General features: G+C 32.1%; 3 protein-coding genes, 4 long non-coding RNA genes and 1 pseudogene across 10 annotated transcripts; 6 read left to right on the forward strand and 2 right to left on the reverse strand.

Annotated features, from left to right (window-relative positions):
- The first annotated feature begins 3375 nt into the window (after nucleotides 1-3375).
- On the forward strand, nucleotides 3376-13129 carry LOC105348346 (E3 ubiquitin-protein ligase TRIM71-like). Its single transcript, XM_034452231.2, has 2 exons — nucleotides 3376-3542; nucleotides 10672-13129. The coding sequence occupies exon 2, from the start codon at nucleotides 10694-10696 to the stop codon at nucleotides 12386-12388; it is 1695 nt and encodes a 564-aa protein (XP_034308122.2). The 5' UTR covers nucleotides 3376-3542; nucleotides 10672-10693; the 3' UTR covers nucleotides 12389-13129.
- Nucleotides 13130-15616: 2487 nt separating this feature from the next.
- LOC105348347 (tripartite motif-containing protein 2) lies at nucleotides 15617-17805 on the forward strand. Its single transcript, XM_020062375.3, has 2 exons — nucleotides 15617-15709; nucleotides 15890-17805. Exon 2 carries the CDS (start codon nucleotides 15922-15924, stop codon nucleotides 17695-17697), a length of 1776 nt encoding a protein of 591 aa, XP_019917934.3. The 5' UTR covers nucleotides 15617-15709; nucleotides 15890-15921; the 3' UTR covers nucleotides 17698-17805.
- A 3636-nt stretch (nucleotides 17806-21441) lies between these two features.
- Nucleotides 21442-29756, forward strand: LOC117683179 (uncharacterized; annotated as a pseudogene).
- A 1834-nt stretch (nucleotides 29757-31590) lies between these two features.
- Nucleotides 31591-43853, forward strand: LOC105348348 (transmembrane protein 43). Of its 3 annotated transcripts, XM_066083044.1 has the most exons (14): nucleotides 31610-31628; nucleotides 31714-31729; nucleotides 32214-32369; nucleotides 32780-32914; nucleotides 33434-33531; nucleotides 34028-34077; nucleotides 35756-35825; nucleotides 36212-36282; nucleotides 36631-36752; nucleotides 37403-37474; nucleotides 38634-38654; nucleotides 40027-40128; nucleotides 41983-42100; nucleotides 42901-43853. In XM_066083044.1, exons 2-14 carry the CDS (start codon nucleotides 31715-31717, stop codon nucleotides 43113-43115), a joined length of 1245 nt encoding a protein of 414 aa, XP_065939116.1. In that variant the 5' UTR covers nucleotides 31610-31628; nucleotide 31714; the 3' UTR covers nucleotides 43116-43853. The 3 variants fall into 3 exon arrangements, with proteins under 3 accessions (XP_034308125.2, XP_065939116.1, XP_034308124.2); XM_034452234.2 differs by lacking the exon at nucleotides 31714-31729 and having other exon boundaries at nucleotides 31591-31628; XM_034452233.2 differs by lacking the exons at nucleotides 31610-31628; nucleotides 38634-38654 and having other exon boundaries at nucleotides 31629-31729.
- Nucleotides 43854-46054: 2201 nt separating this feature from the next.
- On the forward strand, nucleotides 46055-58859 carry LOC109617120 (uncharacterized). Its single transcript, XR_010713410.1, has 6 exons — nucleotides 46055-46248; nucleotides 46764-46830; nucleotides 47204-47285; nucleotides 49659-49891; nucleotides 57086-57322; nucleotides 58564-58859. It is a non-coding gene; the product is annotated as an uncharacterized lncRNA (long non-coding RNA).
- Nucleotides 52491-55128, reverse strand: LOC117689235 (uncharacterized). 2 transcript variants are annotated; one of them, XR_010713409.1, is made up of 4 exons: nucleotides 55028-55128; nucleotides 54829-54901; nucleotides 53883-53983; nucleotides 52491-53051 (listed from the first exon to the last, which is right to left on the reverse strand). It is a non-coding gene; the product is annotated as an uncharacterized lncRNA (long non-coding RNA). The 2 variants fall into 2 exon arrangements; XR_004601570.2 differs by lacking the exon at nucleotides 54829-54901 and having other exon boundaries at nucleotides 52494-53051; nucleotides 55028-55125.
- A 40879-nt stretch (nucleotides 58860-99738) lies between the features above and the next one.
- LOC136274955 (uncharacterized) lies at nucleotides 99739-102678 on the forward strand. Its single transcript, XR_010713411.1, has 3 exons — nucleotides 99739-99917; nucleotides 100303-100393; nucleotides 100808-102678. It is a non-coding gene; the product is annotated as an uncharacterized lncRNA (long non-coding RNA).
- A 34802-nt stretch (nucleotides 102679-137480) lies between these two features.
- Nucleotides 137481-140780, reverse strand: LOC109617608 (uncharacterized). Its single transcript, XR_010713413.1, has 2 exons — nucleotides 139450-140780; nucleotides 137481-139218 (listed from the first exon to the last, which is right to left on the reverse strand). It is a non-coding gene; the product is annotated as an uncharacterized lncRNA (long non-coding RNA).
- Nucleotides 140781-144179: the final 3399 nt, after the last annotated feature.

Raw genomic sequence — 144179 nt, forward strand, 5'->3', positions numbered from 1 at the left:
GAAATAAAAGTGACACTCCTTTTCTGTTTATACTAAATGGATGAGTTGCCAAAAAATCGAGAGCTCCAAAAAATGTGCAGATCTTTAATTAGCATGAACAAGAATTAATTTTTGAGGTTATCAATGATCCTATCATCGAACTTGAACAACGAAGATATGTTTTTAAATGTTTAATTACTTTTGCAGAGTCCACGGAGAAAGTAGGTATAGAACGACCACCAGTCTTTTATTATAGACCATGACGTTTTAGATATTCCACAGTCTTTGGTAATTGTTAGTTCAACAGATGATTTCACAATGGTCAAATGCTTTCTAAATAGAAATAGAATAGAGGAATGTGAATCACCTAATTGATATTAGTTTATATTCTGATCCTTCGATAATTTGCAAATGTATTCGAAATATAATAAGTAACATTATTCATAAACTGGGCGTTAATATATGAATTTTGCAAAAATGCAAGCAATGTTAACGAAAAGGAAAGCCAGAACACCAAGAAAACCAAACCTTCAACGTGTGTTCTGTTTTCAAGTAGGGTCCATGATTATTATCTTCTACTTGACAATGTTAAGTAAAAGAAATCCTAATTTGACTATATGTATGTTAGTAAACTATCTTTTCCCCGCATTATCATACTCATTTTCATTATGCGATACAACAAGCCAACATATTAAGAGACTCAATTTACAATCAGTTGTTTTTCTTGGAATAAACTGTCTTAACCCCCCCCCCCCCAAAAAAAAATAAAAATAAGAAAATAACATGGCACTCTTTCTGAAATAAACTTTTCCTGATGTGCTAAATTCCTATTTCATTTTTTGATTAAAGTACAATCTGAGTACTTGTGTACTGAAATGTCTTTTAGATCAGGTAAAATGCACAAAAAAATCTGTCTTGACAACTTGCTAGTGCATGCATACTTGTGTGAATTTTAAAGAAAGGATACTATAGGCGGTTGCATAAAAGTCACATTTGCAACAGATAATTTATCTCGAAAAAGTGGCATCGTAACAAAAAATATTTTACAAATGAAAATTTGTGGTATTCATGGGCATACTAATTACACTTGAAATATAACTGTTCTGTTTCTATTTTCCTGTCCTGTATTAAAATTTATGAAAATATAAAAATACAACAGACAGCTGTAAACTCCTAATGATTTTATAATGGATATAATTGATGCGCAGAAAATATGTTACTTAATACTTTTGTGCATTTTTAAGGTTCAGGTTCTTAAAGAGATTGTATTTGACATTATTGGAATTTTGTAAATTCAAGTTCAGTAACAAAGTTACAAAGTTTACGTAAAATGAGTTTGTCAAAATGACAGAAACATTGGTGATTTAAAACAAACAAAAACAAGTTTACCAACAAGTTTACAATGAATGTAATAGGTATTAAAAAATACAGATCAGTACTGTTAACCAAGACCTACATTGTTCGATTTCCATTCATCAAATTGAAAAAAAAATGTAATCGATTTTGCTTTTGCCTATTTTACAACGTACCCATCCCCTTTTTTATTTCACATAAGTAGACATAATTAAGATAACTCTACAAAAATTCGACAACTCTACTCCATAACAGGAACGTTAACAAGTTAGCAGGATGTATTCATTAAACTTACGGGAGTGTTACAATGCTTAAAACTGTGGTCAAAATAGCATTCATTTTCAAACTGACACCAATTAACAACTTTGCTTTCCATTTTAACCTTATTGTAAACAAATATTGAAGAAATCTGAAATAATTATATGACAATTTATTTAAACGAGTTTCTTTTTTATCCTGATTATCTGTTGTTTGGTGTTAAAAAAAGTTTACACCTACAATATTGCATTTAAGTAAAATCTTAAGTATTCTAAATGTAATACCAGATCAAGATAATCGTGATTTCATCCTATTAACCTTTGATGTAAAGGAGAAAATCCGAAAATTGTCCATTCAGTGAGAGAAAGAACTGTTCGAGGCCCGAAGTTCTTTCTCTAACAGAATGGACAGTTTGATGATTTTATCCTACTTAAAACATTTTCTCTATTGTTAGCTTAATAGACTATCTCAGATATTGGCTTGAATAAAGCCAAAATTACGTAACTCTATTGATGTACATTAAGTTACCTGTAGCTGTACATTAAGTTGGAGAAGCTGTCGATAAGTAACGAATCGACAGTTTTTATCCACCTAATGTACAATTACAGGTTACTTAATGTAAAGGTTTTAAAAATCCAAATATATCACGTTATATATTGTACCAAGAACATAAAGAATTACATAACATAATTAAATAGCCTGTGAGGAACTTTAATGATATATCTGCCGCTTGGAATACGCCGAAGGAGTTCACTTGATGCACTACCCATAGCTTTGCTTTGCGATGCTTATTCTGATGATTTATCAAGTACGTGTATTAATTTAAAAATCATCGTTACCAAATTTGAACAGCAGTGTTTGCTCGAAAGTGTATACGCCTAAATATGTTCGTTATAACTATTCCTGGAATTGGAACCGCCAGCCTCGCCATAAAATGAGATCGTTGATCTCAAGCAGACGAAATCGGGAGAAGACGTTCAATTTTCTATTTAGTGAATTAAATAATGTGTATTGATTATTTTTGAAAGTTTAACTTTTAATTTTTCATATTTATAAAATTGTCTTTTGTTTGCTGACAATTAAACAGACGCAACTTTACATTTTGTTAACAGTGTTTATCATGGAAATTCCCGTCCTATAAATAGTGTTAGATCAGAACAGTTGAGAAAAGTAGATTTTGTTGATGCAGGTATCAAAGAAATTTTTCGACCAATCAGAAGCGCCGATATCTTATCAAAGTAATAAATATTTAATGATTATCAAATCAAGGTAAATATTAAATTATGAAATATATTTTGATGCATACAAAGTATATAAATTCAATTTAAAGCAAATTTGTCAAAAAATAGAATTTACCGAAATTCATTTGAATTTTATCAAAAGTCTCGGCGGATTTGAAATCAGGATCACCGGTATAGTAGACTTATTCTTTAACTACTTAGCTATGCTGACATCTAATCAATTGGTTTGATAACCTTTTATCACAAAAAAGATAGATGCCAACATTGTTTTCGATCCCTCTTATGTCATGCGCCACATTTCAAGCAAAATCAATAGAAAGAAGCTTTTCAATACGGCTTTTATATGCCTTGTGAATTTAGAAACATCAATCAATAAGGTATTACGTGTCCTACTGATCATCAGATTGCTTACATTTATGATCAATAATCAATGAAAATTGAAAAAAATAAAGCATTATTTAAATAGTAACGCAAGAACGTTGTTAATATCCGATATAAATTATCCTTCTACTTTTGAAGTCTGGTTGTTTTTTGGACTTGGTTGTACGAGCAAATATCGACTGAGAGACGTCCTTCGTTGGTTGGTGGAGTACGTCTTTTATTTAAAAAATATTATCGACCATGGCCAACATTTTGTGTTTTAAAAAATAATCCCAAGTAAATTTCTTCAGATAACCAAGGGAGAATCGTCGACATTGAAGTTGTATAGAGGTTTGTAGTTTTTAACGTTATGCTTAACAACTCTCATGTCCTATCTGATTCTGATCATAATCTTATGTGGTGTAGTTTATGAGATACTCTTTTTTGTTTGTTCAATTTTTGCAGTATTATTTCTGTTGTGTTTTATTCACTCCAAAGGGAAAGTGGAGTAAATTTTAATGGTTAATCTTAGTTAACTCGCCACCAAAAAGTGAGTTTTTAACATCACAAGCTGGTCCATTGTCATTGTCGTTCATTCAGTGTACTAACATAGCACTTTTAATAAACACGACCCCCTTCTGGGCATTGTGAAAAACTTAAAAAGGTACACTTTTGAAAGATGTTTCTAATTTTTAGGACCAATAAGGAAAAAAAAATCTAAAAACAGAATTTGAAAGCGGACTGTTGTTGTTTTGATTGAAAATAATGTAGATTTAAAGCTAGGGAAGATATATATTGATTTTAGATATTTATTGATTTTTAAAAACCATTTGTCTGTCTATAAATATTTAGCAAGTTAAATATTTGTTCACATAGCTATAATCAAAGTACTGAAGCACTGACGGGAGTTGGTTTTATCGATTATTATTTATCTTAAAATCAACGATAGGTTATTTTGCATGGCAAGTAGCATGTAATCTCTATTTGAATTACCCACATTTTTATGATATGAATTCTCGGACTTTAACGACAAGTATTCAAAATATTTCAAATATTGTATGGATTCAACCAATAATGAACTCTAGTCTCGTTCAATCAGATGCTTGGCTGTATCCGTTAATCTCCGATAAGTAAGAGATACCAGGTCACGTGATAGCTTGATGATGCAACCTCTAAATAAAGACTGACTCTCTGCTTGTCAGAGATGTATGGGGACAGCCAATGGTTGAACGAGACTATATTGAACTCTGGCGTAGGAATACATACGACTGCAAAAAATTTCTAAATTGTTCGTACTATTAAAATCTGACTTTTTCCAAGGTATTTATAAATAAGTTTCCTTTGAAAAAAATGCTTCAGCGTACATTATATCGAATTTATCGATTATGTTCAAGAAATAAGTCTTGTCAGCGGTGATGATTTGTGCTTAGGTCCAAACACTGTTTCAGTTTCGGTTAGCCAGAGTAACTGCATAGGAGAGTTGATTAAAATCAACTCCCAAAAAGATCACATTTTAAAAAGTCAAGAAAAATGGATATGCCTAAATTCTTTTCAAATTTTCTAAACTCAGTTTCTTATGTAGTAAACAAGAGGCCCATGGGGCCACAACGCTCACCTGAGCAACAATGGGCGTTCAAAAGATATTGTGCACTATGGTCCCTCGGTAGAAAAACAAAAAATAAACATTGTAAAGTATTCGAATTTTACACTTATTTTTGTATATATGTAATCTTTGACATTGTACCTTCATGAAATACTATTTTTTACCAGAATAAGAAAATTCTACGCAAGATATAAAACTAAACATTTGGTAGAGGTATACTGTTAAGTTGTTAACTTCCAAATCCCTATATTTTCGTTCTGCCCCCCCCCCCCTCCCCCTTTGTAAAGCGATCAAAATATATGAGAGCATATAGGTACATTTTTTTCATCAACTACTCAGTACTTACTAGTTATTGTATTAAAAAAAATAATAGTTATTGTTTTTTATTTTAAAAACCCTACATGTATAGATGTGAAGAAGAAAATTGTACCTCAATGTGCTAAATTCCTCAAATTAAAAACATTCAAAAATTTTATTTGTCTTCTCCATTATAATTAAATGACTGTTATTTACTTCGCGTATAAACCAGGATAATTTTCCGCTGTGATTTTCTTAGGAATAGCGATAATTACTTTATCCCCGCAACAGAAATGTGTCAGAAATATGGAAACTGTTTTAAAGATATCGTTTTTATTTACTCGTGCCTGAAAAACTATTAAAATTGATGTAGATTTCACATTATTTATTGTATAAAGAGAGGGCCCCAGAGAGTAGATATATACAGAATACTGTGGAATCATTAAATTTCGTGGGGGCCAATTTTCGTGGATGACTTAAATTTTACAGGTTCGTGGGGACGTAATTTCGTGTATTCATATATATCTACAAAAGGGAATATGACTTTATTACCCTAATTCATCAATTCGTGAAGGATCTTATTTCGTGGATGAGAGGTACCAATCGAATTCCACGAAAAATGAGCCACCACGAAATCTAATGATTTCACAGTATCATTCTTTTATTTTGTTTGTACAAGTTTTAACATACTCTAATTCATAGAGATTTTCTAATGTTCAACCAAAATTTCAGCGTCAATTGTCGAATTATAAGCAAGATACAGAGCTCACAGTTCGCCAAGGTTTGATTCATATTTTGTTCACATGAGTTTATTACATTCAGCTTATGATTTTTAACTTGGTATTTCCTATTCAGCATTTAAAATGGAAGAAAAGAATGGCCTAAGATTTTATATTCTTTTATTCACTCAAGACCAGTTCACTGGTATTTGAGGTTCAAAATCAGTTTATACAAATATACACAAACACAGTGAAGGATCACATGTACAGTAGGAGTAATAATGACGAAAAAATGTTAAGTTTACAATACAATAAGAAGTTAAAGTTGGTTTCTGAACGAACAGACTTTGAAAATTTTCTTAATAAATATTGACAATTTTTTTACTTTGTTAATCTTTAGTTTTTAAGATCTGTGTACAAACATAGAATTGTTAGCAAATCTCTGTATCTTGCTTATAATTTGAAGCTTAACACTCAAATATGGTTCGTAAATAGAAATTGAAAACAATTAAACACAAGAAACATTCACTATAACAAATAAAGAACACAATTTATTTTTTCGAAATGAATCATATATATATACATGTATATACCTAAATATTTCCGTCAGCAATGTCAAACTTTATTTAAACTGAATAAACTCGAGAAAATGCCGAGCATCGCAACAAAACCTATTGCATTAATCTACCATTACGCAAAGATAATGCCGATCGAATTACCGATAGAATGAATTGTATTTCATTATTTTTTGATACATCAGATTTTGTTTAATTTGCACAGGTAAACAGTTAACTGTTTGATTTACCAAAGTCTCTGTTTGATTTGATACGTAAAAATCACGAAATAATACAGACGATAGTTCCCAGGTTACAAGCAGAAATAATGAAAACGAAACGAAAATCGGAACAAGCTAACACCAACATCATGTGTGAAAACTGTCAACGCATTGAAATATTTAGCCTCAATTTACTTCACAAAATCGGCAACAATATATTTTGCATGTTTCAAAACTTTCCTTTCATACGCGAACTGTTGTACAACAAGCAAATTCATCATAGTCAGATCGACCCTTTTTCGTATAATGTCATGGCTGCTTTAAACAAAGAACCTCGTTTTAGAAGTATGGAATACGAGTCTAGGTAAAATGGGTATGCAAACCCGGGCCGTGGCAAAATATAAGCCAAGGCAGATCGACAATCGTCAATTCCAAATACGCATTATTTTGCAGCAATATTTACAGCGAATACAAATATACTAGTCCATCAAATATCCTGAAATTTTAATGATATTGGCAGATTAATAACTGCCAATCTTTGTTTTGCCCAGACCTAGTCTTACCTACCCATTTTACCGGATGCCGGATTACCGGATGCCGAACCCAAAGCTATTAAACTGATTGAAACACGCATTTCCTTTATTATTATTTTCGTAATAACTCAGATTTGAAACAGAATTAGCACTTAATTTTTGCAATTTATATTTTCCTTCCGATAAGGATAATTTATGCTAAACTACGTTGAATTGGAATCAGTAGTTCTTGAGAAGAAGATTTTTAAAAATGCACCCCCTTTTTCTACAGTTTCAAGGTTTTCTCCGCTTTGATTACAGATCGGACTTTTATTTTTGCAAATTATATTTGCCCTCACATATGGATGCTTTGTGCCAAATTTGGTTGAAATTGGATAAGCGGTTTTAGAGAAGAAGTTCAAAATGTAAAAAGTTTACAGACGGACGGACAGACGGACAGACGGACGACGGACAAAATGTGATCAGAATAGCTCACTTGAGCTTTCAGCTCAGGTGAGCTAAAAACTCAGTTTGTTTCGATTTAGCATGTAGCTTGAAGTAATTCTTTCACCTTTAACAATCTGACATAATTAGATTTTATGGATCTTCATTAAAAAAAAATGCTAAGACTTATAAGGACATTTCTATTCTATTTCTATGATATATTGAACAGGACACTCTATACAGAGCATTCAATCTTTTAGGGAAAATGTTTTTAAACTTAAAAAAAGATAATTAAACGTGTTATTGTCTTTACAGTTTGTAAAAGACACACGTGCAACCTATGTCCACAATTTATTTTCTCAAAAGATATATTAAAAGGACATTAAAATAATTGGACGAGCACAAGCTGTAAAAGTTTTATCTAAAGTTTCCAATGGAAGGAACTTTAAATATTGACTTGCACATATATGAGTCGTTTAAGAATCACTTCGTACCTAAACAAAAAAAAAACAAAAAAATAAAAACTACCTCAAATTAATTATTTTTGAGAAATAAAAACTGCATAAGGTATTGAATAACAGTTAGCTATTGCACGTCAAAAAATGTTTATTTATTTCAATATGTCTTTGTGAAGTAAAACATTAATGAAATTATTTCAGAACAGTGTGTTTCAAACGCTATGTAAATGTATTGGATGTATCATTGTAAATAAAAAAAACAGCATGAATCCCTTACATCGGCACTATAAATGAGCCGCGTTAATGTTTTCTTATTAAACAATGTTTTCATATGCAAACATATTCCCTTAAAGGACATATCGCATGTTTTTCAATTTTCGGAATTCTTTAAATAAAATCATTCTATACTCATTAAAAATGAAGTTTATAAACGTTTTCATACAATATTCTGCCTAATTCGTGAGTTTGAAAGCGATGAAATTCAAATGTCGCGATATGCATATGTTCTCTCTCGATCTACCCGCCATGATGTGTGACGTCATATGCGACCTCGAGTGAGAAGGTGCTGTCAGCCATCTTTGTAATTGGATTAATTTAAACGACAATTAAACTAATTATCACCTATCAAATTGCCGATAACGAGACGTGATGGTGTTTTGTGCTTCCTGCGGGTGTTCTAGCCTTCAAAAATGGGGATTTGGACTGTTTTTTTAAAGTTTCCCTTACGAAAGTATGCGGAAATCTTGCGACAAATAGGGGTTTATCTGTCGACGAGAGGATATATAAATAAACATTCAATAGGTACAGTTTCATAAATAAATCGTATTTATTTTTCAAAGAGAAAAAAATAGAAGTTTATGCACAGGGACCTGTGTACAAAAAGTTTATCGGAGAAAAAATACAACAAGAGACGACGCCATTTTGGAAACTGCGTCGCTTCATTAGCTGTTTTCTTATTGTTATTGTTAAACTACACGTTCATGTATGCATTGGTTTTGAATAAATGAGTTCTTCATTCATAGCTCACCGCTGAAGAAATCATAATTGAGGTACAGGTGGTAAGATTTCTGTGAGTTTTATTTTTCTGTTGGAGAAGTCAAGGATCGTGTTGTCGATATTAAATGTTTACGTGAGAAATAGACAGTTTGTTGATATACATTTATACGTAAATGGATTAAAAATACGGATATTGGATCTTACAGAAAAAAACAATAATAAAGGAAAACGTTCTTGCCTGCTTTTATAATATATATATATATTTATACAGTGTATTATGAAGTAAACAACCTTAGAAAGTTGTGACCAGTTACGGCCGAAGAAAAAACTTCTTGTGCACCACAGTTTTACTATAATGAACATTCTGAGTCGTTAGAAACGCCAAAAAGCAAAGTTATTGTAGCTTTTAATATAATACACACCTTTAACCAATTTATTTGAGCTAAAATCCTTACTAAGTTGTCTTTACAATGTTTACACGTCGATCAATTTGATCGTTATTGCCGACTTCATCGTCGCTTCTTCGGCTATATCATCGTTTTTTATCAGTACTGGTGGCTCAAACATGTACGACTGAATAATAAGATTCTTTTAATTTAGTAAGCATGTAAAAAAACCCAACGTACATGGTGAAAAAATGTCAAAGATAATGCTTATCCTACAATTTGTTTACAATCAGCTGTTCGTAGAAGGTAGCATGTGACGTGACTGTACCACGTGACACGCTATCTAATTAACGAGTTTTTAAACGATCGGGACTATAATCTTAATTGATATTATGGCTAATTACCACTGTTATACCGTTAACAAACTGTTAGAAGTAATTATTAGATACACAAGGAAGCCACAAAATGTAAAATGTCCCATACTTTAGTAACATGCTCTTTGTCCTTTAAGGTCAATATCTAGTTAATGAAAGGTGCCTACAGCTTTATGAAATTAAAGATATATTTCTTTAAATGATGTTTCATAACAATATCTTTGTTACATAGGGTGTGTCGGGCCTTACATTTTTGGTAAACACATTGAAAAACATTAAAAAACCATGTTTTAATCAACCTTTTCTATGAAATATGAAGAATAAAAGTAGCAAATATCGAGGACTTCCATTTTTGACTAATGAAATATATCTAGAATTCCTATATTCTCTCCAAAAACGGCATTAAACAAGCTCTTGCCCTCCTCTTTAAAATATCAAATTGAATATAGGTACCGGAATTACGAGTACTTTTCCCGTGATTAAACATTAAGTGACAAAATATTGTTTTATTTTCTATCTAATCCCTAAAAGCCATATACAGGAAAAGATATATCAAATCAATGATGATGTCATAATGGTTCTAGCACCAAAACGACTGTCTAGAATCATTTACTAGATCTTGACCTTAAATGGAACAAACAAGCGATGTCACATTGATGGTCGCACGAGCATGTAATTTGGCTATCAAATGAATAAAACCAAGACGAGAAAAAACAATAGTTTTTCTATTTCAACAATTCGAATATTTTAAATTTTATAGTTATATGAAATAACAATCTTTGCTCGTATTTTACATACTAGTATCCTTTGAGAGACATTCAGAGTTAGCAAGATGGATTCAGTGACCAAGCGAGTTCATTGGTGAACTTCATACCATTTATTCATAAAAAAAATTCAAACTGTTTGTATTTTTCAGCATATGATTAAACTGCTTGAGCATGGACGCGAATGTAGACCAGGATGTGTTATTGTGTAGTCTTTGTGACACCCATGACCCTCCTATGTACTGTGACATTTGTCACACACATCTGTGTAAGGCCTGTGTGGGGGAACATCTCTCAGACGAATCTAAAGAACACAAAGTTGTGTCCTTTAAGAAAAGAGGATCTACTACAAGATGTCCAAAACATTCCTCAAAACAATGCGAACTTTACTGTCAAAATTGTAACGTTCCTTTTTGTGCAGTGTGTGCTTCCTCTAAAGAACACCAAGGTCACAAATTTATTGAAATATCGAAAAGCATTGCCTACAAAAAAGAAGGAATTAAAAAAGATTTACAAGAACTAGAAAAATTCATTTTTCCAAAGTATCAAGAAATTGCATCAAACATCTCTGCTCAAAAAGCCGATCTAAATGAAAACTCTCAGGAATTGACAACAACTATCGATGAACATGGAGAAGACTTGCACAGAGAAATAGACACCATTATTCAGAAACTGAAACTAGATCTAAAAGAAATGGATTCCAAAAGCCTGACTGTCCTAAATAAAAGGGAAGATGAAATCACTCACACCGTTTCTGAAATCACGCATTGTATTTCAGAATTGAACAAATTAATGAACTCCAATGACGCCAGTCTACTCTCTGCTTACAAGTCCAGGAATACTGAATTTAGAAGATTGCCTCCTAAACTCACAGTTTCCTTACCAAGTTTTACTCCTTCTGAGACAAACAAAGAACAACTTATTCAACAGTTTGGTTCTCTCTCAGCTTCATCTGTCAAATCGGACGAAGATGGCTATACATTGGATTTTCTAGGTGATGAATCTACTTCCTTTGACAAAATACTTATTGATGCACCAAAGGTTATCACAGATATAAACACCGAATATAGCGACCGTACTCTGCGCAGTGTGTCTTGTAGGAGTGATGAAGAAATATGGACATGTGGTGAGGACAAAATCATGAGACTGTATAGCCTCAAAGGGGACCTATTAAAGTCAGTCAAAACCAAGTCTGGGGACAATCCATACGACATAGCGGTGAATAGAAATGGGGATCTAGTTTATACAGATTACAAGGATAGCACTGTGAACATAATGAAGAATAAACAAATAGAGACAGTAATCAGACTGAAGGGCTGGAGTCCTTGTAATATCTGTATTACCTCCTCTGGCAACCTCCTGATTGTCTTGATCAGTGATGATGTAAAACAAACAAAAGTCGTGCGTTACTCTGGCTCAATTAGAAAGCAAATCATTCAATATAACAGCAAAGGCAACCCGCTCTATTCATCTGATCTGTACACGAAATACATCGTCGAGAACGGGAACCTAGATATCTGCGTGTCGGACCATGGAGCTCAGGCAGTAGTGGTGGTCAATCAAGGCGGTAACTTCAGGTTTACCTACACTGGTCCTCCCTCCACTACCGATGAACCATTTAATCCAGTTGGCATCGCCACCGACAGACAGAGTCGGATCCTGACAGCAGATCCTAACAACAATCGTATTCACATTCTGGATCAAGACGGAAAGCTCCTCCGCTACATTGACAACTGTCATTTACGAGGTCCATGGGGATTATGCGTGGATAGCCAAGACGATCTCATCGTTGCTGAATTACCGACAAGTAAAGTTAAGAAAATCCTATATTTAGAGAACCAACTGTGCATATCTAATGCCCGTCAATAAACACATACTTGTATATCTATTACATGTTGACGTATTGGATACGCATAAAATACATGTGTGTGCAGACAATGTACATTTCAATATAGATGTAGGTTAGAATTTTAAACGTTCAATGTATTTATTTGAATTCTAATACAGTTGTTTGAGCCAATGCTTGTTAGTTTTTAGCTTGTTAAAAAAAAATAGGACAAATAAAATTGTAAAACTTTTATTTTTTTGCAATTATATTACCACCAAATTATATGCTTACATGTCTATATCACATGTTCACAATTTCCTGTACTATACACCTATATAAAGTTAAAAAATATTGAATTTTTTACGAAGCAATTTCTCACAAATTAAACGATTCATTTGAGTGTTTTAAATGAGTATTTGTGGGAAATCAGAGTTATTTCTTTTTGATATATTAAAACGCCCGTGATTCCAACGTAAATTTTTTTTTCATAAAAATTACAATGACAATAGTTTAACAGATACATTTTGTCATTAGGATTTTATGGCGTCAACTGATTAATAGTCTTTTATATATTTTATACTTCTTTAAATTTTTGGTAGAAAATACATGAGTATATATTTTTATTAACATAAGTTTTTATATGGTCTTTTATTTGGTCTGATATAAAATCATGTATATGTATTCATTCATTTACTTTTGTTAAACGTATTATTATGTTATATGTTTTGGGGGGAAACTGAGCAATTTTGCAATGATGTTCGATTAACTTTTTCCTTTTACTTAGTCCATTTATTTCAATCATTTGTTTTTTGCTATTCATATGTAAAAAATATTTGGAGAAATAAATGAGCATTTTATCAAAATATATTTGAAAAAAACAAACTGTGAGTTATTGGTTTTATTTCAGCTACGCCGAAATTATTTCTAGTTTGTCCTCTTAAAAATCTGTTAATGTCTTCCAAAGATCTTTTGTCATCATTGCTAGAAAGTCACACACGTCTCACGATGCATTAGATAGATTGCTAGAAAGTCACACATGTCTCACGATGCATTAGATAGCGTACTGTGCATTCCAATTTTATTAATTGGATAACTTTACATTCGTCAAAAGCTGGATAATTGGGATAGTTGTAAGACAATGTTATTCTCCTTCATAACTAACAGGAGCGCTCTATAGAGATATATAGATACATTTTAAATGTTACTAATAATGATTTAAAAAATAATTAAAATGTTGCTATTAAAATTTTTATTGATATCGAACATTGGTGGGTGTTTGGAGAGGTAAAAATTGTCAAATCCTCAGGGGGATTCGAACTCATGACGTACAGGTTCGTAGTACCCTCTAACCCTCTGCGCTACGCTGTTAGGTGACAAAAATAGGGAAAGAAACTACTTATATAATAACACTTGGATTAATTGTTTATTTCGATAAACAATACGTCACAACATGGAAGTGTCTCACACCACCTTAAGTGCTATTTATTATTCCAGTTTTCAAAATGATCATCATTGCAAAATGTCACCCTAGGAAGAAGTGTAATTAAATATAATAGGTATTTGAATGTCAGACATTAGTTTGACATGTTGTGATCAGCATCAAGTCATCTTCCTAATTCGTGAACCTCACTGAGTCAGACAACATACTGATACATATATGAAAGGAATGGTCAATTGTGATTGGTTCATCTCGAGCACATCTAATCTACGTCCCAGCTATGCCCAGTAAATGACGTGATTGCATGTCTTGTCTTTATTGAAAACGAACATGACTTTTTATTTGATTATTTTCAGCTGACTCAATTTTGCAACAATAGCAATAACTCTGATCAAACACCTTCATGGTATTAGATGAATAACAGTTAAGCAGAGTGAATCTTGTTTTTAAAGATTTACAAAGTTATCTCCACTATACAATTTTTAATCATTTGAGCCACTTTTGTCGTTTCAGGGGTTGAAACAAGTTTTTAAAAGATATTGTCTTTAAACATGCAGACCCCCATTGTCTACGTCGATGGTCATGAACAAACCTGAATCTACACTACTTAAGGATGCTTCAACACAATTTCCACCCTCTCTGTTCCGTTTTAAGCGGGCATGTGTGACCCTTCGTAAGAACTACCCTTACACATTGCGCTGTGTCTAGTTTGGAGAAAAATATTGCTTGCATAAAAGTATCGTATTCATTAGTAATGCAGTATAGCTAATATTGTGCGTATCACGTTTTCGACCAGAAAAAATGACCTTGGAATAGTTAAACCCTTAGAAAGAATCATTATATGTCCATGTTTTCTCAAAAGAAAGGAAAGTCAATCCCTCATGCCTATATTTCAGCTACCCATCAGTTAACAATTCTATTATTGTATTTTGATTTCAAATGAAGGAAGGTCTCAGTAATTTTTTTTTCAAAAATATAAAGTTTATGAACATGTTTTAAAGATGTTTTGTAATGTTTTCATTTTTCATCTGCTCAATATTGGATTAGTAAACAGCATTATATGTGATTATAATGTCATAAAAAACCCGTAGGACAGTGCAAGCTAAAGTTGTAAAGCCAGGAAAAGCGCATGTTTCACATTTTGCGAAAACAGTAAAATTCCTTTTCTTAATTTTCTTTATTCTTTTTTCAGAACTTATTATCAAATACACTTTTTTAATTATGTTAGTCAGCCATCTTTTTGTGTTCTTTGTAGTTGTGCCTTTCCGTCTGTCTTCACAGCTTTCACAGTTTTTGTGCACTTTTTTGGAATCACCATTTCAACAACAAAAGCAACAAAGCTTCAGGGGGCAAGGAAAATGAAAAAAGAAATATTAAATGACTAAATTCTTTTTGTTGAAAACTGATGGAAAGGACAAAATTTAAATCTTTTTCAGAACAATGAGACCCCTCAATGGTTTTGAAATGATTAAGTTTTTTTCTGTTCTCGAATTGTTTAAAAAGTATTACTTTACTACAATGTATGATTTGTTGATGAGATACTCTTTCTTTATTTAAAAACAGATGTGTTAAAGTCAAGCAGAAGATCTAGAACAAAAAATATAATGTTTGACTGATCATGCATAAAACGTGAAATCAAATCAAATATATTATTTTCAATGCAGGTTAATTAGGATACTTTGTCCAATTATCAAGAAACGAGCAACATCAATAACAGACGTGAATACGTTTCATTTTGGTTTGTACAACGTCACGATTAACATTTTTACTAATAATGGAATTTGTCATGCGTTTGTTTGGCCCGTGAGGCTACCCGAACTTGTTTAAACATAACATCGATCATGACCTATTTTTTGTGTTTTATCGAAAAATGAATCACGTGATTTTATCAGATAACAGATGGGTGTACTGACGCCATCTTGAGGTTCGTAGTTTTTTAGTTGATTACATGTATAAACAGCTTTCGTTTCTTATTAATGTCTTTTGTCGACTCATAGCTTTTGCATCATTGTGATCATCATTGCCTCATCATTAATTGTGAAATGTTTTTAAAACTTTTCTCGTATGTAATAAGGCTTTTAGGTTTCATAATTTTATTAAACAGTGTTAAAACCCATCTCATGAAAGTGTCTGACCATGGATCCCTCACGTAATTGGGCTCAGGATGTGTTACGGTGTCATCTCTGTGATACCCCGGTCCCACCTATGTACTGTGACATTTGTCACATTCATCTGTGTAAGGCCTGTGTGGGAGAACATCTCTCCGACGAATTGAAAGAACACAAAGTCGTGTCTTTCAAGAAAAGAGGATCCACCACTAGATGTCCAAATCATTCCTCAAAACAATGCGAACTTTACTGTCAAAATTGTGACAGTCCTATTTGTGCAACGTGTGCCTCCTCTGAAGAACACCAAGGTCATAAATTTATTGAAATATTGAAAAGCCTAGAAAGCAAGAAAGAAGAAATGCAAAACGATTTGCAAGAACTGGAAAAATCAATTCATCCTAAATATCAAGAAATTGCATCTAACATCTCAGTTCAAAAAGACGAAATAAAAGAAAACTCCCAAGAATTGGCGTCAGCTATAGACAAGCATGGAGAGGATATGCATAGAGAAATAGACATCATTATCGCAAAACTGAAATCTAATCTTGGTGAAATAGAATCCAAACATCTGACTGTTCTAAATGAACATGAACAGGAAATCACACACACCATTTCTGAAATTACACAGAGCATTTTAGACTTGAACAAATTACTGAACTCCAATGACGTCAGCATTATCTCTGCTTACGAATCTAGGAATGCTGAGTTCAGAACATTGCCCCCTAAAATCACACTTTCCTTACCAATGTTCACACCCTTTGGTATTGACAAGGAACAGTTGCGTCTACAGTTTGGTTCTCTGTCAGCGTCATCCATCAAAACGGAAGAAGATGAATACACAATGGATTCTCCAGTTGCTGAACCGCCTTCCCCAGAAAAACCGCTCACTGATGTACCAAAGATAATCCAAAATATAAACACCGAGAATAAACATTCACTCTTGAATATTAATCAAGGCAACAAGCCCTCTCCTTCTGGCAGACCACTTATTGGTGCACCAAAGGTCATCACAGCTATTAACACTGGATATAGCGACAGTACCCTGCGTAGTGTGGTTTGCCATACTGACGACGATTTATGGACGTGCGGTGAGGACAAAATCATGAGACTTTATAGCCTCAAAGGGGAGCTATTAAAGTCAGTCAAAACCAGATCCGGGAACAATCCGTACGACATAGCTGTGCATAGGAATGGGGATCTAGTTTATACAGATTACAAGGAAAGCACCGTGAATGTAATGAAGAATACACAGATACAGACAGTGATCAGACTGAAGGGGTGGAGTCCTAGTAATGTCTGTAGTACGTCATCTGGCAACCTCCTGGTTGTCATGATCAGTGACGATGTAAAACAAACAAAAGTTGTGCGTTACTCTGGCTCAATTAGAAAGCAAGTCATTCAATATAACAGCAAAGGAAAACCGCTTTATTCATCGGATTTGTACACGAAATACATCGCCGAGAACGGGAACCTAGATATCTGCGTGTCGGACCATGGAGCTCAGGCAGTAGTGGTGGTCAATCAAGACGGTAACTTCCGGTTTACCTACACTGGTCCGCTCTCCACTACCGATGAACCATTTAATCCAGTTGGCATCGCCACCGACAGACAGAGTCGGGTCCTGACAGCAGACCCTAACAATCAGCGAATCCACATTCTAGATAAAGACGGACAAATAATTCGCTACATTGACAACTGTCATCTACGAGGTCCATGGGGTTTATGTATGGATACAAGGGGCAACCTCTTTGTGGCTGAATTACCGACATGTAAAGTGAAGAAAATCCTATATTTAGAAGGTTGACTGTGGTTATAGATTGTCCGTCAATATACACATGCATGTATATCTATTACATGTTGAAATATTGTATGTGTAAACAAATGTGTTTGTATACGAAATTACCATTTCAATATAGATGGGGATATGTGATGAAGAATGTTAAGTCTATTTATTTGAAATCTACAACAAATGTATAGCCAATGTTTGCAAGTTTTTAGCTTTAAATACCTCGATTTACCCACATTGGGAATTGAGATATCTTTAAAGTATTATGACAAATGAACAGTGTTTTCGTTAAGATAATAATGTTAAGCAATCGTATTGCCACCAATTGTATGCTTACATGTATACATCACATTTTCACAATTTGTTGTACTTTTGACATATTTACAGATGAAAAAAAAATTATTGATTTCTTTACGAAGCAATTTCTCATGATGAACGATTTACTTAAATGTTTGAAATGAATGTTTGTGAGGAATCAGAGTTATCTCTCTTTGATACATTAACGCATGATTCCAAATACAATGATCATAGTTTAACAGATATATTTTGTCATTAGGTTTTTCTTGTTTCAACTAGTTAATAGTTTTATATCGATGTTGTACTTGTTGGAAATATTCTGGAGAAAATTCATGAGTATTTGACAAAGTATCTATGCATCCACATATTTTTATGGACTTTTATTTGGTCCGATATATATACTTATGTTTATGTATTCATTCTTTTAATTTGTTAAACTTATCATTACGTTAAATGTTTTCGAGGGGGTGCAGGAATTTTGCAACTTATTTTGATTAACTTACTATGTTCGTCTTATTAAGTCTTAACTTAGCTTTATGTATGCTATTCATATTTAAAAATATTTGGAGAAAATACATGAGCGTTTTTCCAAAATATGTTTGAAAAAAAAAACCCACATGGTTATTATTTTTTTTCGGTGCTGATTTTTATACTATAGTTTTGCCTCTTAAAACCTGTTAAGAGCCCGCATATTCCCAAAAACGTGATTTTACAGCCTTAGGATGGTCTTGGGACAAGATAAATGATATGTGTGTGTGTGTGTGTGTGTGTGTGTGTGTGTGTGTGTGTGTGTGTGTGTGTGTGAAATATTTTTCAGTTGCAGAGTATACGTTTGATATATGAAATGTGCTATTTTATTTTGTTTCTAAAGCAAAATTATTCCGTAAATCCTTCGCTAGTAAAGCACATTCATTAATTTTTATCTCACTGCACAATACACAAATAGACAAATCAGTCAGATTAATTCTATTTTTAAGTAATAAATTGTATGCACATTTAAGGTTTTTGTTGTTGTTGTTAAAATAATAGATGATAAAAGGCATTAAGTTCAAATTGAAAAAAAAACCCACCAAACCATTTGTTTATTTTTGATTGCTTGTCACAAAACGTCTATCAATTGGATAGTTTCCCATGAGAGCATTTGCATCATTTAACAAAATTATCACAGTAAACTTCCAATATTTTTGGAATATAAATACATTGAAAAAAAATGGCCAGAATGGAGCACCATATCACGAATGTTGTGTTTTTAGATTTACTTTTTCCTAAAAATAGCAGAAAATAGCAGAGGTGTATATAAAGACAATATATTTTATAGGAGACAGATGAAAGATTATTGATTAAACTTGCAATACGAAAACAAATGCAGACAATATTTAAAAGGTGTGAGGATATAAGCGGCTGTTGTTTACAGGTATCCATATAAGTGTTAGACAGGTCTGACAACCGGTAGAGACAAAGAACCATTCCAATTTGCCTGGTAAGTTGTTTATCGGTTGTTTATCGTTCATTTGTTTCGATGTTTAATTGTTGCAGATGTTACAGTACATCTTGCAGGATAATCTCTATCATTGATTATCTTTAAAAGTGTAAACGATCACTGACGATTGAACAATTTGCATACGAGGTTATTTTGATCAGCAGGGGATATAATTCGACTAAATATACGACGGTTTGGTACAATCATATGATTAAAGAAAATAACTTTACAGATTTAGGACATATACGTGTAAGATACAAGCAACATAAACCATTTCCATATGTACTTTCGTTTTTTGTTGTACACAGGTATAGCCTTAAACAGGTTGGGCACAGTGAGGGGAATTGATTACGCTAAACAGGAAATATTCCTCTTTTCATTTAAATTAAAAAAAAATCCCGCAAATACTAGATTTTGACACGTCTTACCATTCACAAATTGTTTTCTTTAAACTGAAGAATAAGTGCAAAAATACTTTTATATTTTATTAACAACAAGCACCCACTTACCATGTGTATGCTTCAAACTTTGATACACACAGCTGCATTTCAGTGAAATCAAGTAACAGACAAAATATATTCAACACATTTTTTACGGTATCCTCTATGTTATAATAGTGTGCTTAGGTAGCTATAGATATATTCTTGTAAAATTGAGATTTGCTGTACTTATGAGTGTTGCTAAAATTAATAAAAAATGTTTTTTCAATGATTATCATTATTTAGAGGGGTGTCTCTTGTTTACAACTGGTATGCAATATGTAGCCCCCTACTGTTAAGTACATGAGAATCAGAAGTAATATGCAAAACTTGCGGCTATGACTGTTGTGTTGACTTTACACAGTGAAATTGTTACATGTTCATACAGGAGGTAAAATAACACGAAAAGTACGTGGATGGGACATAATAAACTATACCGGGTACATTGGTCATTTTCTGACATGTGATTGTGCATAATGCACATGGAACGGAATGTCAACCATTGCAGGGAATAAGCTGGGTGAGATATGTACCAAAAAATCAGGAAAAATGGGAGAAATATGAAAGTGTCAAAATCTCATATAAACCAGAATGTAAAAAGTTTACACATTCTGACGAGTAATTTTCCTCGGAAATTGGTGAATGGTCTTATAAGGAAGGAATTCAAGGTATTTGTGTTAAATGGGAACTGAGGAAAAAACAATTAAACAGTTCCAAAGACACACATCCCCCTTCTACAGTGAATTGTATAAAAAACTGTCCCATGCTACCTTAGGTAGCAATGGGCAGTTTCGGATTTTCGGATAAAGTACCCGTCAATATGTAAAAATTGAATATTGCTGTACTTGAAGGCTTATGAGTATTGCTAAAATTCATGAACTGATTTTTAATGATTGTAATTAGAGAGATGTCTCTTGTTGAATTGGCATGCAATATGTAGGCCCCATATGTTATGTACATGAGAATCAGAAGTAAAATGCGAAACGAAAAGTAGGTCGGGCATTGTAAACTTTACACCGGTAACTTTCTGACATGTGATGGTGCAACGACTTTTTTCGACTTATTTTCGTTTGCAGCAAAAGAGAACTAATTTTTTAGGCCATAAAGGTCAGTGTTGTAAAGTCTTATGCATTTCTTACTCGATTTTTTTTATTTAAGTGGGATTTAAAAAAAAAATTATTTGGCATAATTCTAGACAACTCCGCATTTGCGGGATTTTTTTGTTACTGATATGAGGAATATTTCCCGTTTAGCGTAATCATTCCTCTGTGCCCAACCTATTGAATATATGTTTTTCCCTGCAGTAACGACGCACAGAAATTAAGTGAAAAGACAGATGTTTTAATTGTTTTGACTTGTGCACTATATCATTACTTTACATGATATCACGTTTGTGTTGAGGTATTTTTAAAACAAGGTGTGCATTCTAAACTTTGTGGTATGTACATCAATCATTTACTGTAACTCGTATTTGTTAACTGTTGTAGATTGATTATTCCACTGTATTAATATGGCGGAGAAAACTACCTACAAAAGCAAAGGCCGCAAAGCGAAGAAAAGCAAATATATTGGTATACAAATGTGAATTAAATTAGATGTCAAAAGTCGTTTTCACTTATGCGTGACAGTTATTTTGTTTTTATCTTTTAAAATTAAACCTTGGAAATGAGATTGGACGTTTTGAACCACATGAATAATGACTTAAATTATGGCTTTCCGGTCAATTTTAGCTCTTATTCTGTCTGTCCATCATTGCCTTTGTCTGTCCGTCAGTCGATATTTTCCTAATTTTCACATTTTCAACGAGAAGTAAATATTACCCATAAAGCATCTTATTCATAAAACACGTGGAAATGAAAGAGTTCAAATTTACCACTTTCAAAATGTAAAAGACACCAAATATCGTAACACTTGCATACAATTTGTATCTTTTGGCCATGCGTCATATACATGTATCTAAACCTCTTCTTTTTTAAATCAAAGTAATTTTTATATTGCATAAGAGTTTTATGTTCAGCATATTGTTGATCTTCTATTTTGATTTCAAACAATAATTTGTTTTTGATTGAAATAATTTTTAGAGTACGTCGTTTATGAAATAAACCACTATTTTTTTTCAGAAAAGAGTTCCATTACCATTAATAATTACCACAATGAGCAACATGGCCAAACCAACACGTTTATTGCACCAATAGTCCAGACAGACAATACAACCCTGATGCCAAATCTAAGTTTAGGTTAGTGTTTAAATTACCCATCTTGTCAAATGTCAGCAATACAAAACTTTAGACTTAGAAGTTAGGGTAAACGTTTAGCAAATAAAAGGGTTTGCAAATATCACGAAGGAGTTTTGCACTCACTGCACTTTGAAATTTTTTCTTTAATCAGCAGAGTATTACTTGATTATGATAGATAGCATGATAGATAAAAAATATAAAAGTAAAATAGGCGAAAAAATAGTCAATTTTGGATAACATATTATGCTTAAAGAGACCTGGACACAATTTCAGATGAAAATTTTATTTTTGATTTCTATGTATAAAATAGTTTACTTTTGCATCTTGAATATTTCACCAAAGTTTGAATTTTAGAAGTCATGTTACAAGCGAGATACAGAGGAAAGAAGTCGTTGTTATGTAAACAAAGCTCGAGTCTTATATATGTTTTCAGATACTGTAAAGTAAAGAAATTGCCATTTCTTTATTAAAATAACTTGTGGAAACAAGGTAAATGATTCTATTGGTTCATAAATAATTTCATCACAACAAACAGCAACATTAAGATTGAAACTTAAACCAATACAGCAAATATGTAAATATTAAAAGGACTCGAGCTTTGTTTACAAAACAAAGAATTCTAACCTCTGTAATTTGCTTGTCACACGATATTTGACTTTCAAATTTTTCTAATCATTGAAAACATCTATATAAACAATTCTAGACATTAAAATTGAAAAAATTAAATTTTGAAAATTTTGAGCTCAAATTGTGCCCAAGTCCCTTTAAAAACTAATTCTGTAAAAAAAGTCCCAGACGGATTCGAACTTATGATCTGGAGTTCAAAAGCCCGGTACTTTTACCACTGAGCTATGACGATATACAAGCAAAACAATTGATACAAACAATTCAACATAATATTTAAGTCTTGTGACGTAATGTTTTAAAAAGTATAACAATGTCTAGTGAGGTACGTTAAGTCGAAGTCAAACTTTTTCTTGACATGCCACGGTAAAACATTACAATATACATATGTATGGATTGTTGATAAAACGTAATACTGCCAAAGATATGCATTTGTTTATATTATGGTTGTAGAGCAGTTTATATAAACTGTCTAAATGATATCATCTGATTAATTATACTAAATACCGATTTTCATTCTTTTAAATTTTAAGAAGAGCCAACTAAACGCAATGAGAAACTGGTGGAAGTGGTAAACAGCATCATTTGTCCACAGAACTTGACGAAACCTTCACCGATGGACGTTCATGAATTTAATTTAAAGTTTAAAGAAATTTATAAAGATGATTTCAAAAGTATATCTGGTGTTCACATAACTCAGTTTGTCGACAAAAACCATCACGTGTTTGAAACATCTACGGATGATAGACAAAGAATGATGATTCATATAAAAAATAGAAAGTTGCCAAGAAAGAAAAAAAATAATAAGGAAAAACAAAAAAGCATTGCTCAGTCTAGGAAAGCAGATGATGTATATGAAACTGACTATATAACTGCAGAATCTGATGAACTTGTTGAAGAAACATCAGATGAAGATTCACTAGATGAACGGTCAGAAGAGGCTTTTTTGGAATCCATTAAAGATAGGCAAAATCTAACATTTAGTGTTTCTGATAGCGATGATAATGATGCATCGCTTGGAGAATCACCTAGGACTAAATGGAAAGAAGTACGAAGACACAAAAACAGAACATCATTTTCCGGCACCGCAAAGCAAGACCAGGATCAGGAAAAAACGCAACAGGAAATTCATGTCCAATATCAACGGTCATTATCCGAGGACGAACGGCAATACCTACTCAACAATCTTTTAAAAAAGAAAGAATCTCACGATTTCATCTTCAAACACTCTGCAAGAGATTATATGAATCATCCGTACAAGTTGGCGATCGACCTTGTCAGTCTGTGGAACACAACGGCACGTACACTATCTTACATTGTTGTTCGTCTTGATCATAGTCTAAATTTAAATCTTTTAAAAGAATATCTGTCTTTGGAAAATTTCACAACGCTGCCTCACTATCAATATTTCGAAGTTGAGCATACAAACACCTATGGAATATTTGAACTACCGTCTAGTCGTGGATGTGGTCAACCAGCCATAACAAAATCTAGATTGAAACTAGTTGAAACTGCAATCGTGTGCTGGGAAAGTGATCAACTTTGGTATAGACAATCTGCTTCTCCATCTGCGCTATCTTTGTCTGATCCATTACTTGCAATGATATATCAGTGGTTTGCAGGGGATAATGGTTCCTCTTCAAACTCTTCAAAACCAACATCTGATAGAGAAATCAAAGAAGAAAATGGGAAGAGTACTAGTATTACTGACGAAGCTAGGAAAGGTTCGGAGACACCATTAGATATGACGAAAAGTGCCATAGAAATTTTTAGAGGTGTTATTAAAGAATTCCTAAAAGGAAAATATATTCTTTTAGCAGGAAACATGCCTAAAGGAATTAACAACTTGGAAGCAATATCTACAGTACCATGGATGTATGTATTTGACTTTGACCAGGCTAGCAGAGATTCAGGACTTCTGAGCGTGAATGAAAATTTTATCAGAAAACGAAGATCGCTCCATCTCACAAACTGGAGACAGCCCCCAGCTGGTATTACAGAGAATGAGACATCTTGGACATTTTTGTGTGGTAGACGAGATAATCCTGAGAGCATATTACAAAACTGTAATGATGTAAGAAGCTGGTTTCAGAGGGTCAAAGGAAACATTGATCTACACATTGAACAAATTCAAAAATATATTGAAGATTACACAGTGCTTACAGTGCTGATGATTTGGCCTCTAGATGAGCAATTGGCACAACATATGCACAAATTTTTAACTCGATTGGATGACGGCTTGGATCCAAAGCCTAAGATCGTGTTATCAATTCCAGGCAAACCAACAACAGATATTGGTAACTCAATTCTAATGGTATTAAAAAATGAACTTGGGGAAAATTTGACAATTATTGATTGTGACGTAAAGCGTATATGTGGTTGTATCAGTGATATTACCAAAAACCAGCAAATTGTGTCAAATATAAAATATTCCCTTCCGACTGCAGACGAATTCAGTGATCCCTGCATAGAAGACAGTGACGCAGCTTGGCTAAGAGAGGAGCTTGAAATCTTGTATCTCACGAATCCATACCCAAAATGCCAACTTGATGTCAATTCTCTTCAAGAAGAAGGGGATATATTTTTCCGTGGAGGTTCATTACGTTGGTTTGCATGGTATGAAGTTGGCGCTGGCCATTTTGATGCTCAACGCGATCTAATGTCGGCTATGATGAGGAATATAAGAGTGTACATTGACGAAAATCGATCAGCAGTTGTCACATTATATCATGCACCGGGATCTGGAGGATCAACATTGGCCCAGAGAATTTTATGGGAATTCCATACGGAGATCCCTTGTGCTCAAGCCAAACTACGATCAGCTTTGCCAGTAACATCATTAGTTGAACGTATTGAAATGATGTATGCAAAAACACACAAACCAGTTCTGTTATTGGTTGATGGAGATGACGAAGTAAAGGTCAAACAGTTGATAAGAACACTCAAGCTTAACTCTCGTTGTTATATTATCATTCTCTATGTTAAACGATATCCATATCGAGCCAAGAGCAAAACACTGTTTTTACAGGGCTCTGTGTCAATTCAAGAGGCTAAACGGTTGGCTCTCAAATTTAAGAACCAATGTAAAGAAGACGGAAAAAAGCAGGCACAATTAAATAAGTTGTGTGAGGATGTCGAACGAGGAAAAGAACGTCTCGTTTATGAATTTGGACTTGCAACATATCTACATGAATATAAAGGGATTGAAAAATATGTTAAAGGATATTTGTGGCCATCTGGGAAAAACAATACCGATTGTCTTATTGGTAGAAAAATTCTTTGCTTTCTGTCTCTTGCTTATTATTATGGACAAATTGCTCTGCCACTACAGTTTTCTGTGGTTTGATTTACAAAGCAACCAACTATCTCGTTGAAATGGAGGACTTGCCAGAGCCCGTTTCTCAATTTGTTGTGTTTGACAAGAACGAAAGTAAAACAAACAATATACGGGTTTGTCACTACCTCGTTGCAAAAGAAATTTTAGAACAGGTTTTAGGCAATGGATCTGAGCAAAGATCTACAGAATTGAGTGTGTCTGCTAGGCAGAAACTTAAAGACATTTGCGAACAATTTATTGAGTATGCAAGCAGAAAAGGTATAAAATCAGGGAATATTGTTTATATTCTGACAAGAATATTTATCTTCCGTGACAACAAAGATATGGGCGAAAATGCTGAACAAACAAGGAAAAAACCAGTACTTTCGAGACTGGTATTAGATATACATTCAAAAGGTCCACTATACACAGAACGCTTATTGGTTCTCAAGACATTGACAGAAGCTTTTCCAAATGATCCGAATTTTCACGCCCATCTGGGTCGTTTTTATGCATATTGTAGACCAAATGAAGATGACGAAGCTGAAAAATGTCTACAGAGAGCAACAGCAATATGTGAAAAACAGATCCGAAACAAACCGAAAGGAGAATTAGATGACAGACTGTTGCATTCTTTAATGCACGTGTATCACATTTATGGGACAATTTTGCAGAAAAGAATCGCTAAATACACTGGACAATCGCCGACAGATGAACCTGATATCAACACAAACGACGAGGATTTTGACGAGAGGTTGGATGAATTGATCCGAACAGCAGAGCTGTCTTGTGAGTATTTCAAGAAGTGTAGATTTTACACACCAGATGGTCATGAATCATGCCATGGCTTCGTTGGTGAAATAACTGTCCGACTTCAAATTTGTGACTTTATTGAAAGACATTTTATGGAAGAGGAAGAATCGTCGGGAATAAAGGCTTATTTGTCTTCTATGGAGGAGCAATATTGCACGGGAAGAAACTTCGTGAAAACGAGCGTTTATTCTATTGATAATTTACTTATGGATTGTTTGAACTCACTAGAAGATGAAGACATTGATCATTCCGTGCAAAAAGTCATTTTCTGGTATAATCATCTCTTCAGCAAATATGCTACGAATTTGGAAGAGCTTGCTAAAGGTGACGATGTACACGCATATAGGCTTCAAATTGCTGCTAAGAAACTGAAATACAGTTGCGGAGAAAGCAATCTGATAATGCTAGAAAAGATTTCCGAAAAGGAAGACATAACAATGATTGTTCAGTTATATGAGAACATTTTCAGAGAAAATGTGTCTGAAAGTAAATCGGCCTTAGATAGGGATTATAAAGAGTGGATTTTTGCTATCCGTCATCGGCTTTTTGATCCTGTCTATCAACTTGAAACTGTTTTACTTCAAGCTATACACGCTATAATTTGCGTCAATTTTATATGACAGTGAAAACGCATGTGTTTGTCTACTTATAAAAGTTATCCTTAATCTGTAAATTACAAGGGTGAATTCCATCTCGTTACAAAGATATAGATTTTTAATTGTTTATTTTCCTGCCAGGAAAATATACCTTTTCATGAATATTGATGAAGGAAGAGCAAACCGACCTCATTGCGCATGTCCGCGGAGAACTAGGTGGTCGTTATTGTTTGCCTAATTAAATATCCAACTTGATTTTTAATATGCTTAACAGTTGTTAATTTGAAACACATACATGTATAATGAGTAAAATACGCTTGCTATCCACGATACCCTTACTTCTGCATTAACACTTATAGGATCTATAAATAGCACATAGGGGAAAAACACAGGTCTACGTCATTTCTTTAAAGGAAGTATTCATATCTACTCACAGGCTTGTATTTTTTTCTTTTGTTTGTACTCGTATATCGGACAAATTTATGCTTTACTGAAAATATCCTTTCCTTTGTGAAACTATCACAATTATGAAGATGTTGACCCTTCACCAGTTTTGGTATGATAGGCTAAATTTAGCTGTCGATATCACGTGATAGATTGATATTCATGAGGAGGCATTACTTTCCTGGCAGGAAAATAAATATTTTTTATTGTTTAATATTTGATATATTTGTTACGTGATCGAATTGAGCATTATAATTAACAGAATAAAGGTAACTTTTATTAGTAATCAAACACATACATTTTCCCCTTTATTCAAAATTGACGCAAATTATAGCGTGTATAGCTTTCATGTTAGGAAATGGCATGATGCTCTTCATTCTCCCATGTCAAAATTTTATTTGTTCATCCTCACAAGTCTGCTTGGTTTTGGCAAAGAAAACACCAATGGAAGTAGTGCATTTTTATCCGAAGCTAACTTAATTAAAAAGGACTTGGAAAAGGTTAGCAAATATGTTTTGAAACCCAAATATCCGAGAGAATGGCTTCGAAAAGCAGGAGAAGGGATAACGATTTTGGAATCTGGAACTAGATTTTTAGGATATGTTGCTTTTGATGACAGAAATTTGAAAGAAGATATATCTCAAACCCTCAGGATCTGCAAAGGTACTATTTGTGGTCCCAACAACAAAAAACTTGCTGGCTTTATTTCTCTTGATCTCGGAAACAATGTTTTACCTGTGAGAGTTTTTTATATACCAAATAAGGCAGACTTAGCAAGCACTGCCCATGCTGAGAAGCGAGTTGAATTCATTCTCGGTTTTAGTGGTTGGGATGCATTCAATGTTCGACTTCTTAAAAAATACCCATGTCCGAGACCGGGTTGTAACGCTCATACAGAAGTGAGCAGTATGGATAATGAGGTGATATGTCCTGGATGTCAAAATATCATCCCGAGGACTGAATTCAATCAGCAAACTGCATAGAGGATGGAAGGTCAGTTCGAATGAAATATTTAAAGATTGATCATTATATAATGACTCGTCCCTTTTATGAATCCAGAGCTTTAGGGAATTTTGTACATCTCGACTTCAGGATACATTTGGGTTGCTATAGTGATAGATATGCTTTTTTATGTGAAATAAACTAAATCTGAACCTTAAGCTTACGGTGCAGTTAAGCTTGTAAATATCAAAGTTTTTTATTATCCTTGCAAATGTATAGCTTTATGGACTCTCGCCACACTGCCATGACTTCAAGGTACATTAGGGTAATTTTTGTGAAAAAAAATTAAAAATCCAAAAACTTGTATTTTCATAGTTTTTCATAATTTGAAATCAAACTGTAATCCTAATGACCTACTGATAGAAATTATGAATTGTACAATTTTGAATCTCATTTTTAGTAAAAATTGATGGTTTTCTAAATTTACTAATTAATATAATGCATGAATACATACATGTTCATCCGTGCGTGCTTAATTTTTTATGTCATGTGCTTGATATTTAATATTTGATAACGTCCTGTTATACAGAGACAGCGTATTGTGCTACATGTGTATATGTATAGGGCAATGAACAAACCGTTGTTTAAATAATAGCACAGATGTAGGTCTATATATTTAACATGCTTGGTATATCTGTACATTGTATTTACTACACATGCATAATAATACATAGTACGTGTTACAGTATTTGTTAAACTCGGACATACATTCTTTTTCTCCAGATGATTTTTATTCTACTAACTTACACGGGCTAAAATGTCATAAATATATATTTCATGCATATCAAATACCTGCACTTGTGATTGATACATGTACATGTACGTACAAGTATGTCTGAACGTTTGCAATAAAATGTATTGTATGCTCGTTTACAGATTTTTTTTTTTATAGTTCTATACGCTATATGGAATATGTAACCAATATTGATTTACTCAAGGTGTAGTGAGATTTGAACCATGATGGGTGATGAAAGGCCAATTTTTGAAAACAAAGTTATAGCAGTTTATAGCAGTTTGACAAAAAAAAAATGTAGCATCGTTATAGGCCTTTTTTGTCATTGCCCTATACAAAGCATACGCGGACCAAGAACATATATTTTCGGTAATTTCACTATATGTAAGATTTTCGAGGGGAAGGGGGTGGGGCTTGAACCCCCTCTTTATCCGCTCATGATTACAATAAAAGGTGAAACAAGCGCCTAGCTGTGGTTAACAGACTATTAGAGAGAAAAGAATACGATATCGTATCGCTATCATTATAATAGCGTTAACAGGCACGTAGCTTCGGGGGCGCAGCAAAGATTTTTCTTTAATTTACATACAAAAAATTGAAAAAACATGGAGTTGCCCCCCCCCCCCCCCCCCCCAGCACATTTTAATACGACCATGTAAGAAATTGAATTGAAAATAAGGAAATAATCAGTGAAATTGTAGATAAAGGTATACTACCCCCTTCCCCCTCCCCCCCCCCCCTTTGATACGGTTTTTCAGAATTTTGGAAAGTAAATCTTGCTTGTCAAAAATGAAGAAGTAGTTGTTGCATTTAATGGCAGGGACGTAGCATCGAAAAAAATAGTAAATAGATAACGAAATTAAGACGGAAAAAGTTATAGGCAGACTTCGCCCCCCCCCCCCCCCCATGGTAAGGATTTTCAAGATTTTGTGATTTTCTTTCCTTTTTTTTTTTGGCTTGTCAAGATTCTTTCGATAAGTCTGCCCCAACCCCACTTTCAAAGCGATGCTACATGCCTGTATGGAGAGGCACGTAGCGTTGTTTTTGAAAGTGTGAGAGGGAGCAAGCTCACGCAAAATATTTCGAAAAAGAACGAAGAAAGAAAAAGTCCAATTTCCCAAAATAATAAAAATTCTAATCCGGGGGGAGGGGAGGGGGTAGCAAACATACCTTTTATACATGTAACTTAAATTCAGTTACAAAGTTTATTCACTTATATTTTTCATGTGGTCACAAAGAAGTGCGAACCAGTTCCCCCTCCTCCCCCCCCCCCCCCCTCCCCCCGATACTATGTGCCTGCAATTAATCAAAGGGTAATTTCTATGGCTCTTTTGGATATCAAATTGTGCATATAAAAACAACTGCATGGATAACGACATTTGGCGGGTTTTTTTTCACTTGATAGATCATTATCACCTAAAAAATGTGGACAATCAAAAAAAAAAAAAAAAAAAAATTAAAAATTGGTAGATCCAATTTAATGTTTGTTCAAATCAACATGTAAGCTAACAATTAAATGAACACATTACTTGGAAGAAAGTCTGTAAAATTTGAGTTTATTTATAGATCTTCAATTCGATTGAAAAATGATCGGGGACGGTTTTTTTTTATGATACCAAATTTCAATTATTATATATAACAGTCTTGAAAACCAATTTATTTTATTTTTTTTTACTTACATTGTAAAAAAAACATTATAATTATAATTAATTAATCAGTAATAAATAAATCAAAAATGAATTCATAAATAAATTGTAACAAATACATGGTTGTTAAAACGATATCGAGAATTCCAGTTTTATTCATCCCCTTTTTGTTCTATTTTGAATTATTTCATTTACAGTGGTAATGTCTAGATGCTAAAATAAGTACGAGTTAACAAAAAATTTCGACCAACCAGATTGCGACTGATCTACTTCCGGTGACAGGTAAACAACTTTCTCTATCGCTATTTTTGTCTCTGTATCATTTTCTGTTGCAATACAAATAAAGTAAAGAGTTGTCATATTTTAGTATGTACAGAAGCAATGTAAGTATCATCCCCCTGGTTTCTCTGTTGTTTGGCTGGTCTGTCATTCTAAATTTTATGGGTTTTTTCTTGTATGAAGTGAGTGCATGTGTTGGTTGAATGCTTTATCTTATCTCAGTTTCTATTTGTGACATTTTCGTTGGTCACATGTGAATTATTAAACCTGTTCCTTTGATATGTGTCCCTTACTTAAAACCAGTAATCAGTCATGTTTTCTCTCTATTTTATTTTCATTTAAATCATTCTCTTACTGTCCATTACTAACATCCATTTTACAATACAAATCCAAATCGATGCATGTTATCAACTTTTCACCAACTTTTAAAGGAAATACTTCTTGTATTTTAAACATGTTCATTTCAAACTCATTGGTATCGAGAGTCACTAATCGCTGTAAATAACAAAACAAAGATAACATATTACATAAAACAACTGTACAGTTATAAACAAATAAGTTTGCGGTTTGTATTTAAAATTCTGATAGAATCCAGACGCGCCGGGCCACCACATGGATAGCCACACGAGAGTAACGTACCGGAGGAACGCTGGGTTCCTGGAGAGAATTGGACAGAGTCTGATCGGTATTCTAGTGGGAATCGGACTTCTGATTGGAGCATCTGTTCTGTTGTTCTGGAATGAGGTTAGTTGAATATTAACAAATTGATATTGAAGCGTTATAGTGCTTTTGTTTGAGATAGCCTTTGAATACTATGTGTACCTGTATTCATATGTCTGCATGGTCTGTGTTTTTATATACCCCACAGTCTAAAATAAACTAATATAGCAACAAGACATGCTCTTTAATACTAAGTTGGCCATTGCTTTACAGGTTAACTATTGTTTTGTTTGCATGTAAATATATCTATAATATCAAAGTGCCTTTTTTCTTTGTTTGCTTTGCATTTTTTTGGATTTTGTTTAATTATTTATTGTAAGTCAGTAGAGGAGATATGTGTTAGGTTCTGTTTTATATATATCAAACAAATATTCTTCAAGTGTACAATTACTGCCAGACACAACATGATGAAGTTATAAACTTGTCTGTTTCAGGGACGAGCTGTAAAAACTGCTAAGTCTCTTGATGAGGGATTGAGTAAAGTTCTTGTTATGGATAATATCTTTGGGATTGATACAAACAATGTTGGATCACTGGTTTACCTAACGGGAGAGCTATCGACTGGCAAGGTAAGATTTAGTCAGCTAACTTGTCCACTATGTAATAGGATGGGAGAAATAATAAGGAACCAGACGGGGGATTTGAACCTGGACCCCTGGGTTATTTAGTCAGATGCTCTACCTACTGTTGCCGGAAATTGACCAGGCCTGAACGACTGATAAGGAGAACATATCACAGTGGATCATTTGCAGGTTAACACACCTGTTGCATTGCAGCAAACTTCCTGATCACACCATATCATTGTCTACCTATCTGTATGGAATAGAATGTACTCTATACTTCTCTCAGTAATCAAGAAAATGATTATTAATAAGTAAATCAGGTGTTTTTTTTCTTGATTTGTGTTCGTCCTTTTTGTGATTTAAATATTTTTTAAGACATATATTATTTGACAAAATGTATCCAGCTGTCCATAGAAATAGTTCAAAGTAGATCATTGTCGGAAAAAGGAAACCCAAGGATACAGTATGGTGTCATTTTGAAAAAAAAAAAGGTACTAATCTGAATATTTAGACTGTAAATTTTAGAAACCATTGGTAGATGATCTACATCATGTGACTGTGAATGCCGTCAAACTCCAGAGGACCGTGGAAATGTACCAGTGGGTGGAAACAGAAACTAAAAGGTGAGAGGTCATCCGATCATGAAAGGGTGAAGGTCATTTATAATAAGAAATGAGAGGGTGAAGGCATAAAGAAGGTAAGGCTTAAGGTCATATAATTATTAAAGGGAATATTTTTAATCAACAATTTTTGAATGTAATTGAAAGAAATAATGAAATATATTCATCTGGTTAAAGGGAAAGCTCACCATTTATAGAGAGTAAAATATCAAAAGAAGTATGATGGCAGAGTGAAGGTTATCATTTGAAGCAAAAAGCAAACAGTCTGTTGGGTGAATGTTGTAGATATGATTAATTTCTTACCAATTTTGTTCAGAAAACTAGAATGTTATATATCTAAGATGCCTTTCAACCATTGCCAAAAAATATGTACTTTTAGATAAATAATATCTGAGTACATTGTATAAAATTAATGGAACTATTTTACAAGATTCAAATCAATCTAACAAGTCAAAGTTGCACTAAAAATTCATTAACCTCTATGTTTTATTTGATGTAGAGAATACAATGAGGGTGGACAAACCAGAACAGAGACCACATACTCCTATGGTAAGTCCTGTATCTTGAGTAACACTCCTATCTAAAACCACTCCTACGGTAATTTAGTCCTTTGTGTTTATTACACACTCATATACTTTACATCCTATTCCAACAGTAAGTTCTATATCCTTTGCAACTCATGAATAGATACCCATATTTTGTGTATCATCTATTTAACCAACTTACTGCCACAGATGGTCTTATATCCTGTGTAACACACTTAAATACAATCTTCTTACAAAAAGTCTTATATCCTGTGTAATACACTTACTTTTAACCTACTCCTCAGAAAGTCATATATTCTGTGTATCACACTTACAACCTACTCCATCAGCAAGTCCAATTATCCATGTAACACACATACATACAACCTACTCCTCAGAAAGTTGTATATCCTGTATAACATAAATACAACGTACTCCTACAGAAGTCTTATCCTGTGTTACACATATACAACCTACTCCTCAGTAGGGCTGGGACGATACTGTACTTAGCCGATTCGGTACATATCACGATACATGATATGCGATATGATACATATCACGATACATTGCAACTAAATGAAAACATGATTAAGGGTTAAAAATTTATTCAATCTGTCGATGTATTACCGCATGTCCAAAGTTATTTTGATATATTTAAAATGAGCGTTGCACAATTTACAAATTACTTTAGTCTCATATACTCTACTTTTTCATAAACAAGTAATCCAAAAGTTGTCCACACTCCAGATTTAGCTTCCTAACAGTTTTGACAACTCTACGAGGTTTTCCGCCATCTTTGTACTTTCATATTTAGGCGCGCGGACTAAAAATAGCCGATATTTGAAGCTCGGATATTTTTGGAAAATAAAAAGATGTTCGCTTAGGTATCGTTGTATTAATGGTAAATGTATCGATCCAAATATCGTCAAAATAAATATCGTGATGCACCGGTGCATCGGTGGATCGTCCCATCCCTACTCCTCAGAAAGTTGTATATTCTGTATAACATAAATACAACCTACTCCTACAGAGAGTCTTATATCCTGTGTAACACACACACACACTTAACCTACTCCTACACAAATTTTTATATCCTGTGTAATACACGTACATCCTACTCATACACAAATTTTTATAACCTGTGTAAGACACATACAACCTACTCCTACAAAAAGTCATGTAAATATATCCTGTGAAACACACATACATACAACCTACTCCTCAGAAAGTGTTAGATTTCCTTTACGCAAGTACTTAATTCTGCAACTCAATCATTTGGCAGCCAATCATGAGAATTTAAAATTGCAAAAAACTGATTTTTATCATAGATTCATTTATTTTACATCTTGTGTATAAAATATAAGTGAGATTATAAAATCAGTGAAATGTCCTTCTCACATTAAATTAATAAAAATCTACAGTATATTCTGTGTAACACACCAATAACAACCTACTCCTACAGTTAGTCCTATGTTTTCACTAACACACCAACATACAACATCATACTTCTAAAGTCAGTCCTAAGTTCTGTGTAACACGTTAAGGCACAACTTACTCCTACAAAAAATATTCTGTGTAACACACCAATATACAACCTTTTTCCACAATGTTTTTTTTTGTGTGTGTTATCCACCCATTACCTTCTCTTATGGTGTGGACTGTACTCTTTATGCTTCATGGTAGTGTTTTGGTTTTCTCTGCAGATTTGGAGTGGAGGTCAAATGTCATTAACAGTGACTCCTTCGACAACCCTGTTGGTCACAAAAATCCAAGGTAGGTCTTCACAGGTGAACATAGGAGTCTAGTTGTTGTTTTTGTCTAATGCTCATAAGTATTCAACAGGATTTTTAAATACTGTAGATTCTTAATTTAATGCAAGTAATTAATATCTGCGTTAAATCGCGAGAAGCATTTTGAAATTTCACTATTATTTACTAGAGTTAAGAACCATAAGAAATAAGAATAAAAATTCCGTGCTCGCGATTTTATATACTCGCTAATTGATCCAAAACATGCGGGACAGTGGAATTAAGTACTCTTATATAAGGATTTATGTACTCAAGGATGTTTAATGGCATGTAAGTTTATAGCTACTGTTATAACATTGCAATATTAAGTAACAACTTTATGTGATATTCAGGGAATGGACTGTATTTTAGGGTGTTTCCCGTGGAGTCAAAGTCCCAGGTAGCCAAACCTGTCCATGTGGGAATCTACCACCTGTCTGATGGTGAGTGACCCCCCCCCCCCTTTTTTTTTAACCTAAAGGTACCAGGAATTGGTAAAAAACCATACTTGCTGGGAGAAGCCATTTGTGTTATACCTTAATAAAGGATAAAATTGAATTCATTTTTTCACCAATTACCATGTTTAACTTAGCTTACAGTTATGAATAGACATGAAGTTATTAAATTCTAAAATGCTTCAAAATATACCAGTACTCATATCATTTTAAATAGTTAATTTTTGTTTACTGTCTTTTTTTAGGTTAATTGGTTTTTAAGAAAACAACATTTCCTTATAGCAGCTGTAGTATTTGTATAAGTCTTTAGTTACTTCTCCTTTGCCTTCTTTACAGGTCTCATCGACCAGATAAATGAGTTTCATCCGATTCCGTCAGACCTACTTCCTGTTCCACATGGCGGCTACTCATTACACAACGGAATGTACTATATGTCCCAGAATCCAAACTCTCCTCAGGTACATAGTTACCATGGTAATTGTTAGTCTGCGATTTCATCGCCAGGCTCAGACTCTGTAGCAGAAAACTGAGATGAAAACATAAATTTTAATATTAACAGTAATAATTTTACCAGTTTTTTGCAATTGAGATTATTCTTTGAGATTGGGCAATTAATTAAGTAAAATTAGCATAAGAAATTCTATAAAGTTGTCATGTATAGCACAATTGCTTGTTTATAGCAATTTCAAAAAGACATTTTAAAATAATTTCTGAATTCTCCATTAACTAAGAGTCGCCAGATTCTGAAAACCTTGATAAAAATAAAGGTCTCATTTCCTCCCACATACATAATGTTTATAATTAAGATACAGGTACAGACATTAAGTTTGCTTGAAGGATTAAGATGTCACCTAATATGTGTCCCAGCTCCACTGTCACCAAAATTTTCAAATCACTCAACTCATTCCTCAACTCAAATCCTTTAAAGAAAAGTGCATAAATTTGAGGTCAAATCTAAGATTTGAGGCTGGGAATCGATTGATTTGAGGAAAGTTGGTGACAGCGGGGCCTTTCTTCGGTGATAATAATACATTGATAATGATATTGTTGTTGATGATGATGATAAAGATGATAATCAATGATGATGATGATGATTATAATGTTACAGGCGGGAGACATCAGAGTCAGCTACGCATATGCTGGTCTGAGTGGGGAATCAGTGCTAGGGAAACCTGAGGTGGTAAGTAAAAGATCTGTAAAGTGAATACATAATCTGTTACATGACAATGTTGGCTCTCTCTCCATATTTGCAGTGTAGTCACGTGTAGTCACGAGCTTACTCTTGTAGCTTATTGCTGCTGAACTGTATATTTCCTCACCCATTTGTAAGGTTTTATTGATGGGGGGGGGGGGGGGGGGGGGGTTGAATAAAAGGTTGCCTTTGACTGAAGAAAGATGTTAATGATCCTATCTCAAGGTCATTTTAAGGCTATGACACAAATATTTTATCAAACTAGTTATAAAGATACAAAAAACAGATCATATTTTTGAGACAGAGGTTGCCCAAATATTGAGGGTGGATGTCATTTTACGAAAGTAAACTCAAACTTTTGATTCAGCGAACTCCTGTTCAGTCTTAATTTATAATTTATTAGCTTGGAGCTTCATGAATAAGGGTGCTGTTTTACTATTGAATCAAAATGAAATGTTGTGAAGCATTTAAAATACCCAATTGCAAATGGTATATTTTATAGTTTTTTGTGCTAAATGTTCAATTTAGACGAATCATTTTGAATTCATATTCCAAAAAATACACCAGTCAGTCTGAGAATAACATTCATGAGGATATGTCTCACTGTTTTACGTAGATTGTTTTACTTTTAAATAAAGATATGACGGCACACCGAGTGCAAAAACCTACAAGTATTCTACTTGTTCAGTTAGTCTAACATGAGTAGCATTATTTCAGTACAATGTATTGTGTTTATGTAAACATGTCTTTCAACTTGCTTAATTCATATCCTGTGTCATTTATGTATGTACTGGTACATATTGTACATGTATCTTAACTGTCTTAAAAGATATTATATGTCATAAATTTACCAGTTGAATGTACATGTATATGTGTAGCTGCATTTCAATATTGTAGCTATATTAACTTTACTTGTGCTTCTTAGTAATAATATTGTATGTACTACATGTTATTGAGTGTAGCTTTATTACATTATTGTTTGTACATGTACAGTATATAAGTGTATAGCTTTATTACAATATTGTACATCTGTGTACGTGTAAACATGTGTAGCTTTCTCTGTACCACTTGATTTGTGGGCAGGTGTGGTCCTACAGCTGTACACAGTATGTTGTTTATTGTGTTGAGGTTTGAGTGTGTGTTTTAGACAGAAGTTACGTCTGATGTGGTAAGATGTTTCAGATAACCAGCTTGTTTGTTGAGATATGTAAAACACATTTCATAGTATTCCCCCATGTAAAAAAAAAAGTACCCATTTGCCATACACTTATCCTTCTGGTACATTAATTGGCAGAAGTCTGGGGGTAGGTCCGTTAAGTAATTAGTTCACCTCTAAAATCTCTCTTTGGTGGCTGAAGTGTCTTCGGTAAGGACCTTAGCAATAGAGGTTCCAAATAAACTTAATATATAGAGACCCTCACTGCTAAGTGTCTTTGTCAGGCAAAACAAAGGTCTTAGTATACAGCTATCCAATCATTCTTGTAACTATTACATGTAATTACAAAATATTGTCCCAAAGGAAATGTAACAACAATAAAAAAAAACCAAATTAATAATAATAATGTATTTGGGGACTGAAGTGTCTTCGGTAAGGACCTTAGCAATAGAGGTTCCAAATAAACTTAATATATAGAGACCCTCACTACTAAGTGTCTTTGTCAGGCAAAACAAAGGTCTTAGTATACAGCTACCCAATCATTCTTGTAACTATTACATGTAATTACAAAATATTGTCCCAAAGGAAATGTAATAACAATAAAAAAAAAACCAAATTAATAATAATAATGTATTTGGGGACTGAAGTGTCTTCGGTAAGGACCTTAGCAATAGAGGTTCCAAATAAACTTAATATATAGAGACTACTCACTACTAAGTGTCTTTGTCAGGCAAATCAAAGGTCTTAGTATACAGCTATCCAATCATTCCTGTAACTATTACATGTAACACATTACAAAATATTTTCCCAAAGGAAATGTAACAACAATTAAAGAAAACAAAAGAGTAATAGAGAATCTCTGAAATGTGTCCTAATGAATGCCACCTCCCCTATTTACCCAAACTCTAGCTTATCCATACCTGTAATGTGCATGATGAGGGCATGTGATGGTTGAAGCTTTTAAATTTGTATTTCAGAAATCTTTTAGAAGATAATCTTTAGGTCTTTGTTATCACATATTTGTATCTTAAACATAATTTTATTTGTTTTTTTTTTTACTTCAGATTCTTATTAAAGCTAAGGACAAAAACACAATATACTTTAATTTTTAGAAATAAGTTAATGTCATTTACAAGACAGTTTTGCACTCTTCAGATTTTTCTTGATAGTTCTAAAAGATTTTCAAGGAGTAACACTATGTAAATATTAAGGGTTTTTTTTATTAGACATAACACTTCGATCATTAGCTTATTGATAACCATCACAGTTTGTCTTATTCTTAATAACACAGTGTTAACATGTCAGAAATTGATTGATAGAAATTAAAAGTGCATGTATTCTTTGAAGAAATATATAAGCATTGACATGATGTTTTTATCTACAGGTGAGCGTCATAGGTAAGCTGTCAGGTAACACCATCGTGAGTTACGAGTCGGATCATGGATACCACCTATTGTTTCTGTACATGGGGAGACACTCACCAGAGGTAAGTGGTCTAGAAGTGCAGAATACAACTGTGATCTATAGTAAACTGCAGTCAGTGTATAAAATACAACTGTGATCTATAGTAAACTGCAGTCAATGTATAGAATACAACAGTGATCTATAGTAAACAACAGTCAATGTATAGAATACAACGGTGATATAGAGTATACAACAGTCAATGTATAAAATACAACGGTGATATAGAGTATACAACAGTCAATGTATAAAATACAACAGTGATATAGAGTATACAACAGTTGGTGTATAAAATACAACAGAGATATATAGTATACAACAGTTGGTGTATAAAATACAACAGAGATATATAGTATACAACAGTTGGTGTATAAAATACAACAGTGATATATAGTATACAACAGTTGGTGTATAAAATACAACAGTGATATATAGTATACAACAGTTGGTGTATAAAATACAACAGAGATATATAGTATACAACAGTTGGTGTATAGAGTACAATAGTGATATAGAGTATACAACAGTCTATGTACAAAATACAATATTTAGTGTTTAAAATACAAGCATGTAGTGTAGTATATAGCAGTCAAGGTATAGAATACAACAGTCAATTTATAAAATACAACAGTTAATGTATAAAATACAACAGTCAATGTATAAAATGCAACAGCGAAATAGAGTTTGCAACAGTCATTGTATAAAAATACATTTGTCAATATATAAGATACAACAGTCTCTGCATGAAATACAACAGTCAATTATAAAATACAATAGTGAATGAGAATATGTAACAGTCATTGTACAAAATACATTTGTCAACATATAAGATATAACAATCAATGTTTAAAATACAACACTTAATGTATTAAATACAACAGTAAGTGTACAAAATGCAATAGTAATATATACATGTAATATACAGCAGTTGGTTTATAAAATACAATGGTGATATAAAGTATGCAACAATATATAGTCAGTTTATGAAATACAACAGTCAATATATGAAATACAACGAATAGTATAGAAAATACAACTGTTGATATATAAAATACAACAGTTAATGAATGAAAATTACAACAGCTATTTAAAAACAAAAACAATCCTTAAATCAAAGTACCACTACTGTAAAAAGAACACTACCATAACTATTTTATATTTTATTTATAATATTAAAAAAACCCACTTAATAATAGAAATTAACTGTATAATTATCTCTCTTCAATCAAAACTATGTCTGAAAAAATTAGAGTGTGGAGAAACCATAATAAAGAAAAAGACACTGGGTGATAATAACCCTATACATAGTACATGTATTACGATTATTATCATTCAAAATACCAGATTCATGAAAAAACATTGCGTTGGAATATATGGTATTAAATAATATTACAGTTATATATTAAAAAAATCGTTAGTTACTATGTAAACATGTTACATATCAATCATCACAGTCATATACCATATGAATATTAAACTTTGATATAACAGTTACATAGTTATAAAAAATACACACTAATTATATATAGACAATAAATTGTGTTACTTATAAAAAATGACACCTACTTATTATAATCATCAATTCAATTTTAAGAAAAAAAAACAATGGAAAATTCAAGAGCTATAAACTATAGATCACATAGACATTTTCACAAATGTTTTGGTAATTTTTGTATGTTTTTCGTTTCTAATTTGGTTTCCGGAACACATGTAAACTCCTGTTCAGGACTGAAGTCTTTAGAAATGCAATCATGTTTTCACTAATCAAACCAAGAAATAAAACAATTTTAATATTAAACTGTCATTACAAACAAATGAGAATATGAGGCTAACATTAGTTTTTAAGCTGTAAACTTTTGTGAATTCTTTCTTGCTGTAGGCGATGTTTGCTAAAGAGCAACAGAAGAACACGATGATCTCATGGGCCGTGAGACTTGGGGGATGGCTGCTGATGTTTATAGGATTTGGCTGTTCAACAAGCATCATCAGGACCCTGGGTAAGGAGAACTGTGTTCTGTACAATAAGAACAATATGTTGTTGGTTTAGGATAAAAAAACTGTTATAGGTCAAGCAATAACTTATTTCCAAGAGCAATTGATAGCTTGGCAGTTATAGTGTAGGGTTAAAGTATAACAAATTCCCATAGATACCGGGTAAGCAATAACTTAACAGTTTGAAATTTTGGACTCTTTATACCTTGATGATCATGACATCACAATATTTGATTTCTAAATTTCAAGCAATGATTAATTTAAGACTCTATAAAGGTCTATTCTAAATCAACTCATAACCAACAGTTTAAATAATGATCAATGTTGTGTCAGAGGTGTAAACATGTTGCATTTATGTGAAGAAATGTACATGTACGCAATGTTAACCTGTAAATATTATAAAACATCTGTGAGCTACAAAGAATAATTATTTATGTTTAAGAATATGTGGTGATTATGCCATGTATTCCTGTAAATGTATTATATTTGGCGTGTATGATATTTGGCGGAAATAAGTTTTTGAACAAGTTGGCGTGGATTTGAATTGGCGTATTCCTGAATGTGACCATTCTTATGCATTCATGCATGGCATTTAGCGATGACTTGATTTAGCAGAAGCCGCATTCCGCCAAAAACGCTAAATAGAATACACAGCCTAATGTAGCACGTTTACAGTAATAATGAGACCTCTGGCTATATATTTTTATGCTATCTTAAAAACCAATATGCAAATGACATCAAATTGACGGTGAGTTAACAATATCTATAGCAAATACGTTTACTGGACTCACTTTCTTCCTTACAGTTGATTGGCTACCTATTGTGCGTGAACTGGTAGCCATTGGTGTCAACATGATGAACCTTGCCCTCTCCATAAGCCTCTCTCTAACAGTGATTGCCATTGGATGGATCGCTTATCGGCCATTGATGGGAATCGCCATTTTAGCCATGGCGGCAACACCTTTCTTCATGGCAAAATACAGATCTAGAGGGGCACACGGACATAGGTCTTATGAGTAGTTAAAATTAGTTTCTCTAGATTATTTTTTTACCCACCTTAAATGTCTTTCATGTTGTTCTTGGGTAGTTATATAATTTGAGCTCTGTCTCCTGTATAATTTGGAGACAATTCTCTGTTTTACAATTTCCACGTGGTATGATAAATTAGCAGAATTGATTTAGTAAACGATTTACAATTTTGTAGCTTTTGTGTTATTGTTTCTGTCTTCCATTATAACTACACAACGACTCTTCTGTGTGTTTTTATGTTAATGCAATACCAATCAACCCTATGGAAAGAAAAAGTCATGTACATGCGTTACAAAACAGTCCTATCTAAATTAAAGTTCATTTTAATGCAACATCAATCGACCCTATCTAAAGGAAAGTTCGTTTTAGATAATAACACTTTCAAGAAAGAATTTATGAATCTGTACTATATGTTCTGCGATGACAATTCCATTACGTATAGTTGAATCCTTCTTACAAAATACTACATTTGTGTAGATTTGTTAAAGTAAAATAAATATAGAAAGCAACATATTGTGGAAAAAAAATTCGTGGGAAAACATTATGCCTGTTATATTTACAAACTGTTCAGAATTCTTACAGATATTTATTTGTGTTTCAAAATACCATGTATAACCATGTTGTTCATTAGAATATATTTTCTTTTGTTTGTATATTTACATAAGTAATTAGTTTCCTTCTTTAAGATATTGTTTATTTTATTTCAATTAAATTAATTGAAAAAAGCAATTATCTATATTGTGTTTTTACTTATTTCTATTTTTTCAAAGAAACCACATCGCAGAAGTGACTATATTTTTGCGTTTTTAGATTAAAGACATATTGGTTTAAATATTTATATTCTACTGTGTTTTTCAATTAAATTCCGTGATGTTTAAATGCCTCTAAATGCAACACCTTTTTCATTGCGTATGAATTTACGAGTGATTTGCATAAGTAGTTCTCAAACAGTGATTTCTATGTTATCGGTTAAAAGATGCATTTCATGAATGTTGTCAACACACCATGTTTTTTTAATTATTCAACAAAAAAGTTGACTTTATTGTTAAAAAACAACATTTCAAGAGTTATTTATCATGGATTATATTTTCATGCTCGTCGATCTCATCTCAACAGACTATGTGAAAACCAGTTTATACCGGTTTTACAAAACAGCTGTTCTTGCTGTTACTTATTCACTCCCTCCGTGATCTGCACTTTATATCGATTTATTTAAGTTAACAATTGATTTCTTCAGTAAGGGAATGTAAATATAAGCATTAAATGATTTATTTTTGACCTCGTCGTGTCAATAACTGCCGTCAGGTGAGCAGACAAATTATCATAACGCGCTAACGCGCGTTATTCAATTTGTCTGCTCACCTGACGGCAGTTATTGACACGACGACGTAAAAAATAAATCATTCAATGCTATAAAAAAGCCCTATTTTTGTACTAAAATGTATTTAAAATCCCCGTAAACTGTTTATTTGACTGTCTCGGTGTATGACAAAGGATAGGCAATTTATGACATTTGTATAAAGTAAGTTATTTTTTCAACACGTGATATTTTAATATGCATACGTACAGGGAATTTATCTATGACTGTGAAAAAAAAATGAGAATAGTGTACTTCGCAGCTTAACATTCAGTCTGGTTTTGAAAATGCAGATCCAAGGCTGTCAAAATTGGTTATCTAAAAGGTGTCTAAAGGAGGGATGCATATTTCTTCATTAAAAACTCGAGGAAATACCGGTTTATATGTAAATGAATAAATTCAACATCGTCCGGGCAACAGGCATAATGGTATCGTGACCCCTTGGTTAGTTTTGAGACATAAGATGTGCGTCTTACATCTTAATACAGTGCAGGTTCACGATCGTGCACACTTTTATTCGGGTCATTTCTTTCATATAAATATACGAAGACCGTTTTTTAAATGGTGAAATGTTAAACTAATATAACGATACATGTATGCATATCCAATCTAACCAACGATCACTTTCGAATCAACCGTCTTAAAAAAAAAATAGCAGAATCACTTTTTACTTGTTTACTTTTTTATTACTCTATAGAGACTAAAAAAAACCCCAAAGTGTTATTAATCGCGTTTACATAAAACAAAAAAGTTAGAATATTTGATAAAAAAATGTTATGCAAAGAGTATGGTGTTATGATGTCATAAAGAGCTTTAATCGAAAGTGCATGGCGCATTTAATTATACATTTCAGTATACCCTGTCAGAATATAATGTTAAATGTTGATTATATATTTTCGAATTTTTTTTTTCAATGTACATGTAGTTGCATCAAAGGCTTCTTAATTCAGGTTTTGTTTGTTAGCCCGTTATTTTTAACATGAATTGTACTCTTATAAACTGCTTTGAAGATTGCGTTACCATATATGACTTGAACAAAGACTTATCAATCCGCGTTACAAACATTGTAACTTCATATAGTACTTTACTACAATTATGAAGACAAAACTTTTTTATTTTTTCAACTGAATAGTTGCACACTGAGTCATATTAAATAAAATCGATAAAGATGAATTTTTAAACTTTAATGAACCAGTTTACATATTTATTCATTAGTCATTTTGCTTTATGTACATAGAATTTAACTCTTATGAATTAGGTAACTATCGAACTTATTTCTATGATTTACGCAACTAAACAATTTTTGGGGATATAGTACGAAAATTTAGTAAATACATGTATGCACAAGTTGTATACAATAATTTGGTATGATGTAGACTGTATAAACAAAATCCCATTGGGAACACTACATACAGTATTTAATTTTCTTCACTTTACCATTTCTTTCAGCGACAAAGAGATTGTCCCTGCTGTCTACACATATACCATGTGGAAAATGTATAATGCAGCTGCTTATGAAGCCAACGAACTGTCCGTTCTAAACTAAAATGTGGATGCCGTTTTTAACCATGCCCACAGCAAGGATCCGGCACTGGCTGTCTGTTGTGATGCCGAGTGGTCGAATTTCTCCCCTGCTGATAGATTGTTTACCATTATATGTAAAACGGAATTGTCCAGCATGATCGACCACTACTACTGCTCTTCCCCAGAAATCGGCTACACATATGTCCTTGTTTTTGTTTTCACTAATGGCCTTTAGACCACCACGTGAGTAGAGGGGTTGACGTTTCTCGTTGAATTGAATTACCTGCTTTTCTACAGAGCCTGAGTAACGCACAACTTTTGTTTGTACATTCCCTTTGCTCATGATAACTAAGAGGTCACCAACGGACGTACTACATATGTTGCTGATATACCATCGTTGAAGTCTAATCACCTCATGTATCTTTTTATTTTTCACTATGTTTACAGTTGTTGTATCAGTATAAACTAAATCCCCACAATTTGTCGATGCTAAACTGAGCAGTGTTTAGTTGGTCTGAATTGACTTGATTACTTCTCCTTGTAAGTTATATAACCTTATCATTTTGTCCTGTCCAGTTATCCAAATAAATTCATCACTTAAACATGACACACTTGCAACACGTGATACCTCTGAGTTTCCATATCCATGGTTTATTTCCATGATAATTTGTGGTTCATCAATTAGTTTTCGGTTTGGGGAAATATGCTCAACGTTAGATGAATTCTTTATATCCTTGTGGTCTTCTTCTTTAATATAGAATGCTGAAAGAGAACCAAACTGTTGATAAAGATGTTCCCTGTTGATGTCGTGAGGGATAAAACTTGGTAAGGAAACTGTGAGTTTAGGAGGCAATCTTCTGAATTCATCATTCCTGGACTTGTAGGATGAAACAGTGCATTCATCGTCTGTTTTTAGCAATTTCCCCAAAGCATCGATGTTCTTTGTAATTTCATACATTCTTTGGGTGATTTCATCTTCATGCTTTTCCAACAGTGCTAATTGTTTTGATTCCTGTTCTGCAATTTCGAGTTCCATTTTTTTAATTATATTGTTTATTTCTCTGTGCCAATATTCTTTTTGTACTTTTAAAGCTTCAGTCAATTTCGGGGAGTGTTTATTTATGTAAGCTTTTTGAACTGGGATGTTTGATGCAACCTCTTGAAATTTCGGATAAATAATATTCTCTAATTCTTGTAGATCGTTTTGGATTTCTTGTTTGATGGCTTCAAAGCATTGGAAATTTCCACCAGTACTGCGTGCAGGATGCACACCAGAGCAGGTATAAGACAGAGGAGTGGGCTTATCATATTGTTTATCCATTCTCCTTAATTTGTCCACTGTGATATTTGAAGTTTTTTCCTTCACAAGCTTAAGATATTAATGTTACGGGTATATCGGTACTGAATATATAAGATGTACTACATCCTCACTTTGAAGTTCATCATTGGGACAACCTTGGGCATGCTTTCCATTAACGTATACTGCTGAAATTAAATTAAACTTTCTTAGATTCTCATTTCATCAATTAACTAAAAAAAAACTTTAAAAAGGTGACGTGAGAAATACTTTATCGTCAGCTCAATTTAAACCTAGTTGCAGTAGAGAGTTCAAAATTGTGAATAGCCAAAAAACGAAAGTGAATTGTTATTTTCTTAAAGAAATGTTTTTAATGTCGTCATGCAATGGTAGGTATTCTATAACAAATGTTAACGCATATTATTAAATAAAAATAAATATATTATCTAAACGTTATTAAATATTATTTGTCTATGAATAAACACCGACCTCTGTATTCCAACATGGCGATTTCCCTTATCTAGTTACCCGTGTGGGTTGACGTAGTGAATTTAAATGCTTAGCTACAAATGCATGCATGCTATGTTTGCCCAAAATGCACGCACTCAAACGGTTTGGAAGAAGATTAGTGTGGTAATAAATCAGTGTAGCTTGTAAAACAAAATGTAAATCCATACATGTTTAAGTAAAGAATGCACACGTGTACAACCAATACTAAAGCCAACACCTATAAACATAATACTTATTATTTTGAGGTCACAATTAAAATATATCCAATTTTTTTCCTTCTCGGCGAAAAGTACATGTACATGCTTTTTGCATTATTTACATTTAGTAAGTTTTTTCCTCTAAAAATACTTAATAGTGACAATCATTGAAACTTTTGTTTTTCCTTACCTTGCATGTTGAATGATCAGATATATATATATATATATATATATATATATATATATATATATATATATATATATATATATATATATATATATATATATATATATAGATCAAAACACACACTTACAACCATAATATTAAATAATACTCTCTATGAAAAAGATTCAAAAAAGTGTGTAACTGTTTTAGTTCACATTATTTTTCTGTATTTTGTATCCGAAGTAGTATAACATGCAGCTGACTGAACTGAAAATTTAATCCACGTATTATTACCTTTATGTTGTACTTTTATTTCTAGACTCTTAATATATATAAAAATATTTACCGAACAGTTAATCTAAAAAGTACATTTCTAAATCAATATCCTTTAATTTGTTGATAGGACAATCAGATCTGCTTTTGTTAACAGCTTCGGCCGTTCACAGTTGTGTCCATTTGAGGCATCCGGCAAATTTTACTAAATATATCAGCTTTTTTTTATCATCTATTTAACTGTCATTTGTTCTTAAGTCGGTGTTCAGTCGGTCTGTCTATATTTTGACCTCTTCCCCATAGCAGTACGACCAAATACAAATGCCTCTACCATGTTTCTACCTTTTCCCTAGGACTATTTGACTGATTACTTACTACGCTAAATCTCTCACCAGTAAAAAGGGAATAACAATTGATTGGCTCTATATTAAATAAATGGCTACACATGTTTCGAAAATGTGATAAAAATGTGATTGTGTTTATCAATAGTCTTCTTATCAGTACTACTTTAACAAGTGTGAAACATGCTCTATACAAAAATTACCAGTAAAATTTTATATAAACCAGCCTAATCCCTGTGACTTATAGTAGCTGTAGCAACCAACTAAGCAAATATGATAAATATAAAAGAAGTATTTTGTAAACGTTAGTTGTAGTTATTATGTGTCATGAAGAAATATTTTTTATTAAATAATACAATGAAACATAGTACAGTTTTTCTAATCATTAATCATTAGTGCTAACGAGAAAAAAAATATAAAAATACGGTTTTCCCTCAAAAGATTTCTCATAGTATAGATATGAGAAAATCGATGTTTGCTATATCTGCATCAGAATATATTTCCCTTTGTTTATTATGTCTCTTATGATTGAAAAAGGAGACTGAATATCTGGTCCGATTATTCCTATTCATCAAATATATCAAAGATACGATTGCACTAGCCTCTAGTAAATAAATCTTAGCGAAAAAAACTTCATTAATAAATGTCTTGGATACGAATTAGTTTATATAGATTATATCATATCAAAAAGCTTCTATATAAAACTGTGTCGCTGATAGTCCAAATCACTGGAAGAAGCAAAACTATAAACAATACAACACTTAAAATATTTCAGCGTTTTTATTCAAAATGTTAAAAGTATTTTCTACCGTGTTCAAACTGATGTTGATTTCGATGTTTACGTTTTATTTTGGTCATGGATATTCAAGCATGTACCGCTATAGAAAAGTCCAGCAGAGTCGGCCATACACGGTAGTATCTTGTTCCCTGACTCGCCTGTCCAGTCTGTCACAGTGTGCAGCCCTTGCTGACAAATCCAAGTCGGTGACCTTCTTTTTCCATACAGATCTTGGACCAGATGGGTATCTTTGTCGTTGGGACTGTTTTTTCGTTAACAGTTATTCTTCGTCGGTGCTCTGCAACTTTCCATGTACTGTTTTTGGTAAGATAATTTACTTTAAATACAGTTTGAATAACATGGATATTTTACAGCTTATATTGTGCATATAGCATTAAAAGTTTGGAGCTTGCAATTCTTTTTTTAAATATGAAACTTGTTTATCTAAAAAGTTAAGTATCTTTGACTATGCATACAACGAATATTTCTAACTCGGCCTTACGATCACTGGTCCATGCACATACACTTTAATTTTAGCATTGCTCTCAGCGAGAGTGTAAAAAGAATACGTATTTCAATCGATTTGACTAGGAAAAGGGTCAAAAGAGACAGAATGGAAATGCGAGCCTTCGATGTTCTTTGAGAGAATACAATTATATCACAGGTGTTTTCAATATGAAAATATGTTAAAAGATCATTTTAACATCTAGAGCAGTTAATTTCTTTTATTACTCTTCTTCAAATGCCTCATATAGCAATACGTTTGGAAGTCATCACAAGTAGGGACTCTTCATGTATCAATGTGGTCAATTCTTATACTTCAATTCTATTGATGGCTGCTGTGATTTGAAACTAAAAAAAATAAAAAATGTATAAAAAAAATGAATACATTAAACAAATTTCGTAGATATGAAATTTCAAATCTGAGTCGGTTTTGATAAAATCTTTGTTTTCGGGCAGTATTTCATACTCAAATTCTAGCTTATTATTGCAATAAAATAATGAAAACACTCTGCATATGTATTATCTTTTCGATTTTTTGCAATAACTAGGGGAGAAATCTGCTCTATTGTCTCCTTAATAGAAATGATATAAAATAACTGATTTAAAATCAGTCATATTTGTCAATATGTTTTACGGTTTGACCGATGTGTCGAGCAAACAGAAGGTGTCTCGTATATTGTATGCTACACCTAAAACAACATCCTCCAAACAAGAATCCAAAGTAAGCAACCTATACCTTATATTATACCCCCATAAACAAAGTTTAGGGGCATAAATTATCACGTTGTCCGTCTGTCTGTCCGTCAACCCGTCCGTCTGTATGTCCGTCTTGTCTGTGCATTTGTGTGGTAGAAAAATGCAAAAATTCTTTTCCGGTCTAAATCTTTGTTATAAAGAACATTTGAAGTTCTTACTTATAATTTAAATTGCTTATGACCTGAGGGTGTGTCATAATTTTAACACAAGGTTAAAGCAAAATAAAGGTCACTGTAAGAAAACGTTCAAACTCGTGTCTGATCTATTATAAATATATCGTATGAATATCGTATGAATATATCGCGAATCATTCAAAGTTCTTAATTTACAGAAAGATAACTAATACACACCTCACAGCCTACTCAATATTCAGGGTCATGAACCCTGGGGAGCATTCATTATTGTCCCCAAGAGAGACAACTCTTGAAAACGTGCATTAACTATAGTCCGTTTCTTAATCTTATTAAAATAAATAAATTGAGAAAAGTTTTCAAAGTATTTTAATTATAAATAATACATATAACAATGAGTAAAAGGCATGAAAAAGGCATTAAAGAAGTACATTTATTTATCAAATATAGGCTGGTACATGTACCTGGTGAATATTAAATGTATATTGCTTGTAGGTACATGCATAAATCTACACAACTACATTCAATTAATACACTGTGTTATGTAAACTGAAAAAAAAATACACAGGTTGTAAGAGATCTTTTTTAAAATGAATTTTCTTAAAATGAAAAATAAATTAATGAAATTGCATATATCATTCTAAAAAAAATCATAATACTAATAGACACGAAGTTCAACATAAATAAAGTGATACATTAGATGGATAGGATATAATGTACAGCAATTTAAGATTTAGATGTCATTTTTCATATGAAAGGTAATTAAAACTCCATACCATTTAAACAATGAAAAGGTTGCAGAAGGCCTATTTGTATCTTGTTGAATAAAATGAAAATAAATTAATGACCTTGTACATACACATGTACATCATTTTAAGAAAAAAAAGTAATAAACATGCTGTTCAAGAAACTAAAGTGATACATTATAGGAATCAATAGGATATACTGTACAGCAATTTTAATTATATATTGGATTTGTTTCCAAACATTGGAATAATAGGAAAAAAAACTTTTATAACTTATTTAGATTAAATAATATTCTTAAAAAATATTAATATTTGTATTTCATGGCTAAAACTGAATATTTTTCTGTCAATTTCTTCTGTTCATGAACAAGACCTACACTTTTATCAGACACTTTTATATATATTATGTCCATTTCCCATTGTAACTAAGTATTTTTGTTCTGTTTGTATACAAAAGAGTATATAAAAGGGACTTAGACACGATTTGAGCTTAAAATTCAAAATTTTATATTTCCATTTTCAATATTTAGAATGGTTGATATGGGTATTTTTAATGCTTTGTCAAAATTTGAAAGTCAAATACTGAGTTAAAAGAAAGATTAAGATTTAAATATTCTTTGTTTTGTAAACAAAGCGCGAGTCTTGTTATTATTTACATATGTGTTTTATTGGTGTAAGTTTCATTCAAATGTTGCTTTTTTCTATTAATAATATCATTTATGATCACATCGAAGTACCTTCTTTTCTATGAATCATTTTCTCAAAGAAGTGGTAATTTCATACTTTATATTATCTGTAAACAAACATAAGACTGGAGCTTTGTTTACATAACAATAAATTCTTACCCCTGTATCTCTCTTATAACTTGACTTCTAACATTCAAATTATGATCAATTAATATTCAAAATGTGCAAATCATTTTATGCATAAAAAAATTGAAAACAAAATTTTGATCTAAAATCGTGTCCAAGTCTCTTTAAAAAAAACTTGTATAAAATAGTAAGGCTAAATTCCAATTTAAAAAAAATAGCTGTTTCCAAAAATGTTACATGTATATGAATATGTTATATAAAAACATATGTTAGATGGATGGGTAGGAAAAATACGAATTAAGTGCACTCAATAAAAAGTTTGCTGGTATTCATTATGTGAACACAATTCATCCAGTAACATTTAAAGTTATGCAACATAAATAAGAATGTTATGAATGATGTGTATAGATCAAATTCTTCTGAAGTTGGCTCCATAAATCTTGAAAAGATGGTTGGTAAAAGGGCAGAATAAGGTTCCATTCTAATCCTCATGCATTCCATTCAAGAAATATTCATTAATGTCATGGTCTGGAAACTAAAATAGAATAAACATAAAGTGTTAAGAGATTTACATGTAATTTTTGCAAACATTGTGCACTCATCAAATACTTACATGTATATATTTAATGAAGTTATTTATGGAATGTGCAATTACTAACAATGTAATCTTTTCTAATATTGTACATACATGTATTACATCATTTTGCCACTAATTTTAAACCCAGCTGACAGTTTCTTTTTTTTATATATACAGCGTCAAAAGATAGTTGCATCATGTGCATGTACTTTCAGTAATTTCAAAAGCCATAAAAACATTTCAGTACTACAAAACACTTTAAATTTGTCAAATGATTTTACAAATGAAATATGTACTAATATACCAGTAAGTCACAAGTGATATATACCAGGTACTTTTTAAAGCAGTACAATGTATCACTTATATGGCAACATCAGGAAACCTGGCTCAATCAATTCTGCACACACATGATAAATGTAATGAATGTGTAACTTCAATGGTGTAACTTCAAAGATATTTAGATATCCAGTGGACAGAAAGATATTAAATATATTGAACAAAGATCAAAGTCATAAACACTTATGTAACACTTATGTAACATATGATTGTCTCTATGAGTTTCAACTATCAACATTCTATGTACACCAAAATATGATTGCGTCAATAACAAAAACTAATCTGAAAAACATTTCCAGCATAAGAAATTCATGGGATTACTGCAAATCCCATTTTCTCAGAGAGTGTAAAACACATCTCTTAAAGTTTGCTTGGCTTTCAATCAGCTTAAACCAAATATATCTACATATGGAAGACAAGTTGTAAGTTTATAATTACATGACAAAGAAGTACCTTCTGGGCTTCAGCAGACATGACTGGGTCATTAGCAATATCAAATTGACAATATTTTCTATATTCCCGATCTTCAGATCATCTGGAAGCCGCAGGTAAATCTGTAGATTAGAAGAAAAAAGATACACTAGCTATCATTACAAAGCTAAATGCTGTCATTATCAAAACAAAAGGGTGTGTCCTAAATTACACTTTTTTATGGGCACATGCAGTATCTGAGACATGGTCAAAACATTACCATGATAACAGCTATAACAACTCATTAAGTGGGAAATGACATATAACTATAAAATTTGTGATGGGTTTTCGTACTCTCTCTCTCTCTCTCCATGATCTCTCTCAACATCTTTGTCAGCAATATTTCTAGTGCAATGTGGCATTATTGAAATATATATATATATGGTTCATGGAAGCAAGGCAATCAATAACAATTACATGTACACTGTAATTACTCTCTCTCTCTCTCTCTCTCTCTCTCTCTGAGTCTATCTCTCTCTCTCATACTCTCAATCGTATAATGTTATATTTACATAACAAATGCAGACCCTTGATTCATAAACACTCTCATCGTTAATAGATAAATAAGACATAAAGTTAACAGTTTGAATGAGATACAGATATCAAAACCACATGTACAGTGTACATTGTACATGTACGTGTCGAGGAAATTTTGTATGGAAATGACTGAAAGCATGATTGACACAAACTCAATATTCTAGGAAAAACATACAATATTTTTTTAACGTATGCTACGTAACAATATGTGTAAAAACTGACTATAATACACCTGCATACACATTTCATACTAAAACATGTCTTTCAAGTCACATTTCACAACGACCATTAGTTATCGACATTTTTGTAACATGTGTACTAGACTTAATGCATTGTCGGCTTTTAAAAGAGTTTTTGAGTAGTTTAACAATGTAAGTAAGTATGTTCTTACCGACGAATAACTACTCCTTAGCACGTTTTAGATTGTTGACAAAATCGAGGATGGCTGTTCAGACTGTTTCATGCTGAACAAAATTTAACGAGATAAGGCTAATCACCCAAAACTTCGACTTCACATTAATAAACAATTATTCTGCAACTTTAAATAATTTAAAAGCTAGCCAATATAAGAAACAAAAACTTTTACTTACTTTTTCCATTTAAACTCCTCTCTCGATTTTCACGAGTATTAGACTGGTCTCGTTAAAATCCCGAGATATACGAAGTTTTGACTTTCTCGGGTTTTTTCATTAAATCGTGAATATAAAAACCAGAAAGGTTCCGATTATGCTAATAAGGCTGTGAGGTGTGTAATAATCGGAGGCTGTGTCATAATTTTGATCCTTGGTCATTTTACCGTCAAGGCCATTATAAAGAAAAAGAATAATTTTTAAAGGTCTATACCCGTCGAGAAACATTGGATGACATGTTCCTTCTTCATAAAAAGACTGCCTACGAGCTGAGGGTGTGTCAAGAACTTGACTAAGGTTCAGTTATGCAAGTTCAATGTCATTGTTAAAAAGTGCATAATTTCTGTTAAGGCAGCATATCTTTCAATGAAAAATGATTAAAACTGAAATTTGACAAGTCCTCTAGTTTCAAAATTGTCTAAGCGTAGTTCGTTAAACACTATCTTTTGCAAATAGCCAATTCCCTTTAAATGTTAGAAAATGAAACGGATGAGATTTAATTATGTTATTTTGATGCAAAGTTAAATGGTAAATTTTGGAAAAGATATAATCAATAAAATCGTTTAACGATAAATCGCTTTTATGTGTTATTCCTTTTTTGTTCCCTGTTTTTATCTGAAATTTAATTTTGACACATGCTACGTAAATCTGATATTAATATAGGCTATAGGCATTTCCCCCATCCCCGATAAGAGTGACTTCTCCTTTTTAGCGGTTTGACCATATGCAACCTTTACATAGATTTCTTACATTTTATTTGTTTACTCTAGTTAAGTGTACTACAATGTGGTGTGGCTGTATTTCTTATAATATTTTTCAATACATCCCAACTATATAAAACCTACCATTTACAACATCAACTTGGATCTATATGACAGTTAAGCATGAAAGTCGTTTGTAATCTTGTAAACTATTTTAGAATTCAAATGAAACCTCATTAGAAATAGAATCGCAGTTGATTTTCGAAATAGCAAAACAATGCAAAATGAGGTTATTTACATGACGTCACAGTGATATCGTTTATTTAAGAAATGAAGTCAATGTCTACCCAAGTTATAATAGTACAACCTGGGTTGGGGCAATTTACGCGTTATAATCCGGGAAGCGGATTACAGTGTATAAAAAAGCGTACATTGCTCCAACCCAGCTAATACAAGTATAGTGTAGATATTGAGTTCATTCCTTATAATTTATTTTTTCTGTAATATGTTGGACAAATTGAGTCCGTTTTACTTTTAAAATAATGATTTTAATCATTTCAAAATTCAACGTTACGTCAAGCGGATTAATACGTTTTTGGCGTTGGTGCATTCAGGTTATACAAACTTAACTAAATTTTTCTATTCAATCAAATGCCGCGTTACAACCAGAACAGATTCTTGTTTACCTTGTTTAAATTTGCTGAAGAGCCCGGTAGGGCAAAAGCGCTATAGATAAAAGTAGTTTGAGCATTGGACTTTTTGTGATTATTCATCCCCGATACCAAGAAAAAGGATTTCTTGAATATATATATATATATATATATATATATATATATATATATATATATATATATATATATATATATATATATATATATATAATCTGCGGAAATATAGCGCGAGATCAATGTAGTGTCTTAAGAAAACATTCTTCTTTTGCTTTATAACGTTTTTCGACAAAATAGGTAGCTCGCATTGACTCTCATCAACTCATCGCTTGAATCTCATCAAAGCTTAAATGATACTTAAAACGTGTTTTTAAAACCTTTTGAAACCGTAAATTACGACTTAAACGTCAGCCATTTCTGGCATAGCACTTAAATAGCTGAATTATATGTTGAGAAGCTGCAACAATATTTTGCTTGTGAAATTTGTAGGTTAAGCTTGTTCTTTTTTCTGCACAGTGGATCCTAGATCTCGCTATAAATCTTTGATTTACTAAAGAATAGTAAGGATAAACCGCTAAAGAAGAGAGAATGTTTTATATTTAGAGAGTTGACTTTATGAATGTGTTAATGTGGTTTTTTTTACATTGAAGAGGTGATATGGAAAAAGAATGAAGCTTTGCACAGACTTCCTATAGCTTCCTCAGTTTACTCAGATAATTATGACCTCTGGGGACCAATCTACGCTACAGACAGCCTATTTCCCGCCAGCAATACTGATACTTAGTTTTTTCATTCCTCTACGGAAGTCTCACCATGGATCAGAGTAGATTTGAAAACAATTCTAGATATATCTTTTCTCCGTGTTTATATGAGGACAGATACTGAAGGTACATGTAGAGAGTGTTTAAAACTTTTTTTTAGCCTCTTTCCAATAAAAATAAATACTTTTAACGTCAGTTCCTTTGAGTTTTGTTAATATCTGATTTAACGACACCTTCTTTATAATATTTGATTTAGTAGCATAGTTAACACGTGAAATATAAGTGGAATTGTGAACATATTTTCCTTTTAGAATTGTTTTTAAATCATATATTTTTTTTTAAACTATAAAATTTAAGGTCAGCTGAAATTCAGGTGAATTCAAATTTTCAAGTCTTTCACATTTTTGCGTGAATAATTCATATGGAATTATAATAATCACACACACAGTCATTTTCTTTGAAGCAAAACGTAACAGTATATCATTTATATAAAGTGTTCAGGTCAATTAGGTCTTTAGTATTTCAGGTCTTTAGTATGTCCCGGTCCAAACACTGTTTCACTTCCGGTTTGACGGAGTAACTGCAAAAGAGCTGATTAAAATCAAGTCCTAAAGATGTATATTAAAAAATATTCGAATAGTTAACGTCTATGTAATGTTTTGAACTGCTTCATTGTATCGCAACAGCCAATTCGTTTGAACCGATTCTTTTATTTATCAAAATGTATGAAAAGATTGACTACAATAAAAAGTAAAATTACGAAACCTACTATGATGTACACGTATAAATCTGACTGAAAAATTCCATGATAATAATAATAATGCATGACCTGATGATATTTTATATAATAAACAAACAATGTACGAAAGTATTAGAGTAGAAGATTTAGACTTGACCGATGTTCCATACCCTTCATTTTGTTTACATATTGAAACTTGTTTAAACGACAAAAATACACTATGGGGCGCAAAAAGTTATTACTGTGTATAACAACAATGCAAATGGTAATTACCGTGATTATTTTCTGATACATTCAATAAACAGTTCAAACTTCACTACGCCGTAGTCTACAGTTCTTACAGGTATGGCGGCCTTGCATCACATAACGAAAATAATATGTCCGGACGAAATTGCAAACGATGAAAAACCTGTTCTGATAAAGGAAAATAAATTTTGAAATCATAAAATCAATTTTATAGTCTAGTTAAAGTCTAAATCATATGATATAAACTACGGTTTCTCTAGAGAGTTCAGTTTGTTGAGATATTCTTTAAAACTTAAATACTTCTTAACGATTTCTTGAAATGCAAATTAAAAAAAAACTGATTTTAAAAATAGATTGTTAATTAATAAACATGTACCTACAGGTAAGAAATTCCACGACACTGCAGTAGAGGTAGCGAATAACAGCATGACTTTTGTTCAACGTGGGTTCTACAAGGGACCAGCAATGACAAAGGAGGTGGTAGAAATCCTCTGTGAATCCCAAACTGTCGGGCGCTTCGTCCAACTAAGAATCATCGAAGGATCGGCAAATAATTTAGATGTTTTAGAACTTGAAATTTATATTTTGTAATTTGCTTTTTAAGAGTTACGAATAAAAGAACCTTTGTTTCATGACATTTTCTTTTAACTAGAGGTTATTGCTTTATAAAACCGGACAGAAAAACTTCCTCTACACCTAACAGCTCGATACCTGCTAACTTTCCGGATAAACATGGAACAGAACATATTTAATCCACAAAAATGAGGTAAATTTACTCGATTTTGTACCTACCAGAAAAAAGTGGAATGAATGCCTTACCCCAAAATTCAATGAAACTTCAAATCTTAGATATCAATTGAGAAGTATGTACAAAGTAGTTTTTGGTGACTATGATAGATTCTAGTTAATAGAAGGAATACTGTAGATTCTATTGTTACGCGAGTACTTAATTCCGCAAGTCATCCGTTTTGCAAGAATATGAAATCGCGATCGCAGACTTTTGATTATCGTTTCATTTGGTTAACTTCTATCCCTAAAAAAATATTTTCAAATTCGGGAGTGTTGCTTCTCACGATTTAACGCGGAAATTTATTCCTCGCGGTCAATTAGGAATTGACAGTATATATGTTGTCAGCGAGTCATATAACTGAATAAATTTGTCCATGTTTGTATTATATTGTTTCATACTTAGAGTAGAGAGAGGCAGAAAAATAAGATCGTGTTCTTTAATGTTTCGTTGAGTAATTACTTGAATTACACGTATTATTGAGAAACTAGTTAAAATTTGCTCCAAAGCATGGAGATGTGTGCAATAGCAGCTGCAATTAGAAAAAATGACATTATGGTCAAAATAAACTTATATGTATTATACCGATTGGAGAACAGTTCGTCATGGCTCTGCCCCAAACATGTGAAAGATTGTAAATCAAATCGTGTTTGTAACGTGTCGAGGGGTCCGTTACCTAGTCAGTTCTAGGGTCTTGGGGTTGAATTTAAAAATATCAAACAATAATAGTTTTCCTCTCTAAAATGATTGGTAATTACAATTGGCCTACACATACATACAAAATGGCCTTCCCTGGTCGGCCGGGATCGAAACTTTATTAATACCACGGGATAAGCTCGATTTATGCCTTATTTAGGCGATAGTGATTACCTGTGGCACTCCCTAGCTGGATAACTTACTCAAGAGGTACACCCTCAGCAGAGGCAGTCACTGTGTTATATGCAGGACGGACAGTGTACAACTTCTAACTAAAGGCGTACCCCTTCCCTAATACTACTAGTAGAGTATCAGCGACGACAAACCTAGGCTGGTCTCCGCAAGGACAGCCTCTATTATAACTGACTCGTGGCCGGCCTCCAAACACGATTGGTCCTATAATTATCAATGTGGTAAGCCTCTCTCTCAAGGTAACCGAACTACCAAATCGTACTCTAGTCTCGCAATTCTTCTCCATTGGAACTCTGCTAGGGAAAAGAACGCTGCAACTGCGATGCGCTTGCTTATATACCATCTGTCGGTCACATGACAATCTCCGTTGGTTGCTAGGCGACAATACAAAAACAGTCGTCATGTGCCGTACGCTTGATTCAACATTACTTAACAAATAATCGTTACATGTTTCTTTCAGAAGTTTTTTTTTACTGAATGAAAGGAATTCATGAACCATCAATCAACATTAAATCAAACAAAAAGTTAACAATCCAGTAATATATTAAGTCATAAACAAACGCAAGACTATCAATTTTCATATCAATAATAGAGTGTTAATAACTGAATATCAATGTCGAAGGATTTTCGTTTGAGGTTAAATTTTAAAATTCTTTTTAAAAACTTGGCTGATCAAAATTTTTGTAGCTCGATTTTCTATTTTTTCTGATTTGGTAATCCACGACTTAACATTATGTAGCTGATACCTAAAAAGGTTCCTCTTTAGAATAAAAACTATTCAAATTAGCCTCTGTTCTCTAACACAAACCTTCATATAAACAAATCTAGTTTAAAGTTAGTGCACATCCATTTTCCAGTAAAGTGAGACTAAAGGCAGAAAGACAAGATCGTCCAGAAGTATGTATCATGGTGATATATGCTATAATTTTTACCTTTTTTTGGAGTTGATTTTAATCAACTCTCCTATGCACTCACTCGGGCAAAGCAAACGTGAAACAGTGTTTGGATCTAAGCACAAATCAATTATACCTCTGACAACACTTAGTTCTTGAAAATAATCGATAAATTCGATGCTATGTATTCTGAAGCACTGTTTTTCAAGAAAACTTATTTAAAAATACCATGAAAATAGTAAGATTTTAAATTGTACAAACAGTTTAGATATTTTTTAAAAAGTCGTATGTATTCCTACGCTAGAGTTGAATATAGTCTCGTTCAACCAGACGCTTGGCTGTTTCTGTTAATATCCGATAAAACAGAGTCTCTCTTGCTTGTCGGAGATAAACAGAGACAGCCGAGCGTTTGGCTAAACAAAACAAGAGTTCAATCTTGTCTTGATCCATGCAATTTCTAAGAAATATTTCGATTACTGATACTACTTGCCATGCAAAATCACATATCGTTGATTTTGAATAAATGATAATCGATAAAATCAACTCCCGTCAGTACTTCAGTACCTTGATTGATATTTAGTTTCAAAGTCACAGCACAATCTCTGACCATAACACTATTTGTGGGATATATGATCAATGTGTGAGCTATTTAAGAGGATGGTTCAGGCAACATATTGATACAGGGGTTTGCTATGACCATTACTTGCAAAAAAAGTTTCGTTTAAGGTAACTTTACATGTATTGGATATTCAATCGAAGGTAAGCCATATATTAAAGTATGTTGGAATAAATAAAATGAGAGGTGAAAAAAACCATGAACCGATAAGTATAATGCGCAGAAGTTTACAATGATCTTGACCTATGACCTTGCCTTATTTGATGTTTTTTCGTTATATGGCAGCTCTTTTTGAACAACGGACCATATAAACGCACAATTGTTTCCAAATTATGCATACTTTTATAACTATGTACATGTATTTAAAACTTTATTCTTCTTATGACACATGTACATGTATTATTATAAGTGTTTCAATTTAAGACAAAAAGTCTTTATCAAGGTCATGTAGATAATGGCAAAACTAAAATACACCTAGCCTTGCTAATGAGTTGCAAAGTTTTGATTTGATTTCGATTTTCTCTAGATCTTCGTGTGCTTCTTTTTTTTTTTTTTTTTTTACATTTAATTGACATCACCCGCGAACTTTAATTATCAAAATAAAATTGACATTATGCTTTTTTTTTTTTTTTTTTTTTTTTTTTTTACAACTGATGTATGTTATACATGTATACGGCTTTATCCTTTTGTACAACGAATCTTCTAGCTCAGACAGATCTATTTGATAAGAACATAACTTTTATGTGATAAATTGTATACTTAATTTTATATCTGATTGACAACATTTATGCAGTTTTTGGAAATCAGGTCTTAAACCAATTTGTTGTGAGTACCATGGGTACCAATTGCACTCCTGTATTAGCAGACCTATTTCTATGTTCATGTGAACTAGGATTTATTCAGAGACTGGTAAATCTAAAACGAGCACTCGTTGTGGCATTCAGCTCGATATTTAGGTATATCAACGTCGTATTAATAAATATTAAAAGGTTATTCTTACTTCCATTCTTGCGTCGACTCGATATATCTCAGTAAACTTGAAATGAAAGATACCACAGAGTATGTGTTTCTTGTTTATGTTATATATATTAGATATTTTACAAGAAAAAGACATTCATGGTATCCTAACAGCAAACCCTTATGATTAACTTAAATTTTTCATCGTCATTTCCCCCCTCTATTATAGCAATCTATCTTCATCACCTGCATTTGGAATGATTTTTTCTCGATTGAAACGATACGCAAGGACATGCACTACGGATGAATAATTTCTAAACGGAAGCACGCTTCTGACAAACAAGCAGATAAACCAATATTATAAACAGCCTGGATTGAAGTCATCATTTTGTTAGTTCCAGTTTTCGTAAGTTACTGGAAATGGACATTGATGGTAACCTAACAACAAAACTTTATGATAAACGCGATGACTTCAATTTTTCTATAGCCAACTTTCCTTACTTGTGTAGCAATATACCTTCATCACCTGCATATGGTGTTTTTGTCTCTCAGTTAATTCGAAACACAAGGGCATTCTCTTCGTAAGAACAGTTTCTAAGGCGAGGCAAGCTACTGACAAATAAGTTGATAAAACAGGACTATCAACAGTCTCGTTTGAAGTAATCTTTTTTTAAAATCTATGGTCGATACAACGATTTTGTCAGCAAATACAATCTTCCACTGGGTCGTATGCTGACTGGACGTTTTTCATACTAATTGTTAGACCAAAATAAATCACCTTATTGTCTACGGACTTTTCCGTTTTTTTCCCCGATTACGCCAAAGAGCACACGGCGGGTGTTACCGGTCAGCAGAGGATGCTCACTCCTCCATGGCACCTGATCCTACCTCTATATTTTTAGAGGTCCGTGTTGCTCTGCTTTGAATTTGTATTTCGTTTTATGGATTTTTGAGATTGTTGACAGTTTGTTAATGTCATTTTATTATTCTATGCAACGAACTTGTCAGCAGGAACTATCTTTGACGTTTTTCATACTTATTGTTAGGCCACCATTAATTACCGACTTGTCAAAGGAGTGTTCCGTTTTCTTGATCTCGACAAAGATCACACGGTGTGTGTGACCGGTCAAAAAAGGAGCCTTACTCCTCCATGGCACCTGATCCTGCCTCTAGTTTTTACTAGAGCTCCGTGTTTTTTATATCTATACACATCTATATACATTCCTATATATATATATATATATATATATATATATATATATATATATATATATATATATATACATATATATATATATATATATATATATATATATATATATATATATATATATATATATATATATATATATATATATATATATAATCCAAAATGAGTGAAAGGTGATATCACACAGTATAAATAATCAAAAAAGAAAAAGAAAATGAACAGTTCCAAAGTTTCTATTCACTAGCGCTTTCTGGATTTACATCCTTCTTCAGGTGAATGTACATAAGTTATCTGCATTCACCTGAAGAAGGATGTAAATCCAGAAAGCGCTAGTGAATAGAAACTTTGGAACTGTTCATTTTCTTTTTTTTTTGATTATATATATATATATATATATATATATATATATATATATATATATATATATATATATATATATATATATATATGCCATGCCGTGCATTTTTTTCTCTATAGCTCTTTATTGAGGAATATTTTGTCCAGCGGGGAGGGGGACTAAAAATATGGTGTACAAAAGTGTATTTATTTATCATCTGTTATAATTGTAAATCGTATTTATTTTCATTAAAAATCAAAGAACAATAACTAAATCAAGAGAATCGATCGCTTAATTATACCCGCACTTTCTAAAGAAAGTTCGGGTTTATTGTTGTTACCCTGTTCCGTCCGTCCGTCTTTCACGTTTTACTTTCTCAAACTGCTCTTACATCTTATAAACCAGCAAACTGAACTCTTGGAGTTTGATTTGGGGTATCATGTTGTTTTGTAAAAAGGTTTCAAAAATTCTCTGTTAGTCCTGGGGGTCAAATAATTGGTAAAAATGACGTTTTTTCACAAAAAACCTTCTTCCTCGAACTCCTCGTACATTTTTAACAGTAGACAAATCATCTTATGGAATATGTTTTAGGGTATCCTATAGATGCGCAATAAGGTTTCGGAATTTTCAATTTTGTCCTGGGGGTCATTTAATGGCTGAAAAATGATTTTTTTTTTTTTTTTACAAAAAAAAACTGGTTTCAAAAACGTCTTTTTTGGCAGTAGCCAAATGATCTTCTAGAATATGATTGGGGGTGTCATATTGAGGCGTGATCAGGTTCCAGAATTTTTTTTTCATTAAGGGGATCAGTGGGCAACAAAAAATGACGGGTTTTTTTTGGAAAAAAAATATGGTTCCCAGAACTCCTCTTACAACTTTTGGAGTAGCTACGTCATCTCTTGGGATATTATTGGGGCTGTCCTATAGATGTGCAATAATGTTTTAAAAATTTAAATTTCAACCAGGGAGTCAAATAGTAGCAGAAAATTGACGTTTATCACTAAAAAAAAACATAGATCCAAGAGCTCTTCGTATGATTTAATGGATAGACAATCATATCTTTGGATATGATAGGAACTGTTCTATAGATGTGCAGTAAGGTTTTAAAAATTTGAATTTCATCCAGGGAGTCAAAAAGTGGCAGAAAATTGACGCTTATCACTTCAAAAAAACATAGATCCTAGAACTCCTTTTATGATTTAATGGATAGACACATCATATCTTGGGATATGATAGGAACTGTTCCATAGATGTGCATTACGGTTTTGAAAAATTAAATTTAACCGTGAGGCCCATTACCTACCGGTACATACCTTTTGATGCCCTTTAAGGATCAAGAATATATATGGTTAAGGGGTGGGGATCTCAACCGTTTTCGAGATATTCCTGCACTTCCTGTTCAAGGGGGGTCATGACCACCCCCGGGGCCCATGACCTACATACCGTTTGATGCCCCTTGACACAAGGAACAAGAATATATATGGTTTAAGGGTAGGGATCTCAACTGTTTTGAAGATATTAAGGGACTTGCTGTTTGAGGGGGTCAGGACCACCCACAGGGCCCATGACCTACATAACATTTGATGCCCCTTGACATCAGAAACATAAATATATATATGGTTTAGGGGTCATGATTATAACAGTTTCTGAGATATATGGTAATTTCAAATTTCTGGGGGGTGGGGATGACCCCAGGGGTCAGATCTAATAAACCCTATATATTGCCAGGAACAGCCAATATATGATTATGAAAACCCTATATTATTATCTTTGTCCGTTTTCAAGTTACCTTTTACAATAGAGTCTATGATTCTTCCTACAAGGTTCAATGTTAGACCCCACACCCTTTTGACACCCCCTCCCCCAAAAAGGCGTTGTCTAACCCAAAATGAGAAAAAACAAACCAGGGTGCACAACTAGATATGCAGGCCTATTATATCCTAGAGTTTTGTACAATTCTGTTCAGCCATCTCTGAGAAACAAGTTCAGAGCAGGAAAGAAGAAAAAGAAGATGAAAAATAATAATATATGTATTAAGAACCGTACAAAAACAATAAGTCTCCAAATTTCATTCGGTAGACTTAATAAAGATTAAATAGAGATAGGACCATCAAACATCAATAATTTAAAGATAATTGAGAATTTCTGATTCTAAGGGGGTCAGGATGAATGACTTACATGCCATAATGATCTGATGCGCCTGTATGACCTAAGGAGGAATAATATCTTTGGATTAAGGTGGGGATCTCAATGGTTTTTATGATATTTGATAATTTCAGGAAGAGCACTTGGAATCATGACCTACATACCATTTTAAATGCCTTGAACAAAGAAACAATAATGCATAATAATATCTCAGGGGCTAAGCCCGTTTTAACATTAATTTCAATGTAACCATAAATAAAGAAAGGGGTCGAACTCTGACCAAAATAAAAAAACTACCAGCTCGCTTCAAAAGCCTAATAAATCAATTAATTTTTAAGACACTCGCAATATGCATGTATTTTTCAGAAAAGTAATGTCTGTGATACACTCATGCCGAATTTCAAGTTGATGAGTCTTAAAATAGCGGAGATATACGTCATTATTCTCTCGAAGTCGCCAGTTTATTTTTACTCGGACATTTACCGGTCCAGGGCTCACGATGGGATTTTGCCTCTGACAACAGCAGTATTGCAACAAGTCGAGAAACATTCTCACTAATCTTTGAAAATCTTACATCAAATGGACGCTACTTACATACAAAAACTCCGATAAAATTCCTTAAATACTCTCCATAATGAACTTTTATTCTGCAGCCATTCTGATAGCTAATGTTTAACTCAATTTCATTGGTTAATATTCCTGATGGTCCAATCAGAATCAGTCTTTCTCGAAGACGTCAAAATGGCCGGTCTGGTCAGAAGTTGATGTGGCTGCAGAATAAAAGTTCATTATGGAGAGTATCTAAGGAATTTTATCGGAGTTTTTGTATGTAAGTAGCGTGCATTTGATGTAAGATTTTCAAAGATTAGTGCGAATGTTTCTCGACTTGTTGCAATACTGCTGTTGTCATAGGCAAAATCCCATCGTGAGCCCTGGACCGGTAAATGTCCGAGTAAAAATAAACTGGCGACTTCGAGAGAATAATGACGTATATCTCCGCTATTTTAAGACCAATCAACTTGAAATTCGGCATGAGTGTATCTCAGACATTACTTTTCTGAAAAATACATGCATATTGCGAGTGTTTTAAAAATTAATTGATTTATTAGGCTTTTGAAGCGAGCTGGTAGATTTTTATTTGGGTCAGAGTTCGACCCCTTTCTTTATTTATGGTTACATTGAAATTAATGTTAAAACGGGCTTGGCCCCTGTGATAATATGTACATGATATATGATTCAATTTAAGAACCCAAATATAGATCAATCATCTGTTTTATATAAACATGTACATGTATTAGTTTGTGTTTTGTTCTATACTATTTATGTTCATGACTGTAGTATGGCTTAGTCTTATTTTAAATTAAATTAAAAAAATTGTCAGATATATGATTTGGAACCCCCACTCCCAAACAAACTCAAATATAAACTGTTCTCCCCCCCCCCCCCCCTTTGTCGAATGATCTATTAAAATCAAAATATAATTTGGGTGTCTAAAAACTTTTATAAACTGGTAAAAAATGTTATTCTTAAAAAAAATTACATATCATATCTCAATAGATCATTTGTCAATTATGCAAGGTGTAATTTACACCTTGCATAATTGACAAATGATCTATTGAGATATGATCAGAGGTCATATTTCTACCTTGAGATCAATAAGTAGTATTCATTGACAAGTTAAAATTAATAACAAAAAATTATTCAAATTATAAATGTTTATACTCAACATTCACCCCCCCCCCCCAAATCTAACCTGGTTATAAAGATTCAGTCTTCTTAATACATTCTTACATGTGTACAGTAGCAAATTTTAAATCATTTCTTGGTTGTTTTTTCTCTCGTGATTCACATTAACATTTTGGAAATTGCTTAATTCAATTTTTAAGATTTATAAACAAAATGTTATATGCATCACTGCCATGTGTATTCGCCTATTTAGGGCAATTGTAAAGTCTCCTAAACAAAGCAGTGACATCATTAGGCTAGGAAATACCCACATGGATCAAACACTACTGTATAGCATATATGAATAAGATAAAATACATTATTATTTCTAGTTCTAAAATGTCAGGGTGTCTCTAAGGGGGCATAATCTTACAATACAATTTTACGCGCAATGACACAAAGAGCAAAAATAAATTATATGGTTTAGGGATGAGGATCTCAGATCTCAGAAGTTAACAAAATATAGAGTGTATCATATCATTTCCTATATTTCATAAAGGCGGGGGGGGGGGGGTGGGGGTGGGGATGGGTGGTGGTTAAAGACAACACCTGGGGGTCATTAATGTACTTTACTCCATTTGATGCATCATAATGACCTTACAAGATATTTTGTATTTTCCTGTTTCGTGGGGTCAAAACAGTCCCATAATTGCATACGGTCATGACCTACATTGCATTTGATGCATTATAATACATTAAGAAAGAAATACTACTTCCTTCCTATTACAACTCATATAAAAATGATAAGTGTCTACACTTATATGTAATACACAAATTTAATAAGAAATTGTTTATACAGGGTCAATATGGGGTCAACTCAATAGTGCATGCAGTCTGACAAATGAAAAAAAAACTTTTGCAACTAAAATGACAGAAACTTTACAAATGTGATAATATAGGTAACGATGATAAGCTTATTTAGATGATGATACAGTATGCTGTCAAAGGGAGATCACATTTAAAAAGTGAAAGTAGAACCTATATATATATGCTGGCATCTCATTATATTGTGCTACTGCTACTACATGTATTATGCTTACCTAAATTGGTCAACATCATAATGATAATCCAATTAAAACACAAAAATGAATTCCTTTAGCTGATCTTAACTAATCCTTTCTGCATACGGAAAACACAGACATGTATGTATGGGTGTTGCTAAAAAGCGGAACGGAAAGCGGAACGGAATGGAAAATATCATCACGTTTATCGCTTAAAAAGGGTATAGACTGGCCAGAAACGATTTACTTTGTATCTTTTATTCGTATCTAATGAATGATTATCAACATGCTGCTATCTTATTAATATTCATATGAATGTCTATCAATTATAGCATTGTATTCATTCGGCTTTAGTTGAGTACGAAACGGAAAAATCAAATGTATACGAATTGTGAAACATTAACATGTTTAAACGAGCAAATTAGCTATAACTTTTTACTTATTTTTCTTATATGGTATTGCTGGCATATCAGCGTAACGTACGCAGTTAGTGAAAGCGTTTTATGCGTGTTTTGAGTATTTTTATTTTTCAAATATGATGTACATGTATATACTTACATCAAAATTGAATTTTCGGTGTTCTAGACGATCTTTTATCATACAGACGATACAGTTTATTTGAGATGGAAGAAAAAAAAACGTAGGACTGACAACATTAAATATTAAAATACAGTAAACATTAAAATACCCGGTAATTTGTGAAACTAGTAATTTGTGAAAGTAGTATTTTTAGCAATGCAATTTTGTTTACGTTTGCATTACAAAGCAGTTGTTTGTTCCAGCAGCTATAAACATATGATCCGAATAGAGAGCTCTAGACGTTGCCTGGTTTGATTTTCCGATTATATATTGGGACTATAGTCTGTCGATCCCAAAATATTCATGCAGCACATGTGGATGATTTATAATGGAAAATGTTGACATCTTTTCTCTTTTTGGAAGTCACTCAGAAGACCTTGCACACTTTTTCAACACTATCAAATGCAAAACCCCGTAGACTTCTTTATTTTTAGCCGTGTATTTATACCAGCTGATAAGCTAGAGAGGACGTTTTAAAGAAAGAATAATGAGAATGTTTAATGCTTCTAAAAGAGAATCGCTTGAACCCTGAGGTATATATAAATATACAGCAAAAAGTGAATCGAGGATATTTTGGGACAGAATATAGTGGTCAATGCATGTACTGGTAATTTTGAGGAAATAAATATTCTTGAATAAATTATCTAATACTGCTAATCTTTCAAAAAAAATTAAAAAGGTACATAAAGTTTGTCGTTTTAACATGATGATTAACCAACATATGAGGTATAAATAACATTAGATAAGATTTTCCGTTTTCCCTTCCGTTCCGCTTTCCGTTCCGTTTTCCGTTCCGCGTTTTAGCAACACCCATGTATGTATACACGTGAACCCATCTAATCGAAGAGCTGGGTAAAACTAGTACCAGCTATTGAGACATGCAGACCTGTGTTGTGTACGTAACTTCAGACAAAGATCAATCATTTGTAACATGCATGTATTTTTATGACCTATTCCTCAAATCCACTTGCACTATATTATTAGGTAAATAACAGCTTTAAGGTGGTGCAGGACACCCGCATATTGTGATGTACATGTATACTTCGTATTGAGATAAACAATAAAGTATATTACATGTAAATATTGATTAAATATTTACTCCCCAAATAATGTTACCTAATATTTGAGCGCAGTGGGTTAGAGCGTTTACATGTCTGTAAGAGCATTGGGGTCCAAGGTGTATTTTTGGTAATTTTACAGTTGATATAAATTAATTTTCATGGGGAGGGGGGGGGGGGGTCTTGACCTCTCACTCCCACCCCTTCTCTAAATTTGTGCACACGATGGTGTTAATGTATGCACACAGAAGCAAATCTAAAACCGACAACCGCCACGGGGAGGGGGCATAATTTAATTTTTAATTTTGTTTGTAATAATTATATAGACCATTATACTTTCTATGACATAAAATGTTAAGATTATTGATTAACTGAAAATTCACTGCAAACACTTCTACCCCAAACTGCACATAAAGTGCTGCTCATGTCACGATGTGTATTATCATATGGGAAGGGATCTCATCCTTCAGTTATGAAAATTATAAATTTTAATTGTATTACCGGAGCTTGCATGTAGCCTTTATTTTTAATTAAACTGGTACAAAACAGTATTATTTAGAGGCAAACACATGGTGCGGGTATTACTGTCTAATGACAGCATCTAGTTTAAACTTATCACCACTAGAATCTGTCTTTGAACTTTTATCTAAGACGTCACACCATCTATTCCGGTTTGTTTTATCAACATAGCATCAGTATTAACAAATCATGATACTGTTGTATTCGGTCTAGATCTAAAAGACAAGTTCAGGAAAATGTAAAACATATCGATTTGAGACCCCTTTTTTTCCTTTGACTTTCCACAAAATTACGAACCAAAAACAAACGGTGAATGTTAAAATCTAAACGTAAAAGCGGAGGTTAGGTATAACCGCGTAGTGTGGATATTGCCAACAGATGCCAACTTGAAGTATCGTAGAGAACGCGTGTCGTTGTTATATCGACATGATTATTCTGACTTTAGAGAATGTAATTTGAGAAAAAGTTCTGTCGTCTTCATGTGATTCCTTTGATCGATACTCATTGCCTGACGTCATGACATCAGGCATATCTAGGGTTTAAAAGTTGCAATCTCCGAAACAGTGCAGACAATGGGACAAGCAATATCATGATATTTCACAAGAAAGATTAACCGATGCATGTTTAAGATGTCAGCATTTTTCATTCACAATTGATGAAAATGTTATATGGCATTTAATAACAACAGCGAGCAAGATTTTTCAAGTGAAAGGGACGTACACCATGCAATGCACGTGTGTAATCCTGATTTAAAAATAGATCAGCATTCCACCATATTTGAACGGTGAAAAAGGGGGAGGGGGTCATTGCAACAAGTTGTAACATAATGTCTATTACGGTAAAATGTAAGTAATAATTGGTATTGGATTATCATTATTACAAGAGAGTCATTAGTTTGGATTAAAACAAATATATATTTACAGCTGGAATGTTTACTGGAGGAACTAAATCGCCAAAGTGGGTTGTGACTCGATTTTCGTTCAGTTGGGCGATTTCATTTATCTTGAAAAGGGGTCATCGTAACTCGCGTGTCTTACTAAATGTACATTACTACATTTAACAATTACTAATCAAGTGTGTTTCTTAATTCAATATATTTCTTCCAAAACATCCGATCAAAAGTATAATATACATATATGTAGCTGTTACAAAACAAGTGTCAAAAAATTTATTTGACCCCCTCCCCATGGATCTTTGCTAATGGATGAGTTCGTTTGTTGCGTAAACGGTAATAGCAGGATTTCGCGCCCTAATGTCTAATTCATAGTTTTTGAGCGCCGATTAGCTGACGAGTCAGTTTGGATGATGCGAATACTCAAGAGCGCACCATGTGTTTTCATAACAGGCACGTATCATCGGGGGTTGGAGTGGGGGAGGCAGCTTCCCCCTCCCCACTTTTTTGGCAGATGGCACTTTTCTTTACTTTATATGATAAATAGAATCATGGATTTGCCCCCCCCCTCCCCCCTCCACTTTTGTAGGTGCATGCAATAAATGAAACTGCAAATAAGGAATTCTATTTGAATTGAAGTTACAGTTAGGGTTTTTTCCCATGAATTTGAGAATTCACCCTTTTTTTAATTGCTTGTCAAGATGATTTTGATGAAGCTGCCCACACTTATTCAAAAACAATACGTGTTTGTATACCCTTTCATATTTCATATGGTTGAAAATTTTTAAAAATGCATTTCAGTTGATTTTGCATCTTAAAATAACAAATATAATTTTAAAAACAAAACGACAATTTACTCTCCAGCTTTCAAGCTTACATGCACATATATGATATGACTTTGTGTAAATTCCCAAAATTTTGAGTTAATAAAATAAATGAATTTTAAGTGATATATATGTACATGTTTTAGATCGAAGAAAAGACTGACATTTCGTCTTAAATTTGCACGTTCCGTTTATAAATTTATGATCAGCAGCAAAAATTAAAATTCATTTCTGATATGATATGATAGCCTAATTGATACATGCATGCTTCAATTGAATAATATTATTTAGTCAGGCAAGCTTTTTGGAAAGCTATTACTTGTGTAAACATTACTAACAAAAACGTTGGGGTTACACGTAACAGCTGTCAAAATGACCTAGATCGTCTCTCTATAGGAGAAACGATCTGTAGAAGTACTGAGCTGTTAGTAGAATAGAAATAAAGTTCTTGTTATCGTGAATGTTGCAGGATAACCTCCTCGGTGTCGATATGTTGTTTGAAATATAAAAGTATCGGCTAACGACTTGGCTTTTAAATTTCAAACATTTCTCGACCTCGGATGTTATTGTGCAACATTCAGGAAAACTCGTACTTTATTTCTTAAATAAATGATTTTATGTGGCTGGAAGTCAAAACCTTATATCTTTTTCCCAAAAAGACCCCCCCCCCCCCCAAATAAAAGCGATACATATAAAAAGAGACCATATCACTTTTCTAATATTGGGGGGGGGGGGGTATCTCCTTGTTGATCGTGCCTAGTTTTTATAACTTGTTTTAAAAATTAACTGCCAGGAGCGTTAGTTAAATACATGTACTTTATGAGCATGCGAAAACACCGAATACTTACTGTTAGACCTTGATTTAGACCAGACAAGCTGTCACAACCTATTTTAGGAAAAATACTACCCTGTTCAGGCAAACTAATACAAGTAAAAAATGGAACTCCTTTTCTGAGCTTCATTTACTTAAAAAGAATTATTGACGGGATCTTCAATTATGTGCAATTCTTAACTATGGAAATCCGGACATTAACGTTTGATATACTTTAATGCATTGTTTAAAATTTATAAAAGGTAAATGTTTAAAGACATTTTACATTCAAGTTATCAGGATTAAAAGGATGCATCAAAATATCGAATTACGACAACCAATATCGATGTTTTTAATATCGAACTTTCAGTAGAATTGCTATATAAACAGTATGCTTTGTTTTGTACTGTTTTGTTTAATAAAACACCATTACATAGGAAATCTGAGAGTAACGCTCCGGTTATTAGCCTTAAATATTCATCAAACTCTATTTGCATAACGTCTTATTTCGGAACACACATCATATATAATTCACCAGGAACTATTTGATGCGTGATGTAGACGATAGTTTCTTTTATTGTGATGTTATATACATACGCTGCATTATTCAGATGAGGTATTTAAAAAAATGGTTTAGTCGATACGTAGTTTATTAATAATGGTCCTTTCAATAACATACATAACAAAATAGACATTTAAAGTGGGCTACGTAGAAGCTATACATATCATGGAGATAGAGATTCTGGTAAAAGAGCAAGCAGTAAAGATATATTTTTTTTATATTTATTTTCATTTGCATTTGTTTTCACCGGAGGGGACTATAGCTTTCCTCTGCGTCCGTCAGTCCGTCTGTCCATCCATCTGTCTGTCCCACTTCAGTTTTCCATACTTTTTTTCTTTATGCGTTTGAGTAATAATATGAAATTTGCTGAACAGCTTCATAATGTCAAACTACAGATCAAGTTTACACTTTTGTAGCGTCTGGTTGACATTTTTTCGAGAAAATTAATTTTTCATATTTCAGTTTGTTAATGTTCGGGTTCGATATTCTGCATAACAGTTCACTGTTTTCACAATTTTCACAAGCCGGTAAGGGGACGTGTGTTGCATATGCAATACTCTCAGAATGCTTGTTTACATAAGGTGTAAGCTAATGGTTTCACATTAACATTAATGAATTATAAAGCGGTTACATAAATGATTGATTTATGAAGTCATTTGCATAACGGTTAAAAGGTACACAATGAAATTCAGTTGTTAATGTTTATAAGACTGTGGTCTGTTAAGTTTGCAAAATGTTGTTCGTGGTTTTTGTAACTTCTTTTTTAATAATAACAAAACAGTGCCGTTCTCAGCAATGTGTTTCCACCAATTTTAAACTTGTATTTAAGAACACTATTTCTTCCGCTGATTATAGACCTTTGTTGGTTATACAGGATACTAACTATGGAATTACTTTTCATAAATGCCTGCATCTCTGTTCACAAAGCAAACAGTGCATCGGGTTCTTCCTTTGCAAAGAAAAGGAAAATTTATTCGTATGTCAAACTTGTTGTGAATGGAAGAAAATTGAAGGATATACTCTTAGAAACTCTCCTGATTGCAAATACATAGAAAAGGTAACGCTTAATGTATACTATCATTATACTTTTAAAGAAACAGATTTATTTAAGATATTAAAGAATGAAAACAGATATTTGATTGAGAAAAAAAACCAAGCTGACAATGTAAACCATTAATATATATTCTAAAACGAACAAAATGAGGGAAAGAAAAGGAAATTAAAATAGGAAAAACACTTTTCTCAGTTTTGTTAATATTTGAATAAGAAATGAATATCAAAGAAGTAATGGATTAAAAATTATATCACGTTTTATATTGTTTTTTTTTTTTTAAATGTCATAGAATTTCTTTTTTCAACAATATAAAAAAGAAAGATATTTAATGTTTTGATATTTCTGTTTTCAGGGCTTTCCACAAGAAATTAACTGTAAGTGTACAAAACATACACAGACAAACTATTATCAATTCTTTATTTAAGACTTGGAAAATATATTTTTAAAAAAACCCAACAAAACAAGCCATTTAAAACGTATCTAAAATAGATGTATACGAGACTTGGTTATGTACAATCATATCGGAAGCATTGGATATATATATATATATATATATATATATATATATATATATATATATATATATATATATATATATATATATATATATATATATATATATATATATATTTAAGCACAAAAAATAACCAACGACACGAACAATAACGTAAAATATTGTCAAATTTTCGGGACAACCCGTCCCTTCTTCAGGACAACAAAATAAAAACTACATAAGAAAGAAGAAAAACATCTACAAAACTAGCACTCAACTACAAACTAAATAATATATAAAAACTAGATAATGTATAAACACCGGATCAAAACGTGGCAGCTACATCTTTGTATTTAAGATCTTGTGCCCGAGAAAGAAAAATCCCGTCCGACGCAGCAGACGGTCTGTGAAGAAGTGCTGAAAGATAAAGCGAACGAATTAACTTGCTAATTTGGGGTTGCTGTTAATTAAGTTGTACTAGTAAGATAATTCGTAGTGAATGTTTGTAGGGAAGATTGGCCCTGTAAAAGACCACATAAATAATCATGAATGTAAAAACTAATGGAAGTTAAATAAAGAAAATAAAATGGATATAGAACAATTAAAAATAACAAAACCGATAAAGGAACGAGCTAATAATTTTCATAATTAACATGAGTTATAGTTTGTACATGGAGACAAAAGGATGAAGATGGTGATATTGCTACGAAAACAAATCAGTACTTAGTTGATGTTCATTTTGGTGGAGTCACTTAATTTGTTAATGGCGTCAGGGCGGAATGACTTCAGTCTATGCATCCAAAAATTTTCTTTCTTTTTTCTCTCTGCATCGGTCCAGTACCTAAGGGTTGTGATCAATGACCAAAACCATCATGTCCTCCCATTTGTGACCATCTAAGTTAAAATGATCCCCGACGGGTTCTTTAATTTTCTTAGTTTTGATGGTGGAACGATGATTCTTGATGCGCCTGCGGAGGTCTCCTGTTTCCCCTACGTATTGTTTCTGACAAAATTTACAATTGATGAGATACATACAATTGTCAGTACGACAAGGAGTATTTGCGAAAATGTTGTAAGTATGGCCAGTAATGGGGCTAGAGAAGTCGTCTGCATCCGAGCTGTGTTTGCACAACAGACATCTGGTGACAAAACAAGTTTTAAAGCCACCATTAGGTAAAGGGTCCTGAAGAAGAGACGGGTTGTCCCGAAAATTTGACAATATTTTACGTTATTGTTCGTGTCGTTGGTTTTTTTGTGTGTATTGTGTATATATTTCATTGAATTACGCTATAGATTGCGCGGCAATATCCTTCTACAACTTTAACTTTAACTATGACGTCATTGTATTGTAAACGTCACTAAGTAACGTTAATGTTATTTAAAAAACGTCTGAAGATTTAAAAAAAAACGCTAACGTTTTACTCTGTGTTGTCTTTCATTTTTAAAATTTTCTTTATAAAAAACCGGACCCTGCGATATTTTTTGGAATTTATTCATTATATATATATATACTCATAATTACTCATATATATATATATATATATATATATATATATATATATATATATATATATATATATATATATATATATATATATATATATATATATATATATTTATATATATTAATCATCTTTCTGCAGTTACGTTTTGCATGTTAGAAAACGTAATATATCGTGCAGCAGAAAAATTATTTACTTATTTTCATATTCATTTGATATTGATATACTGCAGACGTTCTACAGATTCCCTATCAAACATAAAATAAAATTGCGAGAAGCCTATCTCATGGACTTTGTTATCTCGTTTTTTCCCACAGAGAGATGAAAAAAATGACGAAATGTGGGCGTTCCCTTTTTCTACATTAATACTCTCGCAATGTGAAGCAACAGGGTTGAATTGCAGAATTAAACACTCGTGTAATATAAGGAATCTACAGTATGCCGTCATTAACATATACAGGATGATTTTATTCATTTACATTAACTCTTACTACAATTCACTATTTCAGTAGCATTTAACAAAACAGCAGTACTAAGCTCTGAATATGATAAAAAGCACGGTGCCGCTAACGCTGTTGATGGGATGAAGATCTGTCCTTACGGGCTGCGAGCTGGTTCGGCCTATTCTGTACAACCCTGGTTAATGATTGACTTGGGAGACACTTACGATGTACAGAAAATTGTTATCTATGCAAGGAATGACTATCATGGTATGTCATTTTATAACAATAATAAGCTGTTGAAAAAAAATTGCCGTTTTGTATCTGGTTTTAAAGAAAATTTGACAAAATTATATATCTAAGCTGTTTTCTAAATTTAGATTTTGTACGCATGTGTTTTTTTAATACTTTATCGAGCAATCTACAAATAAAATGATTTAAAACAGAAATAGTATTGATACAACCTTACCGTTTACTGACCATTGATTAATTATTTTCTTTAAAAAAAATTCTTATTAGTGCAATCAATCAATTTTTTTTATAGATATCTAATTGAAAATGTATAAACATTTGAGAACATCGATAGTTATTCATTTCTCAGCTTTTTTTTTTTTGGATGCATGACAAATGTAAAAAGTTTGTGAAGCAGGCATGAAGTAACCGTAATTGAGTACTCGTTATTGATTGTAATGATTACTTTTTATAGGTAATTGACAGTTATCTTTTACCAAAGAGATTTTCGATTTCTTGTAAACTCAATTTCAGGTTAAAATTTCTGTGTAATTATACATTTGTAATTATTGCATTTTCCATTACCTTTGATTACTCTTCACATTTGAACATATTGTATGAAAAAACAAGTGTGTTTTTGATATAATTCATGGAAGAAAATTGTGTACATGCATTTTCCCCCAGTTTCATTAGAGATATATATATATATATATATATATATATATATATATATATATATATATATATATATATATATATATATATATATATATATATATATATATATATATATATATATATATTTATATTTGTTTACATGAGTAAATAATCAGATAATAACGCAGGCATGTTAAGGCTTGCCGATGGATTTTACAGCGATATGTAGAAAGTTACTTGTCTGTACTTAATTAACGATATGAAGTCATAGTTAACTTTGGAGTCACAATCTGCATTCCTGTCGATAGTTCTCAGGGAATGTATCTTAACATTAAAATCAAACCAGTACAGGACCGCATGTTTCCTTTACATAGATGATGCCGTTAATGGTAGACGTACATAATTCATTCATATTTAAAACCAGTATCAAATAATCGGCAGTTTTTTTTAAAGCTTTGTTTTAAGTAAAAGATTGTTTATAAACTTGTGGTTTGGAGACTCTCCCTGCTACGTGTAAACAACTGAATGAAGAAATTTTAATGCATGTAAAACCAGCTTGGCGCAGGTGAAATATCAACACAACTTTAGAATATTTTACGTAATGTTGGTAGAGAATATAAGTACCAACGTGAATCGTGCTTTGGAAACCTACAGATTTACCCCAATGTTTTGTAAATCGCTTTTGATTAGTAAAAATGTGCATTATTTTGATGATTTTGTGGAATGTTTCAACAGTATCTTCCATAAACGAAATGTGTATTACTTTCCCAAGCAAGAACTTCAAAGTATGTGACTTAACAAAGGATTTTTCTTTAAAATGTATGATTTAATGTCATTAATTCCCTGCGTCGATGCGATTTAAATAGATCAAAGTCGATATTTCAACAAAATTCGAAAACTTTCAAGAAGAAAAAGTGTTCAGATAATTATACGAACTGAGCTCAGTAAATTGCTTATAAATTGACATTTGAGTAAGCAGTTGAAATTAGAAAAGTTATCTTATAAAAGTAGAAATATGAATTCTAAATTCTTTGATTTCATATTTATTACCGAAAATAACCCTTTAACTCTAAATCGAAATCAACTTAAAAAGTTTCTAAAATATGTTCAGAGAAGGTATCATTCACATTTTAATGAAAAAAATATTGCAGTAATAGATTATTTATTGATTATCGCCGTAAACTATTCGATTACAATCGAATACAGGTCAAAAGTGAGTGTAATCGATTAAAAATCAATTACATCAATTTCCCACATGTAGTCGATTTTAAATCGGTTCTATTTTTAAGTAAGCGTGCCCGTGCCTGTTGTGACGGCTAAAAAGCAGCTTAAACGTATAACACATTAACAAGCTGAGACATAAAACAGCAATGCAAATGAGTTTTAGTTTGCTTGCTGTAAAGGTAGATGGTAAATCGAAATACCTTCGTTGTCAATAAATTAACAAAACCAAAGCTAGCATTTATTTCACAATTTTGTTTTCTATAGTTGAAAATCATGCTTACAGCTGTACTCATGTTTAATGTGACAATTTTAATTTAAAACTAGATGCTGTCATTAGACAGTAATACCCGCACCATGTGTTTGCCCCTAAATAACACTGTTTTGTACCTGTTTAATTAAAAATGAAGGCTACATGCAAACTCCGGTAATACATTTAAAAATTATAATTTTCATAACTGAAGGATGAGATCCCTGCCCATATGATAATACACATCGTGACATGAGCAGCACTTTATGTGCAATTTGGGGTAGAACTGTTTGCAGTGAATTTTCAGTTAATCAATAATCTTAACATTTTATGTCATAGGAAGTATAATGGTCTATATACCGTAATTATTACAAACAAAATTAAAAATTAAATTATGCCCCCTCCCCGTGGCGGTTGCCGGTTTTAGATTTGCTTTTGTGTGCCTACATGAACATCATCGTGTGCACAGATTTAGAGAAGGGGTGGGAGTGAGGGGTCCAGACCCCCCCTCCCCATGAAAATTTGTAAATTACCAAAAATACACCTTGGACCCCAATGCTCTTACAGACATGTAAACGCTCTAACCCATTGCGCTTCAATGTTAGGTAACATTATTTGGGGGGTAAATATTTAATCAATATTCAACATACTTTATTGTTTATCTCAATAGGAAGTATACATGTACATCACACTATGCAGGTGTCCTGCATCACCTTAAAGCTGTTATTTACCTAATAAAATAGTGCAAGTGGATTTGAAGAATAGGTCACAAAAATACATGCATGTTACAAATGACTTATCTTTGTCTGAAGTTACGTTCACAACACAGGTTTGCATGTCTCATTAGCGGATACTAGTTTTACCCAGCTCTTCGATTAGATGGGTTCACGTGTATACATACATGGGTGTTGCTAAAACGCGGAACGGAAAACAGAACGGAAGGAAAACGGAAAATCTTATCTAATGTTATTTACCTCATAGATTTCTTAAGTATGCTAAAACGATATACTTTAAGTACCTTTTTAATTTTTTTTGAAAGATTAGCAATATTAGATTATTTATTCAAGAATATTTATTTCCTCAAAATTAACAGTACATGCATTGACCACTATATTCTGTCCCAAAATATCCTCGATTCACTTTTTGCTGTATATTTATATATACCTCAGGGTTCAAGCGATTCTCTTTTAGAAGCATTAAACATTCTCATTATTCTTTCTTTAAAACGTCCTCTCTAGCTTATCAGCTGGTATAAATACACAGCTAAAAATAAAGAAGTCTACGGGGTTTTGCATTTTAACAGACCCGGATGATAGTGTTGAAAAATTGTGCAAGGTCTTCTGAGTGACTTCCAAATGGAGAAAAGATGTCAACATTTTCCATTATAAATCGCCAAATGTGCTGCATGAATATTTTGGGATCGACAGACTATAGTCCCAATATATAATCGGAAAATCAAACCAGGCAACGTCTAGAGCTCTCTATTCGGATCATATGTATATAGCTGCTGGAATAAACAACTGCATGCTTTGTAATGCAAACGTAAACAAAATTGCATTGCTAAAAATACTAGTTTCACAAATTACTAGTTTCACAAATTACCGGGTATTTTAATGTTTACTGTATTTTAATTTTTTAATGTCGTCAGTCCTACAGTTTTTTTTCTTCCATCTCAATGATACTGTATCGTCTGTATGATAAAAGATCGTCTAGAACACCGAAAATTCAATTTTGATGTAAGTATATACATGTACATCATATTTGAAAATAATATAAAAATACTCAAAACACGCATAAAACGCTTTCACTAACTGCGTACGTTACGCTAATATGCCAGCAATACCATATAAGAGAAATAAGTAAAAAGTTATAGCTACATGTAATTTGCTCGTTTAATCATGTTAATGTTTCACAATTCGTATACATTTGATTTTTCCGTTTCGTACTCAACTAAAGCCGAATGAATACAATGCTATAATTGATAGACATTCATATGAATATTAATAAGATAGCAACATGTTGATAATCATTCATTAGATATAAATAAAAGATACAAAGTAAATCGTTTCTGGCCAGTCTATACCCTTTTTAAGCGATAAACGTGATGATATTTTCCATTCCGTTCCGTTTACCGTTCCGCGTTTTAGCAACACCCATACATACATGTCTGTGTTTTCCGTATGCAGAAAAGGATTACGGTAGTTAAGATCAGCTAAAGGAATTTATTATTGTGTTTTAATTGGATTATCATTATGATGTTGACCAATTTAGGTAAGCATAATACATGCAGTAGCAGTAGCACAATATAATAAGATGCCAGCATGGGATTCCTGCCAGCATACATACACATGTATATAAGTTCTACTTTCACTTTCTAAATGTAATCTCCCTTTGACAGCATACTGTATCATCATCTTTTAATATTTAAATAAGCTTATCATCATTACCTATCCTATCGCATTTGTAAAGTTTCTGTCATTTTAGTTGCAAAAGTTATTTTTTTCATTTGTCAGACTGCATGCACTGTTGAGTTGACCCCATATTGACCCTGTATAAACAATTTCTTATTAAATTTGTGTATTACATATGTAAGTAAGTGTAGACACTTATATTTTTTATATGAGTAATAATAGGAAGGAAGGAGTATTTCTTTCTTAATGTATTATAATGCATCAAATACAATGTAGGTCATGACCTTATGGGACTGTTCTGACCCCACGAAACAGGAAAATACAAAATATCTTCTAAAGTCATTATGATGCATCAACTGGTGTAAAGTACATTAATGACCCCCAGGTGTTGTCTTTAACCCCCCCCCCCCCATCCCCCCGTCTTTATGAAATAGGAAATGATATGATACACTGTATATTTTGTTAACTTCTGAGATCTGAGATCCTCATCCCTAAACCGTTTAATTTATTTTTGCTCTTTGTGTCATTGCGCGTAAAATTGTATTGTAAGATTATGCCCCCTTGGAGACACCCTGACGTTTTAGAACTAGAAATAATAATGTATTTTATCTTATTCATATGTTATACAGTAGTGTTTGATCCATATGTGGGTAATTCCTAGCCTAATGATGTCACCGCTTTGTTTAGGAGACTTTACAATTGCCCCAAATAGGTGAATACACATGGCAGCTGCATATAACATTTTGTTTATAAATCTTAAAAATTGAATTAAGCAATTTCCAAAATGTTAATGTGAATCACGAGAGAAAAAGCAATCAAGAAATGATTTAAAATTTGCTACTGTACACATGTAAGAATGTATTAAGAAGACTGAATCTTTATAAGCAGGTTAGATTGGGGGGGGGATGAATGTGGAGTATAAACATTTATAATTTGAATCATTTATTGTTATTAATTAATTTTAACTTGTCAATATGAATACTACTTATTGATCCCAAGGTAGAAATATGACCTCTGATCGTATCTCAATAGATCATTTGTCAATTATGCAAGGTGTAATGTAATTTTTTTTTAAGAATAACATTTTTTACCAGTTTATAAAAGTTTTTAGACACCCAAATTATATTTTGATTTTAATAGATTATTCGACAAGGAAGGGTGGGAGGAGAGAGAACAGTTTATATTTGAGTTTGTTTGGGAGTGGGGGTTCCAAGTCATATATTTGACAAGTTTTAATGTAATTTAAAATAAGACTAAGCCATACTACAGTCATGAACATGAATAGTATAGAACAAAACACAAACTAATACATGTACATGTATATATACATAGGAAGTATTAAAAAACAGATGATTGATCTATATCTGGGTTCTTAAATTGAATCATATATCATGTACATATTATATTATTGTTTCTTTGTTCAAGGCATTTAAGATGGTATGTAGGTCATGATCCCAAGTGCTCTTCCTGAAATTATCAAATTATCAAATATCATAAAAACCATTGAGATCCCCACCTTAATCCAAAGATATTATTCCTCCTTAGGCGCATCAGATCATTATGGCATGTAAGTCATGACCCTAAGGAGTCATCCTGACCCCCTTAGAATCAGAAATTGTCAATTATCTTTAAATTATTGATGTTTGATGATCCTATCTCTATTTAATCTTTATTAATTATTAAGTCTCCTGAATGAAGTTTGGAGACTTATTGTTTTTGTACGGTTTTTAATACATGTATATATTCTTCATCTTCTTTTTCTTCTTTCCCGCTCTGAACTTGTTTCTCAGAGATGGCTGAACATAATTGTACAAAACTCTAGGATATGATAGGCCTGCAAATCTAGTTGTGCACCCTCGTGTGATTTTTCTCATTTTGGGTTAGACAACCACTTTTCGGGGGAGGGGGTGTCAAAAGGGTGTGGGGTCTAACATTGAACCTTGTAGGAAGAATCATAGACTCTATTGTAAATGGTAACTTGAAAATGGACAGATAATAATATAGGGTTTTCATAATCATATATTGGCTGTTACTGGCAATATATAGGGTTTATTAGATTTGACCCCTGGGGTCATCCCCACCCCCCAGGAATTTGAAATTACCATATATCTCAGAAACTGTTATAATCATGACCCCTAAACCATATATATTCATGTTTCTGATGTCAAGGGGCATCAAATGTTATGTAGGTCATGGGCCCTGTGGGTGGTCCTGACGCCCTCAAATAGCAAGTCCCTTAATATCTTCAAAACAGTTGGGATCCCCACCCTTAAACCATATATATTCTTGTTCCTTGTGTCAAGGGGCATCAAACGGTATGTAGGTCATGGGCCCCGGGGGTGGTCATGACCCCCCTTGAACAGGAAGTGCACGAATATCTCGAAAACGGTTGAGATCCCGACCCCTTAACCATAAATATTCTTGATCCTTAAAGGGCATCAAAAGGTATGTACCGGTAGGTAATGGGCCTCAGGGTTAAATTTAATTTTTCAAAACCGTAATGCACATCTATGGAACAGTTCCTTTCATATCCCAAGATATGATGTGTCTATCCATTAAATCATAAAAGGAGTTCTAGGATCTATGTTTTTTTTAAAGTGATAAACGTCAATTTTCTGCTACATTTTGACTCCCTGGATGAAATTTAAATTTTGAAAACCTTACTGCACATCTATAGAACAGTCCCTATCATATCCCAAGATATGATTGTCTATCCATTAAATCATAAGAGGAGCTCTTGGATCAATGTTTGTTTTTTTAGTGATAAACGTCAATTTTCTGCTACTATTTGACTCCCAGGATGAAATTTAAATTTTTAAAACCTTATTGCACATCTATAGGACAGCCCCAAATATATCCCAAGAGATGACGTAGCTACTCCAAAAGTTGTAAGAGGAGTTCTGGGAACCATATTTTTTTTGCCAAAAAACGTCATTTTTTGTTGCCCACTGATCCCCTTAATTAAAAAAAAAATTCTGGAACCTGATCATGCCTCAATATGACACCCCCAATCCTATTCTAGAAGATCATTTGGCTACTGCTTAAAAAAAATGACGTTTTTTAAACCAGTTTTTTTGTAAAAAAAAAACGTCATTTTTTAGCCATTAAATGACCCCCAGGACAAAATTGAAAATTCCGAAACCTTATTGCGCATCTATAGGATACCCTAAAACATATTCCAAAAGATGATTTGTCTACTTTTGAAAATGTAAGAGGAGTTCGAGGAAGAAGGTTTTTTGTGAAAAAACGTCATTTTTTACCAATTATTTGACCCCCAGGACTAACAGAGAATTTTTGAAACCTTTTTACAAAACAACATGATACCCCAAATCAAACTCCAAGAGTTCAGTTTGCTGGTTTATAAGATGTAAGAGCAGTTTGAGAAAGTAAAACGTGACAGACGGACGGACGGACGGACGGACGGACAGACGGACGGACGGACGGAACAGGGTAACAACAATATACCCGAACTTTCTTTAGAAAGTGCGGGTATAAAGAAACATTGCTCATTTAATTAACAAACATTTTTATTTTATTTATGTGTGAAATTATTTTTAAGCCCTTCAATTAGATGCAATTCGTGTAGCTGTAATGGGTGGAAACGTCAACTACACTTGTGGAGGGGAATACCCTGGTCCAACATCAGAGAATGACGTCATACTGTTCATGTGTCCACCGGAAGTCAGGGGGAACAAGGCAATTATAATGAAAACGACCACGGATTATCTTACTGTGTGCGAAGTTGAAGTTTACGGATAACTACGATAATCCACAGTCCTTTTAACTTCTCCAGTCAACAGTTGATTCTAGTGAATGTTTTAGGGGATATTTTGCCGAATGCTATAATTTGATTTTTTTTATGAACTATTTTTCGAGTAATTTTTTTGGTAGAATTTACATTCTTTCTTAAACAAACTAAAAACTGAAAGATACCGCATTAGTGTTTTGATAACTAGATTACGTAATCAAAGCTAATTTAATTGTTCATACATGTATAATGCATAGATAATTTTCATATTAAAAAGTTGTGTTAGCGCGATGGCGTGTTGTGCAAAGTTGTGTTAGCGCGACGGCGTCAAAAACTTAAGAAAACTGCGTCACCATATTTTCACAGTAGTAGTGAAAAACCACTAGTAGATGCCCCTGAAAATTTCGGGCCGCAAATATGAATTGCGAACTGCGTTCTAGAACGCAGTTCACTATTCAATTGCATATAAGCCCGATTCTTAAAAACTAGAGATAGCTGCATCACCAATATACCAATAATAGATGCCCCTGAAAATTTCTGGCCTCAAATATGAATTCTAAATTTTGAATTGCGAACTGTGTTCTAGTTAGAACGCAGTTCACTATTCAATTGCATATAAGGAAATCGGGCCAAAAATATGAATTCTAAATTCTGAATTGCGAATTGCGTTCTAGATAGAACGCAGTTCACTATTCAACAATTTGAATTGCGAACTGCGTTCTAGATAGAACGCAGTTCACTATTCAATTGCATATAAGGAAATCGGGCCCAAAATATGAATTCTAAATTCTGAATTGCGAACTGCGTTTCAGATAGAACGCAGTTCACTATTCAACAATTTGAATTGCGAACTGCGTTCTAGATAGAACGATGTTCACTATTCAACAAATTGAATTGCAAACTGTGTTCTAAATAGAACGCAGTTCACTATTCAATTGCATATAAGGCAAATGGGCCCCACATATGAATTCTAAATTTTGAATTGCGATCTGCGTTCTAGATAGAACGCAGTTCACTATTCAATTGCATATAAGGCAATCGGGTCCGAAATATGAATTCTAGATTTTGAATTGCGAACTGCGTTCTAGATAGAACGCAGTTCACTATTCAATTGCATATAAGGCAATCGGGCCCCAAATATGAATTCTAAATTTTGAATTGCGATCTGCGTTCTAGATAGAACGCAGTTCACTATTCAATTGCATATGAGGCAATCGGGTCCGAAATATGAATTCTCGATTTTGAATTGCGAACTACGTTCTAGATAGAACGCAGTTCACTATTCAATTGCATATAAGGCAATCGGACCCCAAATATGAATTCTCGATTTTGAATTGCGAACAGCGTTCTAGATAGAACGCAGTTCACTATTCAATTGCATATAAGGCAATCGGGTCCGAAATATGAATTCTAGATATTGAATTGCGAACTGCGTTCTAGATAGAACGCAGTTCACTATTCAATTGCATATAAGGCAATCGGGCCCCAAATATGAATTCTAAATTTTGAATTTCGAACTGCGTTCTAGATAGAACGCAGTTCACTATTCAATTGCATATAAGGCAATCGGGCCCCAAATATGAATTCTAGATTTTGAATTGCGAACTGCGTTCTAGATAAAACGCAGTTCACTATTCAATTGCATATAATTCAATCGGGCCCCAAATATGAATTCTAAATTTTGAATTGCGAACTGCGTTCTAGATAGAACACAGTTTATTATTCAACAATTTGAATTGCGAACTGCGTTCTAGATAGAACGCAGTTCACCATTCAATTGCACATAAGGCAATCGGGCCCCAAATGTGAATTTTAAATGTTGAATTGCGAACTGCGTTCTAGATAGAACACAGTTCACTATTCAATTGCCAACTGCGAATATGAATTGTAAATTTTGAATTGCGAACTGCGTTCTAGATAGAACGCAGTTCACTTTTCAATTGCACATAAGGCAATCGGGCCCCAAATATGAATTTTAAATTTTGAATTGCGAACTGCGTTCTAGATAGAACGCAGTTCACTATTCAATTGCGAACGGCGAATATGAATTCTAAATTTTGAATTGCGAACTGCGTTCTAGATAGAACGCAGTTCACTATTCAATTGCGAACTGCGTTCTAAAAACCGATTGCCGCGAAGCGACGCGTAGCCCGTTCTTAATGACGAAGATTTCTCTTCATATATATGATCTTACTGCCTTAAAGCAAAACCGAAGCCAATCAAATCTTTTTTTAGGAAAATACTCCGCCCCCTACTGTGTCCAAATTTTGCCGTTCCTTAATTGACACATATGGGCCCGATGTATTTATTTACGTGAAAATCGAACACGTATTTTTAGCGTTGACTTCCAACCAAATCATGTTAGAATGAATATGATTTAAAGGATATTGGTTTTGATTGAATGGGATATTAAGATTGTGTTAAATTTATACAGATGATTAAAAACATACCTTAAATCTGTACAAGGTAACCAAATACATGTAAAGCCGTTTTCTCTCTTTTATAAATATCAATGCGTCGAAAACTATGCCCATGAAACAGTTTTAAAAAAAACATCGCTGGTATCTGATATTCACAACCGTACAACAACTGTGTTTGCGAGAAAAATGGGGGAAATTTATCATGTGACAGAACATATAAAGGTGACAGAAAATTGTGCTATTTAAAAAGAAAAAGAATTAAATGTGTGAATATTGCAAAAACTCATTGTGATTTAAAATATTATCTTTCATGGCAGCTTTTCTTTGATGTGTGTGTCTATGTTGGTTTTCTTTTTTGGTTTTTTTTATTTGTTTGTTTTTTGTTTTGTTTTGTTTTTGTTTTTGTTTTTTTTGTTTTTTTGTTTTTTTTTGGGGGGGGGGGGGTATTCATTAGGTCACGTAACGAGGAACATCCGAAACGCTTCCACCAATTAAAAACTATTCAGTATTCGAGAAAAAGAAAATCATCACCTTCGTCATAAAAAATGGCTGAGCGTAGCGAAGGTAAATCTTCGTCATGAAGAATGGACGGATCGTCGCGAAATTACGCTCCAAACATTCTTCATGACGGAGATTTTTCTGGGATAATTGTTCGATTTTAGTGTTTAGTGACACATGCTTGATTTAACATATTCTTTAAACATGTAAGGTGGCAAAAAAAGGCCGTTTTCTCTCCTCCATAAATGTCAAGGCGTCAAAAGGTATGCTAAAACGGTAATAAAACATCGTTAGTTTCTGATAATAATGACCACATTTGTGTTTTTTGAAGAAAAAAAAACAGGGAAATTTTTAACGTTCAAGTAATCGTATGAAGGTGACAAAACATTTGTGGAATTTAAAAAAAATTTAACTGTGTGAATATTGCGCAAATTCATTCGGATTTAAAATTGCATCTTTCACAGGTAACTTTTTTGTGGTGATGGGGAATATAAATAAAGTCACGCAATGAAGAGTTTCTGAAATATTTGCATGGATATATAATTTGATAATGATTCAACACCAATGGTTTGAATAGAGTTTTCAAAGGACTATGTGCGGTCTGGTCAAATTTAACCAATTTTTAAACAGTATCGTATAAAAATCAAATTTGTACGCTGGACGCTTATCACTTTAATCTTGATTTTAGTCATCATTGCTCATTCGCTGTTTTTCTGTGACGTCACCCAAATGGCCTAATTCCCGCAATTTTGCAAACAAATGAAAATGTTGTCATTAATTCTTGATATTTACATTCTACTGTGTTTTTCCATTAAATTCTGTGATCTTCAAATGCCTCTAAATGCAACATGTAGTCAAAGGTCAAATCGACGAGTTTTATTATGACGTCACAAACGTTGAACGCTGTAAGCTGCAACGTCACATTTGCAGACAAGGCAAGAAGTTAAAAAAATGTAAATATAAGCAATGAATCATGATTTTTTTTAAGTATACACTCTCATAACTGCAACGATGTGTGCATACACATTTTCATAACGCGCTAACGCGCGTTAATCAATTTGTATGCACACACCGCTGCAGTTATGACAGTGTATCCTTCAAAAAATCATGATTCAATGCTATAATATTTTGCATTCGAAAATATAGAGCACATATCTGCTCAAGTACGATTTAAACACACGTTTTTCTTCATATAATTATACACATTATACTAAAATATGGTACTTGAGCAAGCCTGCGCTCGATGTTTCCAAGTCGAAAAACCATCAGAAAACACCCACTATTTGCTACAAAACATCATTTTATCGAAGTAAGGCAATCTTTATGACGTCATTTCTACATTATGACGTCACTGTGATAAAAACCTATTACACCCTTATATTTCAATATGATTTAGGCTAATCTATCTTTCACCTTATTTTTAAAGCTTTTTATAAATCTTTGATTTTGTGGTAAAAATGCATTATACCGCACATAGTCCTTTTATAAATGTCAATGTACTTGAAATATATGTAATTATCACAATAAAGTGATTATGTTAATAAAGTTTTAAATTGCATAGACGACGCATTATTCATCGTGCGCCAACATAATTTTATGAATGATTTAATTTATCTGCTGTATGGAAAAGTTATGTAACCTTAACTAGATGTCATTAGCCAGCAAAACCCGCACCAAGTGTTAGGCCCCAAATAACACTATCTTGAACCGGTTTTATTCCAAAAGAATGCCACATGCAATTTCTGGTAGTTTTAAAAAATGATTTTCAAAAAGGATGAGATATCCCATCGCATTATAGACATGACCGGCCCTTTACGTACAATCTAAAATTTAAACCGTTTGCATGTGAATATGAAAATTATCAAAAATCTTTACATTTCAGGTCACAGAAAGTATAGTCTATATAATTACTACAAACAAAATAAAATTTTGCCCCTTCCCCCTCGGCGGTTGCCTGCGCAAGATTTGCTTTTGCGTGTCAACATCATTAGGTACTAGGTTTACCCAGCTCTTTGGATAAATGCGTTTCTGGTGTAGATGTACATATGTGTTTTCGATATGCAGAATAGGATTTATTAACATGCATAAATCTTTCTTTTGTGGTGAACAGCAAATTCAGCAAATTGATAGTGTGCTCTAATTGGATTATCATTATGATGTTGACCAATATAAGTAGGCGTAATACATGTATTAGCACAATATTATGAGACACTGGTATACATAGATATTACTTTCACTTTCAGCCAGCATACTGTATCATCATGATCATCTTTTTTCCTAATGTATTATAAGGCATCAAATATAATGTAGGCCATGACCTATGGGATTGCTCTGACCCCCATGGAACAGGAAAATACCAAATATCTTAATAACTGATTGTTGAGATCCACATCACTAAACCATATACATTCTTGTTTTAAAAGTCAGTATGAATCATCAAATGGTGTAAATTAAAGTACATGACCCCCAGGAGTCCTTAAATCACCATCACTCTCCTCTGAAATAGGAAATAGTAATATATTTTAAAAACTTTTGAGATCTCCATCTCTAAACCATATTTATTCTTGCTCTTTGTGCCATTGCACATCAGTGGTGTACAGGTAATGCCCCCTTTGAGAGAGACTAACTTTCCAGAACTGGAAATAATAAAGTCTATTATCTTATTCATATGAAGTGATTGACCCATGTGGGTAATTCCTAGCTTAATGATGACCCTACTTTGTTTAGGAGACTTTACAATTGCCCAAAATACATTTAACATTTGGTTTATTATGTTTATCATAAAGATTGAAAAGCAATTTCCAAAATCTTTATGCATAAATTTGTCCCTCAATACATGCAATTCCTGAAATTAAAAACATTCCAATATTTCCAATATTTGAATGGTCTTGCCAATTATATACGATTGTTGTTTATCTGGCGTAAACTCGTGTGACGTTTTATAACCTTACACACTCGATCAATAATACACTCGACTGGAAAATGGTGTCATGTGATATGTTAGAGAGCTATTCAATGTACTGACAGGCAATTCTTGATCAGTTTGACACTTTTAACATGCGTCCAAAATGCCTGCTTCAAACAAGAAGCCTTGTTTTGAGCTAAGGAATAACGAATCCGAACCGATTGAACCATTCATTTTTATTAATATTTTCGTAATTAGCTCAAATTTGGATCAAAATTACCCCTTAATTTATACAGTTTATATTTTCCTTGCATAAGGATTAATGATGTTAAATTACATTGAATTTGACTCAGTAGTTCTTGAGAATATTTTTTAAATTGCAGCCCTTCATATTTACACGTTCGGTGTTTTCTCCGCTTTGAATGAAAACTGGCTCTTCAATTTCGCAAATTATATTTAACATTTCAAAAGCATTGATTGTGATAAATTGGTCGAAATTGGTAACGTGGTTTCAGAGAAGAAGTCTTAAAAGTTTACAGACGGACGGACGGACATACATAGATAATCTCTATATAGTAGTATTAATAACCAGTAAAATTAGATCCAAAATATTTTCTAAAATACACAAAGTAATGGCATAATGTTCTTAATTGCAATAGTTTATTTTACGAAACACTATGATTCATGCTCTTTATTAACTAAATCAAAGAGCATCGTATTTGGATGATTTCAATTTATATATGTGCAATTAAGCGTTTTATCATTTAAAAAAGGTCAATCTATGTTTCTTTTAAAGTAAGTCCAGAACTTTTGACATAACCATTACTACTGTATAGACTGTATACACTTTAAATTTTAAATATGACCTTTCATATCAAATGTGAAAGGTCAAATATGATGTTGTCATGTAGGATTTTGTTTAGGATTTTCATCGGTGTGAAATAATATTAAATCCTTAAATATTCGGAAACTTACGATTAAATTTTTTTTAATGAATAAAAAAATGACTATGGAAATAATACATATTTAAAAATGTTTTATGATATTTAATTATAAATATTCGTTTTAGGATTTTATCTTTTCTTTTCGATCATCAATAACTTTTTTGTCCGTATGATTTATAAATATGCGTTTACATTATTTGCAAAACAGAATGAAAAGTGTACGCCCATCTTGCAACCACAAGAAGTCATCGTATTAAAACTTTAAAAAGTGTTAATTGAAATAAGAGCGCTATATGGTGTATCAGTCAAATCCTTAGACTTTAAGTCGTTTCTATGCCTTGGCATGTTTCTTCATAAAAGTTCAAAAATACTCAATATGAAAAAGAAGTTTCAATGAACCATAGCTTCATAAATTAGTTATCATCATTGGCATGTTTCTGACAGAATACGATGGTATTTAGATAATCATAACCCTTAAAAATCAGATAAAATGATTAAAAGGACGCACTTTTTTTTCTTCTATTTTTTTTCCTTCAAAGGATAGATATAAAATAAAAACCAATTGTTTCATGTTTATTGTAATACTCTGCATGAACAAGAAGCTTGAATTACTAATTGAAGTGATCATCCTAATCTAATACATCTAAGTAGCGACTGCACTTGCCTTTATAAGATACTTTGAAGCAAAATGATGACTCGACAAAAAATTTGCATTAAATATAAATTTATAGATGATAAAACCATTTCTGTTTTATAATTAATTATAGGAAGGAACATATTAATAACAACTAAAGCGCTCTTAGAATGCAAACTTTCATATTTGAAAAGGTATGGAACATTTTCTTTCGGTTTTAATCGTTTGCTTCAAGAGATCATTGCATGTATCGCTATACAAAAAAAAATCGCCAAAGTAGTCCGTATACCGCTATATATATCCTGTTTAAGGACTCATGTGCCAAGTTTATCGCAGGGTGCATCTGTTGCGTTTAAATCCAGTTCCGTTACTTTTTATCTTCTATACAGAGGTTGATAAAGAAGGATATCTTTGTCGATGGAACTGCTATTTTACTTACAGCTATGAATCTTTCGAGCTCTATAACTGGCCATGCATTGCATTTGTTAACTAGAGCTACTTTATAACTAAAAGTATTTAAATGAAATGTACTATGTACAATGTTTTCTAATAATAATTTCGACAAGTTTATTGTATATGAGTACATTTTTATGTTTATGTTAAGCATTTAAAAAGTCATATAAATGAAAAATGACATTAACAAACTCAATCATCTCAAAAATCCATAAAAAGAAACACAAATTTAAAGCAGAGCAACACGGACTTTTAAAAAATTTGACGTATAAGGAGGTGCCATGGAGGACTGTGCATCTTCTGCTGACCCCCTCACCCGCCGTGTGCTCTTTGTCGTAATCGGTAAAATGTAATTTCATTTTTTAAAAATCAAAATTAGTTGTAATCCTTTGTCATAAAAGGAGAAAAAATCATGGTCAATATATACTTAAGACAGACAAAATCGAGGTGCTGCATATTTGAATAATTTTAACCTATAATTAAATGGTGGTAATTTGATATTTGTGCTATTCAGCCATTTACAAGGATCATTAAAACCGGTAAACTTATGTTTCGTTTTAAGTAACATCCTGAAATTTGACATACCTGTAACTAACTTCCGTATAGACTGTATACAAATTGAGTTTCAAGATCACGTCAAATGTGAAAGTTCAAATATGATGACGTCATTTAAGATCATTATCCATTTTCATCTTGGGAAAATACCATTAAATCATTAAAAAATCATAACTTTCAAATATTTATCTTTTTAACTAATCAAAATAACTTATTCATGCCAGCCATAAGGTTGCATTCTTAAAGTTTCATTTATTACAAATTATGTTTAGTTTTGTGTGTTTTATTGTTTTATTTACAATAAGTATAGATTACTTGCACTTTATGAGTAAACGTTTAGATTTGTTTTAAAACAATGGTAACTGTAACCCCAACCTTTCACAAATGAATCGTTTAACTAATGAAAAAGTGTTAAAAAAGTAAAAGTATCAACAATATTTGGCGTATTAGTCAATTTTTAAAACTTGAAATCGTTACGTTGCTATGTCATGCCGTGTTGCATCATGCTAAAAGAGAATAATAAATACTCAATATGAAAGAAAAAGTTTCAATGAACTCCGGTCTAAGTAATTATTATGTTATCATTATTAAAAGGTCTATCATATAATATGATAAAGGGATGATTCAAATTAGATAATCATTTCACATTAACGTTACATAAATGAAAAATGATCAAAAGAACCTTTATTTTCAAATCATTTGTTTGAAAGGATATATATTTAAAAATCAATTATTTTATATCTAAAACAGAATATTTATCCCTTTTTGTAATGCTCTTCATGATCACTGAAAAAGAGTTTGAATGACACATTAAAGTCATCCTCCTAATCAAATACATCAGAGAAACGACTGTAGGGGTTTCTATTAAGTACTTTGTAAAAAACTGATAACTCAGCATTATTTTCATTGGATATGAAACCATTTTTTGTTTTAAAAATAATTATAATAAGGAGTATATTTAAAAGATCTATAGTGCTCTTGGAACTCAAACGTTCAGATCGGAAATGTTTGGAACATTTTCTTTCGGTGTTTATATAATTCTGGTTTCAATGTGTGCAAATTATTTTGCTTACGGAACTGCTGGCATGTATCGCTACACAAAAAATCGGCAGAATCGTCCATACAGTCCTATATCCTGTTTAATGACTCGTGTGCCAAGTTTGCTACAGTGTGCATCTGCTGCATCTGAATCTAGTTCTGTGACGTTCCTCTTTCATACAGAGCCTGAGCCAGATGGGTATCTTTGTCGATGGAAATGTTATTTCATATACAGTTACGAATCAATGGAGCTCTGCAAATGGCCTTGCACTGCATTTGGTAATTAGATACAGTATTCTTTAAAACCAAAATAATATTAATGAAATGTATAACGTGTGATGTTTTCTAATTATAATATTGAAAAATGAAAGTTCAATGTTTGAGGACAGTTTTGACAAGACACACATTTTGTTTGAATGAAAAATTTGAAAATTTGTAGTTTAATGAATAGTGTTTTTCATGTAATTCATATAAAAGCTTTCTGTAGTAACGTCAACTAACGCTCGATTCAAAAGAATTTACCTTTGTCTGACGTTTGTACGAACGTACGTATGTCTGTCTATAACCTGTTTGCATATCTTTGTGACATTTTTGGAAGAAGAATCAAAATTTGTAGAATCAAAGGACTAACCATTATTCAGAGAGAGGGGAGGATCACATAAATTTTAACATCGTCAGTTTACTAGCCATTATTTATAAATTAAGGTTTGAAAAATGAAACGGGTTGAAAATAAATCTTGACATATCTTTATGTATATTTTCTGAAAGTACAGATGTGGAGTGGAAGTCAAAAGTAGTTCAACAAGAATCACCCGTCGCTTCTTCAGTGTATGGAGATGATTTTAACAAATATAGTCCAATGTACGCTTCTGACGGTCTTCTCTCCATTTTAATTATGCCCGATAAGATATTTTCATCTTCAACAGAAGACTTGCCTTGGATCAGAGTTGATTTGAGGGAATTGTCAACAATACAGTTTCTTCGTGTATTTATGCGGACAGATTATGGAGGTACATGTTGTTTTCTTAATTAAATTGAATTTCTTATGAATTGAAAAGTACAAAAGAGAAGTGTATGACAGTTACTTACATGTAGTAGATACCCCATATAATAGTGTTGGTTATGAACAGATACCCGATGGGCGTGGTCATAATGTCACGAGGGAGCGTAGCATCCGAGTGTCTTTATGACCACGCACATCGGTTATTATAGTAGAATAACAAAGATAGATAAAGTCGCTTATTTTCCAAGTGTAATGGACCGGCATACCTCACGGTTGAAATTTATGTTTTTTCTTAAAGATATCACTCTTTTCAAACATTTTTGTCCGGTCGTAGAGTTTTCTCAAATCAAATATTTTTGCGAAATGCGAAAACTTTAAGATTTGAGCATTTTTTTCTCTCCTGTGTGTCAACTATTTTTGTTTCTCATTATCAAAAACTTAAATAAAGATATTTTCTTGATATAACGGTTATTGTTGTCTAAAAGTCATACGCAAGTATACATTTTTATTATTTTTCTTGTAAATAAAACAAACATTGATTGAGTCAATGTCGCGTATTTACAAACTGCTGACACAAGGATGATTGTCTATGCGATAGTGTTACATACCCTGTAAGCTATTATAAAGGTAAAAATGATCGCATCCACTGGATGAAAAATCAAGTTTCAGCAAAACTGAAACTATATGGAAACCTTGCTGAAACTTGAAGTTGAAGTTTCATGTATAGTTTCCGCAATGCGGAAACCATTATATCGATTCAGCAAGTATCCGTTAGGTTTCAGTCAGCAGAAACTTTAGTCTAAGATTCCTGATGGTTTCCGCATTGCGGAAACTAAATTTGAATCGTGTGAATAGTTGAGTAAATTATTATGGAAATATCAATCAGTTTCAGAACATTTCCGCTAGGTTTCAGTATGCTGAAACTTTAAGTTAAGATTCCTGATGGTTTCCGCAATGCGGAAACTAAATTTGAATCATGTGAAAAGTTGTGTAAATTATTATGGAAATATCAATCAGTTTCAGAACATTTCCGCTAGGTTTCAGTATGCTGAAACTTTAAGTTAAGATTCCAAATGGTTTACGCATTGCGGAAACTATTACTAAAATTGATTTGAGTTTAATAGTGATATCATTTATTTTCAACAGGTTTAAGTTTAATTCTAGCCTAATGATAATGAATCCGTACATACTAAAATGTATAGTAAGGTTTCAGCGTGACTGAAACTATATGTATACATGTAACTATCTTCAAATGTGGCAAATAAGGCGATTAAGAACCTTACTAAGTAATTGATTGAATTTGAAAAGAAAAACTGATGTCTGATCTTGTTTAATGCATATTATGAAATCATTAATCTTAGGTACTCGGGCACGTGTATACATGTGTATACATTCTTTGTCCAGGTGACCTCCTCTGTGATTTTCCTGTATATTCTGTGTGGATTGCAGGGTTTTTTCTGTCAGGATTGAACAAAAGACTGTTACATAACATATACACAGTACGAAGCGAGAGTTTATAACTGGAGCCCGGCGAGAATTTTTTTTCAATTTGTGTGTACCTGAGTTAGTAAAACTGATAAGTAAATTATAATTATTTAGTAAAATAAATTAATATACCTAATTTGAAAGACTCCTTCTTAAATCCTTTAGTTATCATTTGAATGAACCTTGAGGTACAGTAACTAATTAAGCAAACAAATTAAGGTAAAGTCGTTTGTAAATTTTTACAAATCATACCAAATATTCGTACAACCTGAAGTTTAGAGCTAATTCATTTCTTTTTTAATACCACGCCAACACATGTACACAGGACATTTTTTTAAAAATTCTACAGTTGATAATAACAAGTAAAACCCACTTGGAGTTTGAGGCTAATATAATAATTGTTTAATTATTTACATGCATTTCAGACTTTACTGCATGTATGACTGTATCATGATTCACTGGCGTCGGAAGCAAATTGAAAGTGGGGGGGGGGGGGCTAGACTAATCCTCAGAAATATTGAGGAAAAACCCTAAAAAACCTTAATTCCCAAAATCATGAAAATCCTAATCCGTGGGGGGGGGGGGGGGGGGGGTATACCTATACCATATACTTCCGAAAATAAATTTCCCTACCCAATTCCCCCCCCCCCCCCCCCAAAATCATGAAATTCCTTATCCGTGTCGGGGGGGGGGGGGGGGTCTAGTATGCCTATCACTCCAAATTCTCAATCTTTCAAGGTAAATTTAGGAACAATTACATTTCCGGCGAGAAAAAGTAGGGGGGGCTATATGCCTATTGGTTAAGTCTAACTTTGCACTAAGCCCCCCCCCCCCCCCGGTTCGACCCTATGTGATTCATGCATTTCTATACTTTGTATTTACTTTCTGTACTGTAAACACAGATATTGATACATGTTTATGAAACATGCACATGTTTCTGTTATAAGATATAATAAGCATTATTTATAATTTTACTGAAGTTATACGTTATATAACAAAATCAGTTTAAAATCCAGCACTAGCCATGTGGTGCACGTGATTTTAATCCCATTTTTAAAATTTGATTATACATTCGTATACATTTGATGTAGAAAGTATACCAAATAATTAAAATTATATTTTGTTTGTATATCAGTCCGACGTGTACGCTTTACTTCCCGGCTTGTTTAACGCGTTTGTATTTTAATTTCATAAGTATTCTTAACGTACTGTTCATCGCATGACCAATCAGTGCACATGTGTAACTGTAAAATAATTGCCATCAATTCATCGTAGTTGTAAATTCACCGTACGGGTGAACGCTGTTAACCGGACCCCGTTAATTGATCGGCATCTAATTATATTTGTGATTTCTGTGTGTTCATGCAGAACCTGCTCTGTGATGAACATAATATTTCCACACCTCTATATTTTGAATAAAAATATGACCGTGCTTAGAATCGCGGTGAAAATTGGACAAGTCAAGACTAACTTGTCAGTAAACTATATATGGCTCTATCATATTTAGTTTGGCAAAATCATCAGTACATGTAAATAAAATATAGTTAAAGACAAAATCTGATACATATGTCTCATTAAAACTTGTTTAATTTCATTAGTCATTTGTAAACAAACGGTCGGCCATTTTTTTTTTTTGTTAATCACGTGTTACAAATACAATTGTAACAAACACACGCCAATACTTTGTCGTATTTAACCAGGAAATACTGACTCCGACAGTTCTTATTTAAAATAAATATACATGTAAAAAGTATACTATTCGGTAAAAAATGATAATTTTGATTACCGGTAAACATTATTCATTTTAAACTATCCCAAGATGCACTTCTCCAAGATTTAGCGGGTTCTGATTGGTCAGTATTGGCGCACTTTATGATTCCGAGCGAAGGTTAACATGGACAAGAAGGTGCTGTTGTAAAATGGAGAATTGAGAAGCATTAATAGCCTCTACAACAAGGAGATAATGCAGGAACGACGAACTCATGTCAAGGTAACTTAATTCACAATATAGATACTCCCAATAACATTTTCAAGGCTCTAATTTATCTCTCATTTGTAAACGAGATCTCGCGCCATCAAATCAAGATGGCGTCATTTTTTTAAACTTGGTTCGGCGTTTTAATTTTTATTACCGTATCTCTTTTAAATATACGTTTTGACCAAGTTAATCATTAACCAACTTTATATGCATGATAATCAAGATTATCCAGGCCTTAGGGTATACACATATATAATTATATAAACGTCCCTAATATATGAATGCTTGGTTGGTAAACAAGACGAACAATGAATCTTTCGCACATTATACAATTGTAACGAAAAAAAATTATTAATTAAATCCGGAAAATGAAATCTTTCACGTTTTTCTTTTTCAGCATTGACAGCATACAAAGTCAATGTTTCCGGTGATTAGTTGCATCCTCTGTTCGGTGATTCGGGTGAATGTTTTGACCAGCTGGACGCAAGGTATTGCTTTGAAATTGATTATTTTCACCATTAACTTATACATGTGTTTGATGTTTATAATTTATTGTAGTAATTTTGGGGAAATCCAGGTCTAAGTTCTTGAAAAGGAGGTTGATGGGGGGGGGGGGGGAGGGGGGGGGGGGGGAACACACTTATTGTTGATAAGTTTTTCCATTGTTCAACAAACAATAATTGAATCAAAATGAAAATAACATAGCTTCAAACATAAAATGAAACATTTTAGACCAGATACTACTGTAGTCATTATATGACATAGTTTAAACAGCAACTGGCAACTGCATAGTAGCTTCTGTATTCAGAATTTTATTCAGAATGCTTTTATTACATGCTAGGCTAAATGACTTATGTTTATTGTTTAAAAATCTAAATGAAACTTTATTATTCATGTTTAAGATAAATAGAACAGACATAAAGTACAGCCCAGTGAAAGGAACAAGTTCATCGCAAGAAGAAGAATTTTAATGCTACCACTGTCCAGAACTACTAAGTCTGCTGTAGCCATGATGTGATCATATGAGTGCTTCACCGGTCTGGACAATGCTCGAAAGTCCCCCAAAAAGGCCTATTTTCATAAACTACGACTCAGGTTACATCAACAACAGCCAAGGACACTCCTTATTGATTCGAATGGACACATCTCTACGACCCGACTAAACCTCTGCAGAACAAGACTTTTTAACTGTAAAGTATTCTCATTTCAAAAAACCTATAAACTATAAAAGTACTTTTTTTATATGATCAAATACCAGTATATTACAATGTCTGTCTGTAAGCTAGAATCTTAGAAAATCACTTGGTTTTGACTTATTAAATGATTGATTAGACCTTGCAGATATTAACTTTCATTTTCTTAAATAATTTGTTAAATTTGCAAATATTGCATAAAATATTAGACTCCATGTAACATATATCCTCACACCTCCAAGTTGATAAGTGTTAACTACTTTTTTTTCATTTTCTTTGTTTAAACATTTATTGATAACTTAGTTTTTATTTGCAGCAATATATGAAAAATTAAGAAACCAATCTTAAATGTAAAAACACTGCATTAGGAGATGAATGCATGGGTCATAGAAATGATAAAATACACCAAACAATATTCAATTATGTCGTATATGAAAATATATAAAGACAACATATACCCCATGTATTACAATTTTTATATAACAAAATTACTTGGATGGAAAGTTGTTTCCATGTGGGTTTTATTTTAATCTGTGTTATGTAACTAATATATAATTGGAATTAGCTTTTATATCATAAGTAAAATGCTGGTATTGATGAGAATTGTAAGGTGAATTATCTGTGTGATTCTTTGTATTTTATACATACATGCTACAAAAAAGCAAGTACATGTACATGTAGTAATACTTGTCATATATAAACAATGTATATTTTACTTCATGTCTTGGATTTAAAAATATTAATGTAGATAAAGTAGTGAAATGTAGGAAGGTAAACCGTGTGTAAAGAAGAATATTCATCAGGAATGAAGTGTGTTGCAATCAGCATAATTAATTAAATGTGTACATCATATTTTTGCACATGATTTGACAGACTGCTCCATTGTTAGCTTTTTATTGGCCAACAAGCCTTCATATCTCCCTCTGGGTCATCTATTAAATACTGACAGGCTTATGATATTAAAATCTGATCAGTTGGTACATCATGGGTGGAAATGAAAAGTTCACTTTGGACTTAATGGATTATCAAAAAAATGATATCAAATCCTGTTCTATTGTAAAACATTAGATTATATTACTAACAAAGAAAAGGTTTATCCCAACTTGTAAGTGGGTCACTTTGACCTCATTTTGGAATTTATTGACATATTCAAATCAAATCTGGGTCACACCTCTATAGTCAACTACTATCTTGTAGTGTATTTTTTTTTTTTTAAAGATGGATACTTTAGACTTTTCAAAAATATTTTATGGTGTACATATTTATTGTAGTTCAAAACAAATTGAGACAAGTGTATCATGATCATGTAACAGTGAAATTTTCTTTGTTTATTCATGTACGTGCAGTTATTTTGTAAATTGCATTCATATTTTTTAAAAAGTAAGATCTTTGTTGCATTTTTAAAGGGAGATTTGATAGGCATTTAATCGAGATGAAAAAAAATACAAATGTAAAGATTTCTATGGGAGTTTTTTTTCTTGTGCAATTTTATCATTTTTTTAAATAAAAGTCCCTAATAAGGGAATTGCCATATGGATGTTTTTCCATTATTGTATCTTGGCTGTATTTTATTTATTATTGGAAACAATTTCAGATTTTTGAACAAAATAAATTTGGAACTGTTTGAAATTGTTTTGTTTTTACATAAAGTAGTAGCTTTTGTGAAAGCAAAAATATAAAAAGTTTCAGTAAGTTTCAGTTGCGGAAACCCTTTGTAAACAATATGTTTCCCAATTGTATATGGAGGTTGAAACTATGCAGAAACTTCAAGTTTCAGTAAGTTTCCGTCTCGGAAACCATTTGTAAACAATATGTATCCCAAACGTATATGGAGATTGAAACTATGCAGAAACTTCAAGTTTCAGTAAGTTTCCGTTGCGGAAACCATTTGGATTCATGGACAGCCTAAGTTTCAGCACTGCGGAAACTTAATGAAACTTGAAGTTTCCGTGCTGAAACCTGTCGGAAACTTTAAGTAACCTTAAGTTTCCGCAGAGTTTCCAAAGGGTTTCCGCAGCGCTGAAACCAGATATTTCATCCAGTGATCCACAGATAATGAGACAACTACAGTAATCATTCATACATGATTATGATATAAACATTGTGAAGTAAGGAAAAAACTTTAAAAATATTATTAGTTTTGTAAATCGATATGATTAGTGATATATCGTATTTTTCCTTACTTGAACACTCCTATTTGAACAAGTTTGTTCATTGTAAAAATGTCTTATCAAATCAGTTTTATAAGACAACTGAATTGAAGAAATGAGCATATTTCTTATTTTAGATTGTCAAGAATTTTTTAGAAAATAAACCATATTTACTTCTATTTATGGTTATTTCAAGAAAGAGTTAAAATTTTCTAAGATTATAATTCAATCAATTATATTAATTCTGAAATCTGTGCGTTTGATATTGATTACCACAAAGGAAGAAGAAAAGTGATTTATTGTATTCTAATTTCCCGGAGCACATTCCATAAATAGTAAAAGATAAAATTATAACCAATTCAATAAATAGTGTTGATTTGTTCTATTATTAATTCTTAAACATTCAGAATAATTGAATCTCTGCTAGTACAGATATGTTGTTATGGATACTGCGCTAAGCTAATTGTTTTAAACAAATATGAATAAGGAAATCTCAGTTGTACAGGGTTTTTTCTATAATAAATAATGTTTGTATCATTAAACCACTATCTTTTTGTTAGTATTATACTTTGTATGTAACTGATGTGCAATTTAATTTCAGTTCGAGACCCATTACGTGGGACAATATGCCGATAAAAAAAGGTTCTACAATGGAGTACTGAATTGAAAATATAAATTTTACTTATATTTTAAATTTTGTATTTATTCACATATACATACAAATGTCTTTCGTGATTTTCGATTTTATAATAATGAAAAAGTGCATTAAAAAATTTACATTTCATTGTTACAAAAAATGATAAAATTTCTAGCATATTTTAAAATCACAGAATGCAGGGTCTAATTGATATATTGCATATTAAAATTTTAACATTCAGTACATGTTATTGCATAAAAACCCTGCCTTTTTAAAAGCCTTTCTCTGTGTCTCATTTGTTAAACGTTAAGAAAAGTTAACATTTGTATATCTCGATTGACTTATGAAGTCCTATTTCTACCTGAGAGGTCTTAAGATTAGACAAACAGATGTAAACATATAGTTCATGTCATCTCGTATATTAGAAATAAACTATTTTTACGTACCAGTATAATTTTTTTGAAAAATCTCCATAAATTTGAAGTGACAATCAATACTTACTTAATATACATATAAAATTATATAACTTCATTCTTTTTCCTTTTGTTAATTTTTAATTTCATGGTATATATTTTCAATTTGTGTATGATTGTATTGAAATATACACATAAAATTAGATTAAAACCTTGAAAATATAGTCATTTAAAGAAAAACGCTTCATAATACAAACAGACAGACAGACAGTCATTATCGGTTTCATATCAATGTATACAACTTTCAAAAACAAAAATATTGTAAAAATGTTCGCAAATGTTTACATTTTTTCAGTTTGTATATATTTAGTCAGTCATATTTCACTCTTTGGTCTTTGACCTTTAATTATTCTAAATTTTAACCATTGAAATCTCTACGACCTGGTCAAAAAAATTACTTGACATTATATCTCTCCTAAAAATACGAATTAGCCGTGAGGTAGGGTGGTACATTAAAATCAAAATTTTGATGGTATTGTCCCTCCACTGTTATGGACGTGTTAAAAAACAACTTTGTTGATGTTGTTTTTACTCGAGAAAGTTGGCGGAGTTAAATAAAGTGTGGGGTATGTACATATAACCCACATGTTTAACAATATAAAATTCGTCAAGCTATGACGTAATGGTAATATACAGTAGATTATTTTTACTTTCTTGTATGTTAAATCAGTATTATTTACATCTTTAGAAATTTGTCTTGACAAACACCTATTTTAAGTTTAAAAAGGTATCTGCTTTAGCTGTTTTCATTAGGTAGCATTTACGTTGTGAATACAATCTATTCAAAATGTTTAAAAGAGTATTTTAAAACTATGTTCATTTTGACATCATATTTAATGTAAAAGTATTTCTGTTCTTAAAGACTACATGTTTTAAGGAATTATGTAGAAAATAAAATTCTTTCTCGGCATTACATTTGATATCCAAATTTCATTTGAAATCAAATAACCCCATTCTCTTTGTTAAATATAATACTCCTTTTTACATGAGATGAATTAAATTATATATCCCATGGTGTTTGTTGATATTAAGGATACGTTTCATTATATTATGGTTTAATCTATAATTTGATTTATACAGGTGAGCAATTTCACGACGCTGCAGTTGAGGTTGCAAACAGTACAACTTATGTACAGCGTGGGTTCTACAAAGGACCAGCAATGACCGAAGAGGTGGTAGAAATCCTCTGTGAATATCCAACCGTCGGACGCCTCGTTCAACTTAGAATCATCGAAGGAACCAAAAATAATCTTAATATTCTAGAACTTGAAATATTTGCTTTATCATACATGTACTGTGATCAAGGAGGTTGTTAAATAATCAAGTTGAAAAGTTCTCATTACAATTCGCCGCATTTCTCCTTCTATTACATTTACTAATAAAAGCTTGATACAATTAGTGTATCTTTTAAGCAATTAACCCATTAATTTAATAAAATAGTAATTAGGTATTCAAATTGCAATACTGTATAGGGCATTCAATTGAACTATGCAAAAGTCAAATTAAAGGAACATCAACTACAAAACTTTTGTAAACAATTTAGGATTGATAAGATATTTTTTTTTATTTATTTGAAAAATATGTAAGAATTAAAGTTGAGAGCATTGTTTATTCAGGGATAATCATTGTCCTTTTTTGTTGAAGATAATAAATACTTATTGACAGAATGGTGAATCAATAGAACATACAATATTTTTCTCTCTCTGAAAATTGCTGTCTTTGTAACATGCATTATATTAACGAGAATCATATTAGATAAAAGTAAAGTGAATGAGAGACAGATGCCGTACTTTGTATTATGTTCCTTAACTGTAAAATAAAGTTTAATTGGTCAAAGAAAAGGGTATAAATTCACGACCGAAACAAATAGTATGCATTATTTACTTTTGCAAGAACAAAATTAAAGTTTTCTTTTCTTTCCTCAGAGATAATAACAAAAGTATGTTACGCATGTTCATTTGAATACATGATTTTGTTTGTTTTTCAGAGAAAAAAAAATAGATTGTAACATACTAGCTTGAAAATTCTAACTCTCATGCTAAACATAAATTTTGTTATGCGAGTAGTTTAGTAATTTCAATTTTTTAGATTGTGCAATGAGAAAAAGGTCTTGACGTTTAACAGTTTCAATCAGTAGTTTTATTGAATTACGAAAAGTACGCTATTTAAGAGCAAATAGCGCTAGTAATAGGCCAGATCTTTGCTATCCTAATTTAATCAACTTCCTTGTATTAGTATTACTTTTATTTAACTAGAAGTGTCATATTTTGCCTTATATCTGTTTACATCTTGGGGTGAATTTTTCCCTCTTTAAATGTAACTCCAAGACGTGGTTTTTTATGATCTCTTGTCAAGTAAATGGCGGACAGTTTTGAGCAAAACCATACGTTTCAAAGAGTTCCGGTTGTGTTATGATGTTATTGAATCAATCATAACATTCCTTGGGCTTTTTTTGGATTTGGCCATCCCAATGAATGAATAAATTATTATTCCTTAATCAAAAACATTATGAATTAAAATTATTCTTTTTTCATATTTACGGAAGAAGAAACTATACTTAAACATTGCAATGAAATGATAACAGGAGGATCATAATCATTCTTCCATTTTTTTTCAAATAGCACTCTCACCTATATTATTCGATTATAAAGATATCACTGATAATTGTTGCTCATTGAACCGAAACCCAATTATAAATAAATGTTTAAGCGGGTATTTTTTTTAATCAATATATATAATATATATTGCTGTATGATGCAATTTTTTCCTAAATGTTGTGTTTTTTTATTTATAGATATGGAATTACATTATCTGTTTATCTGTACGTAAAATCAGTTGTTTTACGATTGAGAATTTGTTTTAATTCTATGTCAGCTGAATTCAAACAAATTCCAGAAAAAGAGAAAATGCACACTTAGAAATGAAAAACTACTCTATAAATAAATCTATATAGATATTATAAGATATTTTTGTACCCATAATTTGTTCCTTCAGAATATTTGTCTCCTGTAAGCCGTTATAAAGTACTGATTTGTTCTTCGTGTATTTAAAGCTTTTTACAATAATTTTTTATTTCATGTGACAACAATGTTTTTTAGATAAAGTTTTGGTAAGTTGATTCTCGTTTGAATTATGAATATCAAGAAAAAAGGAATAGAAACCTCAGCTTGAATTTTATTTTGTTTTATGTAAAAAATCGATAAAAATTTTCAGCTATACATTCAAAGTAGTTCGTTTCATATTTATATAATAACAAAAGAAACACACCGTCGTTTATATAAAATATTAATCAAATAACTGAAGAATAATGTGGGATTTAACATAACGTAACATTTAAAAGTCGACATTTATACTTGATACTTTCCTCAGCAATAGCTGACATTAGGCTGTTGTCAAAACATATCACAAACTACGTAACAAATTAGTGTAATGACTATCTTGTGATTTAAATGTTCTTCCCATTTTTCTATTTCTAAAATGTTCAATACTACTTGAGGGCTGATAAGGTCTCCCAAAAATAATGGTTCGGCACAACTTTTTTTTATTGTCTAAACATTAAATGAAATAAAATTATGTTATTCGTTTGATGGGAAAAAAAATGATGCAACAATTAAAAAACTAACTGCTAGTTTCAACCAATACGTGGATTCAAAAACTTTATCAACCAAACGCCGGTATATAATTTTTGTACATCGTGTAGTCATTCATTAGCATAATACCGATGCTTGAACTTTAAAAAATAATCTCTTACGATGGTGTCTAACAATTATAAACAAAAATTTCATTTGTTTTGGTATGATGTTAGGGGTAAAATCAAAATGCAGTCAGAAATAAAGATTCTGAGTGCCAAGGTTTCTGAAATTTATGTAGAAGTTATCTTTTTTTTTTTTTGGAGAGGGGGGGGGGGGGAGGGGGTTCGATTAACCTGAACATATAAATCTGCGGGTTGGTTAAAGCAACCCCGCGCTTAAAGACCGTAGATATTATAATCAGTTTAAAAAATGTTTTATTTTTCTGAACACAGTGTTAAATATCAATATCGATGAGTATGTTCACCAAGATATTATTATTTTCTACTTTAGAATCGATTTGATCTTTTAAGCTGTCTTGCCATTGTTTCACGTGACAGTTAAACTATACAACTGTGTTTTAATTGCAGACCTATTGCAGATTGATTGATTGGTGCCATTAAGATGTACTTTCATGTAGAATACTACACTTATCATTGGATTTACTTTTGCTAACGTAGCAAAAAAACCCGCATAAGTGAGTATGTATTTTGTTTGCAAAAAATGCCAGAAAATTCAAGTAAAAATTTGTAACAATTAATAAATTCTCATTTTAATAACCAAAGATATTTTAAATAGTATATTTCGGATTAAATGATTTCATACGTTTTTTTTATGTTGCTTTTATAGATCTGTTGAAATATAAAGAACTCGAACCGTTACACAACTGGATTGTATTGATGTGTGACTGCAGAAATAAACCGATATGAATTTAAGTACAACAGAAAATAGCACTCCATATTTTAATGATATCAAAGAGTGTGATTTACTTATAGGAAACACTACCTTTTTGACAGTATTGCTGCATAACAACGAAACATTTTTCAGAATATCCTTTAGTGACATGACAGGGGGAAATGTTGTGCTGTGCGTTTGTTTGATGGTAACTTGTTTGGGAATCGTAGGAAATATACTCACCGTAACTAAAATTGTGAACAGTCCAACATTGCATACGCCAACATTTGTTGTTATCGGATGCCTTGCATTAGCGGATTTCTTTTCAGTTATATTTTTCGGCTTAAGGTACTTCACAAATGTTCTAAAACTGGTAAACGACCGAGTCTTCAATATATTCCCTCACACGTTTTATTTTAGTTCAACCAGCCACGTGTTGCTACTTTGTTCTGTCAGGTATTTATTAACAGTATATCCCTTACAAAGCAGGCGATATCTTACTGTTACATCTATGTTATTATGCTCACTGTCTCTGTGGTTTATGTGCTCTTTGGTTGCTGTTATTCTGTATGTGTCAAATGGTTTCGCTTGTGTACATGCTTCGATCATCCGTGGTTTATGCAATGTTATTGTGTTGGCAATTGTATCTTCAATTATGGGTACGTTGCATTTGAAAAAGATCAAAGTAATGAAACGTTCGTTTGCTTCGAATACACATAGGCAGACACTTTCAAACATGAATGTAGTTGTAACAATTATCTTTATCATTTTTGCGGCATTTCATATATCTATGATTGTTGTATATTTTTATGAGTTTAAACTTGTTGTTCAACTAAGAGATGCATATAATGATCAGGTATACAAATATTTGTTTATCACCACGGCTTTAACGACATGCCTTAATTATTCGTGCAATCCTTATATATTATTTTGGTCTCTAATATTCTGTAAAAGGAAATAACCCAGTAAATGATGACATTAAACGATGGGAGAAAGAGATAGAGAGAAAGAAAGAGAGACAACATAGTTAGAAAAAACGAGTGATTAAATTTTAAAGATTTTAGAAATTCTTTTTCATCCAGCTTAAAATTATAATAGTTGATGAGAAAAAGTTTTAAGTACATTTGTAATAAAAATTAAGAGCTACTGCATTACAGAGTCTTTAGTCGTTAAATACTATATGTTGTGTTGTGATGTTATATTTATCAGAACGTCCCTCGGGATGTTTTGGATTTAATCATCCCCTGTCGTATTTTATAATATCATTATATTTAATGAATGATTTATTATTCCTTAAACCAAAAAAAATATATATATTTAAGTACTTTATTTTTTTATATAGATATTTACGGAAGAAGAATCAGTACTTGAATATTGCAATAAAATAATCACAGGGGATCATTATCATGCTTCCATTTTGTCAAGTCGAAATCCTTAAAATAGCATTCTCACCTATATTATTCGCTTATTAAGATATCATTGAGAATTGTTGCTCACTGAACCCAAAACCAAATATAAATAAATGTTTAAGCATGTATTTTCTTTAATCAATATGCTCTACAGTGTATAATTCTGATTTTTGTTATTAAAACAATATCTAATAATGGTGATTGATGCAATTTTTTCCTACATATTGTGTTTTTTATTTCTAAATATGGGAGTAACTTATCTGTACGTAAAATCAGTTGTTTTACGGTTGAGAATCAACATTTGTTGTAAGTCTATGTCAGCTGATTTCATACAAATTCCAGAAAAAGAAAAAAAAAACGCACTTAAAAATGAAAAAAAAAACACTCTATGAATTAATCTAATATAGATCCAAACCTTTAAAGATATTTTTGTACCCATAATTTGTTCCTTCAGAATATTTGTCTCCTGTAAGCTGTTATAAAGTACCGATTTGTTCTTCGTGTATTTAAAGCTTTTTACACAAATTATTTTTCATGTGACAAAACTGTTCTAAGACAAAGTTTTCGTAAGTTGGTTTTCGTTTGAATTATGAATATCAAGAAAAAATGAATAAAAACCTCAACTTGAATATTGTTTTGTTTTATGTAAAAAATCGATAGAAATTTTCAGCCATAAATTCAAAGTAGTTAGTTTCATAATTTCATAATAACAAAAGAAACACACCGTCGTTTATATACAATATTAATCAAATAACTGAAGAATAATGTGGGATTGCTCACTTCACATTTCAGTCAACAATAATACTTGATACTTCCCTTAGCAATAGGCTGTTGTCAAAACATATCACAAACTACGTAACAAATTAGTGAAATGACTATCTTGTGATTTAAATGTTCTTCCCATTCATCTATTTCTGAAATGTTTAATACTACTTGAGGGCTGATAAAGTCTCCCAAAAATAATAGTTCGGCACAAGTTATCTTTTTAATTGTCAAAACATTTAATGAGATAAAATTACGTTATTCGTTTGATGAAAAAAAAATGATGCAACAGTTAAAAAACTAACTGCTAGTTTCAACCAATACGTGAATTCAAAAACTTTTTCCACCAAACGGCGGAATATAATTTTTGTACGTCGTTTAGTAATTATTAAGCATAATACTGATGCTAGAACCTAAAGAAATTCTCTCTTACGATGGTGTCTAACAATTATAAACAAAAATATCGTTTGGTTTGGTATGATGTTAGGGGTAAAATCAAAATGCAGTCAGAAATAAACATTCTGAGTGCCGAGTTTTCTGAAATTTATGTAGAAGTTCATCTTTTTCTTTTTTTAGGGGGGGGGGGGGTCGATTAACCTGAACATATAAATCTGCAGGTAGGTAAAAGCAACTCCGCGCTTAAAGACCGTCGATATTATAATCAGTTTAAAAAATGTTTATTTTTCTGAACACAGTGCTAAATATCAATATCGATGATTGTGTTCACCAAGATATTATTATTTTTCTACTTAAGAATTGATTTGATCTTTTAAGCTGTCTTGCCATGGTTTCGCGTGACAGTCAAAATATATATCACTTTTTTACCTTAACAAAAATCAAAACGTGAAACATTACCCCAAAGTGCATTTGCATGTTTAATACAATAATTTGATCGGCTTTCTGTGTTTATCTGTATTACTTCTAGAATCCTATTTTTAATCGCATAAAATGAATATTGTCATTATCTATCGGAAACCCATCAAGTTCTTTATGTTTTTGTATTTTTCTATTATAAAAACGAAACATATTAGGAATCTAGCTGTACTTATAGGTATTTTAGGTCATGTGCTTTTGACATTTGCCAAACTAATCTTTCATAATATTCGAGGTAGTGTGTTTGCCTTATTGGTACACACTGACAGAGGAAAGAACGGTCAAGCTATACAAATGTTTATTCTTATACCTTATAACACTCGCTGATAAACAAAATACCCATGTCTGTTTTTTACTGTGTATATCCTTACTGACACTCATCTAAATCTTGGATATCTGTATTAAATGTCTTATTTTGACATTGTTTACATTTATTCCGACGATTTGTCATGCTTTTGGCGTCATCAATGATAAATATACGTAATGCAGAGAGATTGAAGATATATTCAGTTATGGATTTCTATGGACATTTTAAGCCTAAAATTTTCATAACTTAAACCAGAGATAAAGTTAAAATTGACATTTTCTGGAATAAAATATGACATCATGCTGCTTAGTGTGAACGTTTTATCGATTAGAGGATTTTCTACTCAATCGATTGCTGAGAGTTGCCTCATCGAACCCGTGTAGCGATTAAATAACATGACATGTTTTATGCACATGATAACATTTGTTTTAGAAAAAAAGGAAAGAGAAAAATTGAAAATAACACAAAAGCCATCTGACAAAATAGCAGAAACTAAACATTAACCAATCATACGAACTACAACCAAGTTTTCATGAAAATATAATGCAAAACTCTCAAAATTAAAAAGAATCAGACCCTCCGGAGATTCATCAATGAAAAAATTAAGGCGTCCAATCTCAAAATATAAATAAAAAGAAACTAAAATCAAAGCATTTTGGATACCAGATGTTCAACTCTTGGATTGACAGTATACCTACTTTGTTAGGTTTAATTTATTTAAATAACTGCTGTACTGTAGTAATTGTTAAGTGTTTTAATTGCGGACATATCGCGGATATGATTGATTGTTGACTTTAAGATGTACTTCCATGTAGAATACTACAATTCATCATTGGATATACTTTTGCTAACGTAGCAAAAGAAAGCACAAGTGGGTATATATTTTTTTCTCCAGAAAATATGAGTATGAAATTGCAACAATTTATAAATTATCATTTTTATAACCAAAGGTGTTTTATTTGGTATATTTCAAATCTAAAATGACTCCATATATTCTAATGTTGCTTTTATAGATCTGTTGATACGTAAAGAACTCAAACCGTGGCACAACTAGATTGTATTCATGTGTGACTGCAGAAATTGACCGATATGAATTTAAGTACAACAGAAAATAGCACTTCTTATTTGAATGATGCAAATGAGTGTAATTTACTTATAGGAAACAACACCTTATTGACAGTATTGCTGTATAACAACGAAACATTCTTCCGAATTTCCTTTGGTGACATGACAGGGGGAAATGTTGTGCTAGGCATTTGTTTGATGATAACGTGTTTGGGAATCGTAGGAAACATACTCACCATAACTAAAATAGCGTACAGCTCTGCATTGCATACGCCAACATTTGCTGTGATCGGATGCCTTGCATTAGCGGACTTCTTTTCAGTTATATTTTTCGGCTTAGTGTACTTCACAAGTGTTTAAAGACTGATAAACCGCAGATTCTTCAATATATTCACTCACACATTTTATTTTAGTTCAACCAGCCACGTGTTGCTACTTTGTTCTGTCAGATATTTATTAACAGTGTATCCCTTACAAAGCAGGCAATATCTTACTGTTACATCTATGTTATTATGCTCACTGTCTCTGTGGTTTATGTGCTCTTTGGTTGCTGTTATTCTGTATGTGTCAAATGGCTTCGCTTGTGTACATGCTTCGATCATCCGTGGTACATGCAATGTTATTGTGTTGGCAATTGTATCTTCAATTATTGTTACGTTGCATTTGAAGAAGATCAAAGTAATGAAAAGTTCATTTGCTTCAAATACACATCAGCAGGCAAGTTCAAACATGAATCTAGTTGTAACAGTTATCTTTATCATTTTTGCGGTATTTCATATATCTATGATTGTTCTACATTTTTATTGGTTTATACTTGTTGTTGAACTAAGAGATGCATACGATGATCAAGTATACAAATATTTGTTTATCACCACGGCTTTAACTGCATGCCTTAATTATTCGTGCAATCCTTATTTATTATTTTGGTCTTTCGTTTTCTGTAAAAGAAAAAACCCAGTAAATGATGACATTAAATGGTAAGATAAAGAGATAGAGAGAAAGAAAAAGAGAGAGTACAGTAAGAAAACAATGAAAGGTTAAATTTTAAAGAATTTAAAAACTCTTATTTATCCAGCTTGAAAATATAAAATTTTGAGAACAAATTTTGAGCATTAGTATAATAAATAAAGTGCTACTGCATTCCAGAGTCTTTAGTCGCTATATACCACATGACATGTTAACGTAACATTTAGAGTTGTCCAGAATATGACACCTTTAAATTGATTTTTTTTTTCAAAGTCATGATTATAGCAATAATTCATTTGAATTTAAGATTGATTCATCTAAATACTATTACTTTGCTCCAATCATTAAAAAAAGCTATGTGTTAGATATTCTGTGAAACATTGGACATCATTGGGGAAGTGAAAGCGCGATAACTTGGTTGAATTGGTTTATAACGAAAATTAAACTGGGGTACCTTCTTAAAATAATCATCACCCGTCTCGTCTATTCTTTTAAAATATTTCATAAATTACAAATAATCAGCATACGTCATAATATAACTGTTTTGACAAATCTTAACCGTATAATGTAGAGGATTTTCTATATATTTTTTTAAATATTAACATTTTTAGGGACTTTATATGTGATGCACTACGAATTTATTTTGTAATGTACAGTGCAATCAATTTAAATGACCTATTGGAAAGGCGCAAGCAGAGTTTGCATAATTAACATTCTATAATTTGATCGTGCAGTTACTGAAATTGATATAAATATAAATGACCAGGAATCATTTTTCTAATATTATGGGGTGATTGTTTTAGTCGATGCGTAACTAAAGCTATCATTAACCCTTTGGGATTTATTGAATTTGATCACGCCCCAACTAAAATTATCAACTCATATTACTCGGAGAATGATTTGTTATTCCTTGAAAATCAATTCATAGAAAGCATATGTTTGGGAACACCTAATCCAAGCAAACAATAATGTATGAAATGAATCTCAGACATGTTTAGATATTCAGTGTTTTTATTTAAACTCCAAATGTACTTGTTATCAGAGGTTCAACTCTTGGATTTACAGAATAGTTGCCTTAGCATCTTTTATTTCTTTAAATTACTGCTGTACTGTAGTAACTGATAAGTGTTTTAATTGCAGACCTATTGCAGATTGATTGATTGGTGCCATTAAGATGTACTTTCATGTAGAATACTACACTTATCATTGGATTTACTTTTGCTAACGGAGCAAAAAAAAACCCACCGGATAAGTAAGTATATATTTTGTTTGCAAAAAATGCCAGAAAATTCAGCTAAAAAATTGCAACAGTTAATAAATTCTCATTTTAATGACCAAAGATATTTTATATAGTATAATTTGGATTAAAAATTATTTCATACGGTTTTTTTATGTTGCTTTTATAGATCTGTTGATATATAAAGAACTCGAACCGTTACACAACTGGATTGTATTGATATGTGGCTGCAGAAATTAACCGATATGAATTTAAGTACAACAGAAAATAGCACTTCATATTTTGATGATAACAAAGAGTGTGATTTACTTATAGGAAACAATACCTTTTTGACAGTATTGCTGTATAACAACGAAACATTTTTCAGAATATCCTTTAGTGACATGACAGGGGGAAATGTTGTGCTGTGCGTTTGTTTGTTCATAACGTGTTTGGGAATCGTAGGAAATATGGTCACCGTAGCTAAAATTGTGAACAGTCCGGCATTGCATACGCCAACATTTGCTATGATCGGATGCCTTGCATTGGCGGATTTCTTTTCAGTTATATTTTTCGGCTTAGTGTACTTCACAAATGTTTTAAATTTGGTAAACGACCGAGTCTTCAAAATATTCCCTCACACGTTTTATTTTAGTTCAACCAGCCACGTATTGCTACTTTGCTCTGTAAGGTATTTATTAACAGTTTATCCCTTACAAAGCAGGCGATATCTTACAGTTACATCTATGTTATTATGCTCACTGTCTCTGTGGTTCATGTGCTCTTTGATTGCTGTTGTTCTGTATGTGTCAAATGGTTTCGCTTGTGTACATGCTTCGATCATCCGTGGTTTATGTAGTGTTATTATGTTGACAATTGTATCTTCAATTATGGTTACGTTGCATTTGAAGAAGATCAAAGTAATGAAACGTTTGTTTGCTTCAAATACACATCAGCAGGCACGGTCAAATATGAATGTAGTTGTAACAATTATCTTTATCATTTTTGCGGCATTTCATATATCTATGATTGTTCTATATTTTTATGAGTTTATACTTGTTGTTCAACCAAGAGATGTATGTAATGATCAGGTATACAAATATCTGTTTATCACCACGGCTTTAACGACATGCCTTAATTATTCGTGCAATCCTTATATACTATTTTGGTCTTTCATTTTCTGTAAAAGTAGATAACCCAGTAAATGATGTCATTAAACGGTGGGAGAAAGAGATAGAGAGAAAGAAGGAGAGACAGCATAGTTAGAAAAAATGAGAGATTAAATTTTAAAGATTTTAAAAATTCTTATTCATCCAGCTTAAAAGTATAAAAGTTGATGAGAAGAAGTTTTGAGTACGTTTGAATAAAACATAAAGAGCTACTGCATGTCAGAGCCTTTAGTCGTTAAATACTATATGTTGTGTTATGATGTTATATTTATAACAACGTCCCTCGGGCTTTTTTGGATTTGATCATCCCCTATCGTATTAGAAAATCTCATTATACTTAATGAATGATTTATCATTCTTCAAACCCAATAAATTATATATTTCAGTACTTTATTTTTTTATGATATTTACGGAAGAAAAATCTATACTTAAATATTGCAATAAAACAATCACAGGGTATCATAATCATGCTTCCATTTATTTTTCAAGTTGAAGTCCTTAACATAACATTCTCACCTATATTATTCGCTTATTAAGATATCATTGAGAATTGTTGCTCACTGAACCCAAAACCAATTATAAATAAATGTTTAAGCATGTTTTCCTTTATCAATATGCTCTACTGAGTATAATTATAATTTTTGTTATTAAAAAAATATATCTAATAACGGTGTATGATGCAATTTTTTTCCTAAATATTGTGTTTTTTATTTCTAAATATGGGATTACATTATCTGTACGTAAAAGCAGTTGTTTTACGGTGGAGAATCAAAACTCAGCTGAATTCATACCAATTCCAGAAAAAGAAAAAAATGCGCACTTAAAAATAAAAAAAACCCGCACTCAATAAATTAAACAAATATAGATCCAAACCTTAAAGATATTTTTGTACCCATAATTTGTTTCTTCAGAAGTACCGATTTGTTCTTTGTATATTTAAAGTTTTTTACACTAATTATTTTTCATGTGACAAAACTGTTTTTAGACAAAGTTTTGGTAAGTTGGTTTTCATTTGAATTATGAATATCAACAAAAAATGAATAAAAACCTCACTTTGAATATTGTTTTGTTTTATGCAAAAAATTGATAGAAAATTTGAGCCATACATTCGAAATTGTTGGTTTCATATTTTCATAATAACAAAAAAAAAAAAAACCAAAAAACACACCGTCGTTTATATACAATATCAATCAAATAAATGAAGAATAATATGTGATTGCTCACTTCACATTTAAAAGTCAACATTAATACTTGATACTTCCCTTAGCAATAGCTGACATTAGGCGGTTGTCAAAACATACCACAACTTACGTCACAAATTAGTGTAATGACATTCTTGTGATTTAAATGTTCTTCCCATTTTTCCATTTCTAAAATGTTCTATACTACTTGGAGTTGATAGAGTCTCCCAAAAATAATGGTTTGGCACAACTTAATTTTTTTTTATTGTCAAAACATTTAATGAGATAAAATTAAGTTATTCGTTTGATGAAAAAAAATGATACAACAATTTAAAAACTAACTGCTAGTTTCAACCAATACGTGAATTCAAAAACTTTATCCACCAAACGCCGGAATATAATTTTTGTACATCGTTTAGTCATTAATAAGCATAATACCGATGCTAGAACTTAAAGAAGTTACTCTCTTACGATGGTGTCTAACAATTATAAACAAAAATATCGTTTGTTTTGGTATGATGTTAGGGGTAAAATCAAAATGCAGTTAGAAATTAACATTCTGAGTGCCGAGTTTTCTGAAATTTATGTAGAAGTTCGTCATTTTCTTTTCTTTAGGGGGGGGGGGGTTCGATTAACCTGAACATATAAATCTGCAGGTAGGTTAAAGCAACTCCGCGCTTAAAGACCGTCGATATTATAATCAGTTTAAAAAATGTTTATTTTTCTGAACACAGTGCTAAATATCAATATCGATGGCTGGTTCACCAAAATATTATTATTCTACTTTAGAATCGATTTGATCTTTAAAGCTGTCTTGCCATGGTTTTGCGTGACAGTTAAAATATATATCACTTTTTTTACCTTAACAAAAATCAAAACGTGAAACATTACCCCAAAGTGCATTTGCATGATTGATACAATAATTTGATCGGCTTTCTGTGTTTATCTGTATTACTTGTAGAATCCTGTTTTTAATCGCATAAAATGAATATTGTCTTTATTTATTGGAAACCCATTCACTTCTTTACTGACAGAGGAAAGACTGGTCAAGCTATACAAATGTTTATTCTTACCTTATAACTATCGCTGATAAACAAAATACCCATGTCTGTTTTTTACTGTTTATATCCTTACTGACACTCATCTAAATATTGGGTATCTGTATTAAATGTCTTATTTTGACATTGTTTACACCTAATTCCGACGATTTGTCATGCTTTTGGCGTCATCAATGATAAATATGGGTAATGCAGATAGACTGAAGATATATTCAGTTATGGATTTCTAGGGACATTTTAAGCCTGAAGTTTTCATAACTTAAACAAGAGATAAAGTTAAAATTGGCATTTTCTTGAGTAAAATATGACATCATGCTGCTTAGTGTGAACGTTATATCGATCAGAGGAATTTTTACTCAATCGATTGCTGAGAGTTGCCTCATCGAACGCGCGTAGCAATTAAATAACATGACATGTTTTATGCACATGATAACATTTGTTTTAGAAAAAGGAAAGGATAAAATTGAAAATTACACAAAAGCCATCTGTCAAAATAGCAAAAACTAAACATTAACTAATCATACAAACTCCAACCAAGTTTTCATGACAATATAATGCAAAACTCTCAAAATTAAAAAGAATCAGACCCTCCGGAGATTCATAAATGAAAAAATTAAGGACTCCAATCTCAAATTACAAATAAAAAGAAAGTAAAATCAAAGCATTCTGGATACCAGATGTTCAACTCTTGGATTTACAGAATACCTACTTTGCTAGGTTTAATTTCTTTAAATAACTGCTGTACTGTAGTAATTGATAAGTGTTTTAATTGCAGACCTATCGCGGATTTGATTGATTGGTGACTTTAAGATGTAGTTCCATGTAGAATACTACAATTTATCATTGGATATACTTTTGCTAGCGTAGCAAAAGAAAGCACAAATGGGTATATATTTTTTTCCAGAAAATATGAGTATAAAATTATAACAATTTATTAATTTTCATTTTTATAACCAAAGGTTTTTTATTTGGTATATTTTAAATCTAAAATGACTCCATATATTCTAATATATGCTTTTATAGATCTGTTGGTACGTAAAGAACTCGAACCGTGGCACAACTAGATTGTATTTATAATAGACCGATATGAATTGAAGTACAACAGAAAATAGCACTTCTTATTTTGATGATATCAAAGAGTGTGATTTACTTATAGGAAACAATACCTTTTTGACAGTATTGCTGTATAACAACGAAACATTCTTCCGAATTTCCTTTGGTGACATGACAGGGGGAAATGTTGTGCTAGGCGTTTTTTTGTTCATAACGTGTTTGGGAATCGTAGGGAATATGCTCACCATAACTAAAATAGCATACAGCTCTGCATTACATTCGCCAACATTTGCTGTGATGGGGTGCCTTGCATTAGCGGATTTCTTTTCAGTTATATTTTTTGGCTTAGTGTACTTCACAAATGTTCTAAAAATGGTAAACGACCGAGTCTTCAAAATATTCCCTCACACATTTTATTTTAGTTCAACCTGCCATGTGTTGCTACTTTGTTCTGTAAGGTATTTATTAACAGTGTATCCCTTACAAAGCAGGCGATATCTGTCAGTTACATCTATGTTATTATGCTCACTGTCTCTGTGGTTCATGTGCTCTTTGATTGCTGTTGTTCTGTATGTGTCAAATGGTTTCGCTTGTGTACATGCTTCGATCATCCGTGGTTTATGTAGTGTTATTATGTTGACAATTGTATCTTCAATTATGGTTACGTTGCATTTGAAGAAGATCAAAGTAATGAAACGTTTGTTTGCTTCAAATACACATCAGCAGGCACGGTCAAATATGAATCTAGTTGTAACAGTTATCTTTATCATTTTTGCGGCATTTCATATATCTATGATTGTTCTATATTTTTATGAGTTTATACTTGTTGTTCAACCAAGAGATGTATGTAATGATCAGGTATACAAATATCTGTTTATCACCACGGCTTTAACGACATGCCTTAATTATTCGTGCAATCCTTATATACTATTTTGGTCTTTCATTTTCTGTAAAAGGAGATAACCCATTAAATGATGTCATTAAACGATGGGAGAAAGAGATAGAGAGAAAGAAGGAGAGACAGCATAGTTAGAAAAAATGAGAGATTAAATTTTAAAGATTTTAAAAATTCTTATTCATCCAGCTTAAAATTATAAAAGTTGATGAGAAAAAGTTTTGAGTACGTTTGTATAAAACATAAAGAACTACTGCATTACCGAGTCTTTAGTCGTTAAATACTATATGTTGTGTTATGATGTTATATTTATAATAACGTCCCTCGGGCTTTTTTGGATTTGATCATCCCCTGTCGTATTAGAAAAATCTCATTATACTTAATGAATGATTTATCATTCTTCAAACCCAATAAATTATATATTTCAGTACTTTATTTTTTATGATATTTACGGAAGAAAAATCTATACTTAAATATTGCAATAAAACAATCACAGGGTATCATAATCATGCTTCCATTTATTTTTCAAGTTGAAGTCCTTAACATAACATTCTCACCTATATTATTCGCTTATTAAGATATCATTGAGAATTGTTGCTCACTGAACCCAAAACCAATTATAAATAAATGTTTAAGCATGTTTTCCTTTATCAATATGCTCTACTGAGTATAATTATGATTTTTGTTATTAAAAAAATATATCTAATAACGGTGTATGATGCAATTTTTTTCCTAAATATTGTGTTTTTTATTTCTAAATATGGGATTACATTATCTGTACGTAAAACCAGTTGTTTTACGGTGGAGAATCAAAATTCAGCTGAATTCATACCAATTCCAGAAAAAGAAAAAAATGCGCACTTAAAAATAAAAAAAACCCACACTCTATAAATTAAACAAATATAGATCCAAACCTTAAAGATATTTTTGTACCCATAATTTGTTTCTTCAGAAGTACCGATTTGTTCTTTGTATATTTAAAGTTTTTTACACTAATTATTTTTCATGTGACAAAACTGTTTTTAGACAAAGTTTTGGTAAGTTGGTTTTCATTTGAATTATGAATATCAACAAAAAATGAATAAAAACCTCACTTTGAATATTGTTTTGTTTTATGCAAAAAATTGATAGAAAATTTGAGCCATACATTCGAAATTGTTGGTTTCATATTTTCATAATAACAAAAAAAAAACCAAAAAACACACCGTCGTTTATATACAATATCAATCAAATAAATGAAGAATAATATGTGATTGCTCACTTCACATTTAAAAGTCAACATTAATACTTGATACTTCCCTTAGCAATAGCTGACATTAGGCGGTTGTCAAAACATGCCACAACTTACGTCACAAATTAGTGTAATGACTATCTTGTGATTTAAATGTTCTTCCCATTTTTCCATTTCTAAAATGTTCTATACTACTTGGAGTTGATAGAGTCTCCCAAAAATAATGGTTTGGCACAACTTATTTTTTTTTATTGTCAAAACATTTAATGAGATAAAATTAAGTTATTCGTTTGATGAAAAAAAATGATACAACAATTTAAAAACTAACTGCTAGTTTCAACCAATACGTGAATTCAAAAACTTTATCCACCAAACGCCGGAATATAATTTTTGTACATCGTTTAGTCATTAATCAGCATAATACCGATGCTAGAACTTAAAGAAGTTACTCTCTTACGATGGTGTCTAACAATTATAAACAAAAATATCGTTTGTTTTGGTATGATGTTAGGGGTAAAATCAAAATGCAGTTAGAAATTAACATTCTGAGTGCCGAGTTTTCTGAAATTTATGTAGAAGTTCGTCATTTTCTTTTCTTTGGGGGGGGGGGGGGGGTTCGATTAACCTGAACATATAAATCTGCAGGTAGGTTAAAGCAACTCCGCGCTTAAAGACCGTCGATATTATAATCAGTTTAAAAAATGTTTATTTTTCTGAACACAGTGCTAAATATCAATATCGATGGCTGGTTCACCGAAATATTATTATTCGACTTTAGAATCGATTTGATCTTTAAAGCTGTCTTGCCATGGTTTTGCGTGACAGTTAAAATATATATCACTTTTTTTACCTTAACAAAAATCAAAACGTGAAACATTACCCCAAAGTGCATTTGCATGATTGATACAATAATTTGATCGGCTTTCTGTGTTTATCTGTATTACTTGTAGAATCCTGTTTTAATCGCATAAAATGAATATTGTCATTATTTATTGGAAACCCATTCACTTCTTTACTGACAGAGGAAAGACTGGTCAAGCTATACAAATGTTTATTCTTACCTTATAACTCTCGCTGATAAACAAAATACCAATGTCTGTTTTTTACTGTTTATATCCTTACTGACACTCATCTAAATATTGGGTATCTGTATTAAATGTCTTATTTTGACATTGTTTACACCTAATTCCGACGATTTGTCATGCTTTTGGCGTCATCAATGATAAATATACGTAATGCAGATAGACTGAAGATATATTCAGTTATGGATTTCTAGGGACATTTTAAGCCTGAAGTTTTCATAACTTAAACCAGAGATAAAGTTAAAATTGGCATTTTCTTGAGTAAAATATGACATCATGCTGCTTAGTGTGAACGTTATATCGATCAGAGGAATTTTTACTCAATCGATTGCTGAGAGTTGCCTCATCGAACGCGCGTAGCAATTAAATAACATGACATGTTTTATGCACATGATAACATTTGTTTTAGAAAAAAGGAAAGGATAAAATTGAAAATTACACAAAAGCCATCTGTCAAAATAGCAAAAACTAAACATTAACTAATCATACAAACTCCAACCAAGTTTTCATGAAAATATAATGCAAAACTCTCAAAATTAAAAAGAATCAGACCCTCCGGAGATTCATAAATGAAAAAATTAAGGACTCCAATCTCAAATTACAAATAAAAAGAAAGTAAAATCAAAGCATTCTGGATACCAGATGTTCAACTCTTGGATTTACAGAATACCCCCTTTGCTAGGTTTAATTTCTTTAAATAACTGCTGTACTGTAGTAATTGATAAGTGTTTTAATTGCAGACCTATCGCGGATTTGATTGATTGGTGACTTTAAGATGTAGTTCCATGTAGAATACTACAATTTATCATTGGATATACTTTTGCTAGCGTAGCAAAAGAAAGCACAAATGGGTATATATTTTTTTCCAGAAAATATGAGTAAAAAATTGTAACAATTTATTAATTCTCATTTTTATAACCAAAGGTTTTTTATTTGGTATATTTTAAATCTAAAATGACTCCATATATTCTAATATATGCTTTTATAGATCTGTTGGTACGTAAAGAACTCGAACCGTGGCACAACTAGATTGTATTTATAATAGACCGATATGAATTGAAGTACAACAGAAAATAGCACTTCTTATTTTGATGATATCAAAGAGTGTGATTTACTTATAGGAAACAATAATTTTTTGACAGTATTGCTGTATAACAACGAAACATTCTTCCGAATTTCCTTTGGTGACATGACAGGGGGAAATGTTGTGCTAGGCGTTTTTTTGTTCATAACGTGTTTGGGAATCGTAGGGAATATGCTCACCATAACTAAAATAGCATACAGCTCTGCATTACATTCGCCAACATTTGCTGTGATGGGGTGCCTTGCATTAGCGGATTTCTGTTCAGTTATATTTTTCGGCTTAGTGTACTTCACAAATGTTCTAAAAATGGTAAACGACCGAGTCTTCAAAATATTCCCTCACACATTTTATTTTAGTTCAACCTGCCATGTGTTGCTACTTTGTTCTGCCAGGTATTTATTAACGGTATATCCCTTACAAAGCAGGCGATATCTGTCAGTTACATCTATGTTATTATGCTCACTGTCTCTGTGGTTCATGTGCTCTTTGTTTGCTGTTGTTCTATATGTGTCAAATGGTTTCGCTTGTGTACATGCTTCAATCATCCGTGGTACATGCAATGTTATTGTGTTGGCAATTGTATCTTCAATTATGGTTACGTTGCATTTGAAAAAGATCAAAGTAATGAAACGTTCGTTTCCTTCGAATACACATAAGCAGGCACTTTCAAACATGAATGTAGTTGTAACAATTATCTTTATCATTTTTGCGGCATTTCATATATCTATGATTGTTGTATATTTTTATGAGTTTAAACTTGTTGTTCAACTAAGAGATGCATATAATGATCAAGTATACAAATATCTGTTTATCACCACGGCTTTAACGACATGCCTTAATTATTCGTGCAATCCTTATATACTATTTTGGTCTCTAACATTCTGTAAAAAGACATAACCCAGTAAATAATGACATTAAACGATGGGAGAAAGAGATAGAGAGAAAGAAAGAGAGACAACATAGTTAGAAAAAACGAGTGATTAAATTTTAAAGATTTTAGAAATTCTTTTTCATCCAGCTTAAAATTATAATAGTTGATGAGAAAAAGTTTTGAGTACATTTGTAATAAAACATAAAGAGCTACTGCATTCCAGAGTCTTTAGTCGTTAAATACTATATGTTGTGTTCTATTTATCAGAACGTCCCTCGGGATGTTTTGGATTTAATCATCCCCTGTCGTATTTTTTAATATCATTATATTTAATGAATTATTTATTATTCCTTAAACCAAAAAAATATATATATTTAAGTAATTTTTTTTGATATAGATATTTACGGAAGAAGAATCAGTACTTGAATATTGCAATAAAATAATCACAGGGGATCATGATCATCCTTCCATTTTTGTCAAGTCGAAATCCTTAAAATAGCATTCTCACCTATATTATTCGCTTATTAAGATATCATTGAGAATTGTTGCTCACTGAACCCAAAACCAATTATAAATAAATGTTTAAGCATGTATTTTCTTTAATCAATATGCTCTACAGTGTATAATTATGATTTTTGTTATTAAAACAATATCTAATAATGGTGTATGATGCAATTTTTTCCTACATATTGTGTTTTTTATTTCTAAATATGGGAGTAACTTATCTGTACGTAAAATCAGTTGTTTTACGGTTGAGAATCAAAATTTGTTGTAAGTCTATGTCAGCTGATTTCATACAAATTCCAGAAAAAGAAAAAAAAACGCACTTAAAAATGAAAAAAAAACCACTCTATGAATTAATCTAATATAGATCCAAACCTTTAAAGATATTTTTGTACCCATACTTTGTTCCTTCAGATTATTTGTATCCTGTAAACTGTTATAAAGTACCGATTTGTTCTTCGTGTATTTAAAGCTTTTTACACTAATTATTTTTAATGTGACAAAACTGTTTTTAGACAAAGTTTTGGTAAGTTGGTTTTCGTTTGAACTATGAATATCAAGAAAAAATGAATAAAAACCTCAACTTGAACATGTTTTGTTTTATGTAAAAAATCGATAGAAAATTTCAGCCATACATTCAAGGTAGTTGGTTTCATATTTTTGATAATAACAAAAGACACACCGTCGTTTATATAAAATATTAATCAAATAACTAAAGAATAATGTGGGATTGCTCACTTCACATTTAAAAGTCAACAATAATACTTGATACTTCCCTTAGCAATAGGCTGTTGTCAAAACATATCACAAACTACGTAACAAATTAGTGAAATGACTATCTTGTGATTTAAATATTCTTCCCATTTTTCTATTCGTGAAATGTGTAATACTACTTGAGGGCTGATAAAGTCTCCCAAAAATAATAGTTCGGCACAACTTATCTTTTTAATTGTCAAAACATTTAATGAGATAAAATTAGGTTATTCGTTTGATGAAAAAAAATGATACAACAATTTAAAAACTAACTGCTAGTTTCAACCAATATGTGAATTCAAAAACTTTATCCACCAAACGGCGGAATATAATTTTTGTACATCGTTTAGTCATTAATAAGCATAATACCGATGCTAGAACCTAAAGAAATTACTCTCTTACGATGGTGTCTAACAATTATAAACAAAAATATTGTTTGGTTTGGTATGATGTTAGAGGTAAAATCAAAATGCAGTCAGAAATAAACATTCTGAGTGTCGAGTTTTCTGAAATTTATGTAGAATTTCATCTTTTTCTTTTTTTTAGGGGGGGGGGTCGATTAACCTGAACATATAAATCTGCAGGTAGGTAAAAGCAACTCCGCGCTTAAAGACCGTCGATATTATAATCAGTTTATTTTTCTGAACACAGTGCTAAATATCAATATCGATGGTTGTGTTCACCAAGATATTATTATTTTTCTACTTTAGAATCGATTTGATCTTTTAAGCTGTCTTGCCATGGTTTCGCGTGACAATCAAAATATATATATCACTTTTTTACCTAAGCAAAAATCAAAACGTGAAACATTACCCCAAAGTGCATTTGCATGATTGATACAATAATTTGATCGGCTTTCTGTGTTTATCTGTATTACTTGTAGAATCCTGTTTTAATCGCATAAAATGAATATTGTCATTATTTATTGGAAACCCATTCACTTCTTTACTGACAGAGGAAAGACTGGTCAAGCTATACAAATGTTTATTCTTACCTTATAACACTCGCTGATAAACAAAATACCCATGTCTGTTTTTTACTGTTTATATCCTTACTGACACTCATCTAAATATTGGGTATCTGTATTAAATGTCTTAATTTTGACATTGTTTACATTTATTCCGACGATTTGTCATGCTTTTGGCGTCATCAATGATAAATATATGTAATGCAGAGAGATTGAAGATATATTCAGTTATGGATTTTTATGGACATTTTAAGCCTGAAGTTTTCATAACTTAAACCAGAGATAAAGTTAAAATTGGCATTTTCTTGAGTAAAATATGACATCATGCTGCATAGTGTGAACGTTATATCGATCAGAGGAATTTTTACTCAATCGATTGCTGAGAGTTGCCTCATCGAACGCGCGTAGCAATTAAATAACATGACATGTTTTATGCACATGATAACATTTGTTTTAGAAAAAAGGAAAGGATAAAATTGAAAATTACACAAAAGCCATCTGTCAAAATAGCAAAAACTAAACATTAACTAATCATACAAACTCCACCCAAGTTTTCATGAAAATATAATGCAAAACTCTCAAAATTAAAAAGAATCAGACCCTCCGGAGATTCATCAATGAAAAAATTAAGGACTCCAATCTCAAATTACAAATAAAAAGAAAGTAAAATCAAAGCATTCTGGATACCAGATGTTCAACTCTTGGATTTACAGAATACCTACTTTGCTAGGTTTAATTTCTTTAAATAACTGCTGTACTGTAGTAATTGATAAGTGTTTTAATTGCAGACCTATCGCGGATTTGATTAATTGGTGACTTTAAGATGTAGTTCCATGTAGAATACTACAATTTATCATTGGATATACTTTTGCTAGCGTAGCAAAAGAAAGCACAAATGGGTATATATTTTTTCCCAGAAAATATGAGTATAAAATTGTAACAATTTATAAATTCTCATTTTTATAACCAAAGGTTTTTTATTTGGTATATTTTAAATCTAAAATGACTCCATATATTCTAATATATGCTTTTATAGATCTGTTGGTACGTAAAGAACTCGAACCGTGGCACAACTAGATTGTATTTATAATAGACCGATATGAATTGAAGTACAACATAAAATAGCACTTCTTATTTTGATGATATCAAAGAGTGTGATTTACTTATAGGAAACAATACCTTTTTGACAGTATTGCTGTATAACAACGAAACATTCTTCCGAATTTCCTTTGGTGACATGACAGGGGGAAATGTTGTGCTAGGCGTTTTTTTGTTCATAACGTGTTTGGGAATCGTAGGGAATATGCTCACCATAACTAAAATAGCATACAGCTCTGCATTACATTCGCCAACATTTGCTGTGATGGGGTGCCTTGCATTAGCGGATTTCTTTTCAGTTATATTTTTCGGCTTAGTGTACTTCACAGATGTTCTAAAAATGGTAAACGACCGAGTCTTCAAAATATTCCCTCACACATTTTATTTTAGTTCAACCTGCCATGTGTTGCTACTTTGTTCTGTCAGGTATTTATTAACAGTGTATCCCTTACAAAGCAGGCGATATCTGTCAGTTACATCTATGTTATTATGCTCACTGTCTCTGTGGTTCATGTGCTGTTTGATTGCTGTTGTTCTGTATGTGTCAAATGGTTTCGCTTGTGTACATGCTTCGATCATCCGTGGTATATGTAGTGTTATTATGTTGACAATTGTATCTTCAATTATGGTTACGTTGCATTTAAAAAAGATCAAAGTAATGAAACGTTCGTTTCCTTCGAATACACATAAGCAGGCACTTTCAAACATGAATGTAGTTGTAACAATTATCTTTATCATTTTTGCGGCATTTCATATATCTATGATTGTTGTATATTTTTATGAGTTTAAACTTGTTGTTCAACTAAGAGATGCATATAATGATCAGGTATACAAATATTTGTTTATCACCACGGCTTTAACGACATGCCTTAATTATTCGTGCAATCCTTATATATTATTTTGGTCTCTAATATTCTGTAAAAAGACATAACCCAGTAAATGATGACATTAAACGATGGGAGAAAGAGATAGAGAGAAAGAAAGAGAGACAACATAGTTAGAAAAAACGAGTGATTAAATTTTAAAGATTTTAAAAATTCTTTTTCATCCAGCTTAAAATTATAATAGTTGATGAGAAAAAGTTTTGAGTACATTTGTAATAAAAATTAAGAGCTACTGCATTACAGAGTCTTTAGTCGTTAAATATTATATGTTGTGTTATGATGTTATATTTATCAGAACGTCCCTCGGGATGTTTTGGATTTGATCAACCCCTGTCGTATTTTATAATATCATTATATTTAATGAATGATTTATTATTCCTTAAACCAAAAAAATATATATATTTAAGTACTTTATTTTTTTATATAGATATTTACGGAAGAAGAATCAGTACTTGAATATTGCAATAAAATAATCACAGGGGATCATTATCATGCTTCCATTTTTGTCAAGTCGAAATCCTTAAAATAGCATTCTCACCTATATTATTCGCTTTTTAAGATATCATTGAGAATTGTTGCTCTCTGAACCCAAAACCAATTATAAATAAATGTTTAAGCATGTATTTTCTTTAATCAATATGCTCTACAGTGTATAATTATGATTTTTGTCATTAAAACAATATCTAATAATGGTGTATGATGCAATTTTTTCCTACATATTGTGTTTTTTATTTCTAAATATGGGAGTAACTTATCTGTACGTAAAATCAGTTGTTTTACGGTTGAGAATCAAAATTTGTTGTACGTCTATGTCAGCTGATTTCATACAAATTCCAGAAAAAGAAAAAAAAATGCACTTAAAAATGAAAAAAAAAACACTCTATGAATTAATCTAATATAGATCCAAACCTTTAAAGATATTTTTGTACCCATAATTTGTTTCATCAGAATATTTGTCTCCTGTAAGCTGTTATAAAAATCCGATTTGTTCTTCGTGTATTTAAAGCTTTTTACACCAATTATTTTTCATGTGACAAAACTGTTTTTAGACAAAGTTTTGGTAAGTTGGTTTTCGTTTGAACTATGAATATCACGAAAAAATGAATAAAAACCTCAACTTGAACATTGTTTTGTTTTATGTAAAAAATCGATAGAAAATTTCAGCCATACATTCAAAGTAGTTGGTTTCATATTTTTGATAATAACAAAAGAGACACACCGTTGTTTATATAAAATATTAATCAAATAACTGAAGAATAATGTGGGATTGCTCACTTCACATTTAAAAGTCAACAATAATACTTGATACTTCCCTTAGCAATAGGCTGTTGTCAAAACATATCACAAACTACGTAACAAATTAGTGAAATGACTATCTTGTGATTTAAATGTTCTTCCCATTTTTCTATTTCTGAAATGTTTAATACTACTTGAGGGCTGATAAAGTCTCCCAAAAATAATAGTTTGGCACAAGTTATCTTTTTAATTGTCAAAACATTTAATGAGATAAAATTAAGTTATTCGTTTGATGAAAAAAAAAATGATGCAACAATTAAAAAATTAACTGCTAGTTTCAACCAATACGTGAATTCAAAAACTTTTTCCACCAAACGGCGGAATATAATTTTTGTACGTCGTTTAGTAATTATTAAGCATAATACTGATGCTAGAACCTAAAGAAATTACTCTCTTACGATGGTGTCTAACAATTATAAACAAAAATATCGTTTGGTTTGGTATGATGTTAGGGGTAAAATCAAAATGCAGTCAGAAATAAACATTCTGAGTGCCGAGTTTTCTGAAATTTATGTAGAAGTTCATCTTTTTTTTTTTTTAGGTGGGGGGGTCGATTAACCTGAACATATAAATCTGCAGGTAGGTAAAAGCAACTCCGCGCTTAAAGACCGTCGATATTATAATCAGTTTAAAAAATGTTTATTTTTCTGAACACAGTGCTAAATATCAATATCGATGGTTGTGTTCACCAAGATATTATTATTTTTCTACTAAAATCGATTTGATCTTTTAAGCTGTCTTGCCATGGTTTCGCGTGACAGTCAAAATATATATCACTTTTTTACCTTAACAAAAATCAAAACGTGAAACATTACCCCAAAGTGCATTTGCATGTTTGATACAATAATTTGATCGGCTTTATGAGTTTATCTGTATTACTTCTAGAATCATATTTTTAATCGCATAAAATGAATATTGTCATTATTTATCGGAAACCCCATCAACTTCTTTATGTTTTTTGTATTTTTCATTTATAAAAACGAAACATATTAGGAATCTAGCTGTACTTATAGGTATTTAAGGTCATATGCTTTTGACATTTACCAAAATTATCTTTCATAATATTCGAGGTAGTGTGTTTGCCTTTTTTGTACACACTGACAGAGGAAAGACCGGTCAAGCTATACAAATGTTTATTCTTACCTTATAATACTCGCTGATAAACAAAATACCCATGCCTGTTTTTTACTGTTTATATCCTTACTGACACTCATCTAAATCTTGGGTATCTGTATTAAATGTCTTATTTTGACATTGTTTACACCTAATTCCGACGATTTGTCATGCTTTTGGCATCATCAATGATACATATACGTAATGCATCTAGCTTTAAAATATAAGATTTTGAGAACAAATTTTGAGTATTTGTATAATAAATAAAGTGCTACTGCATTCCAGAGTCTTTAGTCGCTATATACTACATGCCATGTTAACGTAACAGTTTACAGTTGTCCAGAATATAACACCTTTAAATTGATTTTTTTTTTCAAAGTCATGATTATAGCAAAAATTCATTTGAATTTATGATCGATTCATCTGACTACTATTACTTTGCTTCCATCATTCAAAAAAACTATTTGTTAGATATTCTGTGAAACATTGGACATTATTGGAGAGGTGAACGTGCAATATCTTGGTTTAATTGGTTTATAACGAAAATTAAACTGGGGTACTTACTTTAAAGGGGCATGGTCACGATTTTGGTCAAATTCTATTTTTATGATTTTATTATTTACAGTGCTTTAGAAATGCATTTCTTATAATCAAATATAAATTGAGAGTCATTCGTAGAGTTATAAGCAAGATACATGTACAGGGCTCACAAGTCTCTGTCATGTAAACAAGGCTCGTGGCCTGTTTTTGTTTACATAGGTTCAATATACCAGTAAAAAATCTTTTTCCAGCTTTGTTGTCTATCTTTTTATTTATTTTAAGCATAAATAAACAGTTCCTAACATTTAAAACATTTGTCTTAAGTTTAAAACTGAAATTCTTTCTTCAACTTCTTCGTAAATTACAAATAATCAGCATACTTTATAATATACCTTTTTGACAAATCTTAACCGTATAATGTAGAGGAATTTCTATCTTTTTTTTTAAAATATTAACATTTTTAGGATCTGTATATGTGATGCACTACGAATCTTTTTTGTAATATACAGTGCAATCAATTTAAATGACCTATTGGAAAGGCGCAAGCGGAGTTTGCATAATTAACATTCTATAATTTGATCGTGCAGTTACTGCAATTGATATAAATATAAATGACCAGGAATCATTTTTCTAATACTATGGGGTGATTGTTTTAGACGGGGCGTAATTAAAGCAATCATAAACCCCTTTGGGATTTATTGAATTTGATAACGCCCAAACCAAAATTATCAACTCATATTACTCAGAGAATGATTTTTTATTCCTTGAAAACCAATTCATAGAAAGCATATGTTTGGGAACACCTAATCAAAGCCAAACAATAATGTATGTAATGAATCTCGGAAATGTTTAGATATTCAGTGTTTTTATTTACTACTTATGTACTACTTCAACATCAAAACTAGTATTTTCGTTATGTTTGATTCCTTGTGAAAAATACTATTTAATTGACGACAACAAATAATTATCGACATTGGTTGAATTGACAGTGATGCCTGCAGTTAAAAATATTCTTTCAGATGCCATTGTCATTCTAAGTGTTGTCAGTAAATTCCCGAGATTTTTAATTGCTGCTATGATTTGTTTCATAATAAAATAAATTACACAAAAGCTTACTTTTCCTTTGCCCCTTTGTTAATTACAATGCTCATTTAACCAATATGTAGATTTTAGTCACAGGTGAAGAAAATTCCAATATTTTTTTAAAGCACATCAGCACATCACAGGCACGTAGCATCGGGGGGGGGGGGGGCACTTTTTGCAGATTTATCTTTAATTTACATACAACAAATTGAATTAACATGGAGTTGCCCCCACCCCCCCCCCCCCCCAACACACACACACACACACACACACTTTTCTGGGACCATGTAATATTGAATTGAAATAATGAAATAAATAGTTAAATTGAAGTTAAAATGTATCCCCCCCCCTCCCACGGATTAATGCTTTCAGGTTTTATGTTTTTTGGTTTTTGTTTTGTTTTGCTAGTCGGGATTTTTTGGATGAGTCAGAGTCCCACCTTTCAAAAACGATGCTACGTGTCTGTATCAATTGGATGCACTTCGTGTCGCTGTAATGAGTAGAATCGTCAATTATATCGTCAATTATATTTGTGGAGAGGAATACCCTGGTCCTACATATATGAATGAAGTCATACTCCCTATGTGTCCACCAGAAGTCAAGGAAATTAGAATGAACAAATGACAATAACAAACCGTGAACCATCTCAAAAATCCATTAAACGAAATACAAATTCAAAGCAGAGCAACACGGACCTCCAAAGAGATAGAGGTAGAATCAGGTGCCAGGGAGGAGTGAGCATCCTCTGCTGTCACATCGTCCATGCGCTTAATGTCTTACATGTATCAGTAAAAATGTCATTATGGAGAAAAATGTCGTAATTTGGGGAAAATAACATGATTGGGAAAAACGGAGAAAAATCCGTGTATAATTCGGTATTCCATCAATAGTCCAGAGCAGAGCAATCACGGACCCCTGGAAAACCTCAGAGGCAGGATCAAGTGCCTAGGAGGAATGAGCATCCACTGCTGACCGGTCACACCCGCCGTGTGCTCTTTGTCGTAATAAGGAAAGCAACGGTAAAGTCTTGTTACGGTTAAAGTTATTTCACGAATAATTACACGAACGGGTGATTGTAACTCTTTTGTGTTGGAGATTTTTGAATGTGCGAGTGCGAAAGAGATGTATGTGTTCCTCTGCTATATAAGTGGGCGCAAGGAGGTATGTGGATATGTATATACATGTATATCTATTAACATGATAAATTATTATTATTATCTAATTCAGTAACATTTATATTAATGCACGGTATTAGTTATTTTCTTTGTTTAATTACAGTTTTACGTATTGAAGGAATGCGAGGTGCAAGGTGATGAGAACGTGCGTGTGTGTTGAAGTTGAACATTGTTAAAATAGTGTGTCTTGACACTGCGTTATTTAATAAACCTTCATACAGTATGAAATCCGCTCCTTTATTCAGTAATATTCGTCAGGAACACATCCCTACCGAAACAAGTCCGTAGACAATTAGGTGATTAATTATGGTCTAACAATTAGTATGAAAACCGTCAGTCAGTATGCGACCCGGTGGAAGATTGTATTTGCTGACAAGGTCGTTGTATCGACCATAGAACTTACGAAAAGATGACTTCAAACGAGACTGTTGAAAGTCCCGTTTTATTAACTTCGTCTTAGAAACTGTTCATACGAAGAGTATGTCCTTGCGTATCGAATCAACTGAGAGACAAAAACACTATATGCAGGTGATATAGGTATATTGCTACATAAGTAAGGAACGTTGACTATAAAAAAATTGAAGACATTGTGTTTATCATAAAGTTTTGTTGTTAGGTTACCATCAATGTCTATGCCAGTAAGATATCCAAATATGAAACAGATGACACAGTCTCTGTGGCATCTTTAATTTCAAGTTCACTATGATATATCGAGTCGACGTTAGTATGGAAATAACAATTGTTAATTGATAATACGTCGTCGATATACCTGAATGTTGAGATGAAGGCCACAGCGAGCGATTTATTTTTTTCACGTACAAGTTCTTAAATAAGAATACAAAAATAGATCTGCGAACGATGGGACGCAATTGGTGACCATGGGAATTCCAACAAAACTTGATTTCCAAAAACTACATAGAAATTGTCTATCAGAAACGCAAGCACCTTTTTAATGTCAACTTCAGAGTACTTGTCTGTGCAATCAGAATGGTTTTTAACAAAATAATTTTTTAGATTTCCAATGACAAGGTAAGCATTTTTACGACTTCCATTTTTATCGAAGAAACAACTGTCGATGATATCAAAAAGCCCAGATTTAAATTTGCCATTGGGAATGGTTGTATAAAGCGAGGACAAATCGTACGTTTTGATGCTATTGATTTTGGTAAGATTTTGTGACTCAAAGTTTCTAATAATTCTTTAGAGTTTTCATATCCACATCTGATTCACACCACTTCTGGAGTAGATTGTTATGCAGTACTCTTGAAGTTTCTCCTTCACTGCTGTAAGAATTTTAGTAAGGAGTACTGGCACTGTACCAGTTATCGGCTAAAATTTAACGTTTTCTTTTCGTAATTCCTTATTTCTTGATATTTTTCTATAAAACTTGACATACTTTAAAAAGTGAACTCCTTATTTATCAATCTGTTAGTTTATATCATTATTTAGAACCCAAAACATCTTTTTTTTGTGCATTTTAGCGCGCCCCGAATTTGCCGAGTTTTTACGATTTACTGTACCAGTTATCGGCTTCGTGATAATATCATCGTAAAATCCGTGTTCATGTTGATTTTATACTCTGCTAAATGTAGTTTGAATTATGCCCCTTGTGGGGTCAGACTAAAGTAGTCGGGGTCATGATACATTATAAACAAAACTCATAAAATTATTCGTTTATTATCAGACGGTAATACACCAAATCGTAGACTATTCAAAGCATAATTATGCAATCAGGCGTTCAATTGCGCTACGAATCTGGCGAAATTTGTGAATTCCTTTTCTTTTAAATTTGTTTATACATGTTAAATGTATTGATTTTATGTGTGAAATCAAAGAAGGGATATAATCACGTATCACAAAGAGGTAATATTCTATTTTTAACTTATTACGTCACTTCCCCCACTGCTGAAAGTGCAAAGATGTAAACTCAGCGGTAAACAATGATCGTTTAAGCTCATGTATACAACATATTCAAGAAAGTTTTCAAGCAAACTTACTTTTCTTTATTCGAAAAAGATGACTGAATTAAAAAATCTTGGATTGTTGCGTGCTTTAAACCCGAACTCTCAGTTTAGCCGATAACTGGTCTTAGCCGATAACTGGTACAGTACCAGTAAAGAGAGAGGTTTGGAAGAACATTTACTGGAACCTGCTATATATCTCTGTTTGTAAGGACTTTTGTGAAGCTTTGCAATCTAGTACAATAGGGTAAAGAGAAAACGAAAAAGACCACAATTTTTGTTTTGACTTTGTATAGAGGTTTAGTCTACGATTAACCACTATGTTCTACAGTCCTTCACGCAACGCCAGTAAATAATTAAATCGGGTGGATGTTTCCTTGCCTGTATTTTGTGTAATGTAATGATTTTATTCTGGTAACTTATTTACGCAATATCCCGGTCGAATTAAAATCATATAGTACTCAAAATGAAACCGAAAGATACCGAATAGGTGTTTTGAAATACATTTAATGTCATTGAATTTAGTTATACATATAATTCATATGCATGTAAGGACGAAATGTGTTCGGTAGTATAATTACCGAAGGTACTCATTAAATTGAATCATGTTAAGAATGTTAACTGATTGGTCAAATTTTAACTCAGACTATATCACTACCTTTGGAATTAGCTACATTGAAACAGGTTGACATATCGCTTTCAATGACTTTAAAGTATTTCCAAAATTTGTTAACATATAAAATTTGCAAACATTGAAAAATCCATGTAGAGAGTCAAATTCTCAGTGTTAAACGATAAGTAAGATCATTGATAGTGTTCTTGTTCAGACTTTACCAGGTATTTAAATTTGGCTTTGCTGAAGTCATGCACAAGAACTAGTTATGGTTGATAACCTCAAAACATATATGTTCATAACCAAATTTATACACAATCTTGTTCACACTCAATAGCATAAAAGAAAAGAACATTTAAAGTTCAGTAAATACCTTTAGATTATTTGTTTGTAAAACTACTTCAGAGCATTAAGTTTGTTTTTACAAGTGACAAAAATTTTACACCTGCATTGCATTTAATATGAATATCTTTAATTGTATATCATTAAGTAGCATATATAGTTAACCACACTTATAAAGAGACACTGTGACACACAGAATACATTTTTACCAACAATTGAATTAAATATATCTACATAATTTATATCTCAAGGAAAAAATGACAAAACTTTCCGATGCATAATCACGCAAGCTCGAAGGATTGTGTATACCACAGCATGACATATACCATGACCAAGCGGCCTCTAATTAAAACCCATTGGCCTCATGATAAGGCATTATTGTAAATTAAGATTTCTGATTAAAGTCATTAAATAACCAGGAATCAAAGACTTTTCTCACTGAGCCATTCCCTTTGTAACTGCTTATACAGAGCAACTTCAATTACGTAATACGTGTAATTCAACGTGTATTTTTGACGGCTTGAAAACTGTTAGGAGATAATAAAGATACATTAAACCTGTCGTAAGTTTTAAATTTCGTATATGTCTTAATAGCTCCAATATAGTTGGCAATACATGAAATATATACACCTGTTTTAAGACAATATGTCTCTTTAACTCAAAGACTCACTATCTACATACTATATTGGATTATTTTAACTTTCCCCGTGTAGTATTCAGCGACAAAAAGGTTGTCTGCGGTATCTATACATAGACCCCATGGAGTGTACAAATAACAGTTGTCAACGTGTCGGAGGAACTGTCCATCCTGATTAATGATATGGATACAGTCGTCATTGCGGTTTGCTGTTATAATCCTACTCTGGCTGTCTGTAGTGATGCCAAATGGATGAAATGACCCCTTTCTGGAAGATGGAGGACCAGTGTAAGTAAACCTGAACTCTCCGTCTTTATTGACAACTACTACTGCACCGAACTCATCGTCAGCAATGCATATATCTAGATTTTTGTTCTCAGTCACATATTTATTGCTAACGCCAGAAGAATAAAGTGGTTGACCTTTATTATTGAACTGAATGCTTTGTTTCACTTTGGATCCCGAATAGCGCACAAGTTTTGTTGTCTGTTTATCATTATCACTGACCAAGACAACCAAGAGTTCATCAGAGGAAGTACTACAAATACTCAGGGGCACCCAACCCTGCAGTCTGATTACTTCCTCAACGCTATCTTCCTTTACTATGTTCACGGTTTTCTCATTGTAATCGGTATAAACTAAATTACCACTACTTGTCAGTGCTATGTCACATGGCTGATACCCTGAGTTTGTTTGTACTGACTTAATCAGATCTCCCTGGAGGTTGTAAAGCCTCATTATGTTGTCTAAACCACAAGTCCATACGTGTTCATCACTTAGACTGGAAACGCTGCATAATCCATTCAGAAGTCCAAATTCAGTTTTTATTTCTGCGATGACCTGGGTTTTATCAATGAGCGGTTTTAAAACTTGGTAGGACTCAGTATCGAAATCATTCTTTATGTCACAACTGACCTGTGTGATGGGTTCTTTTAACATTTACCCCTTATGAAATCATATGGATGACTTTTGTTTTTCAATAAACAACAACAGTATGAAAAAATAAACAATAAATTTATCTACATATGTACAAAGGAATTATTAATCATAGTTCTCAACTTAATCCTCCATAATCTCGTGCGTCTTTCTACCACGCTCCACCACTTTCCACCATGTTCCACCACGATCCACCACGCTCCACCACGATCCACCAAAATCCACCCCGTCCACTCAGGTTAACAATAATTTAAGAATTATAAAATTGGTCACCTACAATTAACACACAATTTTCTAATAAATCATTACAAACATAAGTTTTATGCAAACCCACTAATGGCTACTATAGCTTCAAAAACAAGTAAATTAACGACATTATAGTACACACAGTAATACGTTCTTGTTCTTGTAGGTGAATATGATCAAACACGTACCAGACAATTTATGTAATAAATAGCAATACAATTCATCCGCCGACAAACAATATCGTTAAGTTACACTTACTGAGTTGTGGCAATAAAAATACAAATGTAGCCAATCAGGTCTCGCAACGCCAGCGCCAACAAAATCCACACAGGCTACATGTTCCCTAGATCACACAGCAGGGGACACACAAGAGACACACCCAAGTTCACACAGCAAGGGCTTAACATACACGAAAATACTGCTTGGCGTCCAGACCTCTTCTCCCAAAAGTCAGCCCACACCCCAAATATATAGTCATCAAAACTAACCAAACAAGTCTTACTACTCTAGATACTAAATATAGCGACATCCGGCAACACCCCTCATAAGCTTCTACGTAAACCTGCAAAATAGGTTCGAAGAGAATCCCAATCTAAACATAGTAACATCGAGAACGGAACAACCCAGTGACCAATAAAGCGTAAATAAATGAACGATAACTTAGATCTATAAACGATAACTCTTGCATTAAATATAGTAGACATAGAACCAATTACAATAAAAAAAAACATTGCCATAATGTCTATTGTGACACTTTACATCGTTTTGTTTTTCTATTTGAATAGAAAATGCTGACAAAAAAACCACACTGTTGATTAATCTGTTCATAGTCGATTCTTTGAGGTGTAAATATTGGTTGGGAAACTTTAAGCAAAGGGGGCAATTTTCTGAATTCAGCATTTCTTATGTCTGTATGTACAGATAAGCCTTACATCATTTTTATCGAGAATATTCTTTTGGTCAATGATAGTTTTATTGATGTCAGAAATAGTTCGAGCTATTTCGTTTCTATGTTCATTTAGAACAACCAATTGTTTTGATTCCATTTCATCCAGATCTGATTGCATTTTCTTAATGATTTTGTCTAACCCTCTGTGTATATCCTCTCCATGACCACCGATACCTTCGGCCAATTTGTTTGAGTTAAGTTTCAGTTCAACTTTTTGAACTGAAATGTTTGATGCCATTTCTTGATATCTAGGATATATATATTTCTCTAACTCTTTTAGTTCGCATTGTAAGATTTTCTTTTGAGTTTCAATTTTTGTCATAATATCAACAAATTGAAGTCCCTGTTGCTTCTTAGAAAATGCACATTGAACACAAATTGGGATATCACATTGTTCACAGTGAAGTGAACATATTCCTGAGGAATGTATCTGGCATTTCAGAATGATTCCACGATTTTTAAATGGTACAATTTCATGTAGTTTTGATTTATCTTGAAGGTGTTTTTCCTCACATACTTTAAAGATATTCACCTCACAACTGCCACAGTGTAGAGAGGGAAATGGAATCTCACACAAATAACACCACAAAACATCTTAAAGACAGTAATCGGTATCCATAGCCTAAATTTCGAATGGAAAAATAACAAACTAGACTTGTTGCTATAGCAACAAAAAGGTCTACCTTTCCGTGTGTTATAATCTGTATAAATGCATTTTTCTTGAAAAAAGAAAAATGAAATCATATATATATATATATATATATATATATATATATATATATATATATATATATATATATATATATATATATATATATATATATATATATATATATATATATATACTTAAATAAATAAAACAGAATGCGACAGTCCAAATTAAATAAATTGTTTAATTATATTTATTTAATTTGGACCGTCGCATTCTGTTTTATTTATTTAAGTAATTTTTGCTGTACCAAGGCTTTATTTATATATATATATATATATATATATATATATATATATATATATATATATATATATATATATATATATATATATATATATATATATATATATATAGAAAATTTGAAAAACGAAAATCTGAAGATTGAATGAAAGCGCTAACGTTTTACTCTGTGTTGTCTTTCGTTTTTCAAATTTTCTATATATAAAACCGGACACTGCGATATTTTTTGGATTTAACTATATATATATATATATATATATATATATATATATATATATATATATATATATATATATATATATATATATATATATATATATATATATATATATTTAAATACTGTTCAGGAACTTTCAATTAATCTTTTCTAGCCAATATAAAAAACAAACAAGTATTTCTTTTGAAAGAATGATCGGCAATAATTATATATTTGATAGCTAGAAGCAATCAAGAAGATCAGTTTGATGTAAAATAATGAAAAAAGTACTGTATTTTTACAAAATATAGAATATATTGAACCTGTACACCAAAATTTCATCATTATAAACCGTCAATAAATTTAATTTTGAAATAAATTTGGGGAAAGCCGTTCGTTAATTCCTTGCTAGTTTTATATTTTAAACGTAATTATTAAATGTTAATGTCTATTCTTTTTCTTCTTCAGAATACTCAGAATGGCTCATCAAAGAGCATTAACATGTTTACGAAGAGAGAGTTGTATTAAAATAATTTGATGCGACTGAAAAACATTGAATGCCATCAAAACTTGCTATTAAGGTCGCATTTGAACGTAACCTTGTTTATAAATCGCGTCTTCCTAGCTACTATTATGCAACATCAATAGATCGAGGTCAGTTCATGGAGCATCTTATGATTGAGGTCAGTTGATCGAGGTCAACTGCATTACTGAATGACTCTTTCGATTGCAATTCTTACGCGTGAGACAAAATGTGCATTCTTGAATTAACAGGTCAAACTGTATTTATGTATGTTTGCATCTATTAAGGTAAATGAACTGAAATAAAACTGAGTAAAATGTTATATTAATACTAAACCAAACTTCAAGTTTTTTATAAGAACTACTTATGCAAGCGGAATGTGTGCGCACGTGGAAACATTTGCCGGATGCCTAATATGGACCCAACAGTAATCGGCCGAAGCCGATCACAAAAAGTCAATTTTTGAGTGTTGACCGGAAGTGACAATCGACAAAATGAAAAAGTTACTGTTTTAACACATCTACTGTGAAATGTCTATCATCTATTAAAGCTTCGTGTCTTGATCAATTAAAGTTTTTGAGATCTGGTGGGTACAAAATGTGTTTTAAAAAGCTACCTGAGATACTTGAAATATCTCACCGGAAGGAGAATTTTTCTTAAACATTGCATAGATGACATATGTAAAGATTTATACTAATGTATTCTTTCTCTTTGAAATAAATTAAGTTCGTGAAAAAATATGTTTTAAAGTGCTTCCGGTGACAACCGGAAGTTACGATGAACAAAACAAAACACATCTACAACTATAGGTTTATCATCCCTGAATGTTTGTATGCTCAAGTTTTCATCGAGATATCGATGTCACAAGCTTTTCGTCGCGGGACAGGAAACGGACAACCGGAAATGAATTCATTAAAATGAAACAAACGCCTCGAGACATAATCATTCTCTATTACCCTTGAAAATTCAAGGAAAATTTATCCAGTTATCTCTGAGAAATTCTGCTGACAAGAAAAGGGAAAAGAAAATGATAAGAAAGAAAGAAAAAACCTTACAAATACTATAAGGTCTTCCGTTTTCCAACGGAAGACCTGATAAGTACAATGCAAGAAAGTTTTGTCAGATATGCACAATCTACAAATGATATCAAAAAGTAGACTTGTTATTAGGTTTTCTCTTGTATGTTTTTGTACATAATCATCATGAGAGATTAACCACGTTTTTCTTTACAATAAGTAAGATTAAAGAGTTGATAAACATAAAACATGTAGTTGTTATACTATTTTTTTTAACTTTACAAAAAATTCACAATCCTTACCTTCTTGATAATTTAATTTGGAATTCCCAAAATATATTCTTCCTGGTTTAGAAATTTTAAATATTTGAATATACAAAAGACCTGAAAAATGCCGTGAAAAACTTTTACCAGGTAAACAGTTAAAACGTACGGACAAACAGTTTCTGTAGCGGCATTTAATATTACTGGTCCTACATAATCAAACAACGATTAATTGTAAAATATGAAACCTAGTGCATATATCTTTATGAATTTTATATCGAAAAAAATATGCAGATTTTAGTCAATGATTTAATTTTTAAAATGGTTTTTTTAAAGGATTGTAAGTTTTTATCAAGGATTGCCATCAGTTACCAATTTGCTATTGACCACATACCGTTTTGATCCATTAATTTGTTAATCGTTTTAGAAATTACATATGTTGGTGTCACATGTATTGATTTTAATTGTTAAAAATGCTATATTCATAGGTGCAATAAGTTTCAAAAAAGGTATAAATTGATCTTTTTAAGCTTAATGAAAACATTTCATTTCAAACAAAGTATAACAGAATGATATTATTATTTTAAAGTGCTTAACTATCGGGACAAATATTTTCCAAAACTGGTTGTCTCAAGTTCTCATACATCAAAACCAACACTTGCGTTTGAGATTTTTGTTACAAATAACTTTATGATTTACAACGGCGGATAATAATCGACCTCTGGGTGAATCGACAATGATGCCTGATGTTGCAGTTATTTATCCAGATGTCACTGACGTAAATAGTTTACTGTAAAACTAACAAAATTTGGAAATTTTATCTTTTCTTTATTATCTAACATTTAAAAGAATACACTAGATTTTCCTTGAGCTTTATGTAGCCGTTGCTGGTAGAATAAAATTCAGACTTCAAGGGTTCACTTCGTTTATGTAACCTGGAATGATTCATTACAAATGTCGTATTGATCAATATTTAAAAACATAATTATTTAACATAAAAAATGTGTCTATCTGGACAACGAAGTGGAAAGTGTCCAGGTATTTGAAATACATTTAACATATAACATATAGTGCAGTATGTTGGCGGGA

The sequence above is a fragment of the Magallana gigas genome, chromosome 4 (assembly GCF_963853765.1).
Source record: "Magallana gigas chromosome 4, xbMagGiga1.1, whole genome shotgun sequence".
Classification (NCBI taxonomy): domain Eukaryota; kingdom Metazoa; phylum Mollusca; class Bivalvia; order Ostreida; family Ostreidae; genus Magallana; species Magallana gigas.

Excerpts from the sequence above, each read along its gene's own strand:
- LOC105348346 (XM_034452231.2), top strand. The coding sequence starts at position 10,694 with ATGGACGCGAATGTAGACCAGGATGTGTTATTGTGTAGTCTTTGTGAC.
- LOC105348347 (XM_020062375.3), top strand. The coding sequence starts at position 15,922 with ATGGATCCCTCACGTAATTGGGCTCAGGATGTGTTACGGTGTCATCTC.
- LOC105348348 (XM_066083044.1), top strand. Across the intron at positions 34,078-35,755 it reads AGAGACCACATACTCCTATG|ATTTGGAGTGGAGGTCAAAT; the intron begins GTAAGTCCTGTA and ends TTTTCTCTGCAG. Across the intron at positions 40,129-41,982 it reads TGGGGAGACACTCACCAGAG|GCGATGTTTGCTAAAGAGCA; the intron begins GTAAGTGGTCTA and ends TTCTTGCTGTAG.